Genomic DNA, 121,896 nt, shown 5'->3' on the forward strand with positions numbered 1-121,896 from the left:
AAACAAGTGTTTTACGAGGGTATACATGCAAATATCAATTTTGGAAGGATATTCATGCAAAATCCGATATTTACGAAGGTACTCATGCAAAAAAATTCTTTCCAAATTGAGCCATCTATTTAAGCATGCAGCTAAAAGCTAAGATCCGAGCTGTGTTTGGATATGTTCTTAAAAAAATGTAAAATAGATGGACCAATAGGTTCTATTTTTCTAAGATGTTCAGTCTGATCCTATAGAAATATTAAAGAGACTCTTAAAATAATTATTAGCATGTTGGAAAGTATGTAATGCTAAAAAGAAGCCAAAGCTTTTTTTTTTTTTTTTTGGTAAAAACCGGCTACTCATTCATATAGATCTAACATGAGTATAACCCGCCACGTCTGTAGAAAGAAAAGACAACAAAAGGGAAGGAGCGTCATGAGCAGACGTCCACAAAACATCCCCGAAATGCCGGGCCACAAAAGAGGCGATCCAGTCAGCGGCCCTGTTCGCCTCTCTAAATACATGACCAACCTGGAATCCGATCATCAGCTGAGCCATCCTCCGCGTCTCCCGAATAAGGGGGTGACCGTCACCGTACCTGTCCACCCCTCGAATCCAATCGATCACCACCGCAGAATCTCCCTCAAGATACACTCGCTCGGCGTCAAGGACCTGCCTGGTATAGGATAAATCCTCCCAAGCAGCCCGCAGCTCCGCTCCAACAACTGTAAGCCCAAGCGTACGACGTCCTCCTGTGGCCAACAACCTACCACAGTGATCCCTGATCACAAAGCCGACCCCTCCAGTCAAACCATCTAGTGACCTGCTGTCGTCGAAGTTTACTTTAAGATAGCCAAGGGGTGGGGGTACCCAAGAGACAAGAACGAAACGGGGCGCTGAAGCAGCGCGAGAAGTACTCCAGGTATCCCTAGCCATCCCAGAAGAAAACTTAGTGACAGCCGCCATAATCTCCCTCGCATGTCGCGCCGCTCTGTCCACCACCATCCTCGGAAGCGCCCGCCTCCCCTCAAATATGCCTGCATTCCTATCCAACCAAATGTGATAGGATAGGTACGCCCTCAATATCCCCTCCGCTACCAACCTGGGCCTACACATGGAGTCTCTCAACACCCGCAACAGATCCTGCGCCGAGACCACCGCATCAAGCAAGGGAACCGAAGAACTCTGCCATATCTCTCGAGCCCTAGGGCACTGCAGAAGAACATGCTCGGTGGTCTCCACGATATCACCGCACGTCTTACAAAACTGAGATACCCGCATGCCATGCCGAACGAGCAGACTCCTGGTCGGGAGACATCCCCAAGCCACCTTCCAGATGAAAAGTGCCACTCGGGGATGAATCCGTAATCTCCATATCCAGCCTCCTATGATCTGTCGAGCTGGCGCCCTGCTAAACAGTGCGAGAAGGTCCCTGGCCCGCGACCGCCTCGTCGGAGTCCAAAGTAACCTATCCGACTCCCCTCCAGAGGGGGCTGGCAAGGCCAATATCAACTCCACCAGTTGCTCACCAAACGCCTCCCTGATTATCCCCACCCTCCAATGGCTCCCCTCTGAATCCAGCAGGTCGCTGAAGCCTTTCGTTGGGGTGCATTCCACCGCATCAACAACCCACTCAAGCCAGGATGACTTTGTTATCAAGGATGCTATAAGACATGACGTTTGGGAATAATTCCATGATAACAAGCCAAAGTTTTCAAATAAAGGTTAGATTATTTGGATCCCATCTTTGGTTCCCTTGGGCACCCACAACCGCTGCCGCTTTCAGTGACACCACGTCAATGGCGATTCATTATGTCAAACAAGGGGAAACCAAAATCCAGCACTTTCAAGCACTGTGTGACTACGAGAGGTTCCATTGAACATAGGGACATAAAAAGGTTACGGCATTAGAAATAAGATATGCCGCACCCGTGGAGGCACAAAGGGGACCAGGATGATGGTCCAGTGCAACGGTTAATCAGTTCAAGGGAAATAGTATGATTGTCATGACTCATAATCTATTACTTGAGTCGGCCACACGGCCACATGAGCTCTAAAAATAATGGGTCCGCCACATAATAAGGCAGCATAAGCTCTAGAGCGATGCCTTAGAAAGCAATATAGAGTTTGATAAAAAAGAAAACTCACCATCCAAAGGAATCCATCTTAGAAATACAAAATTCTAGTAATCATCACTCAAGTTAATTTTTCTAAGATATAAAGCAAAAACACACTCACCACCCAAAGAAACCCCTAGAAATACAGAGCACTCAAAAGCAGAAACTCATCAAGCCAAAGGCTTAATACTTAATTTATTCAAACTTGAAATTAAATTATCTGAAAACATAATATTTTGGAATGCTTTTCAAGCAATTACAATCAATAATCCTAAATATGAGGAGAAACAAAAACACCATTAAAAAAAAAAAAAGACCACAACCAAAAACATGAGGAAAAGCATCTTAAACTTTGAAAAAAAAGGAAAGGGATTTTAAAATTTACCTTTGCTTAGGAATATACTAAAAATAAATTATCAAAAAAAAAATTTAGCTTTTTCGGTTGAAAATGACTCTTCTTAGGCATCTGTGTCAAAATCATCATAAATAAAATTTCTTTTTGCCCCTTCAAGTCTTCAACTCCTTTACGCATTTGTATCATAAGTATAATCAAAATAATTATAAAACTACAAACAGAATTAGACCTGTATTCAAATCACTTTTACATATTTATGAATATGGATACACCTAACCCACCTTATGTCGGTCGTGCAAGTTCAATCCATAAATTTTATAAAAGAGCTCCATCGTCCAATGAAATCCTAAGAAAGTTGGAATTCTCAAGCCCGGCTGCATCTATTTCAGTGTAGTGGTCCCGTTAATGTTTTGAAGTAGTCAAAGCACAGAAAAAAAAATCCATCGTGTCTTTGGTTAAACAAAAAGCAAAAAAAGGTCAGTGGTTACATATAAAGATAAAATATTCTTTAATGGGAATTTATACCTCGCCTCTGCAAAGTCCAGACGCGTGGTGGATACGACTGAATCAAAGAAATCGACCAATGAACTCTTGCCTTTTGTCCAGGTATTTATCAACAAAGAATGTGAACAGAGACTAGCCTTACGACTACATACAGTCCGTTTATTGTTATTTTTCTTCCTCCATGCTCATCTCTTTCTAATATATGGCACAAGGTAAGGAGTGGAATTGAAACGAGGGGTTGGTCATTAGTTTATAATATCTTCACCATTAAATTTACACTAAAAAGTCTTGGTTTCCACTTGGTGGAGGTGGCATGGTGGATTCAAGTGAATTCCACTAAGATGGTTGCATTAGGATAAGAAAAAGGATGCACAAGAGGGAATGAGAAGGTTTCTTTTATTCATTGCAACCAAAGTGGGTAAGCGTCGCTTGCTATTGTAGCTGCAATTCTCTATTATTTATTTTCAAAATACTCTTATACATAAAAATATCGTATAAAACTAAACATAAATAATAATACTTCTATTTTTCACTCTATTATTCACCTGGTCGTGAGAAACGAGAACCGAAGGAAGTAAACTTTGTCTATGTTTGTTTAATTTTGAGTGCAAAACATGAAAGCTATATATCTTCATGACATCTGGCAAGTGTTAAATACTAGGATGATTGGAGCATCTTTCTAAACAAACACTCATCAGCTGCCTCGGTTGCTTTGGAAAGAATTTTACTGCAAAATGATTGGAAGGTTCTCTCCTACCATAAAGATCTCTCTAGAGTTGCAAAAATTTAGGCAAAAATCAAGATGGTACATCAACTAATTGAAGACATTAAGGATACATATTTTTTTTTTTCCGGCTAAATCGGATGGTTCATATAATTCTAGACGCATAAAAAAAAGTCAAAAAACATCAAATTATGAAGTGTTCTTGGCAATTCTCTCTTCCCAACTCATAAAGCACCTTTGGAGTGATTAGCCACATATGAAGCACCCAGTCCACGCCTTTGTTAGCCTCTTTGAACATGTGTGTTGGCCTGGAATGCTATGACGCTACTAATCATGACCCGGATGTCCGAAGCAAAGGATGGCAACCTCCTATGCTGCCTGTGCTACCCTGGATCCAGCCAACTACCGTAGTCGAATCGTTCTTAAGCATAACTGCTCTAGTCTGCAACACGCACCAATCATGGCTCAGACCGGCCCATGCCACTCTCAGCTCAGCCTTCGAAATCGAGGTGTCAAAGATCTGACAATCATTAGCAACCACCACTCTAGAATTCGGGCCTCTAATAATGAAGCTAACATAGCCCAGACCGGCACAGATACATTCACAAACTGATTTGATCAGACTGCTTAAGAGGATGCATTCCACTCCTTAAACCATCATCCAGGTTTGATCTTCTCCTCCTCATTTCACTTAATGCTTGGTGCTTCTATCTATTCTTTCACTAGCTGTTATACTCCTTTCTGTCTTTCCCATTCTGCATTCCAACTTCGTTTCCTCCGACTCTCGGGTTACATATTTCACTTATAGACTCTCGTACGGTTACTTATAGTCTCGATAAACAAACTGAGCAAATTAGTAGGACCTAGCTTCCTATGTAACTATTTATATAACACGTGTTGATTTCTTTGTAACAAAAATAGTGTTCTAAGTTGGATCCCTTCGATTTTTATCGTAGTAAAGAAATAGCATGTACAAAGTAACAAAACCATAGTAAGCTGGAGGTAAAAAAAAAAAACACCAAGTATGATTCCCCAGGAATTCCACCTCTCCTAACTACCCAAGCACCCTGTAAAAATAAGAAATAATAAAATAACAAAAAACCCAACTAGCAATTAAGGGTGACACTTTGGTTGGATTGGGTGGGGTCAAAAATTCATTAATTCGAATTTGTCTGTTTATTAGACTTATCAAAATTTCAGATCTTAATCCATCATATTTATTGAACAGGTAATCTGATCCAATCCACATAATCCATTTATTGAATAGATCAAGTCGGATTAAACAAATTTTTAACGGATTAAATGAATTTAAGTAAATTAAACAGATTAAATGGATCAGATTAAACATATCAAAAACTGGTTAAATAAGTTCTAAACATATTAAACAAAATTTAAATAGATTTTAAGCACGTTAAATAGATCTGATTACGACCTGATTTAATTACTAAATAAATCAAAATAGATTAAATAGATCAAATGTCTAAATATGAACCAATTCATTTAATAAACAATTTTAAAAAATTAATCTATTTATTATCTTAATTTATTTATATTAAATCTAAATTTATTTAAAATAGATAGTTCACAAATTAGCTTAACGGATCTGATCATAGCCACTCTCAGCAAATAACATCACATCCATAGACACTAAGACACGGCACTGATAGGGAAATATCAACGATGGATAGGTAAGGACGTGACTCGATGTTTCCACGTGGAAGCAGGTGATTTCCCAATTCCCGTCATATGCCTCCTTCTCCCTTCTTCTAGAAAATTCTGCAAAGTCTAGCAATACCGTATGCTCTCCGCGCATCAAATTTACCGAAAAAGTCCATAGCTTCCGCTTCCGGCCCGCGCCTCCGATACGTACGTAAAATATCGCCTTTTACCCCTATTCTCCAATTTTTCTTTTTCCCCAAATTCTCCCCGCTTCTCCGTACTGTGCGCGCCTCGTGCGTAATTCCAGATTGAATCCACGAGAAATCTAGGATTTTTTAGGGTTTTGATCTTGATATCACGCGGTCAGCTCAAATCCCATCCCAATTCTACGTGTAAATTCTACGAGTGCGGCGCTCACCGATCTGGGTTTCTCTTTGGGATCAATCGAGGTCGCAGATGGAGAGGCTGTTTTGAGGAAGGTGGGATGAGCGGAGGGAATTGAGTCCGTGCGTGAGAGAGTTGTTGGATTGGATTGGATTGGATTGATTGATAGGATGGAGGGGTCGCAGGGTGGATCGGGATCGAATTCCCCGGCGCCTTTCCTCACGAAGACGTATGACATGGTGGATGACCCGTCGACGAATTCCATTGTGTCGTGGAGCCCCGGCAATACCAGCTTCATCGTGTGGAACCCGCCGGAGTTCGCAAGGGATTTACTGCCCAAGTACTTCAAGCACAACAACTTCTCCAGCTTCGTCAGGCAGCTTAATACTTATGTAAGTGAAAGTGATCGGAAAAAAGAAAGACCTCATCTTTTCGATGGTATTTATTAATTTATCTCGAGTCTTTTTCTTTTTCCTTGCTTGTTGTAGATTGTCTGTTTATCTAATTACTTAAATGGTTTTTGCTGTCTCTCTAAGGAAACCCTTTTTATTGGTGATATTTGAACTGGATGTCATTTCAGGGTAGACGTCTACTAATATGTGGGTGTCCTACTCAAATATGAGTTACCCATTGGTAATCCTATCCAAGAATATGAGTTAATTTGCTTTTTTAAGGAGATATTGTACTCTTCCCACCTCTCCGATGGGGGGAGAAGGAACTTTGAATTGTTTATAAGTAATGGTTTTATTCAGCTTATATGGCAGAATGTTTTCCAAAATTTCATTGAAATTTGGTTCTTAGTATTTAGTGTATAAGTATAATATGGCATATGCAATGCATGCAAGTGATTTAGGAGGAGGCTGTATTTGATCGATAGCTACGTGACATCAACCAACTTTATATCTCTCGATTTACTCACATACAATGAGATCAAAATTTTTTCCACTGATGGCCTATTAATTTACTCACATACAATGCATAATAATGGAAGCAGAATGGAAGCGTTTGATGACATCTATCAATTTTCCCCGTTTATGTAAATTAGTAATGTGCTGACTCACACTGGTCCAAGGAGGCAAGATGTCAGTCAAAACTTTGGTTTTTATTGGTGCTGGGAACCCATAGATAGGGCATATTCATGATATCTCAACCAAAAGAAACTGATGTAATTCAAGATATTGGGTATTGATATGATGGCTGAGTTTTTTCAACCTTAAATATGTTTTTTTTGAATTATTAAATATTAAAAGAAAATCCTGGAACATTAGTTAATCAATATTTTGAATTGCTATATTGGCCAATATATTGATAATATGCTTCTGATATATGGCTGAATTCTCAAAACATCTTGGTTCTTGCCATCATTCTGGTGGAGGCAAATCTAAATCTCGCTCATCATGGTGTCGTCCATCTATCTAGGTGGCTGAGATCTCATGTTTTGAAAACCTTGGATGAAGGAAACTCACCCATTGGGAGTTTATCTTGATAGGAATTATTTTAGCCCTTGTTCTGCCCTTTGAACTTGTTAAATGTGCAAATAAGAACGAGTAACAAAGACTAGGACTCCATAAGTAGAAAAGATGGCATTTAATAGAGTTATATTTCTGGCATGAATATGTGAATAACATCATGAAAAGCTGAGAAAAGAACTGGAAGAACATGTTAATGAACTGAAGCATAAACCAGAAACATTTTTTAACTATTATGACAAAGTGAGGGCAAAAATAAAGTGTAAGAATTAAGAAGTTCTTTTGAGCAAATATGGTATAAGAAGTTAAAAAAGAATAACAAAAGGGAAATAGACAAGTTCATTAGCCATTCAAAATCTGTTCGAACACATAAGTTTGTCATATCTGAGCTACCGAATGGTCTTGACAACTAGTATATACACTGATATATGCAAATGGTGCTAATAATGACTTTTAATTTCCGATACAATATCAGCAAACCTGAACAAGACCTGTGTAAATGCCCTTTATGCCTTCAGTTTATATTTTGGCTTGCATGTCAGCATTGTATGGTTGCTGCTATATACTTCTTGGCATGAATACATATTTATTCTGTCCCTTTCCAGGGTTTTAGAAAAATAGATCCCGACCAGTGGGAATTTGCAAATGAGGATTTTGCAAGGGGACAGAGACATCTCTTGAGAAATATTCATAGACGCAAGCCAATACACAGCCATTCTCTGCACCACCAAGGCAGCTCAGGGCCATTAGCAGAAACAGAAAGACATGAGCTTGAGGAGGAAATTGAGAGGCTCAAGCATGATAAGCTAATGCTTATATCAGAGCTTCAGAAGCACACTCAGCTACAGCATGGAATGGAGCAGAAAATGCAAACTTTAGAGGAGAGATTACATGATATGGAGCACCGCCAAAGAAATTTGCTGGCCTTCTTGACCCAAATCGTACAGAGACATGGATTCCTCTCTGACTTTGTACAGCAATCTGAATTTCTCAGCAAGAAGAGGAGACTGCCGAAAACCAGTTACTTCTACGAGGATGCTAATATGGAAGAGAATTGTGTTATATCTCAGAGTAAGAGCAGAGAGGAATCAAACATGGGATCTATGCATGCGGTGGACATAGAGCCATTTGAGAAGATGGAATCATCCTTGAATTCGTTGGAGAATTTTTTCAGAGGTGTAAGTCAAGCTTCTGGTGAAGATGTGTATTATGACTGTGCTTTACATTCTCTGCCATCTGGTGCGGTTCTTACAGAGATGAATGCATCATCAGAGGACACTGAGGTGAACTTGCGCTCACCATCACCTAAATTGCACCCTTCTTCACCTTGTTTGGGAGACATGCATTCGTCTCCAGAGCTGACAGAATCTACGAGTTATGCAGAAAGCCCAGCTCTACCCTTAACAGAGATTCAAACAGATACAAGGATTAAAGTTTCTGAGATAGATGTGAATTCAGAGCCTGCTGCTCCTGAGGTTGATTCATCAAGGGAGAGAGCTGCTGGGGCTGCAGCTTCTACTGTACCTACTGGTGTAAATGATGTATTCTGGGAACAATTTCTTACAGAGACTCCCGGTTCCTCTGACACCCAGGAGGTCCAATCAGAAAGACGGAATACAGATGACAGGAGATCTGAAGGAAAGATGGGAGAGAGGGGAAATATTTGGTGGAGCAGGAAGAATGTCGACCACCTTGCAGAAAAGATGGGGCATCTCACTTCAGCTGAGACAACCTGATGATAGTTCTTTTGTTTAAGATTTGAAAGTTTTGGTGGTAGCTTTTGCAACTTGGCATTGAGGTATGACTGGTTATATTTATGTAAGATAAAGATGTTCCATGTTCAGTTTGTATCTCTCTTGCTTGCATCACTAGTACCAAGCTAATTTGTTGATTTACTGTTATGCTATTTCATGAATTTGTAGATTCATTGTGGTGTTAGTGACAGTAAGCATTAAGCTAGATTTTAGTTTACCTCCTGTAGCTTATCACCCAAAAAGAAGGGGAAAACATTCTAGTTATTTTCTTGCATGTTTCATGTTAATTCAAACTCCTACAATATTCGTGTACTGAAGATGAAATATATGTTAACAACCGAAAGTGTCATTAATAGGCACCCAAAGCATTGTGGTGAATGTATTTTGAACCTCTGAAGGCTCTAACTGACATATTAGCGGAAGCTCATATGTTGCACAAATATTAGGTAAAATGATAAAGAAACTAATAGAAATTCAATATTCATGCATAATTAATGCCAAAGATCTCAATATAGGAACTTGGATATGCATGGAGAAATTAGGAAAATATTTGCAACTTGGGCAAGCTCGGTGGGGCCAAATATAATTTCAGGCTCAACTTAATGTTACTTTTTTATGTTCCGTGATCAACATGCCCATTTAGTTCAAGATCTGTAATCTGGCCTTTCCTAACTTGGACTGTGTGTTGGTTTGCACATAAGAAGCCTGAATTCAACTCAAATGCCACTGATTTGATGACCATCTTTATTTTCACTTTCACAGCAGAAAAAAATGGATTTTTTCTTCCTGTCCCAAGGGTGTACTTTTGTCAAGTAAAGCTGTTACTTTGTATTGTCATAATTTCAGAAATGTGTAGAGTATAAAGTCTATCCAAGTCATTGGCATATAAAGCCGTGAATATCAAGATTTTCATGGATCAGTAATTGAAATGGAACATTTTTGTTTATCGGTATCTATTCTTAGTAGCTACTATAGTTCCATTACAATTTTTATTCAAAAATCATCTATTATGTTGCCCATGTGATGCACTAATTGAATTGAACTGTTTTGTGCTGTAATTATACTAAACTTTGATGGAAAACATACATTAATTGTAAGATAATAATTGTGCTACTATATTTTGTGAAACTGCATTAGTGGTCGGATATTTGCAATCTGCACGTATGATAACTGCAATAGTTAGTCCATACAAATTCACTAATGCTCGATGCTATTGGACTAGTAGAATCTGATGTTTTGATCATTCTGTTTGCTGTTTAAAGATTTCTTCACAGCCCATGATGTGTAATCCTTTGTAGAAAGGATAAGGATATTTCTTGTTCCTCTGGCCGTGTCTCTGATTCAAACTGAAGTGAAGGACTGCATCTGGCTTCCTTTGCTCCATTTGCATGCAATCCCTCATGATAAAATCTAGAAAATTTTCTTTAGGCGCATGTTTGGACCATTGGCCCTTCTCCGGTACATGTTTTATGAGTTCTAAAGAGCAATGGAGCCTTCTTCTTTGTGATTTTGAGTACGTAACAATAAAATTCGACCAAATTTTGATCAACTCCCCTTGAAGTTTAATGAAGATTTTGGATTGATTGGATTCTTTCTTGGTTAATGAGACCACCACCACAAGTAACAACAGTATTTTCTATTGTCTTGCAACTCCGTAAAGATTTAGTTTCTTTTAAAGGTGTCCAATGCTTTATGCTAAATAAATAATTACTCTCTTTTTTTTCCTTCTAGGGACGTAGATAAGGTTTAAGATGGGGCGATTCAAAGGGGCTCATATAGCTTGTTATCGTGTTATAATAATTCTTCAAATTTGATCAAGAGTTTAGATATTAACTTTAGGTATGGAGATTTATGGGTCGGTGGATGACTTATATAACTAAGATTATGACATTGTCTGATTGCAGTAATTGATGAAAGGTCTATGATGATCTATGTTGGTCCTTCATGAAGCCACTAAGTAGTTTGGATGGGAGTTTTAAGAAAATGACAGGGAAAAGTAAATATGCTATGGATGTTTCAAAGCCTATTTAGATGTCAATGAAAATGACACTTCATCACAAATGAAGATTGGGAGTTGTTTTTTCTTTCCCCTTTTTTTTCTTGAAGTTGTTAGTTATTTGATGGTAAGATGGGGTGCTCTTTCTCTAGTCGATAAGTATAGGATTGTTTAATTAGCTGGTTCAAAGTCTCAGGAAACTTAAGAACCAGAATGGGCTACAATAATCATAAAATAAGGTTGACGGTTGGTTTGTTTTAGAGATGTGTTTTGAGGCCTTTGGAGATGGGACGCTAATAGGTGTCTACATTGGGAAATAGCCGTGGAGGAGTCATGTAATAGTTAATGTCCAACAAGGAATATTTTTGGTGGATTAAAGGGATTTCATTTATTGAAGTTTTTGCACCATCTCCTGTGATCCATATGTTGATGATGTCTACTCTATTACGAACAACGTGGAGAGTCAGATGAGATGCTATGGACATGTATAATGAAGATTTTGAGACTCCAATGTTGGCTAATATTTAATAAATGATGTAGGAAGAAAAAGAGAACACCTAAGGTGGCATGGATGGAACTTTCAGTAAAGGATTTGGAACAAACTTGCAATAATATCAGAGGTGGCCTTTAACTAGAATGGTTGGTGAATGAGAATTCATAATGACCGCCCCAATAGTTGGAACAAGTTTCGATGTTTATATATGATGAAACATTTTTTTGGGCTTATTATGTTGTGTATACATGTTTCAAGTTAGGTTTGGGTATCAAGTGGATCTTGCTGAGAGTAGGATTGTGGGCTCAAATATAATTCTGCGAAAAGTTCCCGTATGACTAGCTTGATAAAGTGTGCTTAATAGACTCTCACCCTTTTTCTTTTTCCTTATTAGGTATTCACTAGTTGATGCTTCCCTTCGATTAGAACCCAATAAAATGTCACAATAGAGGGTTGCATTATTAGCTCTTTATAACAGTTTCTTTGTAATGCTCGATAGGCATGAGTGCCAAGTAAAAAAAGGTGCCATGTTATAGGACATCACATCCTAAAACACCTGAAACAAAGACACTTCCTTTGAATATATGAAGATGTACAGAAGTTATTTAGTATACGAATTTATTGTTCTATTATATTAAAGATGTTATGATCCTCTGTTTCTGATTTTTTTTTACTTGCAATGTCTGGCATTGATGGTGTCAACTGAACCAAAATTTTCCTTTGGATACTCATGAAGTTCTAATGTTTTCCCCCGAAAAGATGAACTCCTCATTGATGACTGTACATAAGATGACACTACATGCAGTAGCCCTTAAATTGGTGTGTCACACGAGACATGCATCAAAGTGAAACATATAAGAGGACATGTCTATCCTTTGTCCATTACTTACTCTTATTTAAGTCCAGCCTCGGGAATCTTTTTTTATATATTTTTAATTTCAAGTTGCCTATTGTGATGTATTCCTTAAAAAAATGCCTAAGATGATGGTAGAAAAATTTAGAAAATCAAAAAAAAAAAAGATTGAGGGATAATGCTGATGGGGCTGCATAATAACAGTTCGGTGAAACTATGTCTTGAATAGAAGACCAGAACCAGTCACCTCAAATGATCTTGATTGCATTATGAGAAAAAGTAGAGTTCCAAAAGATGTCGATGGGTGGTTATGCAAGGCCTATAGAGGGAGATTCACTATTTTATCAGAAGCAGCATTTCAAGTTGGGAGAGAAGTTTGGAAAGGTTGCAGATTTGAACTTTGAGCAGAGATATAGGCGACCATAAAACTTCATTGGGTTTTACTGGAGAGGAATTTGAGGGGGTCTTTGGAAAGAAAAATTTTCTGGAAACTAAGGTTACCATAAAACTTCCTTGGGTTGAGGTGCGAATTTCTTCAATCACATATAGGTAAAGCTACATGTATTTATTTTGGCCAATTCACATCTTTATTTTTCTTTTTTTTGGTGAGGTAGGATTTTGCAAATGTTGCAGACTGCAATGTTTATTTTTTTGACAATGGCCTGCAAAGGAAGTGGTCAGTGGAAAGTCCCGTTCCGAGAACGTTTTCTGTTTCTATTTACACATCACTCTTCTTTGGTTTCCCTGTTGATCCTTGTTATAGATGCTACCCAGTTGTTGAAGTCCTCTTTATAGTTAGGAAACCTAAAGGGAACCATAGATGCTTTAATTGAAAGCTCTCTCTTCATCTGTCCCACCCTCAGAGCCAAGGTAGGGGAATTCCCAGAGGACTACTAGCTCTCAATTTCGAAAGTTAGGCCATCATCGTCAGAAAATCTAGTCATCGGGTAGCCAAGAAAAAGTAGTGTCGAAAGGGTTGGTGACTTCGATGGTTGCACTTCCTTCCACTCCCTTAAGTGATCGGGTTTGGGTATGATGATAGATGTTATTTAGTCCGTACCATCCAATGGTACCTTGACTAGTATGATAGGACCATTCACCAAAATGCCTTATTTCTGCCGTCTTCTCATGATCTTTATGTTGCAATTATTTGTGTGGGGTTCTTCGGGGCAATATGTGCTGTACTGAAATAATGAAACAATGAACTTGATCCCTCTCCAGTACTTGTGAGAAGGTTGGAATTTATTGACATTGTGGAGAAATCTTGAATTCCATTTCCTTTTTTTTCCCTTATTTTATTTTTTATACATATAAATATAATTTTTTTAACGATGTTAGAACAATTGTTAGATTAGGATATTTTATATAATAACAGTGTTTTATAAGGGTATACATGTAAATATCAATTTTGAAAGAATATTCATACGAAATTCGATATTTAGAAAGATATTCATGCAAAAAAAAAAATTATTTATTTATCTTTTAGCGTAGCTGACTATTTATATATGACACGGGCATGAGAACCATGCATTCGTGAGCTGGATCAAACTATGCAGGGCATCTACCTGCACCATATTACCGGCCTTAAAATCCTAAAATGATGGAATTAACTGATCTCTATCTATTTGAAATAAATTTAATGATGTCGCAGACCTCCAAATTGATTCTGGCTGACTTCATATAAACATTGCATGCAATATGGTGTCGTAATAAAAGAATTCCCCTGAAATGTGACAAACTGACACAGGGCTTCCATCTTAAAGAATTCCAATTGCGTAGACAAAAGCCACAAATGCTTTAATACATTGATCAAGTAAGGCTCAAACCGACGCATGGAAGCCACAACAGTAACTCCCCAAATCGTCAGACAAATAAACAAGAAGAAGGAGCATGCAATTTTCCTGACGTTTTTTATCAGTATATCTCCCCGCAACAATTCCAAATATTACTCTCTTTTTTTTTTTTGTAAATCCAAAAGAACGTATGACCCGATTACAAACTAATAATTTGGGTTTAATTCTCTGGCAGGAAAGGAATGGTGCCAAGTATCAAGTTACCTTAGCCATTGCCTGGTCCCGTGGGTCTCGCATCAATCCAACATCCAGAATCCTGTGCCGCATTTGAAATCCGGCGCGTATCACCTAGGCAATGGATTAAAGCCATGTGTGGCTGTGAAGCGGAATACTTTGATAGCCGTTCGATATCAACCTACTCAGCAGTTGGACCTTTAGGGCCACTTAAGCTCTGGCTTGGGTCTGCTTTATATCCAGCCCAATTGCTAAAATTACTTTTATGATAGCATTCTAATATGGATACATTTAGAAGATCCAAGATTAGTAAGTCTCGGAGTGCGGGCTACATACGAACTCACTCAATCTACGCCACATTAGTTTTTCTATGAATATTTTTGGCCTAAAAAGAGGCATTAACACTATCTATAGTTCGGATGTCTCGAGGCGGCACCCACCCAGCCGCGAGTAAAATTACTTGTACTCTCCATAAAAACAAAGTATAATATAAAAAAAAATTTGCCCATACAATCATTATTAGTGGGTAAATTAGTGGATCAATTATTTTATCGTGAGGCGGTCCTTACAACTAAGGTAAGGTGCACCGGAGTGGCTAAGATTCGAAACACGCGGGCGTCAATTAAATATAGGGATTGAATGCCCTCCGTTTGATTTGTCTGGTGGAGTCGCTATTTGATCTGTCGTTATTTAGATAGTGCTGGTGCGACGTACTTACACGGAGATAAGGGCTGCTACGCTGGTAGGGCTCTGCCATGGATGGAAAGAATATGAGTAAAAAATATTCTACCCTCATTAAACACTTTCCAGCGAGGGAGGGGGCCCAGTAGGGGTTGCTACGCGGGTAAAGAAAAAAAAAAGAAAGAAAAGAAAAGAAAAGAAGAAGGTAAGGTGCATCACCTACTTATGTTCCCACTTATTTGCATACATTTTCTCAATGACTAAAGTCGGTAAATTGGTAATTCTCCTCGGCGAGGGCGAGGGCGAGGGTGTTGGGGAAGTCGCCGATGGCGATTGGGGATGGCGAGGCTGACGACGAAGGCATGGAGGTGGATAGAAAGAATCGAACGAAAAAGAGAACAGGGTGTTGGGGAAGACGAGAGAGAGGGCGAAGAAAAGGGGTAAAAAACTCTTTTCTAAATTAAAATATATATTTATTATTTAAATAAAGTTGCAAGACGGGTGGTCGAGAATCACCCCTTTTTTTTTAAGATTAGAGGACTAAAATATTTTTTTTACAATTTTATTATTTTCAGTATGAGTGAAAATCTTTTATATATATCGAATCAGTTCCGCCCTCTGTGGGTTCCAAGACTCCCGGACTGCTCTCGGCTTCCAGATGGTCTGTCGCAGGGCTATTTGGAAGCTCTGGTGGATCCCTTTCTTGATCTCTTTCTCGGGGGTTTTGGGCCAGGAAATCCTTCTTCCGAGAGGAGGGAACGGGGTCTTTGGGGCGACGGCGGCGGAGTCCAGCTGCCCGTCGCCGGATCCCTCGCTCTACTACCGGCCTGTGATCGGAATCGTCACCCACCCCGGTGACGGTGCATCCGGAAGGCTCAGCAACGCGACCAACGCCTCCAACATCCCCGCCTCCTATGTCAAGTTCGTCGAGTCCGCCGGCGCTCGGATCATCCCCCTTATCTACAACGAACCCTGGGAGGTCATCTTGGATGTAAGCCTTCTTCCTCCTTTTCGATTCCTTTTTTTGAAAAAAATTACCTTCTTTTTTTTTTTTTTGTAAGTTGGGAATTTCTTGATTTCCTGCCAAATTCTTCTTTCGATGTTATTGATGCACACACTAATGCTTGCTGGTTTATTAGTTTATCTAGGGTTTGAACATAGTCTAATGAGCTTGGTTTTCGGGTGCTTCTTGGATTCTTCCCTTTCTTTAATGATTCCTTTCTCAAATAAGCATCCAGTGGGTGTCGTTTTTTACTTTACTTTTCTTTTCTTTTATACGTGGGATATTTCTTAGTTTCTTGCTTTACTGCTCTGCGATGTTCTCATTGCAAGTATTATTGACTTATATAAGGGTTAATTGTATTCATGTGTCCATATGTATGGTAGCATCTTGCTTTGAGGACTGTTGGTCTATCGGTTTGCATTGCTGGTGAAAACCGACTGTCGTGAGAATTTAGCAGTGTGACTAATGGTTTGGGATCTCTGGTCACTCAGCTGGAAAATAAAGATTCAATGGATGCTTTTCTCAGCTGGTGACTTGTAACCAGAGGACATTTTCTTGTGTTTCTTCCTTTTCTAGCTACTACAAGACCTAAGATCATCATTGGATTTTGTTGACTGCGGATATTTTTTCTTTTATCTCTTTTTCTGTTATCCCTTTTACTTGCCATTTCTTGCAATCAACGGCCGTCTCTACCATCCTCAGAAGAAAGGATATTTATGATCTGCATCTTACATGACAAGTTCACACATCTTAGCATGCTTTTGAACTTATGTCATGCCGTGCTGATAGTTTTGCTGCTTCGATGTGCTCATGCCCCAAACCCAAGTCAATATCATGCATTATCTGGCATAACATCAGTCTATCAACTCATTCCACATGCTCTGCACCTCAGCTTTTTCATTAGATATGCTGTCTTTTTTGTGGATCTACTTTGACGGTATTGGTTTGCTTTTTTTTCTTCTGATGAACTCTTGAAGTGTGATTAACTTGAGTTTGAGGGGGTGTTGAAGAAGGATAATATAGTAGTTTATTGTATTGTATATGGAGTTCATCAGATACATTTTGAACATACGACCCTGTTGCATATATAACGATACATATTCTTTATATAGATATTTTAATGGATTGTGTATATTGATTTTTCAATCTCTGCACCCCTGAGATTATGGCAATATTGACGAAAAGAAGTATTAAATGATTGCAAGAGAGTTGCGATATCCATTGGTAAGAAATTAAGATGGTGTTAGATTGAATAATATCTGAAACACTAAACATTTTGACATTATTGGACAGAGTGATAGAACAAAGTTTAAGAAAATCACAGCAATTTTAAAGAATCAGACTAGGTTTATCCCGGCATGTAGGTCAACTATGGAGGCTAGTTTTTGGCATATGCAATTCGTGAAACGAGGACATTCATGAGAAAACAAGGAAAACATTATTAGTTGCAGAGAAACAAGTTAATATACACTTCCAACAAACTGCACCAAGAGTCGGCACTTATACTACATTGCTGTATACTTGTTACAAATGAATCATGACATTCTGATATACTATTTTTATTTGTTGCAGAAGCTGAGCTTGGTAAATGGTGTGCTGTTTACAGGTGGATGGTGTAAAAGAGGTTTATATTTTGAGACTGTGAAGAAAATTTTTCAGGTGCATTAGCTAAATTTATAACATTTTGGTTTAATAGATACCCTTCCCATATAACTTTGCTATTACATGTGGATGCATAATTGTGCACGTTTATAATCTCTGATATTTGATTATATTCTTGCACTTGGTAAAACATGTGTACCAAGAAGCTAAGTTACTGGATACTGACCCGACTAAATATTTGAGTAATGGGCCCATAACATTTTTCATTCTTGAAAAAATATTCAACTTTCCCTAGCAGTTCTGTTTATTTTGTTTTGTATGTCTTTCTTCATGAATATAATTTTATTCGTAACAATATATAGAAAATATAGTAGTAATTGATATAATTGAGGTGAGATGGGTGTCCATATCGTACCTGCTAACCTTTTACGTATCCTTTGTACTGTACATTGCCATCATCTTCTCTCTTTTGTTCCTCTGCTTTTCCAGATAACTTTGGACAGAAATGATGCAGGGGATCATTTTCCCTTGTTTGGGATTTGTTTAGGCTTTGAGCTTATAAGCATGATCATCACCAAGGTAATATCTCACTTTCCTTTGAGCTTTCAAACATAACTCTCACAAACCTATGTACTATGGTTTAGAGTTTAGCTTCTTTTTTTTTTTGTATCATCTGGAATAGGCGATATTCCTTTATTATGAATCAAGATGTTCCTTTGCAACGTTTCCCTTCTGCAATTTAATAGTTTTCTTAGTAACGTAATTGCAGTTTAATTCAAGCACTGTATTTTTTCTCGCCATTTGCACTCAAAACTTTTCTGATAATCCAGTTTGTAGTCCTGCATTAATCACTGTTATGGTTTAGAAGATACGATATGAAAGCACCTATGCTCATTAAATATTGGTTATCAAGCGATATCTGTATAATTTGGTTCTTTCAAAAGGCAGGCTATGAAATTTTAGTGGACTAATGTTTTTATAACTTCTATTTATAGTGATCTCACCTCAGTTTTTGCTGTGCTGCTCTATAAAGCAATCTACTTGAATCACTGAGTTTTCTTTTCTTTTACCACTGGTCTTTGAGCCCTTAATGTTGAAAGTTGGCTGCAACGGACAATTGATATAGTTTCTGTGTGCAACCTAATTGGTTCATCCCTGCATAATTATTCTGTTTGTCTATTTGTTGAAGATCTGTTACAGTTGGGTCATTGTAAAACGGTAATGCAAGATCAATTTCAGATCTGTGGCCATAATCTCTATATCTTATATATGAATTACCATGCAAGTTTTCTAGCAGTTTTTGGGGCCTTGATGAAGATAGCTTATTTAGTTACATTATTATTATTCTAGTCATTTACCTTGATGATACATAATATGGAAACCTCATATGGAAGTGACTGCTGGTTGTGTTGTTTTATCACTAGCCCACTACATGATATATGCAAGTACATTCATTTCCATCACTTTTTCTTTCCTCTCAGAAATCTTACTGGTTTCCCTGAATTTAAGTTTATATAGACGGACCAATTGGTCAAAAATGGGTTAAGAAAGTCTATGTTTTAAGGTAAATCTGGCCATGCTCTTTAATTTAATACCTGTTCATATTATCAGAATAGCTAGATTATATCTATTCCCTCCTTTTTCTATAAACACTTTAATTCCATTTATAAATACTTAGTAAGCCTTCTCTGCATTTCCTTTTTCTTAAATTCATTCTTTTCTTTAATAAGTGTATGCTAGCATACAACTAAACTGACTTGTGTAATTACAATAATTGTAGTTAGGTTTGCTGTAGTATCCTTATTTAGAGTCAAAGAACTTATCTGCATTCAAAAGCTGTGGCTCCTCTCATTTTTCCCAATAGTTTAAGCCTTTCTCCATTTATTGATCTTCCCATATTTTCTGAAATAAAATTCTTCCTTAAAAACCTTTTATGTAATTCTTCACTGTTTTGTTTTTATCATGTATATAAATTATAAACTTTATGCTCGACTTACATGAAAATCTGAGTAGTCTCCACAAAAATTGATAATGCTCAAGGCGTTAGGTGAGGTATTAAGATGTAACCTTCGTTCTGTTTGTTTTATATAAATTGCGTATCTGCAAAAGCTAGAAAAAAAATCATGTGGTGAAAACCAGATTTAAATGTGAATTTGTTGTTGGAAATTTGGCATTTAAGGATCAGCTGTTGAATTTGTAAAATGAGCACAAATTTTGAAGCAAATAAATGAATGAGAGTCTATGTTAATGTAGTATTTTTGTGTCTTTATATCCTTATAGTGCTTTAGGTGTGAAATAGATGGTCCTCCCGTTACCAAAGTTCAGCTTTTGAATCTCCAAAACATAAATGTGTTGTTTGAAAATTTGGTATATAAGGACCTGTTACTGGGTATCTTCAATCAGCACAAATTTTGAAGCAAATAAATCAATGCGTGTCTATGTAATGTAGTATCTTTGTGAACTAGATGGTCTCCCCATTATCAAAGTTCAGCTTTTGAATCTCCAAAACAGCACTGTGCAAAGACAGATACAATATGCGCATGCCATCATAGTCTTTTCATGAGCCTTATACGTTCTTTTAGTGCCTTGCCTTAAAATAACCTTTTCAAAAGATGCCCTAAAGTCAGGACATGATTAATTTAATCAATGAATTTTGCAATCATAATTATGATTCTTATTGATGGGATCTATGGTATGTGAATGATACACATTAATATCTGCAGGAATTGGAGAGTGCTGTATTTAAGCATTAGATAGTGTTTCTAAGTTTCAGGAAATCTCATGTGTGTACCTGTGAAAATTTTTAATATATTTGTGTATCCGTTATATCATGATTTTAATTGCAAACTAAAATTTGAACAAAATTCCGTAAAATATCAAATTAATTCGAACTTACTAATTTGGGTAGTTAGGAATATTTGAAGCTTTGACTGTTGTTCTCTAATATTATTGGATTTTTACAATTTATAGGAGCAATTTATTAGTTTTTAATATTTAGAAAATTTCTTAGCATTATTTTGATAATAGAGGCCAAAAGTATTTGTTTGCAATTTTGAAAGAAGTTCTTTTCAAATAACATCTTGATGTTTTATAATTCATATAAGCCTAGACACCAGAAACACATTATACTATCATGACATCCTGATGCCTTATGTGATGCTAACAGCTTATGTGCATCATTGACCTAGTGAATTTGTTTGTATTCATCCTTTCCCCTTCTGACATTTTTGCTCTTGGATTAATGTTGCTCTGCTGTTAATGATTATAGGACAATAATTTTTGTGAGAGGTTTAGTGGAGAAGATCAAGCATCTACTCTCGAGTTCCCCGATCATGTAAATATGCAAGGATCTGTTTTTGAAAGGTAACTGCTACATTTTATGCTTCTGTTTTTGGAGTATTTTAGTGCTTTGAATAAGTAAAAAGTTCATAATTTCGTAATGCCAAAGCATCATAGTTTAAATTAGATGCTACATTCTGTCATGCACATAAACAAAGTTCAGCAACTCATAGTTACATTTGTATATATGCACATAGAACTTTCTACAGTTTAGTTAAAAACAAATGTCTTCACATGCACAAACATGCAAACTATTTTCGACGCCAGTGACATTTTTAAAGAAAAACCAGTCTACCATTATAGCAAGTATGCAATAAAACAAAATCTCTATTACATAAAGAAATCTACTTATCTGTGAGCTCGGTTTTCATGTTGGCAAACTGATGGTTTTCCATATTCTTCAACAAATACAGGAATCAATAACTGAAGAAATAATGAATCATTATATAACCATAACCACTTCCATAACCATAACCGTAACCATCTGATCTCATCCCAGGTATTTGAATTTGGCTTTGTAAATCCTCATTCACCAAGTGTTACTATTCAGAGCTGTCTTTAATGTCACTTCCATCAACTAACCACACAGTACATACACAGTGTTCTGAATATGCTTGGACTAATCGATACTTAACATGTACAGAATATGGTTGCACTAATTGATACTCAACTAAAGATGGGGTTGCAGACATTGGGAAGCTGGTGAGATGGCAAGGATTTGGTGTTAGAAGGATTTAGCTACTAAAATCTATAAATAATCTACTGTTCTGGAATCTTTGATGTCCCATTTGTATTTGTTCGTGTCACATGTACTATTAACTGCTACACAGTTTGATCATGGTTGTACTGTTGGTACCATTGACTAACTTGGATTGCAGACCTCATTTTAAATCACCATCGCCTAAATCTACTGTTAGATCGTGTAAATTTACAAACCAGAAATACAGAGATAGATTTAATGCATCTAAGGACTAATTCTAATGTTTGAATGAAATCATGCTATGACATAATAAGTTACTGGTGTTGGACTATGTTTTGCCATATTGTCCAAAATTTCACCTCAAGATTTTTACATTATATAGACAACTGAATCAAGAATGACTTTTTTCAACATTTTATGTTCCAAATCTTGAACTTGCTCTATACCTGTTTATGCATGTCAAAACATTTATTGACACTTTCTTTGAAGCAATTTCATGTTTTTTATTAACACTGTTTTAGTCACAACCCTTAGCTATTAGAAGACAATGTATAGATAACACTTAGTTTCCTGGGAAGGTAAATGATTATTGGAAGCTTAGTGCAACAACAGTGACAAAAGTAAATACCAAAAAATGAATTTGATTAATTTTGGGGGCACATATGATAATTAAGCAGATAAATCAGGAAATTCTGCTCTTAATATGTCTTATACAGTCCTTAGTTCAATAAATTAATGTATTGACCATTTGACCACCATTATCGGCATGATAATGTATCTCTGATTGTGCAGATTTCCTTCTGAATTACTGAAGAAATTAAGTACAGATTGTCTTGCCATGCAAAATCATATGGTAAGTTAAATAAAACCATGTCCTTTGTTTTGCTCTTTATGTTTTTGGAATAAAACTATGTCTCTTCATAACTTATTCATTTTTCGTCTGTTAGTTTATATACGGTGAAGGTGTTATACTTGGTTTTTGCTTTTATTATTTTGTCTAAATAACTTTGCTTCTTAGTAATGAAGCTTCCTGTCCATTTTTCTTTCTTATCTGTGGACATCTTATGTCTTTTGATTTTGATATATCCAGTCTCATCAGAAATACAGTGGGAAAACTCTATGCTAAGCAAATTATACTCTTCTTTATTCTTCATTTTACTGATGCTTTAAAAAATCACTGCCTCATTTATGTTTTGACTATTTTGTCTTAGAGACAATGTTAAAATCTTGCAGCTTGGCTGAAATTTACTGTGGTTGTTTTGTATTTCTTTGTTTTCTTATACATTCTATTTGACCTTTGGAGTAATTTGTGTAAATGATATGGCTTACCATAACAATGAGCCTACTGATTACGATGCGAGACTGATGTATGTTGGTAAGTTCATCAGCTTTTCTCTAATCCAGTATTATCTACTGTTATTCTACTTTGCTGGTATGGTAATGATTGTATGCTAAAAACTTTCATGCAGTAATTCAAAATATTTGCTGACAATTGAAATAGTTCTATGTCATAGTCTGTCCTGTGAATACTTTGATCTTTGAGTCTGGGTATACATAAAATGGATTGCTATGTTAGTACTTAGGACCATCTCTCAAGTTTAGAAGAAAAGGGAAGGTAATAGAAACTTAGAAAGTACTGAAATTAGACTGTGTATAATAAAATAAATTTCTTGGAGGATGGGTTATGGGATTCTTTAGTATATGCTGTTATCTACAGATAAATTAAAATATTTTAACTAATTTGTGTTACTTTTATTCAAAATGTTTGCAAAATAAGCATGGAGGGTGGTTGTTTGGTGGATGATTAAGAAAATAGAAATTAATTCTGTCATTACCTAGCCTGCTTTTTGTAGGCTCTTTTTGATTTGTGAATGTGGGTCAAGTGTCAATCTTTTTTCCCTTTAACAAGAAAAAGGTTGTATGGAATCAAGGAATTTAGAAAAGTTTAAGGTTATATTAGAGGTTGGCCTTAACAGGAAGTATTAGTGAACAATAATTCATAAAGCCGACCTCAATTTTAGTGTTGATGGTTATACTTATGTATTGGTATGGAGTTGCGAGTAAAATTGTTGTTGGATAATGTTGAAATTGATGTAGCTCCTTTTCTTTACTTCTGGTTTATCAAATTCTTATTAATAATTTTGTTTACTTAATTTGCTAGGATATTGAGATTTTCATGCATATAGGATGACTTCTCGATCTTGATGATAAGCTTATTACAAATTGTTTCTAATCTGCAAAGGATATATGATAACATATGTATGAACATTGTACAAAAATTCCTCCTGCTTGTGAAACCTTGCAGATTATTATTTATAATGATGATTTTTTAGCATGGAGATGATATTGCTAACTAGTTCAACATAATAGCATACTGTTTGCTACTTCTTGTAGGATGAATACATCATATTACTTTTTGTAGCATATTAGTCCTTGAAATGGTTTTATTGAAATACTATAATTTCCTTGCATCTTGTAGATGAACATAGAATGTTGTTTCAAGCTCTGTATAACTTCTGACAGTTTGTTGGAGACTGGCAGAAGTATATATGTTTTAAGAACCACACTCATATTGTGACTAATTAGACAAAATCTTGATTCCTTTATTAGTATTAGAAGTTTTTTTTTATAACTGCAGCCTAATCTTTATTTATCAAACTATTGACACTATGGATAGTTTGGTATATCTCCCAAAAGTTTGCAAGAGAATGATGCACTATCAAGTTTTTTCAGGATATTGACCACAAGTACTGATGCAAATGGTGAGGTACAAGAATAATGACAGTCTCTTTCTTGTTTTTTCATATTCAATTTTCAACTTAGAAGTTAGCTATTGCTTCTAAAATTACCTTTTTTAGGCTGACCTCTTTTTTTTTGCTTTACGTCAGGTCTACGTCTCAACTGCTCAAGCATACAACTATCCTGTAACCGGCTTCCAGTGGCATCCGGAGGTATGCTTCAATCACCACAATTATACTTCATATTAACAAGCAGCTTACATAGAGTCGATATTGTTGAAGTTAATTCTTTTCATATTTCTTGTAGTTTGTTATGGATTTCACTGTAGATTAGTGATCAGCCATTGGTTCACTCAGAGTGTTTTGAAGTTTGAACCATTTTGTCGAAGGAAAGGTTTATAGTCCAGCACTGGCCTTGATCTTGATAATTGGGGTTATAAAACATTTCTTTATAATGTTAAGGACTCAAGTGTATATATCGTCTATAACATCTGCAACAAGCCCTGATAGTAACATGCATCTGAGTTGATTTTCAGATCTCATATTTGCTAGTATTCTAGCATCTTGAAGAAGATTGATGCTCTCAATTCTTGACTCATAGCTCCTTTACCATTAATGTCTAGCATCTATTTGAGAAAATAGATATGGGCTATCAGATAAGAGCAGGGCTCAGAAGTAATTTACTTTGCATAAATCCATCATCCCCCATTAGAATTTAGAAGAAAATAATTGCCTGGCTGTCTATCCAGCATTCTTTCACAATTGCCTTACTAGGGTGCTTATCTGACCCTGTTTTGTACTGTCAGCTAAATCTCCATGATTCATTTTGTGGGTTATTTGGAGAGGATTCAAACTCTAGAACTCCATGTGGAAGCTGGGATGGAGGTGCCTTCTTCCACATGCCTATCTGCATTACTGTCTTCCTTCATGGGAAAGGGTATCACTTTTACTATGATGATGCTAGGGCAAATCTAGAGCATCTAAAAGATTCTTCCGTTAACATCAGAATTTTTCGTTCTAGCAAGGTCTTCCATCTTTAATTGGAAACCAGATCGAGTTTCTTAGAAGTAATGTCCTTGAGGTTTCTATTCTTAAAATGCATCTGTGATTCTTACCTCTTATACAACTAAAAGCATTTTGGAAAAAATGTCAACAACAAATTCATCTTGCAAACTCATCAGTGTTTTCTGGTCAAGTCCTGGTCACAGCAATTTGTTGGCCAATCCTATTGAAGGATGAAACCGCAGGTTGTGGATGGGCTCAATTTTCAGCACTGCAATCCAAAATGCTACATTTTGAAGACAGGTTCTTCGTTACATCCTCAATTGCCACTGCTGTGATGATAGTAGCATGGTTGAGTATGTATGAATTATTTGACTGAAAACATGGATTGTAGGTTTCTTTTTCTTTGGCAGATCTTGCAAGTTTGCCAATTTATGACCACTTTCCATGCTTCTCTGCAGCATGCCGACTGAACTAGGCTTGGGACCCTAGTAAATGTAACTGTCAACTGAGACATCTCAAGACATGTTTTGTATATATATTATTTTTAGCTGTATTTAACTGCATAACATGAATCCATTCTAGTTGTATACTTGTATTTAACCAAACCTAAACACCGAGAGGTAGAGATGGATCAAAAGTGGTATCGCAAATAACAGATGCACAAAAATGATGGGCTTGAATATATAGAATTGATGTATCTGCAAAAGATAGTTTATCAGACCTTTCTGTGAGATTGATCTGGTCAGCACTTTTGTTTGCTCTGAGGTTTTCATAATTTTTCCAAATAACTTCTTTTTACATATATAAGATGGACTTTCCTCTTCCAAGAGGAGAGTATATCAACTCTTCTGGATTCCAAAATCAATAATGGAGCATCCAAATTGAAAATCCATACTATTAATCATGATTTATATCACTGCAAATATCTAGAAATCAAAAATCATATGCATCATATGGACACAAAATAAATAATTTTTATCATGCTAGTATGCTAAAATATATGATAAAGCATTTAAGTTAAGAATCTACCTTATTTATCATGATTTATACATGTTAAAATATGTTAGATTGAAAATCAATAGATTTAAATGCTTAGATCATAGCAAAACATGGTCTCAATTCATTTTAACTATTCATTTTTTGCGCCTTCTTGATGCATAGGCTAAAAAAAGCCACACTATTAATCATGATTTATATCGTTAAAAATGTCTAGAAATAAAAAATTACATGTTTTTCGTGATATCTAATATATGCATCATGTGGACATAAAAATGGATGATTCTTATTATGCTAGTATGCTAAAATATATGATAAAGCATTTAAATTAAGAAACTACCTTATTAATCATGATTTACGCATGTTAAAACACATTAGATTGAAAATCAATAGACATAGAAAAATATGGTCTTATATTATTTTAACCATTCATTTTTGCACCCACTTGATGCATAGGTTAAAGACCACCAAAACATATGATTTTTTGGTGTTTTGATATTTTTGGTGGTATAGCTCATGATTAACTGCGTGAATATTTAATTTGGATGCCCTACTATTGATGGACTTGAGGGGAGTCTATATCCTCTTCCCTCAAGAGGAGCATAGTCCATCTTTCTCTCTTCTCTCTCTCTATGTATATGTGTAGATACATACATTTTTTTTTGTTTTGGGTCAGAAAATATAGTATAAAACCAGCATTTAATAATTTGAGGAATCAAAAAAGATATGAGTTACAAGAGACCTGATCATCTTATTTAACTAACTCAGAAGCTTTATAGAGTTTTAGCTTGAGACCCTTACAAAGACAGTTCAGTTGCATCTTCTAAATTTATCTATTAGTTCTGCTGTTCTTTGATTTTTTTGTCCTGTCAGTTGCTTAATAATATTCAGAACAGAGCTCAATTTAAAAAGTTTACTTTGTTTACTGCAGAAAAATGCTTTTGAGTGGGGATTGCCAATGATTCCGCACAGTGAAGATGCAATTCGAGTAACTCAACACATAGCCAACTATTTCATCAGGTTATGATGGACCTGATCTATTTTCATGTCAATTTTGATTTTTGGTGCTTTCCAGTGTTATGCAGTATGCCGATACTTCACATTTTAATTTCACCGGCTTAGTACTATGTGCCCTTTATAATAGTGGTTGTTAGGATAAAGAAAAAGGATGACACATGAATGGCTGACACTGCTCTATTTCTTTTGCTCTTTGGCATATTAATGCTTTGGAGACAAAATAGTTATCATCTTCCCCCTTTGCTCAGACTCTAAGTCTAGGGGAACTTTGGATTTCGTGAGCCTAAGCCATGAGTAATAACTTAGATCTCTGCAATTTCCTTGGATAGGAATTTGGAATCAATTTCTAGAGGGTTGACATCATCTTGATATCTGGTCATAGAATGGACTTATCTTTCCATGGAGTCTTCTCAACCCAGAGTTCTGTTCTTTAGCTTACCCTATATTTGATAGGAAAAATACTTGGACAATAACAATGATAGGATTCTTAAATAAATTTTCCTTCCAAACTAAGCAGTACTTATTCTTTTGTAAAAGGGATCTTATACAAAACAAAATGATAAAATATGGTTAAAAAAATCTCCACTCTCCAGTGATTGGTAGCTACAAATTTGTTAGTAATGTATCTTATCCTCAAGGCATCAAGATCTTGGCACTTACAATTAGAGTCTATGTCAATTGAAACAAGCACTAGGAGTGCTTTTCTGAAGTCAGGATGTGGCCTGCTTTACTAATTTCAAGTTTACCATGAAACCTGACTTCCCAAGATATGATAGTGTCCATTAGTATGTTACCATGTCTAACTATATTACTACCACAGTTTTTTTTTTTTGTTGACAGAAAAGGAGGATTGGGACGCCCCCCTTAAGTTATTTTTAACAAAGAGTTACAGAGGCTTTACTGAAGTTTTATAAGAGAGCCTTTAAGCTTGTTATTGGTAAGTGTACTTAGGTACAGAAAGGAGCAATGGGAAACACGTGCGTGATTACTACCACAGTTTAAAATGAACGTAGTCCTATATGCTGTTTTCCATTGCTAAATTTCTCTCCGTAAGAAATTTTTAGTCAGCATTAACTTCAGCACAGAGAGAGAGAGAGAGAGAGAGAGAGAGAGAGAGAGAGAGAGAGAGAGAGAGAGATGATGATGATGCCATATCATTTATTGTTAAAACAGAACTAGATGAATTATAATTAAAAGCTTTTCTCCAACTTTTTTCTTCAATTTTTTTACTAAAACAATGATCGAATATGTTGCTAGAGTCCGTCAATTATTACAGTTCTTCGAAAATCTTGATATAAGTAGAAATGTGGTGAAATTAGTCTGTGATTGCCGATAGGATACGATTCCACTGGCTGGCATCCCTCTCTTTAGTGCGTGCACTGGGAGAGGTCCCAGGTTTGAACCCTTGGAGGTGGCATTCCCACCATATTTCTCAAGCAGAGAGAGAAAAAGAAATTAGTCTGGGATCTTCATGTCTTTCATTCTATTCATAACATCTGAATTTCACTCCATGACCACATAGAACTACCAAATCAATCTGGATTATATATTGCAACCAATTCCATGGTAGTTACTTTTTAAGGAAATAAAAAGGAAAGCATACTTCTAAACTACATGTTTTCTTATGGCGCAGTGAGGCTCGCAAATCCTCAAATAGACCTTCTGCTAGAAAGGTGCTGGACAATCTCATTTACAATTACAGCCCCACTTATGGCGGGAAAGCTGGGTAAGATTGTAATTTACTTTCATCAGTTTCTCAATTTTCAGGCTGATGTAGTTTCTCTTGTTATTACAGAAAAGGGTATGATGAAGTTTACATCTTCACATAATCATCTCAGGGATGGGTCTCTCGATGATAACGTCCATTCCAATGCTCATGTCCTGATTGGTGGCACCACATTGCTATAAGCACATATATATATATATATTTCAACTGTGTTATATGATGCAACCAAATCATTGTTGTAAGTATCAAGTACATAATGGTCCAACGGACATTAATATGCAGACTTTATGTTGAAGATGGAAAGAATGTGCAACTTTTTAAGATCAGTTGATTTGTCAAGTCCATTCTGTAATTCTACTTTCTTCATGTCTCTATTTCAATTCAATCCGAGAATTCATAAAAGTAATCTATTATTGTATTAAACTGTGGGATGCAACTATTGGCTAAAGAAGATCCAAGTTTTATTGGTATTGGAGGCTGCATAATGGTCATTGATGAGATGGTGTTAGATAATCACTCAGATTAACTTGAAGATGGGAAAATGATGTGTGTGCCTGCTTAGCCCTGTTAATGTATCATGATCATTTCATGAAAAGAAGGTTGGATGCTGTCCTCAAAAATCTGTGATAAACCTGAACACTTGGCCTATGGTATTAGATTTGCAGGTGAAGACGGATTCCTTTTCAATTTGCCCACGGAGATCTTTTTGGCTGTCGGAAAATCCTGCTACGCTTAGTTTTCATATTTCCTTGCTGATGTCTTAGTAGACTTAAAATGAAAACTGAGATGACCTCCTCCTGAAGATTTGAATATATATCTTTATCATTTTATGTTATATATTTATTTAATTTTTATTATTTTCCTTTACGATTTTTCGGATTATTTTATTTCTAAATGTTATTTAATAAAACTATTATTTATATCTCTGTTTTGTTGTTTATTAACTGTATTGTACTTGTCTAGTGGCTACTATATTGGAACATATAATTAATTCAACAATGACCAGAATCAGTATTTTGTTAGTTAATCAAATTCATGCTTGACAAAGGGAATGCAATGCGCATATCTAGCGTCGCTAATATAAATTCAAGTTATGCTTATCTCAAGTTTTAAACTGAGAGGGAAAGCCATATCGTACTGCAAATGACCCTTGGATGGCGGACCAGTGCATTACAGCATTAGCAGGCTTTGTGGCAATCCGAGACTTTATGCTGTCACCACCATTTTCTATACTAACATTTTTATAAGGGGGTCCACCCAACCATCTTTTCTTTTCACGGTGCCTGATTAAGTCCACTCTCCTACTGAAAACTGGACCCCTTCATCTTTCTTATGTTATCGCAAACAGAGAGAAGCTAAAGTAGATCAAGAAACTGAACGAGCCAGTGATACATATTAAATTAGCCTAACCAAGAACCAGCGGTTAGTCGTCGAACCGGTGCGAGCTGAACCGCTCCGGGTTGAGGTCGAACCAGACTTGCCGGAAAACTTTTACTATAACGTCATGGTGCTCGTCCGAGTTGAGCGACAGGTAGCACGCCAGCAGGCTCTCGAGCTCCTCCGGCCGTCCGATCCCCTTCTCCCATATCATCTCCACCATCGATTCCCTAAAATCCTTCTGCGGATCGCACGAGCACTTCACGACCGCGAAGCCCTCCAACCCCGTTTTCTCCTCCGCCTCCACCCTCCTCCGCGCCGTTGCCGCTTTGATCCTTCCCACCTCCACCCTCGATGCCGCCGACGGCCGCGGGGAACAAACCCTAACCTTGGGCCGGATCCTTCCGCTGAACGACTTTCGCGCCTCTCCGTCGCCACGATTCCCCGCCATCCGATAAGGATCACTGGCCAGAGAAGGCTTCGTCCTCAGCGCCGGAAGCCCCTCCGTTTCCCCCGAAGCTCCGTCACCTTCTCTTACCGCCTTGCTCCTCCTCCGCCGCCGGCGCCGCCGCCGGCGCCGGCGCACCCGCGCTGGATCGCTCTCGGACTTCTCGCCCTCTGAGGCGGGCTCGAGCTTCCGGGACCATCGCTGGGACGACCTCCTCGAGAAGGGGATCAGGTGGCCTAGCGGCTGCGATTCGGTGACGTGGAATTCCGATCGGGGGTCGGAGAACGAAGGCGGCGGCCTAGACTGGCGCTGGCCCACCGAGTTATGCCGGGCGGATCTGGCGATTCCTCGCCGGTAAATCGTCCTGCCTTGGGCGAGAAGGCCGTCATCCTCCCCAATGAATCGCCGGCGGGGGGCGTTGTCGGCGTCATGGAAGGAGGCAGGGAATCGGGCGATAAGGAGGTCGAGGACGGCGGGGGAGAAGGAGAGGTGGTCGGAGTCGGAGGAGTGGCGAGGAGAAGGCGGCGGCGGCGGAAAGGAGAGAGGTCCGGTGCTTCGCTTGGACTCGGATGGCGGGGTTTTGGGCTTGGAAGTCAAATTCCTTAGCTTCGAAAACCAGGATAGCGGAAGGACGTTGGAAATGGAAAAGCTGAAGCTGGAGTTGATCTTCTCTTCTCGCTGCTGCTTGACTTGCTTCCTTCCCCATTTCATCTCTCCCTCGGAAGAGCCTAAAGACTCATAGAATTTGAAAGGAGAACGATGGTGGGAGAAGCAGGGGAAGCGGCGGTTCGGAGGAAGTGAGATTCGACGAGCAAGCGAGAACTGACTGGCCTTATGCCATCCTTTTGTGCTTGGATTTTCGAAAAAAACCGGCGTGTTCGATGCCGACTAGAGTACCGAACTTTTACTTTTTTATGCATGCTCCGGCTTCTACCGTACAGACAAGGTCGTACATCTCGCGAGCATCGAAGAAGAAGAAAAAAAAAGGGAGAAAGAAAAAGAAGAGCGGAGGAAAAGGGTAGCGTGTTTGCTTTTGCTCATCTGCTCGTTTGAATTAAATTCCCCGCCATCCACTTCTGTCTTTTAGGATTTTCTTGTACATTGCCTTTAGCAACCAAATTTTTTGGGCTCCGGAATGTTTTGTTCTGGGCAGGCAGCAGGCTCAGATCAGGTAGTGGTTGATTGAATTTGGAGTTTGCATTTTATAAAGTTTAAATGCAAGGCTTAGCATATCTATTTTTGAGAAAAGAAAAAAAAAAAGGCCAAAGACGGGCGGGCAACTTGTTTCAAAAGTTTGGACATTCATCCAACAAATTTAAAATGATGGTAAGTATTTTTGAGAAGGTGACTTATTGTGCAAAATGCATTTTGAGGAGCTAATTATTTATCCTTCCATTACCTTTCATTCCATTTATCAGGAGATAGCCAAATAGTTGTACATGTAAACCACTTGTTATCGCCTGACCAAGTAATCTATTATTGCTAGAATGTGGATTGAGGTTGGTCTCCGCTTGAAGTGTGTCGAGGTCGGCCGGAACTGAAGTGCGCTGTAGTCGGATAGAATTGAGGTAGAAGATAGGATTGACCTGCAAAGAAGTCTACTTATTGAAAGTTTTTCGGCGGAAGACTTTCCGGTATTTAAGTCAGAGATCTAGAGCAATAGTGGAAGAGAGAAAAAAATATAGAGGAGTGTAAGATTTCTTACCTAAGGGTCTCTGAGTCATCCCTATATATAAGATGCGTGTAGGGTCCGTTACCTGATTTATCAGACAGTAACATACCACAATTGTATGATAACGGCTAATCGTAGATTAACCGCATAATAACGGCTCCCCACGATTAATACTTAGCGATGACCACGCGGATCGTGTATTAGCTATTATACTGGTGCAACCGTCGCTAATGCCATTCATGCAATGACCTTGGGTATTATTTTTGCATCAAACCGACCAGAGTAGCACGTCGGTCCATACCAAAGTCATTTGCCTTAGATAAGACCAAAATCAAGGGGGTCGGATTACCCTGATGTTAGGATAACCAATATGCTCTCCATCGTAATCAACATTTTATCCTGCGATGATAGTAGAAAATCTAAACGTCATATACTCTTTTCGTTTATCTTTACGTTGCCGCGCCGGTGATGGGCCTCGATGTGTGAAGTTTAGTAGCGGCTAGTAAAATAAAATTCATTGGGCTTTGTCCCCATCCCTCTCCATATTTCAAGGACTTGAAATTGTTAGGAAAGTTCTCAGATTTGATAAACTTTAGAAAGATCAAGGCTTTCTCGAACTGTTTTCTTACTATTTTTATCTCAACCTTATAAAACTTGAGGTTTTCACATCAGAGATACTTGATTTTAACCCTTAAGATTGTAGATTTGCTTTCATAATATGTCCAGATATCTGGTATTAACTTGTTCATCAAAGAAACTCCCAAGCCACTAAGCTTCTTTTGAGGCTTTCCTTAGAGCTATTAGCTCTACCTTCCATAGGTGAATCCTGATATCAAGGTTTGTTTGAATGGTCTCCAAAGTGCCATCCATTGCACCTATAGTGAAAATATATCCACTTGTGGTCATTGTTTTATCACTGTCAGATACCTAGTTCCGTCGCTATACCCTTCTAGCAACACTGACAATCCAATGAAAAGTAAATCATATTGGCATTGATTAGGTTGACTAGTATATCTACTAAGTCATCTTCTTGCATGATACATGTCGGGTTCGGTGCAATTAGCTAGATGTCTCAATTTTTTTCCAATTATTTAGAGATATTCCAATACGGGACATTCTCTTTGTCACTCCTTTTTGAGTCTTATACTGGGGTCATAGCATGTGCTTTCAATTTAATTGTCTTGTTTGAATATTATTTCAATGAAATCAATGGATCGATTATTGAGTTATCATATCATCCAATAATTTTACATCCAAGAGGTAATTCGATGAACATCTAAGAGTTGTTTAATTTTGAGAAGTAACTCCATTCACTATCAATGGCTTCTATCATTGTTTTGCATCCATTGATGATAGGTATCTCTACAGGTTAATGGACCAATCTTTCATTAGGAAGGCTCCAAACTCGGCACCTATGCTTTGATCAAATCCACCGCTTTCACTTCTCCCAGGTTCGAGTGCAATTGACTCGGAATCATCTGTAATCTTGCTGCTACAGGGTGTGGAAGTTTTTTCCCAGCAAGCAATTTTCCAAATTTTTATCTCATGGAAAAAGCTTTCTCAAATAATTTTGCAATGTATAGATTCTTTTAACCATATTAGGATCCAAGCTACCGACATCTATTTTGATTATTAGACGTTTATGCTATTTTAAGCATAGCGCAAAAACACAATCTAAGATTTTTAAAGTCCAACTTCCTCTTTTTGGTGGGTAGAGCCTCCATTTTTATGAGGCACCTCCAAACTCCAAGATGGCAAAGTTTCCAGTGATCCTCAAGAGAGAAAACTATATATTAAGTGGTGCTGTCACAAGTAGGGGCTATTCAAGTAGGGTTAGCAGGGTCCATGTTGCTGGATTCTTCCAAATCATTTTAGATTTGGCATCCAATCCTGACCCACAGCTCCACATTTTCAAATCTGAGTTCAGATACGAAGTTCCTCCGGGATAAATCTCCACCCAATCCACTTGCAGCACAATAATGCTGCAGCAGTCCAAGTCAAAGTTGATTCCTTGCTATCCACAAATTTAGATCCTAATGTCCCCCCAAGATATCCTGAAACCTAGCAGATTGGTCCGCTCAAGACATCCACGGTTCCACATATCTCTATCTACAATCTCTCCATCTCTATCTTCTTTGTCTTAATTTGAGGGGCTTATTTTGCGTGGTCTGTAGCTTTCTTGTTTCTAATATCCACATTCCACTTGAATGGAAGGCCACATCTCTCTTTTTCATCTAATATCCGAATGATGCCATCCTTTCTCCTTCCAACCTTTTAGAAGATGGGAACAGAGAGAGACCTTGGCTAACATCTGAAAACAACGGATTAAACCCTTTTATTGATTGGAAAATAGGTGCAGCATGTCATGTTTCTTGGCTCTTTCCTCGGGCATTTTTGGTTGTGTTGCTTCAAAGAAGTATTTGGCCTATTTTATCTTTTAGAAAATAACTTGAAATTGGTTAGGTTTTCTAAGTGGCTCCACGCCGAGATTAACGGATATTAGATCTGCTTAATAGAGTGATCCATGTCCGATACTAGGGTAAACACAAATCCTGAAATTTGAACCTAAAACATCCTTCTTTTGGACCGAGGGTGCAAATATTAGATCATAGCTTGCTTCGCTGTCAGTTACCTATAATTTGATCCTTGTAACGTTTCCTTATCAAATTTTTATTTTCTCTCCATGCCGGTAGGACTCATAAGGTCCTTGACGAACTATAAATTATAGGTCCTGGAGACTAACAAACCTTACTTCTTGTCAACATGATCAAGACTCAATTTAGATATGTATAATTTAGGAAGCTAAGCGAGTGTACAAATAATCATGAATGAAGAAGCATATGACAAAAGTAGTTCATGCATGTGATTACGGGTGTGCAAAAAACTGACTAATCCATGAACTCAATATGAATTAGTTATTTTGGTTTGGTTTAAATTAATTCTTTTTCATAATCTGTTGAATTCTGGTTTCAAAATTTTTCAAACCGAATAGTCGGTGCAATTTCTATTTGAATTTGTAAAAAACCGACTCAATTGACCTAACTCGACTTATATATACTTTATTCAGCAGATCAACCTAATCCCTAACTCTTTTTTGTAGTTCTACTTTCGCCTTCGCTCCTCCTTCCTTGATCATAGCGAATCCTAATCCTTTCATATTGCACTTTTCTTGGCCTACCAAAACTGAGGCTCAACGTCATTGCTCTTCCTCTTCCTCTGGCCCTTTAATAGCATCTTTGCTGAAGTGAACCTAAAATTCTTTTCTGCCCTTCATCCCTTCCTTCTCTCACTAGACCCGAGGCTTGCCAATTCCACACTAGCATTCTCACCCCTTATCTCACTCCTCCTCCAACCCTCTTCGATATCCCTAATAAAGCGAATCTTGAAACCCCTTTTCTGCCCTTCGCCCCTTCTCTTATTGAAGCCAAGGCTCATCAAATCCTCACTATCATCTTCACCCCTCGGCTCCCTCCTACTCTAGCCTCTCACCAACATCTTCACCAGAGTGAACCCTACCTTTTTTGCCCATCGCCCCATCCTACTCTCACCAAAGCTAAGACTCGTCAAATATTTTTTCAATCTTCTTCTTCCAATGCTGACTATAGAATATATCCTTATGCCTTTGTTGCAAGAGATAATCTCTTCAACTTTTTAATAATTTCCTTGCCTATCTCCTCAAAATTTGGATGTGCACTAGAGTCTCCATCCAAAAATACATAGTTTTTGAATAATTTCTAGCCCATGGTCTCAACCATATAAACCGAACCGAAGTCCCAATTTGGTTTCATTTAGCTTTTGCAAATTATCAGATTGGTTTTGGTTTTAAGAGATTGATTCAATTTAGTTTGGTTTCAATTCTACCCATAGATCGACTCGACCAGACCATGGATACCTCTACATGTGATTCATGCATCATGCTTAAATGATTTGAGTATTTTTTTGCTCTTATCATGTAGAATTTTACTTTCCATTACTTAATGTGAGAGAAACCAAGCTCCATGTTACATGCATGTAGACCTGCTCATTGGGCAGGTCGGGTCGAATTCGGGCTGGGCTTAGCCCAAGGTATAACAAAAATATCAAGGCCAATCCCGGTACTTACTCGTGCTTCCAAGTTTCGAGTCTAGCCTTGGGCTCTCTCGACCAACTAGTGGAATGGTGAAGAAGAGGGCTTCTTTGTTTTGAGAGATCATCTCAGTGGTGCCTTGCTAGATGGAGCCGCCAAAGCCGATGATGGCATGACCGATAGACTCAAGGGACTTTTAGTCTTGGGTGATGGAGGCACTAGTTTTCAGTGGTCCCCTGACGGCCTCCGAATCTTTCAATGCATGAGGACGAGAACGACGATCAAGGGGCACGGCGGTGCCGGTAGCCGGAGACTCCAAGGCAAGCGATCCACCCCCCCTTCGTTTCTTCTTGCTTCTTCTTTGTATTCTTGATATATAATCCTTCATTTCATGCCCAATTTTGGTGTTTCTTTAGGGTAACTTCCCCATTCTTATGGTTCTTGATTTCTAGTTTGATTCTGGTGCTCGATGGTGATTTATTTGATTCTTTTTTCATCTGGTTTCGAGAGAAGATTTTCTAGTGCGGTTGTGCTGGTTTCTTGATTTCTTATCTAGTGTCTTTTTTTTTGAACTTTTGTGTCCAATAGCGATCTTGGTGTCTAGTTTTATTATCATTTAGATGTGAACCTCATTCTATCGGATTAATTAAAACTCTAGGAGGTTTTGATCATCTATTTTCGTCTTTAGAATTGGTTTTATGTTAATTTCGGTAGATTCAACTAAGATGGCTTTCGAATTATGTCTTTATAGGCTAAACAAGTTAAACAGGTCGGATCGAGTTGGGCAAACCAGTTACCTGTTTATTAAACAGGTTAAACGGGTCGGTTCGGCTTACCTGTTTATTAAATATGACAGGTTCAGGTTGTAATTCTGTTTAATAAATAGGTCGGGTTCAGGTTTATGATTTTTTGACCCGACCTGCATATAACCCGATCCGTTTATGTCCGACCTAATCCGATTGCCATCCCTAACTCAAACTTTAAGATAGTGCCCATTCATTTCTACATCCAATGCCACAAGATCAAATTTTAATTTTAGATAGGGGCAACTACCACAAGATTAGGAAATTAATCTTCTTTGTCCCAGATGCCGGTGTTCTCCCTGCACGAGACAAGCTCTAGGGTTGGTTGTAGAACAGGAAATTCTTCAATAAGTTGGGAGAGAGACAGGCAAAGAGAGAGGTTATCTTCCCAATAGATGAAGAGTGGTAGAAAAATGGGAGGACAAGGGAGAAAGAGGTGGTGCATTGGGAGAAAAGAGAGAAGTAAGGAGAAGGGGCCGTCGAGGAATAGAGCAAGAAGAGAGCGAGAGAGATATGAAGAGGAGGGAGGAGGAGGACAGCGGGATGGCCACCGGATGGCGGCGGAACGGAGGCGGCGGCGGCAGCGGCGGCGTCTGGGAAGGTGAAGAAGAGTGCGAAGGAGGGGGACGCACGCGAAGAAACACTCGGGATGGGCTGCGGGGCCGGCGGTCTCGTGGAGGAAGTGCAGAGGAGAGAAGGTTGGCTTGGGTGCTGGACTCGGCTGGGTCCAAGCCCAATCCGGGTTGGGCCCACGTTAGGACTTTAGGTGGGCCAGGTAGGTCCAGGCCATTAGAACTAATGAATCACATATTCGGATTTGTTCTGTGGCAGTTAATCATCTATGGGTTGGCTTATGTAATCATCCTTCATCTTCCTTATTTGCATTCAATCATTGATGGATTGTGATCAAGCTGAAGTTTTCGTTGGTTGTTGATTAAATCCACGACAACTATAACAGTTGCCCCCAGAGTAATTAGGTTCACCAACACCAATGTTCTTCATGACTTTGGTCCATTGCTACAGTAACCTGTGTGTTGAATTGTAACCCACAATACCGTAGGAATCCGTGCGTTACATCCAATCACGTGTTCCACACCGCCGTGCCGCTGCGGAGACCAAGTTTGATAAAGACCCGGATGATAACGGGTGCCTCTTCTCCCACCGCCCCGTCCCGTTCCGTCCTCCACCTCATTGACCGGTCGTAGTTAGGTGGACTCCTGCACTCCGTTCCGTTCCTTTCGCCCAGCTGTACCAGCGCCGGTCCGCGTAATTCCACGTGGGCCTTGTACGGCAAGAATATCCTACGCGGCCGACGTTATCCTGTCCCTCCCCCTACCGTCCTCACCTGCATCCTTCCCATTTTACCCCTTGATCCATCAATCCCACCCGTCCATTCGATGGACCACATACCGCCAGGGGTAATTGACCCCCGCGGGGCCGGCGCGAGGAAAGTCTCCTCCACGCCTCGAGATTTGTATCCGTATACGTTTACAGCTGGCCGCTGACCGTCCCTCCCCACCTCCCCAGTTATTCGCTCCGTTGGACATGCTTGTACCCTCCCATCTTTCCCACCTAGAATCTTCCACGTGGGTATACTCACGCGAAATGCTTACGTGGCGAGCAACTATTGGCTAACCTCTGGCTCGGAGTCGCGAAGAAGGCGCTCCTTTTAGACGGATCCGGTTAATACGTTTTCCGGTACGGACTCGCTGCGTCGGTATGGGACTTCCGATGGAACTTCGTCCGGTTTGTGAAACTTCGACCACTTCCCACCGGGGGGCCACCGCCCCACCCAACTCTGGGGGCATATATTCCACACGTGCGTAAACTTCCGGAAGTGCACACATCCATACAAACTTTATCCGAATATTTTTTTTCTCTAAAAAGAAAAAAAAATCTGGCGGCCCTTGCCTTCATCAGGTCAACTGTCTCCTATGGAGGGAAAGCGAGGGCCCCTGCCCTCGCCTTCGTTTTGTTTATGTATCGCCAAGAAATTTCTATTTCAGTCCGGGTTTCCACGTCCCGACCTCACAAAATCCAAGCCGTCCATCCCCATCACCAGCAAACTCCTCGAGTTGTATAGAAAACAGAAAGGAGCGAAAAGGTGTAATTAGTTACTGTGCTACGCCCTCTGGACGCAAAGGTGCAGACAAATAGACGGTGTGTCAATCCGCGTCTCCAGGGCACGACAGTAAGGCGACGCTCATTTTTCCCGCTAGGTCGGTAGGTACGCCTATATGACAACGGCATCTCATGGGGAGTTGGGAGGCATAGCAAATGGGGATAAACAAGTAATTTTGGTGTCGCCGTTTTGAACGGTATTCAATTAGGAATTTAGGACCGGCCAAAGTATGAAAAAGGACACAAGTAGCGCACCCCCGATGACACCCACAAAGGCACCCAGTCCTACGGGGTTTTTCAATTAAAACAGGGACGGAGCCATGACAAGCACGTCACTCGTGACGCCACCACCTCGCATGTCGCCGGCGTCATGCGTGGCCCCACACACACGCCAGCAGGCTCCGCTGGTACAGCATCCAGCTGGTCTCGGGGTTCATCTGGGACCGTCGATTCGGAAATGAATGGGCGAGATACGATATAAAACAGAAAAGAGTCGCGTGATTCCAGCTGGGATCAGAGGGGGAGTCGGCTGGCCGACCTTATCCGGTTTCTCCGCTACCCTCCGCTCCAACTACACTAGCTCGCATATCCCATTTCTCTCCTTTTTTTCTCTTTTTCTTTTTTTTATCCTTTTCTGGCCCTTCTAATAATAAAATAGAAAATAATGAAATTTTGAGGGAAAATAAATCCATCCCATTCATCGCCCTATTTATAGATCTTTATTTATTTTTCTTCTTTCTTATTTACAGCTAGCCAGAAGTGGAGGCCGCCAAACCTATAGATTTTCTCTCATTTATTTCGCTTCCCTCGTTCTCGCTCGCTCGCGCGCTCTCTCTCTCTCTCTCTATCTCTCTCTATCTCTCTATGGCTGCAAAGAAAAAGAATTGAAGAAAAGAATCAAGAAAAGAGTTAAAAGAAATTCCCTTTCAATTCGGCATAAATCCACTACCATTTCGATCGAGGTATGATTCTTTCTTTAAATCTCTGTTCCTTCAATCATTTTTTTCGCCTTGGAATCTTTATGTAATCCGATTCGCGGATCTATATGAGTATCGTAGCATTTGATGCGATGAGATCAAGGGGGTAAGGTTTGATGGGGATCGATTCTTGGGGTTTGGGTGGTGTTCTTGGGTTTTGATCTGGTGTTCTTGGGGAGCGCAGGCGCTGTTTGATCGAGACGGCGAGGAATGATGTCAGGGTCGTACACGAATCTCCTGGATCTGGCGTCCGGGAACTTCCCGGCGCTGAGCGTCGGCAGTAGGCGGAAGCAGATGCCCAGGATGATCAGGACGGCGCCGTGGCCCCGCTCCGAGCTGGATGACGAGGAGTCCGCCGGCAGCGGCTCCTCCGACGCGGCCTCCTCTCTTGCCCAGGACCGTATCATCATCGTGGCGAACCAGTTGCCCGTCCGGGCCTATCGGCGGCCGGACGGGTGCGGGTGGAGCTTCTCGTTGGACGAGGACTCGCTCCTCCTCCAGCTCAAGGACGGGTTTCCGGAGGATATGGAGGTTTACTACGTCGGCTCCCTCCGCGTCGACGTGGAGGGCGACGAGCAGGACGACGTCGCCCAGGCCCTCCTCGAGCGCTTCAAGTGCGTCCCCACCTTCCTTCCTCCCGACCTGCTCGAGAAGTTCTACCACGGCTTCTGCAAGCGGCAGCTGTGGCCGCTCTTCCATTACATGCTCCCCTTGTCTGCGGACCACGGCGGCCGCTTCGACCGATCCCTCTGGAAGTCCTATGTTGCTGCCAACAAGCTATTCTCAGAGAAGGTGATGGAGGTTTTGAACCCGGAGGATGATTATATATGGATTCATGACTATCATCTGATGGTGGTGCCGACTTTCCTCCGGCGAAAGTTTAATCGGCTGAGAATGGGGTTCTTCTTGCACAGCCCATTCCCATCGTCGGAGATCTACCGGATGCTCCCCGTCCGGGAGGAAATTCTCAGGTCGCTGCTCAACTGCGACCTCATCGGCTTCCACACCTTCGACTACGCCCGCCACTTCCTCTCCTGCTGCGGCCGAATGCTGGGTCTCGAGTACCAGTCGAAGCGCGGGTATCTCGCGCTTGATTACTTCGGCCGCACTGTTGGGATCAAGATCATGCCGGTCGGTGTTCACATGGGCCAGCTACAGTCCGTGCTCCAGCTTCCCGATAAGGATTGGAGGGTAAACGGGCTCCGCCAGCAATTTGAGGGAAAGACGGTGCTGCTCGGCGTCGATGACATGGACATTTTCAAGGGGATCAACCTCAAGCTGCTTGCATTCGAGAACATGCTCCGGCTGCATCCCAAATGGCAGGGAAGGGCGGTTCTGGTCCAGATTGCTAACCCCGCCAGGGGAAGAGGACGGGACCTTGAGGAGATCCGGGCTGAGATACAGGAGAGCTGCTCGCGGATCAATGAGGAGTTTGGGGATGCCGAGTACAGACCGGTCGTGTTCGTTGACCGCCTTGTGCCCCTTGTCGAGAGGGTCGCCTTCTACACTATCGCGGAGTGTGTTGTGGTCACTGCAGTGAGAGATGGGATGAATCTAACTCCCTACGAGTACATTGTCTGCAGGCAGGGGATTGCTGGCTCTGAACCCGGTTCGGAAGCCGACGGCCCTAGAACGAGCATGCTGGTAGTCTCGGAGTTCATTGGATGCTCCCCATCATTGAGCGGCGCGATCCGGGTCAACCCATGGGACATAGATTCGACAGCAGAGGCGATGGTTGAGGCAATCTCTCTTTCTGGTGCAGACAAGCGGCTGCGGCATGAGAAGCACTACAGGTATGTTAGGACTCATGATGTGGCCTATTGGTCGAGGAGCTTCTTGCAGGACATGGAGAGGACCTGCAAGGACCATTCCAATAAGAGATATTGGGGGATGGGCTTCGGATTTGGATTCAGAGTGATGGCCGTGGATCCTAATTTCAGGAAGCTTGATGTGGATGCCATTGTTATGGCCTATGTGGTGGCGAAGAATAGGGTTATATTGCTGGACTACGATGGGACGGTGGTGCCTCAGACATCAATTAACAAAACCCCAAGTGCCGAAGTTATCAGGATCATAAATTCTCTCTGCGCTGATAAGAAGAACAAAGTTTTCATTGTCAGCGGGAGGGAGAGGGATAGTCTAGGGAAGTGGTTCTCACCATGTGAGAAGCTTGGGATTGCTGCAGAACATGGCTACTTCATGAGGTATATATGCTGCTCCTCCTTGACTGCTTGAATTTTGGTTTTTATTTCACTCTTTCATATGATTTACCAGCAGGGAAAATAGATGGCTGAATCTTGCTCCTACTGAAAAATGGCTGCCTTGTGTAGCATTGTATTATTAGTTGAATAGATCTTGGCGTTCTCCTAAATTAGGATTCATGGTAGGATACCTCTAAATATTGGAAAATCAGTTTTATTTTGTTTGTTTTTTAGATTCTTCCATTTGCACTGCTATGCATTAAGATGTCAAGTTAGAAAAACTCAAGGTGATTGTGAGGTGATAACAAGAGAAAAGCCTGTTGCAAGATGCCATGATGTCAAAATCTGTAAATTTTGATAAAATAAAGAAAATAATTTTAAAAAAATATTGAAGGGAGATCATGGAGGCATTCTCTTGCATTTGTAAATGATGTTAGGATATCTTTTAGAAATAGGCTGTGGAGAGTAATTTTGTTACTTGCTGCTTTTTGGTCACTTAGCTTCGGCCGAAATGCTCTGGATCGATAGGACAAAAAAAAAAAAGAAAAGAAAAAAGAAGAAGGAAGGAAACTTGAGTAATGAGGAAAAATGATATAATAACCCCTGCTTTGCATCAACGTTTGCAGGTGGACTCCAGATCAGGAATGGGAAATCTGTTGTCAGATTTCCGACTTTGGATGGATGCACGTAGCGCGGCCAGTGATGGAGCTCTATACTGAATCCACTGATGGATCCAGCATCGAAGCGAAAGAAAGTGCTTTGGTTTGGCACCACCAAGATGCTGATCTGGGCTTCGGATCGGCTCAGGCAAAGGAAATGCTCGGCCATCTCGAGAGTGTGCTTGCAAATGAGCCAGTCTCGGTGAAAAGCGGCCAATTCATTGTTGAAGTGAAACCTCAGGTGCGTCTTCCTATATCATTGTTCGAAGAAACCCCCCCCTATGCACAACTCCAGAACACACATTCCGGTTCTAGTCAATCTACCGACCATTAAGAGTGATCTCATGACTAGTGGTTGAATTCTCGTTCCTTGCACCGTATGATAATCCCAAGCTAGTCATATGGTCCATATGTATAAGTCCTGTAATTGCTGTCAAACTCAACCTGGTTAGTATCATCTCTTGTTATGTTGGTGTTGTTTTGTAGGGAGTTAGCAAGGGCTCGGTGGCAGAGAAGGTCCTGTCATCAATGGTCGAGAATGGGAGGCGGGCAGACTTTGTGTTGTGCGTTGGCGATGACAGGTCGGATGAGGACATGTTTGAAGGCATTGATGGTGCAATGACAAGGAACCTGGTTTCCCCAAGCACATCACTGTTTGCTTGCACGGTCGGGCAGAAGCCAAGCAGAGCCAAATATTATGTGGACGACACTGTTGACGTCATAAACATGCTCGGGGCACTCGCAGAAGCCTCTCAGTCCTCCTCCCCCTCCACCGAGTGGAGAACCAAGCAGCCCTCCCCATCATCTACAGATACGACAGATGATACATCCAATTGAGGACACGTTCCCGCTCCGCTTCCTCGATTTTTTTTTTTCTTCCTCCTCAACCAAATTCCAGGTACAAGTAAAATTTTTTTGATGGTTCTCGGAGCTGGAGGTATGAAGCAATCGTTGCTCGGAGCAATTGAGATGCAGCAGATTGCATTTGGTCAGGCTTCTTAGGAGGTAGCTTATGCAAGTAACCATGTTCATAAACCGACTCATAGTTTTTTTTTTTTTCCCCGAACGGTGAGGCGCCTGGAGCAATTTTCAGGCTTGAGTCAGCTACTACTAGGAGCTTCCAAGGTCAGTTCTGACGCTTGCTCCACTGGGAACCAATCTAAGAAGTAGGTGCTACCAAATCTCGTTTCTTCTGCCATGGAGGAAGATCCGGAGTGTCATCAGATTAACCGGTTGAATGCTAACTCCTAACATACAATTCAATCCATTTTCTTCATGTACATATCTCGCTGTTCTTGGACTGCTGTTAGAAACTGTCAACTTGAGAGGAAAGGAGGGGAGGGAAAGAAAATATTTTCCAAGTTAGATTTACAGTTTCAATAATGACAAATTAGAAAGCTGCTCTGTGCCCTTGTGTTAAAGAACCGTTGATATACGTCCAGAGGCTCTCTCCAAGCCACGTCGGTTCCTTGATAGGATGATGATTGGATGTTGATCATAACCCGGAAGTCTTAGCTATCTTATTAAAGTTTACGTATGTTAAGTATTGGCTCGCTCATGTTTAATCTATTTTCTTCAAATTTGCGATATCCTACCGAGTATCTGTCCTATCAACCTAAGCTTAATCCAAAAGATGAGGCACTCTCGGCACCTCATTTTCACCATTGACAGGATGTTTTGGAGAAAACAACCTTTGTGCACCTCGCCATCTACATCCAAGATATTTTAAAAAGAGATGTGGTTTGAACGCTAATGAAGTAAAAGAACAGGAACATCATTATACTCTTCTTTGTCGCCTTCTAGATGCTGCAAAACAAATGCTGTGGGGACTCCCATTAACAAAGTCTCCCAGAAAAGAAAAAACTAATAATTAACCCAAAAAAAAAGAATAATTAATTGAATCTTGACCCTATCAGACGTAACATTCAACTAATTAAAGAAACATGTGTGTGCACAATTTCATATTTATTAGTTATCTTGATTAAGAAATTTAAGATCAGCCTCGGACAATCAATGATGTCACTCTTTTAACTCCTTGAAATACATGATAGATTCAGATAGAGCAACCTGATTCCTCTATAAGTCATATAAAAAATATTGGACCAACGGCAAGAATATGCTCCACATTGCTATGAGTCGAAACCAGAATATAAAAATCCAACTTAATTGGCCTTTCTGCGATTTATAACCACCAACATTGATCATAATTACTCAATGATGCAACGCGTGCGTGGCATTTGAGAAATCATGAAAGACAACAATTTGATAATTAATTAATGGCAGAAAACCGCACATATATTATGAAATATGGTTGCGTTATTCTCATTTCAAAATAATATTATGTGTTAAAATTCATTATAAATAGTTTGCTTAAAAGCCTTTTTACAATCACACTTCAATATGCTGGAATCATATCATGCAGAGCTAATAATGTTTTTCTATGATCTATATATACTTTTCTACTCAGCAATGTGCTCAAATTTCAAGTATAAGCAGATCTTTTCAAACATGTGGACTTCACTGATCTCGCCCTCATCACCTCTTTTAGGTCACCCACCCAATGGCTGATCTATGCTTGCTGTAAGCAAAGCAGGTAAGACTGTGGATTAGATGCAAATATAATTCAACTTTTGCGTGCAAGATTCAAAGGCAAGCTTGGAATGCTGTTTGAGATCCCTAACAACTGTTTCTTTGATATGCCATCATAATTCCCGTCATGGAACACGTTTTTAGCCTTCATGGCAACATCATTGCTTTCTTCTTGTCAACGAGGCCTTAAGTAGTAGTTGATATATTCGTTCGTCTGCCAGATTCATGACGGGCAAACCTACTGGTTCCTAAGGACGACCTTTCCAGATGTTAAGAATGATCTGCTATAACTTGAGCCTGCTATAGCTTACAAAAATAATGGCTGAGAACTTTCACCCAGTCTCTATATAAGCTACCTGAAGTATTGCTGCATCGCATGCATGCAGGGGGCTATTTGCAATTAAGGTTGGCGTCGAGTTTTTGGAGCAGGCTATGACGCACAGCTTGGCTGAAACCAGAAGCAAGCGTTGATCACACTCCAGGTAATTGAACCAATGTAAATGAAGAAGAAATCGACCTAGAAACCATCTGTACACAGATAATCTACCTGGCTAAATAAAAAAACCAGGATTTTACCATAAATTTAGGTGCATGTGAAGTTAAGGTGATCCGAGTCTCTCCAATCATGATTCAGCCAGAAACTCTTGATAATTATTTTGTACAAAGTTTGATGACAGACGAATAATGCTCTGAATGCGGCATTTTGATCAGAGTCTAAGGTGCATAATTAATGCTACCAAATGAACTTTCAACATCTAGCTCAAAGCAGAAGGTAGTGGGTCGTAAACATTGAATTTATTAGTGGTTTGCCCGTTGCTGTTTAGTTTATTTATTCATTGCATAGTCCTTGGTGTAGGAAATGAACTCAGGAAACAGTGTTAAGAATCTTAGCGGGATCACTTTTTCAACTTCGATTGAACTTGGAATAGTAATCTGATAAATCGAAGCAGGAAAAGAACTGCATGAGCTTTATTTGAGGATAAGGCTTGCCACCAACAACGGATGACAGGATGTTTGTCAGAGATTGCATCATATTTTCCCAAAAAAAAAACGCAAAAACAAAAACGAAAAGAGCAAGGCTGCAGTTTGGTTAATTGGGTGGCCATGAAGTATATTAAAACAAATAATTTCTGGTTAAATAGGTGTTATGAAAATGAGGAGGATTGATCGATTCTCATAAAACTCGATTTTCAGATTTTATGACCTGCCAAATTCTATATGATCAGTTTAATAAAAAAAAAAAAAAACTAAACAAGAAGTTTCCAAGATTCTTTTGTTTTGGGTTTCTTAGCTAACCTATTTTACCAAAACTCCGAAACCAAAAACGTTTCAAGCATGTCAAGGCTTGCGCTTTCTTTCATAGGACGGAAAAAATATACTAGAATGTCCTTTAGCTGTCCATCCATTTCGTACACTCTTCAGTTATATGTCATTTGTTCCCGAGCCCTTGGTTTTTTCCTTGATGGAGTGAACAGAAAGTTAACAGGCAAAGTATCATTAGCTTTTTTCAATAAAAAAAAATAAGAAAAACTAACATTTGCTTTGGACGCACGAATCATGTGATGCATGTGCTTAGTATCAGGACTCCAGTATTTTATTTCAGTTTTTTTTTTTCTTGTAAAGAAAGCAAAACAACATACAAGAAGAAGATGATTCGATTCTGAAGTCACGAATGAACTCATTCCACCAATTCTATGGCACTGTTTGAAAACACAGTAATTCAACTGGCCGGATCGATAATTTTCTTTAATCCAGCGCTTAGCAATTTAATTCCGTAATTCAGTTTTCAGGTGGATAGATTATCCATCTATATTTTATTTGTTGGTAGTATTATGCGTTTTGCTACTACAGTCACATTTATTAAATATGACCTGCATTTATTCTTACAAACTTTGTTCTAATTCTTTTATGTCTTCTATACTAATAGTATTTAATTTTTTTTGCACTGAAAAATTTTACTTGCTCGAGTTGCCAAAGTACCGGGGAAAATTGAAAATCCAGTACATTAAATTGGCAGTCAAGAGAAAGCAGGCCTCTGGCCGATGAGGCTAATCTTGTACCACGGCTTTGCCCGATGGTGGAAACATAGCATCTCGCCACAACTGGAGAGAAGAGACGAGAAAATGGGATAGAGAGAGTGGATTGTTTTTCTTTTAACTCTTCTCGGGGTTTGGAGGAAATAAGGCACGATCCTCCGGAGAGAGATGACAAGAGTCAGAGAGCAACTTCAAAGAGGAGAGGAGAAAGAGAGCCACTTCCCACTAATATTTTGAGTTAACGATCATAACATGGACTCCATTAGATGGTCTTTAGGATTCATTGATGAAAGGGAGAATTTTTGCTCTTTCATAAACTATAACATTTCTATGTAATATGCTTATAAATTAAACCATGTATCCTTAATGATTACACACATACTAAAGCACTACAAAAATATATATATATTGGACCTTGCTTCACCACCACAGACGGCAACAAGCGTTCCATGCTGACATGTCATGCTGCTATTGGTAAACCACCTAACGGACCTTTCGCTTTAACCCATCTTATTTTGGCAGCCGCTAACCACTTGTCAATATCATTTCGCCCAAAAAATTGACATAAACCCACTCAATTTACTGGAAACAAGAGATTATGCTTTAATTTAATTCTGAGCGACAACCATGCTCATACGTAATGCTTCCCGATAGCTTCACCTTGATGCCTTCGCCTTCGCCTACCACTTGCACAGTTTTAGCATTCAGTGCACAATATATAGACCGTTCATTACACTTCCTGAGGCCGTCACCACCCATTACCCAAAAATATCTGAGCAAGAGATAAAAGAGTCTTTTTGGTCAGGCACGTATTTTAAAAGCTAAAGCTAATGAGACTGCAAACTAAATAGCGGGCACTCCGAAATATTTTGTTTCTGATTTTATTGGGTGCATCCGTACTTCTTAAACATGAATCATCCGCTTTAGTAAAAAAAAAAAAAAAAAAAGTTTAAGCAGAAAAAACAAGGATTGAGAAGAACTCTTTGAAATACTAGTCAAATTGCTACCCCTCTTCCTTTTTTTTCTGCTTTTTACCGCATCAATTTTTTTCCATTCAAATAATGCATAAGTTTTCTTCTAATATGAAGGCTCCGAGATGAATTCCAAAAACGTACTGGCTTCTGAATAATCATTATATATTTGCACAAGGGGAGAAATTGCTGAAAATGATAAATAGCAATCCCAGTGCCATGCATTCCCGAGGATTCCTCCCGACTAGAACAAAAGCTTTGTTACTTGTAAATGACCACATTTATATTCTGATTACATACAGATTGGCACTCTCTCCCTGAAATTAGTAAATCGTTAGCTTTCACATATAAGAACAAAGAGCAAGAAAAAAAAGCTATCGTAACTAAAACGCCTATAATCCCCAATGGCATTGAGTATTCGTGCAGTAATGGGGAACGGGGTCATAACTTCTTCCCACAAATTTCTCTTCCATATTTGACCACATCATTCAGCTTAGAACTCACTTAGTAGTCCAACAGATTTAGGATTACCGAGCGTGCAGCAGCATGCAGAATATGATATGCACAGGAAGTAGCTCAAGCAGGGAGCTGAAGCTTTGCATTATTTTTCCAACTGTAAGCATCAACCAACACAAATTAATGACTGTTTGATGAGACCTACATCCAAAGCACTGCATATTGGTGTTTGTCGGGTTCTTACCTTACAAAGTAGTAGTAGAAGAAATCAGCATAGAGAGCTGTCTGAACAAGACCGGCGATCCAAGCTGGAAAATAACAAAAAGTTCAGGGAAAATTTGTTATATTAAAGTTTACATCAAATCTCTCTTATCTTAGTAACTTACGTATCCAATGACTGTAATGATCCTCTCTGAAATAACGATATATCCAGTTGAGGAGGTAAAATGCACGGTAAGCCCTGATGAACAAAGAAACGTGATTAGCCAATCTAACAAACAGATGAATGAGTCTGCAAGATGTATAAAATTGAGTGGATAAGGATGAATTTCTGTAATATTATGCTGACATCCAGCTGCTCAGAGAGGAGAAATCTATAAGTGCAAACAGAACAACTATTCCTAAGTATAACTAATGTACAGGGTATGTCTGCTAAACCATCTTAATTATGTGTGAGACATATGGAGAGGATAGAAAAGTTGTGATCACCTGCAGGTGCAGCATAAAATTATAACCATAACCATCAAGCAGTTTCCCAGGTTCCTAGCTACGCTACGAATCCTTCTTTGGGAATCCAAATGCTATTCTAACAAAGGAGATGTTTACAAAGCATATGGTGCATTCCAGCCCATTTTCATCAAAATGGGGTTGGATATTTTAGCACAATGCATATTAAACCAAATTTCAAAAGTCCAATTCAAGCACGGAAAAAGACCAGCCTATAAATCATAAAAAGCCTAGGAAAGGTAAAGAGCCAATGGTTGTAAATTAAAATGCACATAGAAATGAAAAAAAAAAAGCTTCATACCAGAAAGAAACTCTTTACAATGCCAAGATCGATAAAGCCATTTTCCAAATGGATGGAAAGCATAAATGAGTCTACAAAATATATTGGACGTCGTATATGAAGCTAATGTATACACTCAAAAGTGCTGTAACAATACAATGACTACAAAGCCATTATTCTGCCAAGTATTAAAATTGGGAATATCAGTGATTCTAGACTCACAAGTATCGCCGACCAGTATAAGCTTAAACTGTATAGACTTGTTGAGGAAAAAATTCCTCCATTTCAATCTGCACCTGGTTGTGGCTTCTTACATGATCACATCAATTTTCAGAAAATAAAGTTTGTGCAACTTCATGGTCATGAAAAAATCTGTATCATATAGATTGTATGCTAATTTGCAAGGAAGCTATTAGTGCTGACATGATCTTGTACTAATAACCATTGAAATGAGCATCAACCAATTGTTCAATTGAAATGATGGATGTATCAACCCCACATGAACAGCTGAGGAACTTAAAATGAGATACTTGTACTGATCAATATATGCTGTCATCATCACCAATATCGGCAATTTTTTATGTACTTCTTGCAGCTGTTGAGAAAAGTTATTAAGACTATTGTGGCTCATTACGCTGTTCAAGGTAGGTGAGGCTTTGAAGGTTAATTTCCATGGCGGTTATTTTTCATGGTTGACTTTGCAATCCCTGTAGTGAGGACGAATCAGGCCAATCATTTTGTCTATAAAGGGATGAAGCTACAGAACCCAGATTTCACAGTCATTTTGTCTTGCAAAAGCTTAGGTTGATTTGATGGTTCCCATCTTAAACAGGAAGTGCATTCGGTACTAGAATCCTAATAGATATTTCCAGTGGGTTGCTTCATCTAATTGAAGTATTGTTTTGATTTCTCCATAAATAGCATAGCATGATATAAGAGAGGAGATCTAGAAGCTAAATTCAAGAGTACTGCTTAAGATTGAAAAGATTTATAGTTCTGGTCGAGGATTGAAATGCTGATCTTATATCATACCATGTTGTACAATTAGAGCTGCAAATAACCAAGCTGCTCATGAGCAGCCGGAGCTCAGCCCTCTAATTACTCATTTGAGCTCAGCTCAGCTGAAAAATGAGTCAGCTAATTACTCATTTGAGCTCAGCTCAACTAAAAAATGAGCCGGCTCTCTAATTACTCGTTTAGAGCTCAGCTCCATAAACAAGCTGAGCATGAACACCAGATCTTTCGAAAACAATGTAAAAGCTCGGCTTGGCTCGCTAAAGCTCAGCTCAGAGCTTAGCCAAGCCAAACTTGAGCGCTTTATGTGAAGCTTGGCTCAAGCTCAAGCCAAGCTCAAGTGGCTGTTATGATATCACGGGCCAAGAAGAGAAGCCTGATACTCGACTCTGCTCGGCTCATTTCCACCCCTATGTACAATACATAGCATGCACCATGCTGAACAGGAGCCATATTCCATGTCAGCTTATAGCATCATACATCATAGTAGTACACAACTACAAATGATCATGTTATCACATGACTGTGGTATAAATTTAAGATTATTTATCTCATTTAGGTAGGTCTATTTCAAAATATTCTCTCCCCAAAACCCCAAATTATATCATAACCCAAGAAAAGCTTGGAAATAGAGAAAGGGTAGAAGAGGCAGGTTGATTTTTATTTTCCACTAAAATGATTGTGGATATTTACATCAATCAATGAATTTTTCAAGACATCCCAAGATCTAGTCATAGCAAAGAATGTTGAACCGGCCCACATCAATGTTACCTGGACACAGGACATGGGTGTCAAGTGTCCAACTGTCCTAAGTCAATCTCAAAAAAATTGGACATGAGGACACAGCTAATAATTATATGCATGCATGTGAATTTATTTGGAATATCTTAATCATTTAGTTTTTTATTGGGCTTCACAATGTTTGGGCTATAGATAAATTACCAGGTTTGGGCTTTAACTTCATTTAAGCCCATGCCAGTATAACACTTATTTAATCTGTTCAACCATGTGACTTGGTGGCAGAGACCCCACCATGGAGATAAGGTCTGGGGTGCCTCTACCCATTCAATCACAATATCTCACCTGTCTAAAACCGTCGCCTTTTTCCCTCATTCTCTCTCTCGCTATCTAATTCCCAAACCGTAGTGCAATCCTCCCTTACCCCAAAACTCCTAGAAACGATAGCTTACCCCAAACCCCATGAAACCTAGCTTCACTGATTGCTCGATGGTTGGCCCAACCGCCCCAAAAAATTTTAAGATTGAGACTATCATAAATCATGGAAGAAGCCTTGGAGGAGGAAGATAAAATAGGTAATGGAGCCGTAGCCTCACCTCCACTCTCCCCCTCCCTCCCACTCCTTCATGCTCTCTCTCAGTTATCTTTTATTTTTTCGCCCCATGCAGTAGAGCAAAATAGAGAGTCATGTCCATGGCATCTCCCCAAGTGTCATGCATGTCATGTCAACATGGGGACACAGCAAAAATCTTTATTTTCGCCATGTCCAGTTGACACTTGGCCACATTCACTGACACAGTCATCCAAGTTAAACCATTTCCCTTGATTTTTAACATGTTATGTGAGATCCAGCCCTCCGTACTATGACACAAAAGCCAAGCCCCTTTTCATTACCAAGGCCTCCTCGCATCATAGATACATATGTTTAATCCATATTGCTTTGTGAGATCATCAATTGAAACAACATAATGTGAAAATTAATTATCTATAACATCTAATCCAAAATATCAGCAATAATTTTACAATTGCTCCTTTTACATTGGAAACAAATGCAGGTTAGAGGGTGCTACCATATAACCTTATTTGTTTTCTAAAGTAATGATGGCATACAGGCACGCCTTCATATTTTAACCATTAAAAGTTAATGCAAAAATAAGATATTCTTTAAATGCAATTGCAGGCTATTTGCACCAACAAGCTTGCCTTGGAGAGAGAGACAGAAAAAAGTGATAGCTTCTATTTCTAATATGAAAATTGGATAAACAGTTACATTTTCTTTCCATTTTACTGGTTAGACTTGTCAATGGTCACAGTAAGATGTTTTTCATTTGGAACTTGTTGCATTTAGAAAACTAATTCTTGATTTCATTTTTGTGTTAGAAATAAGCATGCACAGGTAGAGCATGGCACTAGAAAGCAAAAGATGATGACTTAAAGAAATAAGCGACCAGTATATTCAGTTCAGCATGAAATATAATGAAATTGGTTGAGAAGCTTGTCTTAAGGAAAGAAGCCAAGAACTAGTAAGTGTAATTTAAAAGGATGTAAGACGGGAGCTTGTGAAAAAATAGAAGAAAACTTGCAAAGCTAGGGTTTAGAATATATAAATTAGGAAATATAATACAGCGGAGAAATAAGTTGTATTTCATGTTTTGGAGTTCTTACAACAGTTTATGATAAAGAGGTGGGAGTAATTGCAGGCTAGAAATTGAGATTATAGACACACTGAAATAGATGCTTAAGTAAATATAATATAAGGTTGCTTCAATGCCAAACACACCCCTGTAATATACATATATTATATATATAAGGTCATGCATGACTAAACAAAAGAATGTAAAGTAGAATAATTTCAAAACTGACTTAGATCCAGTTGCTTCGGAATGTAACTTTGTTGGGCCCATGTACCAGAAATAAATTGGGGAACCCTTACATCCATTTACCAGCAATCTCGCCTACACCCAGGTGGGCTGGGTGGGGTAATCCCCTACTGCTGTAATATATATATATATATATATATATATATATATATATATATATATATATATATATATATATATATATATATATATATATATATAAGGAAAAATAATAGAATTTTTGAAGATCTTTAAAAAAATCAGTTACATTCGGATGCTGTGCGACTTCATTTCAACATATCGTAAGTACAACAGACGCCAAGGACCATTATGAGTTAGACAGGCAATTATAAAGCATGCATTTTTAAATGAAAGTATTATATCATAAGCCCATTACAAAACCATGCACTTCAGGCACCCAACTATGATGATAGAAAAGTTATAATTGACATTGATCTTCAACTTTTGCTTGCAGACAATTCATTCATAAAAAAATGTTGACATTAACCTTTTTGCAGATTCCCAAACAGAATGATACCATATTAATGTGCACGTCACCAATGTATCATTATTTTCAGGATTTTATAAGCTGTTACATTTACATCAATATCATTTTGAAGTTTCTTTTTTTTTAATTAAAAAAAAAAAGTACAAACAAGAGGCTTACAAGAAAACAGGAACAAGTTATTAATCAAAGAAAGAAAGCATGCATGTTAGAAACATACCCAAGAAAGAAAACATATTGTCCAGTCAAATTATCCACATTTCTGCTTCTCTGCAGCAAAACTAACTGAGGAAGGATTGCCACTGCCTCTAAGTATATGGAGAATGCCCAGAACACCTGCAAATTGAAAAATACATGCACCATGGAACTGACAATTTTCCAAGTTAAAGAACCACAAAACTGCAGAAGCTTTTATGGCATCAAAAAATAAGTAGCTTTTCATTCTAGGGCCTAAACTTTTATAGAGTTTAAATGATATTACAAATACAAAACATTCAATTATTAAGAAAACCAGCAAATTATGATAGGCATAGGCTTTTAAAATCTGGTTACAAGTTCCTAAAACATAACCAAAAAAAGCAAACTGTTGACTTATGAAAACAAATTTTGAACCAAAGAGATAGGTCATTGCTCTTCTGGCCTTACCCGAACCCAAGGCCTCAAAAAAAGAAACAGTGAAGCATTCTTTCCAGCAACGAGCAAGGTAATGTTTAATGGTGAAGCATTATCAGCAATGAGAAAAGGAGATTCTAACGGCTAGAAGCAGATTGTGCTGTCTACAGATATTTTTAATAATGACCATTACCTGAAGCCCATGATTTTTAGGCACCTAAAGCATGATAATGTGAGAGCCAATTAGCTAACTCTTATGCAACCAAGTCAAAAACAACCCTGCACTGCTAATTTGTCATCCTCCTTTCCTTAACTCCATAAAGTTTGTGCTGTTGACTGAATGGAAGCTAAACTATGAACATATCTTGTACAATTTATAGCTTTGCATTCCAATTTTTCCCTTTATATTGTTGCTCTTTTTTTCTTTTTTGTCATCCATACATGCTGCACATTTTTATGGCTGCCATGGTCCAGTTGACACTATTTTTCAAAACATGTAACTAATCTGCACAACAGCATGCTGAACAGATATGGGTTACAATCTAATGACTATTACAGAATAACAGAAATCCATTTGTGCAGATCACAGCCAGACAACTAGCTGATTTTCTTGTAATGCTGACAAAGTGGGTTCTGTTTAATGTGAAATCCATGCAATGAATTAGGTTCATCTGCAGCATTGTCGAGCAGATAACCACAATCACGATCATATCAGGAGGGGCTTATAATTGCATCTCTCTTTTTGATGCAATCATTCGATTATTGATTATCATATAGCGTAGCCTATTGATTGTGACCAAGGGATCACAATTCTGGAAGCAGGTCCACCCCAAGCATTAAAATCCATACCATTAGATTTACCAATTGCAATATGAAAGTACAAAACACTGACATGTACATACAGTAAACAACCACACATTGTAGGACAAGGATCCAAACAAGCAAGTAGGTGAGACATGATGATAAATGGAATTTTATATATTCTTTCTCCCAGCACATTATGAAAGCTTATGAGGAAGAAGATATATTGAAACCCACCCCTCTCGAAAAAATTTAAAAAAAAAAACTAGCATGAAGGAAAAGTGACACCGCAAGGTCAGAACAAGGGGCAATGAAGGAAAGCTGGATTCACCTCACATTCTTTGTTAAATCATATACATGTAACATTTTTCATGCCATTTCGCATGCATGTTATCAGCTCTTACCAGTGTTTTTCGTGTTGGAATACTAACCTACACTTGATTCCTATTCCTCTCAATATTCACAGTGATGAAAGGAAAAAAATAAAGGGTTATTTATCTCCTTCTGAGAACCTCCATCACATTACCACCTCTAAGAATTTGCTTACTTAACCAATCCAAATTCCTAAAAATTGAGCTCTCAATATATTTTCTTCTTGACTGCTATCTTCCCATATTAGTGAACCCACTTTTCCAGAACCTTTGACAGATTTCTCTTCAAAAATATGAGATACTCAAAAAGCTGATTCACATTGAATTTCTTCAAAAATAGATATGCCTACATTTCCACTCAATCAACATTGTCATCATCAGTAAGCTTTACTGGCTCAGGCTAGACGATCGTAAGATAAAATCAAAATAAAACTATTCTAGTCCTAATAACCCAGGATAAAATCATATAATCCAGAGAAATGACAATCCCAATGACCAAGAAGACAGAAAACTAGCCAAGAAAATCAGGGTGACTAATTTGTTATTATTATTGAAAGAATATCTAGCTTTTCAACACTAAGAAATATGATAAAGTAACAATATCTATACAATAGAAAACCCTAATCAGGCAATTATTGCAATAAATAAGTATTCCGCATAGTTCATTGGAAACAGAATCCGCGGAGAAAAGAAGAAATAGAACTACCTCTCGAAATGTGAATCGATCATGGAAGAACAGCGCCACGATAAAGCTCCCGCCGACAAGAATGTAGTGCCGGAAGGTGTCCTGATCCTTGTCATAAGTCCGCCGCATCAGGGGATGGTACTTCATGCACCACACGATGGCAATCGAGGTCGAGATGAACACAACCTTCATCACAGAGTTGTACACCGAGATGAAATCCGTGAGCAGATCCAAGTACCGAGTCAAGAACACCAAAGCGTACAGCTCCTGCGTCTTAAGCGAGATCCCTACCTCCAGATTAAAAAAAAAAACCGCAAAAAATCAGAGAAAAAATAGGAAAAATCGGCAGATTTCGAGTTCGGAAAGGAAAACCCTAGAACCTGAGCAAGATTTGGTGGCGTAGATCTTGAGGAGGAGGACGAGGACGCTGAAGAGATGGGTCATGTCGCCGGCCAGCCGGAAAATATTCATGGTGGCGAATAACTAGGGAAACTCTAGATTCTTCGCTGTGAACCGGGTGGGGTTTAGCAGGGAAATGGGAGAGACGGTAGCAGATTAAGGCGGGAGAAAGGGGGGAGAAGAGGGTTAAGGGTTTGGATTTGGGTAATGGAGAGCAGGGAAGAAACGTGACGCGGAGCGGGGGCCAAGGACAGATGACGTGGCGTGGCGAATGTTCTCGCCGCCCACGGCAGCGGCAGCTATTGTAACTGAAAATTGCTTTGAGGCCCAACCCTTACCACCATCTGTTCATATCTACGTGTCGTAGCATAATTGGTTAACTGTACCCCAACCCCACATGCCGATGACGTGTCTTCACCAGCTCTCTCGTGCCACATGGGATTAACCCCTGGGTGGGCCCTTAATATTTTTTTCTTCTTTTTTTAATTTTTTGGTAGGGGAAAGAGCAGCCGCGTGGAAGTGCCGAAAATTAGTTCAACTGAAGGGCCATCAGCAGACCTATCGCCGGAGCCAGGAGCGCCTATATTATTTACCATATTTGGCTAATAAAAATACTAGAACTTTTGAAAGATGAAAACAGAGCTTGAAAGCTCCCACTAATAGTGCACTTCTTCATATAGATAAGTTCGTTCAGGCTCCAACTGTTGAAGGGTCTAAAATTGCTAGAGACATTTGGAGCCTTCACTTAGCTCTTTAAGTAACTCGGAAGATTTTCATCTCTTAAGAACCTCATTTTTGAGCTTTTTCAAAGTGAACATCGGTGGTAGCGTGCATGAAGATAGGGGACGAGGAGGTGTTGATTTGTGAATAGAGACGCTAATTCCAAACTGATTGCAGTGAGGGATGTCGACTTTATGACACTAATATTTCTAGAGCCGAGCTCAGACACGCTTGAGAAAAGATCACCCATGCACGAGTTAACTTAGGGGCGGACCGTATTCACTTGGAAGGAAACTAGGTGATTGTGATTGGGTGAATCTAAGACCATGCCAGGGTAGGTGATAAGCACCCACTGTCCCAAGACAACGTTCAATTTTTCGAAGGACTATGTGGCCTTCCAAATCATTCATACTTACCGAGAGACGTACAAGGCAGTTAATTGCGTCACTTTATTTGCTGTGCAGTACTCTGACGGATGACTTTGTGATAGCTACTTGTCTATTCCACTCTCTCTTCGTGCTTTTTTTTTTTTTTTCTGATTTTTTTGAACGTAGAGATATTAGGCATATCCCAAAAAGAAAAAAAAAAGAGTGACCGATTGCCGGAGGCAAAAGCGTGGGTCGTGCAAAGAGCCAGTGGTGGGAACTTCAATTCCTTCTGTTACAGACATTTTGTCTATTTATCTATATAATTGACATTGTGTCTATGATTATCATAGCTATGGTTCGGTCGGTTATATAGGTAATTTTGATAAAGTAGCTTCATTGGCAGTTCAGCAAAATGTATATGATGTAATTCAACTATTGTTTCTTTTAAGCGTTCCGTCTAACCAAAGTTATTAAAGTCACTTGATGTTCATATAAGAGATTGAGTTCAGATTCTGTGTTCATTGGATTTCATGATCTCAATGAAATTTTGATGAGTTTTGCTTACTTTCCTTCTCAAATACAAGCATCAAGCATTGTTATTGTTTGTCGCTATGATAACAATAACTATTTGTTGTTGTTACATATACGACAAAATGTTTAGGTTGGTATAATGTAAGTGCCATTAATGACTCGTCCTATGGCTATTTTGGTCATACTACAAGTCACTATAATCAGCCAACTTAGAGTATCTCTAGTTACATAATCTCACATTTTTAGGAAACAGTTAGACTACAAACATAACCTCTTACGTGATTTTAGTTATACAATCTAGCAAACTTACAAGAAATGAAATTGCTTATTTAGTACTGTTGATGTGACTGCATGGCCAATTGTGTGTCACTGGACACAACGGAAATCATGGCCTTTGGCAGCAATTTGTTTAATGGCCCATGATTTAAACACTAAAGAGGTGGTCGGATGCAGAATACAATATGTGTCCAAGAATAATGTGTTTGAAATAGTCCTTCTCAAAGAATTTCAAGGTATGGGGCTGGGCAGGTCTTCATCACGTCCCATGTGTTTTACGGACCAACTTCATCATTCTAGAGGGAGACTCAACCACTGTCATCAGTTGGATCCGAAGGATCTCAAGGGGTAATGGTCTCCGAGATGTCTGGGCAATGGTGGAAGACGGAGGAGCCTTTCAGGCTAAGCATATTTTCCGTAAAGCTAATGGGGCTGCGGATTGTGTGACTGCTTATGTGGCCAATCACTCCGCTAGTACCCTGTGAGCTGGTGATGGAAAATTGTCCAGGGCACTCCGAGGTATTCTGTTTTTTGATTTTATTGGATATATCCGTACTCATCAAGTATGATCTATCCATCTTAGCAGCAAAAAAAAAAAAAAGAAAAAAAAAAGAATTTCGAGGTGGATATAAAGCCGGCATCGCTATTAGAGCAGGATAGTGTCAATTTTCATGCCCCTTCTCAGATTGGTATTCAGGACAAATGCCCATTTGAATAAAAGATGGCTAAAATCTCTCTCTTTGATGACTGTGATTACATAGAGGCGGAAAAACAACAGAAGGAAGAACAAAACTATACAGTATGCAAAAAATAAAAAGATCAAGAGCCCTACATGGTACCCAGGGCATCCCATCTCTCTGCTGCAACATAGCAAATTTAGTAGGCAAAGAATTTAAGTAGTGTAAATCGAAATTTTGAATGCAGCTGCAAGCCAATCTGCTGCAAAATTGCCTTCTTGATAATTATGTTCCACCACGATCCAGTTCATCGACGAGGCTAACAGGCATATTCTTTAAGAGAGGGTTGACTACTGATCTAAAATACCGGCTTGTTATCCAATCAATCACTGTGCACGAGTCTCCTTCCAAAATAGCCTTACTATAATTCAACTTCATCACAACGATAGAAAGGCCCTTCCAAGCAGCCCTAAGTTTGGCCATTAGAATAGAATTGCAGTAAAACTAAAATGAATCTATCTTAATGGTCCCGAATAATATATCTGGCAGCTCTTTGATTGTTCAAGAAGGATCCATCGAAAATACTTTTTAATAATGCTAGGGGAGAAGGCACCCAACATACTTGAAGCTAAGGATTGAAGGTGCAGCTGATCTACGGCCTCCAAAATTTGACCCTTTTTGGACTTCCATGCTAATTAAAAGCTTCAAGCCATCTTCCCCTTCTATATTTGAAATTTTATACAATGTAAAGTAATCAAATGACCTCTTGCACTGTTTGTCATTCTAATTTTAATAGATATTTAATATCTCGAATCACTACTTGATCTTAGAATCCGATTTGGAGGTTATTCTGTTTCGATAAGGCTCGCCAACTAAAGTTTAATAGTATACTTGATGAATGAGATGGCCATGCACCAAAAAAATAGATATATTGAAAAAAAATTTAGAAGTAGGTGGTGCGGTTAGCTGGTTGCTCCTTTACAAGAAGAATAAGTATTTATAAAATATAAATGTAATTAATTTAAATAGAGTTTGTTTATTGGATCTCTTACAACATCTTTGACATTTTTTTCATATTATTTTAACTTAATGTTATTTTGATGGGGTTATTCTCTTTGTACCAAACAAATTGGAGTATGAGATGCCAAAAAGTCGAGCTGGTTGCCCCAAAGAGCTTCATAATTGGATCTCATTAACGCTCTTTTATACTTCAATACGAGCATACAAGTGATCTTCAAACCACAGACATAAGATGCTTAAAGTATTTATTAGATAAAGAGAGAACTCGAAATGCCGCATAATTTTTTTTACATTCCTTAAGATCTCAACAAAAATCCAAAAAAATTACAAATGACATAAAATTTGAATATTAAAATATAATTAAAAAAGTATTTAAAGATTCCCTGCAGAAATAATACCTTGCTGCCATTAATTTATATAAATATATTGAAAAAATATATATATTTTTTATACCGGCAGCTCACGCTAATTTTGCATGAGGATTGTGTACCAAATTAAAGGTCAAAATGCCCCATAATAATGGAGGAATAAGGATTGTGTACCAAATTAAAGGTCAAAATGCCCCATAATAATGGAGGAATAGGTACATCTGGAGTCTAAAAATTTGTTTGAGAGCGGTGAGAAGTAAAGGAGACGATCTAGTTTTTGTGAACAGCTTACTGAGAATGTAAGAATAAGGTGGTACCCGCTACTGGTACCGAGAGGAAGCGGGGAGTGGGAAAAGGCCAAAATTTTGCCCTAGCCCAAGAAAGGAAGCATCCAGGAGAACCCCAAAGAAATAATTAATACATAAGCCAACAGAACCCGAAACCGCACCTCAGACAGTCCAACGAGTACCACTTTGGACCTTCCCACCGGAGAGCTCCCGGAATTGCGCTCCCTCCGCCACCCGCATCCATCCAAACCCCACCGAATTCCGAGCCCTCTCTTCGAGATCCCTGACCGGACATCGGAGCCCTCGAGCTCGCTCTTCCTCCTCCTCCCTTCGCCGGGGCCGGCGAGAAGGCGATGGTCTGATCCCCCTCCCTCACGATCCGGAGGACAGACGACACAAGGGAAGCGATTGCGATGGGCTGCGCTGGATCCACCCAGAGCAAAGACGAAGGTGAACTCTTTCTTCTCCCCATCTCCCCCTAGGTTTCGATTTCTCCAGGTATTTCCCTCATCTGGGATGGGTTTTTTGGCGCACGCCCGTCGCGTGTACTCAAATTGTATAATTTTCTTGAGATGTCGTGTTATATTCATTATCCAAAACCTTTCTGTTTTGGTCTTGCTCTTGTTTCTTGATGATCATAACTGGATTTCTTAATTCCAGGTTATAGATTGGTGGATAGTAGTCGCTGTGCTCTCTTTATTGCTACTATAGCCCTTGTTTAAATGGTTCATATGGATCCAGGTGTTTTGAAAACTGGATCAGTTCAGATCGATGTATCAAAAGTCGAGTTTGTTCAACAATTGTCGGTTATGATATGCCTGTGGTGTATAGATTGTGAAGGAACAGCTTGGAACTTGCACCATGTAAACATTTATCATCTTGTAGCATTTTTTCCTGAAAAAAACTGGGTTCTAATATGTTAAAAAAATTTGGGGGTTTGGTATCGTGACTTGGGCCTTGATACCAACAACGAATGATGTAAGTCCGATTTTGAGCATTTAACGTGGCACAAAAGTGTGTTATATGCTTACCGGCATCCCTGAATCATCTGCCAGCTGGTGGATGGGATTACTGTTTTTGTGATCCAGTTGATGATTCACGAAGTCAATGGTGAAAATTTTCAGCTAATTAACATTTACAGCATTTAGTATCTTGTAAACATATCTTATCTTGTTAGTTTTTTTATTCAAAAATAACTGGGTTCTAATATGTAAAGAATTAATTTGGGGGTTTGGTAACATAAATTGGCTTTGATACCGACAATGGATGATGTAAGTTCAACATAAAGAATTTGATGTGGCATGAAAGTGCGTACATGCTTGCCAGCATTCAGAATCATCTGCCAGCTGGTGGATGATATTACTATTTTTTCTTATTTGGTTGGTGATTTATTGCATCAACAGTCAAATTTTGAGCTAATTCACATTTATGTTTTTTTTGGTTGCTGGTGTTTTTTTTTCTCTATTATGTAAAGAACTAATTTGGGGGTTTGGTAGTGTAAGCTGGGCCTTGGTACTGTCAATCAGTAATGTAAGTTTAACATAAGGAATTTGACATGACATAAAAGTGCATTTAGCTTACTGGCATTCCCGAATCATCTGCTAGCTGGTGGATGAGATTACTATTTTTTTATTTGGTTGAGGATTTATTGCATCAATAGTTAGTATTTCATCTAATTCACATGTATGGTTTTTATTATCTTTTTAGCATTTTTCATTAAAACAATTGGGCTCTAATATGTAAAGAATTAATTTGGGGGTTTGGTAGCATAAGGTGGGCCTCAGTACTGACAAATGATGACGTAAGTTCAACATAAAGTATTTGAGATGACATAAAAGTGCATATATGCTTACCAGCATCCTTGAATCATCTGCCACTTGGTGGATGAGATTATTATTTTTGCTATTTAGTTGATGACTCACAACAGTCATAAAGGAGCTTTTTTAGCTAATTTATATGGTATTCAGTGGCTACTTAAATGGCTATGCAGTTATTGTGGCTAGTTAAATGGCTTTGTGGTGTGTAAGTTTTTATTTTGCCTATTTAAATTTTAAGTGACCATTTGTTTAGACATTTAAACATCCACATAGAGGTCTTAGATTATAAATGGCTATTTACTCTACTCAATTGATGATATAGAACTAGATCCAAAATTTTATGCATTTAATGTTTAGTATAGACAATGTTATTTCATAGTTAAGCATAGTATCTAAAAGGTAAATGGTATGGTGTGTTTGACCTTTCATACAGGTACATGATCCTATCCATTCATTTGAAAATGGATAGATTAAGACGCGTGACTGGGTAACTAGTGACACATGTCAGTTTATCTGCTTTCATTGTGATTAAGCTTAAAGCCGTGCCTTCTTTTGACTTGTTCCCTCTCTCTCTCTCTCTCTCTCTCTCTCTCTCTCGTTTTACCTTCTTCTTCTTACTCTTGCAATGCAATGACTGATATGGAGAGCACTTATTGATGTCATCTGTGGTGGAGTGAGGGTGCCGATAGTGGGGAAGGAGGTGTTATGGATGGGAGAGGGCTCCCTGGAGATGGTTGGGGTTCAAGGGCGAAGAAGAGGCTGGGGAGGAGGTGAGGGCCCCTGTATATCACAAGGCAGTGAGCAATGTCTTGCTGGAAGTCTGCATTGGATGACGTGGAGTGGGCGGAGGTGGAGGTGTTAAGGGGATCCTTGAGCAGGAATGTTGCTTGAATTAGAGATAAAAAAATAAAGGCAAGGAAAAACTGGTTGGCAGTTGGTACATTTGTAAGTTTTCTATAATACCTCGCATTAACCAATGGTTGGGATCTACTCTTCTATGATTGTATCTATTAAAAAATATAAAAATGGACTGTAACAAAACCGTATCTAAAATGATTTTGTGCAGCAATTTGGTTAGGAAAGTCTTGATCATGAAATTACTGAAAGACTTCAAATTACTCAAGAGAATGATGGAAAAAAAAACCTAGAAGTAGAGACAACCGTATTTAGTGTTATGCCCCTGTTACTTATAATACAACTTTCAACTGAATAAGTCATCATTTAATAATTTATTATTTGTATCTTGTACTTTATACAAAGTAGCTTCCCTCTGAACTTTCATATATGTGTATATATATATATATATATAGAGAGAGAGAGAGAGATGTATGTATGTATGTATGTATGTATATAATTTTTCAAACTGCTTGAATTTATTACTCCATTTAAATTAAGGATTAAAAAAATCATGTCCCTAGAAGAAATAAGCAGATCCAAATTTTACATCCAACAGGGATTGTCAGGTTCTCTTGAATTGGAAGGGTTGAAGTTAAGGTGTTTAGTATATATTCTGTATTAGAGTCTTGTACCAGTGTTCATTTTCTCTAAAATGAAAAAAACTAGCTTATTTTTGGTCATAGCAAATGAAAGTTTTCAATTTGTCGAAGCCTTATTGATATTTAGGTTTGCTGTAGCATGTATAAAACTGTTTAATGGAACAATTTGACGTAATTTGAAACTTTTGAATGGTGCATATAACTCTGAACTACACCTCATGAAAGTCTTGTAAGCCTTGAGTGGTTATATGACTTTTGATTACACTGATGGCTTGACTTTTTAGTGCAAGTCATATGAAAGGAGATGTATCTTTTCTTTAACATCCTACTTCAATTAGCCACATTTCGTGTTAGACAATGAAGGTCAGTTTCTATTGTTCCACATTCTTTTGTTAATTGGTAGAATGAGCTATACAATGCATCCATTTTATCTTGCTTCATAATTTTGAAATCTTGTTCTCGTATGCAATCTTTTTTTTTTTTGGTACATTTTATATGAGTTCATTTGCAGTTGCAATTTACTCCTACATTTGTACCTTGTACTTCCTAGTTTAGTATCATTATTTTCAGTTTATGTTCAAGTAACATACAGCTTGACTCGTTATTACCCCTGCAACTTTGCCTTTTATACTAAGAGTTGGTTCAAGTTTTTGATCTGGTGAGCTTTAATGCTTGCAGAGAATACTACCAGAAAACTCCAAAAGCCAAAACCGTGGAAGCATACTCAACCAATAACCAGGACTCAGCTTATACAGATGCGTGATGAATTTTGGGATACAGCCCCTCATTACGGTGGCCAGAAAGGTGCTCATTCCGTTGAAGTTGACTTATCTTTGTTATTTGTTATTACCACCTGAGTTTTCTGAGAATTTAGCACCACCTATATTGTTGATGACTAAAGCAAAACTGTACTCACATGCATTGAAAACTTTTGCTCTAGTATCCAGTTTCCCATTGTTGGCCTTAGAATCATAAAAGAGCAAAAGAGTTTGAGATTGGGTTCTGTCATTAAATCATTGAAAATGAGGGTTTCAAATCATCATATATTCTGAAAAGTCACATATTCAAAAAGGTAATTTAACAAGAGCTTTGTCGTCTGTTCATTTTCCTTTCACTATTAAAGGTAATTTTTTTATTAAATGAGAAGAATGCATGCTAAGTGCAAATGATATTTAAAAATGTCATTATTTCCATATTCATTGCATCTTTTTGACATTTTTAAGTTGGCATGCCTGTTCACTTCTTCTTTGTTATGGTGAAACATCAAGCTGTGTGACTTGTCCAGGACTTTCATTGGTGCACTTGCTGAGCAGTTAAATTCTTTTCTGTCTATCAGATTTTATCATCACAGTGAATGTGGATGCATGTATAGTCAGAAATATGAATTTCATATCCATTTAACTGGACCTTGTTATAGTTTTATGCCATAGCTTGTTTAGTTGTAAGGTGAACTGATTAGAGGCAACCAAGTATTACAATGGGGATTCTGTGCTCCATAAAGATGAAAAATGTTTTGAGGAAAAATAAAAACTAAGGGTCAAATCACCATACAAGTTGAATCTAGTCCATATAGTCTCTCCCCAGATTCAATGTAAGCTGCTTTGTGCAGCCAGACAACCTACTGGTCGGAATGTCTGTTTTGTTATCAGAAACTCTCTTAAGTACATGAAAGGTCATTGGATAACTATATTTTCAACTGGTGCTTAATATAACAAGGGGAATAAATTCCAAATTTAAGTTGTTCTCTTAATGAGAGAAACTATGTCCATCTTCTAATGTTTTTTTTTGCTAGGAATCTTCTAATGTTTTAAATCCATAAACCTATTCCATGCTCTTACTTTAGCTTGACCAACAATTACAGAGGGCATATGGAAAATGGACCACATCCAGTTTTTTTCTTCTTGACGTGGAAATTGACACATCTGTATGGAACAACATAACCATTTAAGTTGCATAGTGAAAGAACATATTGCTTCTTTAAGACAGATGAGGATTCCATCTCACGTTCTTTGTAAATTACTTTCTTATATTCAACCTTCAGAAGGTTTTCATTTGTTTTCTTACCTTAAAATAGTGGTCCTTTTTCTTTCTAAGCAATTCAGCATTAATCTTGAAATTCCTCTACTTGCACATGCACTTCTATGCAACAAAATCAAACTTGTAATGCAGGCAAGTAATTTCTGTCTTTGTCCTAAAACCTTTGTTGTTCTATCAACATTAATTTAAAAATAAATTGCCAGAAGCCCATAGGAGTCTGAGTATTACAGAAGGTGCAATTAATCTGATAGGGAAATGACCATCGAGAATTATTGCCCCCCCCCCCCCCCCCCCCCCCCCCCCCCCCCCCAACCAACAAAAACAAAAGAAAAAAAGAAAAAAAAAAGATAAGTAAATTGAGTCTAGTTAAATGACCACCATGTAAATCTTCCTGATCCATTCTTGATCCCAAAACATAAACTGGTGAATGAACCATATTCTTCAATACATCCATTTGACATTTGGATTGCAAATTTTACAGAATAACACTTCTTTTATTAAAAAGAGAACTTGTCAAACTAACACATTGGCACTTCTAACAGTTTCTAGTAATTACAAGTGGGAGTGTCATGTGTATCTTGTCAGACTGAAAGTCTAAAGTGTACTTAATCTGCTTTAAAAAAATCTAATTGAAAGAATATTGTCAACATGCCCTTTTTGCTATGATCACACAGTCATGAACTTGGATTTCCATCCAGTTTGACTTATTTCCTATTGAAATTGAGGTGAGCTGTTGGGGGTCAACTGTCTACGTGTTTTTAGTGCCCGACATAGCCACCTACAAGAAACCAGATAAAGGAGACAAAAAATTTTCTTCACTGTACCTCAGTTGTCTTGCTGATGCACCAAGCTTCCGTGCTCATTTGTATCCTGTCTCTACTTTTCCTCTTATTACCTTCATTTGACTTTTTTAAGATAAGGGCTACATCCCTTTCAATTTAATGACCCCTAAACTTTTCTTATGGAAAGATTTATAGCAACTTAGGTACTTCCTTCCTAATGCTGATCTTTTTAAGAAAAACAGAGATCAAATTGATTAAGAAAAAGGAACCCTTACAGTGTGCAAGTTCCCTTTCAGCAAAGTGCTAAGATGTATGAGGGATAGTGTTACTATTTCTTTTCCCAGTTAGTGTTTCATTTTCCTAATAATAGTGTGGTATTGTCTACATAGAAGACATTCTCAATAATAAAATGCTTATTGAGAGAGAGAGAGAGAGAGAGAGAGAGAGAGAGAGAGAGTTGTAGCCACATCGAAACCTACTTCGCCAATGGTTGCTTCTGAAATATCTAGAACATTAAGGATTGTATGTTATTTATATAAATTATTTGGCTATGTCAGAGATTTGGGATGCACTCCGAGCTGCAGCAGAAGCTGATTTAACCCTTGCACAAGCAATAGTGGACAGTGCTGGTATAATTGTTTCAAATGCTGACATGACTCTTTGTTATGATGAAAGAGGTAAAAATGTGTTAGGTCTCTGTTTTTCTCTTTACATATCGGATCATATTTGTGGAACTGTCTTTTAACAATAGCCTTATTGCAGGTGCTAAATATGAATTGCCCAAGTATGTTTTAAGCGAGCCGACAAATTTGATTCGGGATAGTTGACCGAAGTGGGGATCTCAAGCATGAATAAGTCATCATTGTAAATCATGTAAATGACTCACCCTCCTCGTATCTTTACTGAAAGTCCAGTTTGAGCTTCTGCTCAGAACTTCAAACTTGAACCATTTTCATCTCAAGCTTCTATCTGTAGCTGGAGCTCACTTGATAATCAACAGAATACAAGCGTACCTCGTGTAGTGGTCCATTCATCTATTTTTGAAAAGATGTGCTTTCTGGCTTATGTGTACATGCTAAAAGGATGCAGTTGTTGAAAAATTATTCTTTCTGCCCATGGAAGACAGAGCTCAGAATGGATGGAGCGATTTGATAGATAGAACTCAAGCGCAATATATTCTTTATATAAATCGGCATTTCTGCAAGTATATCCTTCAAAGATGCCAAGCGTTAATGGGATCTGAAGTTTCTAAATGAATTGCATTGTTGTTCTGGCCTTTTGAAGGCATTCCTGGAGTATGATCAAGGCAAGTATGGATCAATTACCAAAAGAACTGCCAGAAATAGTTTTTGTCGATTAAACTTTTTGCATGACCTTTGGACTTGTGGTTACATTCCCAAGAGACACCATGGTAGCAATGGCTTCAGTTTTCTAAATAGTGACAATTTTGAGCTGAGTCTTATGATTGCTCTTCCACCATGATCTGATGATTCTCTGAATCATGGAAACCCAGTATCCAGGTAAGTAATGTTCCCCATTCTTCAGATTGTTGATGGAATAATACATGCCCTGTGAAGAAAAAGGGTTTTTAGTAATTAGTGATTTTGTTACTGCAAAACTATAACTTCGAATTCTGATTTATTCTCTAGTGTATCCACCAGCATAACATATTTGACTTGATGCATTTTTCAAGGTCAAGCTACGTGATCACTGATCACTGGACTTTAACATTGAGTCAGGAGACGGTGTGCAGGAGTCGGTCTGCACTTACCCTGTTCATTCATAACCCATTGCCTAGAGGCCTTAGTAGAATTAGGGCTTCCTTTTTTCTGGGTACAAGAGCTTGTTGATTAAGCAATAAAGATATAAAATTGGGGCAGAATATTCTGCCTATGGCACATACATCCAGATAGGACGTGTGAAATAGGCCAGCCATTCATATTTCTTTGCACATCTTCCCCATGGATTTCTTTCCATAATCTGTGTATAATTAGCAGTAGTTGGTGTCGCAGCATCTACCTTTGCCGTCTTCAGTCCTTTTTTTTTTTTTTTGCTTAAACCGTCTTCAGTCCTTTAAAATGCGAACAAAATCTAAGCCCCCATCATTCCCAAATCCGACAAAAAAGAAAGAGATAATGTAAGTACATACACCTCTCCTTAGCTGCTTCCTATCTTTTACGCTTTGTGGAATTTGCTAGCCTGGTCTCCCCTCAAGATATGACTACAAGAAAGTTAAAAGGGAATGCTATAACCCAGTTTAACACTTCCATAGTTGATCATTTTATATTTATTAATCTTTTACACATAGTTTGGCCTTGTTCTTACACACAATTAAGCCGGTTTCCTTACACCATTATGCTTGTTTTACATGCATGTCAAGAATTAAAATATAAAATGGTCCTCCAAATTAAAAGCCGAGAGTAAAAATGCTCTATCAGTAGAGTCTAAATCTTAAAGTACCATCAAGAATGCTTGAGACGACATTAAAATAGTTTAAAACAGCAATGATTTAATAAGCCCACGCCATTCCTCTTGCTTGAGAAGAGTGTAGCTAATGGAAGATCCTAGCTCGGGGAACCTTTCACAACGTAAAGGGGGAAAGGGAAGTGACCGGGTTTCAATTCACCAGGCCAAGTTCCTGAGGCGATGAGTTTGGACAGTGGCGATTAAAGAACAATTCACTGGTTGTGGCAGTGATGAGCAGAAAAGAAGGAACAGCCATGATTAAAGAATGGATTCGAAACTTGAAGCATTTGACTCGGCCTTCCATCGAATTTGGAGCCGAAGAGGACGGCGGGCACCCGTTCCCTTGATTTCGCAGCCACACCGTGGAACCAGCCCGGAAGTACTTGATTCCGTTGCTTTTAATGCGTTTTACGAGACTAAGCACGCACCCGACCACACAAATCCCTGCCATCAAAGCGTTAAATAATGGAAGAAAGCATGTAGCGGGCGGGGGACGTGAGGTGCCAAAGGATGAGTTTAGGTCCCCACATGCTAAAAGCCTTGAAATTAGGGCTGCTTAATGATCGAGTTAGATCACTTATTTGATAAAATAATTCAATTTAAATATATACTTTTTTATTTAATAAATATATTATATTTTTAAATTGATAGATTTTGATCCGATCCGACTCAATTGCCACTTCTACTTAAAATAACTTAACTTTGTTGTTTCGAATTTGCCATTAGAAGTTATCCTAATGGTAATTTATTTTTTAGTTTATGAAAAATGTAGAAAATATACTAGTTCGAGTGTGAAACACGTACAAGTGCTTATAAAATTGTACAAGTGTCTATAAAATTGAACTAGTAATGCAGTAATTTTATTGGCGGGTTTACTTTGAGTTTTCAAAAAATATCCAAACAAAATAACTGCAAATTAAGGATACACATTTTCTTCATGCTTTTCTATTGTCTCTATGGGAAGTCTCTTCTCTTTTCATAAATACTTTATTCTTATCATAAGCATATTTTTGCATCTTTCGCAAAATAATCGAGCTATTTTTTTTTTATATTTGAATACTTTCTAATAAGAAAAAAAATAATTCTTAGACAAGTTGATATTGTAATCCATTATGTGCCACACAATTGTTGTTAGTGTTACATATTTGATATATACTTTTTTTTATTTTTTCTCTACAGGAACAATATTTTTTAAAAAATAAAATTTTAAAAATTAATTGTTTAATCCTTCATGCGTATATTTTTTTTTCAAAAAATAATTGCTCCAGCTTGGTAACTGAAAATTAAAACTCATCTTCCAAAGCATCAAACCCTAAGATATATCCAAGCTTCTTATTTTCAGTACGGATATTTACAATATCCCCATGAAATCCATCCATTCCATTATTGATACGTGTGGTCCCGTCGTGTCGACATCTTCAGGGCCCGTCACATCCTTTTCCAACTCATCGTTTTTGACCGTTATAGGTCGGATGTGTGGGTCCCTTCTTCCCTAACACCCACCACGAATTAACCGTATGACAATAACGTATAAAATTTTTGTTCCCCTTCTCACACTCTCCCCTCCCCTCCCTCCCATCCAACGGTCAATCATTGATCCGACGGCTCCTAATCAATCTTCTTGACATAAATTACCAAAAGTACCCTTCCTACCAGCCACGTGTTCCCCCCATACCGGCAGCCTCCGGACCGAAGCACGTGCGTCGCGCCACCCTCGTTGTCGTTATCCCTCGTGGCGATGCTGCTTCCAATGATTGCGACAGCAACCCCTCCCCCCTTAATTACTCCTAATCTTGCCTAGAATTAATATATTCTCCAAATCCCAAAAGATCCCCTTCAATCAGGACCGTCCAAAGCACACAAAAGTCTCCAGTACGGCGCAAGGACATCAAATCAAACAGAAGGCCGCATCGATCGGACGGCCAGATTGCTCCTTAAAACCTCGGAGATGTATATGTATTTCATAAGGAAATGATTAACGGAGAAATATATTAGTGAAACCTACTAAAAACCCTATTCTGGGGCAATGGTACGCCCCCCGGGCGAAAGGGCCGCCTGCAAGTACACCGGGCACGGGAACCCCAGTTACCCCACCTCCCGTTCTCTCTCTAGATATCCATCTATCAATGGAGGAAATCGTCCAGCGACATCATATGGAGCTTCGAAAGAGAGAAGGATAGAGCGGCCGAGGGATCGAGATCCGCTCGGTGGGCGGAGGGTGCGAAGCATGCGATTTATCTTTTCTGGTGAGTGGCTCTGCTCTTGTTCTTGCATGAGTCTCTTCCTCTCTCGGTTTTGATGCTTCTTGGCTTTCGAGTTATCCGAAACGATGGAGGTTTTAGGTTTCAATTCTTGGAACAGGAAGCGGATGCAGAGTTGCGATTTTGAGATCTTTTCCGGGGTTTATTTTGCAGGATAATCGGATTTTGGATCCGATACTTCTGGTTTAGTGGTATTTTGAGTAGCTCTTGAGGGTGCCCTCGATTTCGTCTTCAAGCGAGTTTGTTTCTTGTTTTTTTTTTCTTTGTTGAATCTTTTGGCCATATGGAAAAAAAGAAGTTTTCTTTTTTCTTTTTTCTCGTTGGCTTTTCTTTTGATGGAGCTTGAGTTCTTCCAGAGTCTTTATGATGATATCTGGTTTTTATTGAACTTTTTGAGTTTAAATTGTTTTTTGGTGCCTGTTTCAAGTTTAAGATGTCAGGGATTGAATTAATGCCGTGTCATATCGTGTCTTTTCTGAAAGGGGGTAAGGCATGTGGGATTTGATTTCGTGGGCATTGGTGGAATAGAATGAGATGAAATGCATGCCTTGGTTTGGCATTGTCTTTATCGAGGCAAAAGATGGCAATTTGGAGGCTTGAAACAGCAATTTATGCCTTTCTTCGGGTGATTTGTTTCTGTTATTGCTGCTTGAAGACCCGATTAGGTTTTGGTCATGACCAGGGCGGTACGCGGCAATTTTCTTAAAGATGACAGCAGTGCTATCAGTAATCATCTCAAGGATGAGTATGGCGCCATTAGTGATCATCTCCGCTACCACGTTCATCTGACCAATTGCATCCACTTGAAGAACCACATGCACCACCACAGCCCCAACCCAGCCGAGAGATCCCTTATGAGGGATCTCATTGTTCTTCAGAAGTCAAGATCGCTTAGAGATCCCTCCACCAGTCCTCCGTCATGGTTTTCCCCTTCCACTTTTGGCAGCTACCCTAAGAGACCGGCAAAGGATGGTGCAGTGCAGAGTGGAAGAAGATCTATAGGTGCTGATGGGCGAAGGGAGGCTGGACGGTTGTCTGCAAGCTCACCGCTGGCTGCAGGTGTTGCAACATCAAAAGTTGCTGCTGCAGATTCAAGCAGCGGCCACAACATTGCAGGAGGAGATATGGATGCTGAAATAAGTAAAGGGGAAGAGCACAGCAGAAAGAGTCGGAAGAGCGATATTTCACATGGAAGCGAGAATCCTCCTCTGGACTTGCCACAGAAGGTGGAGGCAAAGGACAAGAGGATTTCCCAGAGGGTTGCCCATGGGCGTGCTGCTCGTCTCATGACTCTTTCGGAACAGTTGGAGGAGGTTGCAGGTCATACAGACAATGAGAGGAGGAATCCTCCTCACTTAAGCCGAAATAGGATCCACACGGGTGAAGAGATAATCCATGAGGAGCCAGAAGCAAGCAGTTATGGCCACTGTAATGGGTTGAAAAGCGGGAAGAGGCGTAGGTTCAGAGGCATGAGAAAAGCTCGTGGTTCTACTAATTCGAGAAGCATGGGAACTCAAAATAATATGTCTTCCGGCGCTCAATCGCTAGCTCAAGTATCCATGCACCAGAAGGGCTACACAGGGGAAGGACCAGAAGAGGATGCTGAGCTAGAATTTGCTCGGGCGCCAAGACATGTATGTGGGATTCCATGGAATTGGTCAAGGATTCATCATAGAGGTAGAACGTTTCTAGATATGGCAGGAAGGAGTTTGTCCTGTGGGCTATCTGATTCAAGGCTGAGAAAAGCTGAAGGCCCTGTTGGACAAAGACGAGGGAATACTTCAAATATGCCTCAAATTGCACCTGATCATTTAAGTTCATCAACAAGCTCTGATTCAGAGGCGCAACTATTACTAGTTGAGGCATCAGGATCTCAGGATAGTGATGTCAATCCTTATTTGACGCAGGATTATTCAGGAGAACTTGGAATTTTTTCTAATCACAGCCTAAGACATGAAGACTCTGACCTTGCATCTGAAGCACGGTCAGGTAATCAGCAAAAATTTAGAGGGTGCCGCCATGGCAGGCATCGAAGCCTGACCCAGAAATACATGCCAAGAACCTTCAAAGATCTCGTGGGTCAAAACTTGGTTGTGCAGGCTCTTTCTAATGCTGTTTTAAGAAAAAAAGTTGGGTTAATTTATGTCTTCTATGGACCTCATGGGACAGGGAAGACATCTTGCGCTCGTGTATTTGCAAAAGCTTTGAATTGCCAATCCATGGAGCATCCAAAACCTTGTGATGCCTGTGCTTCCTGCATCTCACATAATTTGGGTAAGAGTCGAAATGTGCTGGAAGTGGGGCCAGTTGGTAACTTCAACTTTGAGAGCATTGTGGATGTCCTTGACAATGTGATGCTATCACCATTGTCATCTCAGTATAGAGTGTTCATTGTTGATGACTGTGATACCTTGCCCCCTAATTCATGGAATGTCATCTCAAGGATCATTGACCGAGCACCCAGGCACGTGGTTTTTATCCTTGTCAGATCGAATCTTGACCATTTGCCTCATATAATCATATCCAGATGCCAGAAGTTCTTTTTTCCAAAACTGAAAGACTCCGATATCATCTCTACCTTGCAGTGGATTTCAACCAGCGAAGGCTTAGAAATTGACAAGGATGCCTTGAAACTCATAGCATCGCGATCAGATGGATCCTTAAGAGATGCTGAGATGACCCTTGATCAGCTGAGTTTGCTTGGACAAAGAATTTCTCTTTCTCTTGTTCAGGAGCTTGTAAGTTATTCACTATTCCTATTTTCTCAATTTTCTTGATTGAATTTCACAATTTAAATGTTTAATTAGTATATTTCTGGAACTGGTCTGGAATTTTTCATCATCTGCATTTCTAAACTCAAAATAGATTTCATTGAACTTGAACATGCCTCTCACTAAAATTTCAAGAGACTTAAATAAATCAATATTTAAATTTTCAAAAGTTTCAAAGAGAATCATATTTGGCTGATTTTGAATGATGAGGAAACAAAGATTTGGAACTAAGGACAGATTTGCAATTGCATTTTGAATTCCAGCTGCAAATGCGGTTATTGTGAAAATAAGACACCATCTATAGCTTAGCAATCATATGTTGTGTCATATGCAGTTCTAAAGATTAATTTTCAATCCTACTGTTTTTAAGGATGCATAATTCATGTATATAGTGGTGACACACCCACATGGGAATTTTGGGTACTCAATCTTCATAATTTTAACTGCTGCTGGAGTTAGGGGAGTGATGAAGTAACCACTGGCTCTTTGTGGCACATTTGGACACTAGGATTCTGTAGTTCAGGCATCAGAGCTGTGTATAGATCACTTTAATTGGTAATGAAGGAATTTAATGCATTAGTCTGCTGTAGTAAAATCTTAACTTCTAGAAGTCAGTTCAGATTTGCACTATCTGACATAAACAATTCTCATTGTTATTTGCTCATTTCCCAGGTTGGTTTGGTGTCTGATGAAAAATTGGTGGATCTGCTTGATTTGGCATTATCTGCAGACACCGTGAACACTGTGAAGACCTTAAGAGAGATAATGGAAACTGGAGTGGAGCCGCTGGCATTAATGTCACAACTTGCTACAGTTATTACTGATATCCTTGCCGGTAGTTACATATTTACACGAGAAAGACTACGCAGAAAGTTTTTTCGCCGACTCACCTGTGAGTTAAAATTCTTTTTGCTTCAACCTTTATATTTCAAAATCATTACAAATACTAGGTTATTTTTTTTATCTATTATTGAGTTTCATCTTCTGCTTAACTTTGTTGGAAGTAAATCTCGATATACGAGAGTACAGCATATTTCTGAAATATGCTACTATGCTACTACAATTGTCTCGTAATTTTCTAGGCTTTGCCCAACTTATTTATATCTCACATTTTGATTGTTTTAGTATCCAAGGAAGATATGGAAAAATTGCGTCAGGCTTTGAAAACGCTATCTGAAGCTGAAAAACAGCTGAGGGTGTCAAATGACAAATTGACTTGGCTGACAGCTGCTCTGCTTCAACTTGCTCCAGATCAACAATATATGCTGCCAAGTTCTTCTGCAGACACTAGTCTCAACCACAGCCCATTGGTCCTAAACAACTACCGTGACAGAGGTAAACCTAGGAATTTTACTAATGAGCAGGATGAGATGCATATTTGTGACAGGGACTTGTCAAGAGGAAATGGAACAGGAAATCATGGCTACAGAGTTGTTAGCGTTGCAGTGCATGGTAATAATAAGGTGATTCGTAATCACCTCAGTGGAACAGGACATGGTGAGCAAACTTCACGCAGTCTTATGCTGTCCAGTGGAGCTACTAAAGCAGGTGAAGAATATAATTATGGCAAAACCAACAAGGATAATGATAAGATCTGGCGAGCAGTACTTGAGAATGTTCAATCAAACATGCTTAGGCAATTTTTGTATCAAGATGGAAGGCTAATTTCAGTCAGCCTAGGTACTGGTAAGTTCTTAAATTCATGCAAGTTCATATATTCTGTATTTAACCTTAGTATGTTCTACAGCAGGAAACATCACAGTCTGATATAAGTCAATATGTTCTTTGGATATAGTTAGAACAAAATTTTGGAAAATAACGTGAAAATATTGAAACAGATATGCCGAGGCAATTTTTTCTATCCAGAAGGAAGGCTGAAGTCAGTCAGCCTAGATGCTGTTAAGATTTTAAATCCACGTTGCTTCTGTAGCCTGCCTTTGTCCTTATCATGTCCAATTTCCATGAAAAGAAATAATACGTGCAGTTAAATTGTCTAAATGCTCTTTGAATATTGTATGCTAGCTGTTTTTTAAAATTGTGAAAATAATTGAGAAGGCTGCTGGCAGGAGAGATAGCCTGTAAAAAGAAATGAACAACAAAGAAGAATTTGTAAATTTGACGTGAAATAATTGGTATGAGGCTTGATATTTCAATAGTTTATGAAAAGTTTCTTGCATGCTAAGGTTATTTGATCTGTTCAGTCCCCATTTCCTTTCTTATCCTCCACGGAAGTTGTGTCTTTGTTCTTAGTAAATCGTAAAACTTGCTTGAAATTGCCAACTTATTGAGCTGGAAAAGTCTCCTGATGGTTGTATCGTAGACCTGGGTTCAAATCCCACCTTCACCATGTTTTTTGGGGGGGATAATGGTATTTGTGGGAGGGTTTTTCCCCCGGTTGTGTAGTCCATTTCCTATTGGGCCTTTCTGCCAAAAGGAGAAAAAAATAGAACTTGTTTATGATATTATAATTTGAAAGAAGAGAATTGCAGCTAGTCTACACATCCTGAAATATTTTCCATTATTGTTGTTATTTAAAAGGTCTGCCAGCTGTAGAAATATTTTAAAATGGGTTTTATTAGCTTGAAATTTTCCTTGCTTTATGTTATCTTTTCTCGCATAATGCTTGTGGTCCTTCCTGCCTCTCCATGAGCATTCTTGAATATATCTTGCAATGGCAACCTTGGTTCCAAATGAAGAATGTTGAGTTACTGTGAAAAAAAAATCCACTCTTAATGGCTTAAAATTGAATTATTGATGTTACTGCTTTCCCAGTGGCAGCCCCTACTGTGCAATTGTTGTTCAGCTCAGACGGAAGCAAATCCAAAGCTGAGAAGTTCAGAGGACAGATTTTACAAGCATTTGAATCTGTACTTTCTTCTGCCGTAATACTTGAAATCAGATGTGAATCTAGGAAAGATGGGAACTCAGACGTCCAAAATCAACATATTTTGCCTGCTCCTGAGAATGGTTCTTCTCAGATGATGAAGAGGCAGTCAATCACCAATCAGAGGTCACTTGATTCAGGGTCTGAAAAACTTACAAGAAGGCTTCCAAAAGAAAATGGTATTAAAGGGATAGGCTCTAGACAAGGTAGATGGTTGCACACCGATCCCCACGTAATGGCTGAAGGTGAAATAATTGAAACAGGAGCTTCTCCTCTAGAGCATGGGAACATTGAATTAACCAATAACACTATAGGACCTACAGAAAAGGCACTTGAAGGTGTATGGGTTCAAGAACCTTCGTCTTCTCAGCACCAAGCTAACTTGAATCCTCTATCAAAAAGTAGGCAAAGTGAAGAACAATATCGGAGACAAAGCTTGGTTAGAGGAAAAGTATCCCTTGCACATGTCATTCAACAGGCCGAAGGTTGTTCCCAGCGAGGTGGGTGGTCTAGACGCAAAGCAATATCAATTGCTGAAAAGCTTGAACAAGAGAACCTGTAAGTATTGGAATTGCAGTTCTTATTTATGGTATCTTATGATTGCTCCGTTTGTTGTTTTGTTATTTGTAGGAAAAAATTAAGAACAATTACCATATGCATCTGTTTTTGGATTGGAAACCAAATTTGCTTTAAAAGCTTCTGTATTAATATTTCATGGTTGGATAAGAAAGCATTAAGGAAATCAAAAATATCTACTTTGTGCTGAAAATGTTATCAGACTTTCACTATGTTTGGAGTTAAGATATGATAAGGATCTTGCTCATTAAGAAACTTGGAAATTGTTGCATGGAAATGCAGATATCCTCTCAAACAAATTGTTGTATTCGGGGAAAAAAAGAACTACTGATAATGTTGTCCTGAATTTGATATTAATATTATTAGACATGAATGGGTCCTTTTAATTCCTGTTTATTTATTTTAAATTTCTTAAAGAACATTGCATTTGAGAGACTGCTTAGCTGTCAGAAATCTACCTTTGACTTGTATTGAATTTGGTAAAAACATTATTTGGATTCCCGAACCTCATTCCCGCTTGATGGTCTTGTTTCATGTTTTAACATATATAACCGACAAGTAAAACAGTAATTGGGCTGGCAGGTTTCGTACAGTCCATATAAATCAAATGGGTTGGGCATGGATATTTTTCTCTTCAACTGATTATAAATATGTGAGTTCCAGGTTAAGGGTTTTTTGAGTTAAGTCAAATCTGACCTGGCCTGACCCATTACCACCACACAGCCGAAAGGCTAATTGTAAGTGAGTATTTAGTTATAGTTAATTTTACATTATTTGGACTCATTAAATAAACCAAGACATACATAATTGGAAGTTATATAGTAAAAAAAGATCAAAAGTTTTAATTTCAAAAATCACATATCATTTTCATTTGTCATTCTTTGAAAAGATTGATTATTTAGTATTATTGAGGCGTCATAATGAATACTCACATAGCATTCACTTAAACTATAGCTCCAACTTTTTAAAACTACATAAAGTTTAGTACAACCCATCAAATCCAGCTTAGATTACAAAATTCTATCTTATACCTAGAAAAAGCCACTTATGAGGCTGCATATTTCTCACTCCTGGGCCTCGAGTCCTCGACTTTGATTGAAGCACATGTTTGAGAGGCACTAAAACTTAACACCTTCCTCCACATTGTCACATACTCAGATCCGATCTTTAATCAAATCTTACCTAATCTGCTTGAGGTTCAGCATTGTTCTTTTCTGTTCTTTTGCCTTAGTATCATTCAGTCTGATTGTCACATCAAGCATCCCATAATCCTTATACAATTCATTACTTCGGATCCGTGGTGTTTTTCCAGTCTGCCTGTGTCTTTTCCTCTTGTTTTTTACCAGAACTTCTCCCTATACTTAGAACATAGGAGAGGAATGACTCATTATGTGCATTTAAATATTGGTGTTTGATAGCTTCTAATGGGTGGGTTGAAGGTGAGGGAAGCTGAAATAGAATATATTGAGCTGTGTCCAAACTGTTCATGAACAGCTTGATTGCTTTGCATCCCTAACTGACCAGGGTCCTTTTCAGTTTGATGTTCAGTGTGATCTTGAACGCCACCCAGTCTGCAAGTACTAAAACATTATAAATATTAGGTATCTTGCCTGGTAAAGATAAAATCCAGTACTGGGCCAATAATTTGAGCAATATGCCCTAAACTTTTTCTTCAAGTGTGGAAACCACTGGACTAGGAGTAGGATTGGCTCTCATAATTATAATAAAGTGAAAGATGTTGATTTTTTTTTGGAATACTGCCATGCTAAATCGAAATTAAATGTCCAATAGCAAGTTGATGACATAAGGAGTTCGTACATGCTCACTCTTATGTGAATAATACATGCATAGAATCAAACATTCTATAAAATAGTAAATAGTAGACAACATTTAATCATGTTTGTAAATATTCATTCCATAACAAATAGTGGAAGAATTTAAATTGTAACATGAGTTTGATCCTTCTATGTGAAAATTTTTGGTGCGCTTTTATATTATACTTGGAACTATGCTAGTATGTCATGCACTTGAAGGAATGCAGCCCACACGTTTACTGAACAATATATTATAGATTTCCATTATGAGTGTGAAGCGTTATGTGAATTTATTACCTCAACTATGCTTTAAGAAATAAGCTTGTTTGGTTGTACTGATAGCTACCCTAATTATACAGGAGACTGGAGCCCAGATCACGAAGCTTACTCTGCTGGAAAGCTTCCAGGATAACTCAAGCAAAGGTATTGCACTGAAATATCATTTATTGCATTTTTGTGTGCATAGTAATAGCCTTCCCTAGAATTTAATTTTTTTAATAATCAACACAGGCTGATTAGCTTATTATAAACAACAACAACAACTTACTTTCTTGTTACTGTTAATGTTTTAAACAACATCGGATCACACCTGCTATTATAAGCTGCAGTCTAGCTTTCCTGACCAAGAAGTCGATATTTTCATTAAATTGCTGGATGCCTGGTTTAAATTGGGCTTGATGTTTTGTCATTATCTAAGATCATGAGAAACTCTTGTTCTTTTTCTTTTGTTAATTTATAGGCATCGATGTTTCTGCATCTTTCCACGCCTAATAAAGAAGGAAACTAGCTAATTATATAATTAAGGCTTTTCCAACTTATTTTGACAGATACTGAAATGTGAGTGTAGATTCTCTAGCAAAGGTGATGTTGTATGCGCCTTTTTCTTTCGGATAACACCACCCTGGTAACAGAGAATCCACTGTCCTGGAATATCAGTGCTTCACATGAATATTTGGTGTCTGATATGGTTACCATGGTCCATGGTTTGTCGTACCGGTCCGTACCGGCCGTTACGGGCTGGTACGCACCGGTCCGGCCTGGGATCGGTACCAGATCAGCGTGGAATGCGGTACTGGTAATTTATTGTTGGAGAACCGGTTCGGACCGGTACGGGACCGGTTGGACTGGTATGGGACCGGTTCGTATCGGTCCGGGCCACCACCGGTACGCCGACCGATACCGGTACAGCGGACCTTGCCATGGTCCTTGACATAAATTAATATCTTTGAGCAAGTAAGTAATGTAGAAAGAATAATTATCCATTTATATTTTTGATCTTTAGGCAAATTAATTCTAAAAGATTCTTTTTTGCGCGGAAAATAAGAGGTTGCGTAGTTTTCATTATGTAGTTTAGTTGTAATATATGTGTGTATGTGTTTTTACCATGGTTGACAAATTGATATCTTTGTGCAAGTAACTAATATAGAAAGAATAATTATTCATTTGTATTATTGATCATTAGGCAAGTTAATTCTAAAAGATTCCTTTTGTGAGGGATGCAAAAAAAAAGTTGCAGTTTTCGTTATGTGATCTAGTTGTAATATGTGTGTGCATGTGCACGTCTATGTGTGTATTCCCCTTTTCATGATGAGCCTGCTATTCACTTTATAAGTTGTCTCCTCAGCTCTCAAATCTAAGAGTCAGGACACGGAGACCACGCTCTTTGTTAAAGCTTGTTACATGTGGAAGATGCCTTCGTGCCAGATCTCCAAGGTAAATTCCCCATTCATATCCAATTAGTGTCAATGATGTATAAGACATATCTGCATTGCTGCAGTTGTCTTACATGTATTACTTAGTTCTCTTTTTTGACTTTGTTATGTCAGTCATTTTAGGAAATTTTGTACATTCGTCAAAAAGTGAAAGAATGAAAAATGCAATCCATATTCTTTTATGTTAAAGTTTGCAAATATATCTCTTATTTTTATCATTTTGGGAAGAAATTGGCGAAGGAAAGTCTGTATCTGATGTTTTCTGCTTGAGCTCAACCTGAATCGAGACTATATAAAATAACTCGCTGATGCATACCTCTTAATTTTTTTCATGCTTTATAAGAAGGTGTCACAATATATTCTGAGCTGAACACCTCAAGCTCATGTAAGTTCTTTCAGGTTAGAGCTTTGGCAAAGTCTTCCATTTTGGTGTAGGAATCCCTAGGCCAAGTTCTGTTAAGAACTCCAAACCTATTCAAATTTTTACATGCATGTGATCTATAGTGTTTTGGCCCTCACAATATTTATGTTCCTATAGTTCTGTCTCCACATGTTAAGGTATCCCTATTGGAATGTATTTAATATGAGAAATGAACTGATGCAGCCCTCGTGTAAGCTGTATATATATCTGTTTAACACCAAATTGCCAGGTTCATCATGAAATTCTTATTTCAGAGTATGTTTCCCTGGGTTTTCAGCCCCTTGGTTGCCATCGAATCTGCAGGGAATTTCCTTGCCTATGTATGATTGCTAGTATCTGTTTGGCTGCTTCCCTCAGCATCAAATTGATAGCTGAGCAATGTGAATCAACTCATTACTGAGCCTTCCCCCATTATCTCAATCTACGTATTATGGGGAAAATTTTCCATCAAACTTGATGCTTACTGAACCCAAGGTCATCCTTACCCCCTTCAACATGAGCTTCTCTGAGTTCTTTACCTGCAACATACTCAACATGAGCTTCTCTTAGTTCTCTACCTGCAATATACTCAACATACAAGTTACAGTGTCAGGCATGGATCTGCCTACCTCGAAGTGCTTAATGACAAACTCTTGCTTCTATGCTGTTTACGGTAGTCAGTCTAGATTTCCATCAAAATTAATTTCAATCTGAATCTCCATCGAGGGAGCATCCAGACAGGATTAGATCCAATGATTGTTTAAACTATGGCATATTTTGATCCTTTTACGGCCGAGCATGATTCAAGCTTAATGTCATCTGAGCTCAAGCTTGTCAGATCAATTGACAGCCCACCTTCCAACACTGTTGATCTTCGAAGCTTTATCAAAATGAGAATCAGCAGGCCATAAATTTATGTTCCGGTTCGAGTATCTCAAAATGAGAGAATATTTGGAGTGGTGCTTGTAGTACACGAGTCATGCTTCATTTTGGAGTTTATGTTTCGGACGGAGAATCCAAATAGGAGGAAGTTAGGATAAAGCAGTGGTGATTCAGATCCTCATAAGCCTGCATGGTGTTGATGACAGGTGCAAAATACATGAATAATGTTTCAGTTTGGTGGTTCATTAATATTTTGTTTTCTTCGTATGCTTTATCTAAACGATGTAAATATATCATTGTTATGAGCTAGTTACCTTATGTTGGCCTTTTGGTAATTTGGTGTTTCATGTTTATCTGTCATATGCATATAGTTTGTCATCCATTTGCAATCTACAATGAGATGAGCCAAGGAAGATATCATAACTCGAGCATCTCATCGACCTTCTATTAAAGCCTCATCCTTCGATATTAGTTTCCATGAAACAATTTTGATGTGCTCTCTCAGGTTCTACTGGTTTTAAAACTCCTTATTGTTCTTTTTTTTTCAATAGATTTCCATTAAATTTTGATTATTCTAGATTGAGGAACAAAGTCTATTCCTAAAATGAAATGGGGAATCCTATGGAATACCAATGACGAGTTGTCCAACAGCGGGATTAGAGAGGCGAGGCATAAGCTGATCCTCGGTCCACAGGCCTAATCAATTCAACACACATCAGTCTTTTTACTTAATAGTTGTATAGCTTCATGTTATTATTATTTTTTAGTATTTGCACCGACCGCGCCCTTTAGCAAGATAATAGTTGTGATTGTTCTCTTCCTAGTGTATATCAAATCGTTTATCCTATAAGATTTTTTAGTTCTTGATCCTTTTTTTTCTCTCTCTCTCTCTCTCTCCTTTCCACTATCTTCTAGATTCCACTATGTTTTGTCCTAAAGTCTCATATATGTGCTAGTTAAACCAGAAGTCCCACCTGGTGTCGTCCCTGTGCCTTTTCATTCTTCAACACTGCATGCAAGTGTGCTATCCTTTTCCGTTTTCATTGTAATTTCTTTTTAAAAAATATCAACAGAAGCCAATGAAGAGATAACACGAATTGCTTTCGTCTGTTGTAGAGGATAGCGGGTCAGGTGCAGCAGGGGTTGGTAATCTCTGTGAAAGCTTTCTTTGGTAACGTTTGCACTCTTTTGCTCCATTACAAGAGATAATGTGCTTTTTTGTGAAGCACACAGATTTCTCTAAGGTAGTGTTTGTATTATTTTTATTTTTTTTTCTCTCTACCTTTTTTCATTGTGAGGCTCAGGATGATACATGCCCATACATGAAATTAACCACCATAAGGGGCGGCCACCACTACTTTATTGTATGCCCAAGTAGGATTTAGGCTACAAAGTAGAGAAAGATCGATGTTTACAAACGAAAGCCACGTCTCATCTAACGATATGAATCGGGGACCGAGTAGGTTATCCAATTGAGAGCCTCCTCCATCGCCCTCAACAGCCAGATGAAGTCCGCAGCCAAATCGTCGTCGCCACCCGAGCGGCCTACGTTGCTGTATCCATGATTTACGCCGCCGTAGTAATTGTTATTGGTGCCGCCGCTGCGTACTAACGCCGTCTCCCTCCTCTCACAGAAAACGTGCCTGCAGACCGGACACTTGCCGTGGCCCTTCACCCATGGAACCAAGCAGTCATTATGGAACATATGGTTGCATGGAGTCATCATGACTTGCTCCTTGGGTACGAAGGTCTCCAAGCAAATGGTGCAATGCTTCCCTTCATCCTTGTCCTCATCCTCTGCGTTCGCAGCTAAATTGCTATTTCTGCTGCTGAAAAGGCCTCGCCTCCATGCCCTCCGCCTTGGGTAGGGAGGGTTATATATATGCCTCCTCATCTTTTTCATGGCTTTCTTGAACTCCTCCTCGCTCAGGCCGGGGTCCTCCGGCTCCGAGGCCGGCCCCAGATGCCACTCCCCACGGATCCGCGGCGGGGAGTCTTGTATGAATTGTCGGAGCCTCGGGTTCACCCTATCCTCGTCGTCGCCACGAATAATAAGGATCCGTCTCGGCGAATGAGGTTGTAATGGAAAGCTGATGGAAATTGCTTGCGGGTCAGATGGATATTTAAATCATCATATTTCATTAACTGTATGTATATAACTTTTACTTGGTCGTAGACTCGTAGCTATATATGAGGTATCATAGATTAATTAAGGAGATCCTTCTTATAAACTCTCTTTATTGCTATCAACTTTTAGTGTGTGTTTTTCCTGTTTTTCAAATTTAAAACCTTGAAACAGAGCTTAAAGGTGAAAAGCACCATAACTGCGGTCATGGGGTGTGTATATATATAAATATGGTGCATACCGCGTTAAGGCATAGGGACCAGTCCTCACTCTTTCCTCGAACAATCTCCAAGGAGCATACAAACTCCCATCTTCATCCTGGAATCAATGTTCATCAAAGAAGGCAGAGGGATGTTAGAAATCTTTGGTGCTAATGATAGATTATGGAGAGTAAACCTACCCGCCGAGGGTATAGAGGCCAGGAGACGGTGCAGTTCCTGTTCCAGCGTCGATCGCGATCAGGAGAGGAGGTTTCGTCATCATTTCCAGCTCTCCAATTTCTTGAGGTGGTCATCCTTCAGCTGCGGTTTCCCTGGCAATATGGAAGTGAGTGCTTTAGTTCTACGCTCTCGTTTTTATCTTTTGTGGGACGACAAGAATATGCTTTTCTTTTCCACTTTCCAATGACCACTAATTGAGGCACGTAAAAAGGAGTATTCTCCTTCAACCGGTGGATGCTCCATATCTTTATTAAAAATTCTGCGAATATGAAATCAAGTTCTGGGAAGAAGCTTCAAAATGTGACAATGAAAGGTATTCCATGAGATGTCATATATTCGAAAGTTGTGTTGCTATGAACAGTTTGACTCGATCATATCAACTTCTATAAGATCGTTTTCTTCTGTACAATACTAAATTGACAGAGCTTCATAAGTGCTACAACATGTTGTGCATTAGAATTCATGGTTATGAACCTGAATATCTTAGGGTTTTTTCCTCTCTCTTTTTTTTTTGATAAAAAGAGCTCATAAACAACAGGCTATACAATTGGGGCAACCTTCTTCTAAATACCCCTAATCTCTAGAATTCTGGTGAATTAAGTCCTAGTTCATTTGATATGGCTATCAAAGACTTCGCCAATTTATTTTTTTTTCCAACAAAAAAGAAAGGAAAAAAAAAAGACCACGAATTTGGCAAGGTAGCACCTTTGTTATGTTAATTTAAATCACATTGTACATAACGTCATATACAAAAAAGAGGGTGCTTTGCTCGCATTTTTTGTCATAGCAACTGAAGTCACACATCACATGTTCCTGATCGATCCAATCAAATTCTTCTTTCTTTCTCTTCCTCACCAAAAAAAGGTGATCCTTAGGCACTAAAATTTTGGCTAAATATGAGGCAGACGCAATTAAGTTGAGCTTGCTCTGGCCTGACGAATGCCGGCAGTCTTGGACCAACTTAGCAAGTTCCCAGACTGATGCCTAAATTGGTCCTGGCTTGACTCGGACATAATTCCAGCCACCCAATTGAACGGCATACACAAGTGCTATGGTAAGGGAGCAGTTGCAACGAATAGCAAATAGTAGTGCTAGCCATATAGCCTTCTGCGTTCAGTCCGTGGCTAAGCACACGTTGACTAATGTCACATTAGAACTATTATAAGATTAATTTAAATAAATTATTGATTAAATAAATTTTTAAATTTTATTATTATTTTGATATGATATGTAGTTTTGCATGCTTGTATGGTTTACCATACAAATGTGCGACACTTATTACGCTCTTGATTTAGAGCGCGGCAATATAGTCTTCTTAGTTCAGTCTGGCTAACAAGGGAGTCTTAAGCTTCTGCACATCAATAAGCTTGTGCATACTTAGCTTTGGGGGGTACTCCCACCGAGGCACAAGATTTTTCACCAATTGATGGGGTTCGCACCATATGCTACTATAGTCATAATTCTCAGGCACTTCTGGCCATCCAAGATGGGATTCGAGTTCTTGTTTGGAAGCACAACACCATAATAATTATCACCGTCGCGACAATACATTAAATTAATTAAGTTCATAGGATGAGGAGCATCGCCACTTTATTTGATGCCTGCATAGGATTTAGACAACGAAAAACACCAATAGATGTGCATATATGTATCAATGACACGAATCATCATCTCGCGAGCGGCCAACCCAGTTGAAAGCCTCTTCCATGGCCCTTATTAGCAAGCTCAGTTCCCCAGCCAAGTTGTTCCCATGGTGGTTGTTGCTGCTGCTGCTGCTGCGGGACGATGACCCAGTAGTCTCCTCTCTCTCGGAGAGCGCATGCCTGCAGACCGGACAGTTGCCGTGGCCCTTCACCCATGGAACCAAGCACTCAGGATGGAACATATGGTTGCATGGAGTCATCATTACGTGCTCGTTGGGCACGAAGGCGTCCAAGCAAATCGTGCACCTCTCACCTTCATCCTTCCGATCGCCTTCCCGTGCCCTTCGCGTGGGATGGTACACGTGCTTCCCCAGCTTCTTCTTCGGAGCTTTCTTCGACGACTCCTTGGTGCTTAGGCCGCGCTCCTCCGGCCCCAGATGCCACTCACGCCGGATCTGCGGCGGGGCATCCCGAACGAACTGCCGGAGCCTGGGGTTCACCCTGTCCTCGACGTCGCCGGCGAGGACGCGTGCCGGGGAGTAGGGTTGTGATGGGAAGCTGATCAAGATTGCTCGAGTGTAAAGGTTTTGATGTGCAGCTAAATTAATTATGATAATTTTCATGGTTCCATATATATCTGTTTTGATGCTGTAAATTAATCATATTTTTGTAATACTGGCTGGTGCATTGAAGAATATGTATATCATTACAAAACCAAAAAAAGTCGTGAAAGAAGATTGGAATTTGCTGCTTTGATTAGAATTAATTTGATAAAAACGGGTTTCTTCTCCTTTTTTAAAAAAATTTATTTTATTTTTCTTCTCATACTCGTTCCGTTCTTGAACTTATATTTTCGACAAGCAAACGCCATCTAAAAGATCACGATTTTAAGTTCAAAATTTTCGATTTCAATGGAAGAATAGAATCATGTGAACAAAGCTTAAACAAAGAATACCATATATAACACTGTACATGGTAATTTTGTGGTAGAAATCCATAGTCCATACCGGGTGAAGCCATAGGGTCCACTCCTCACTCTTTCCTCGAATAATCTCCACGGAGCGTGCGTGCTCCTATCTTGATCTCCCTGGAAACGTTAATGAACAAAAGATGGATACATGCGTGCCCAAAAAAAGAAAAAAATGGGTACATGTTAGAGTTCTTTGGTGCTGATAATCAAAAGTTATAGACAATGAGCTTACCGGTCTCTGCCGGCTCCAGTACGAGTCATAATCTGGAGAGCATGATTCATACTCATCCCAAGCTCTTGAATTCCCTGGGGTGGTGAAGGCGAAGCTCTTAGAACTCATCCTTCAACTGCTGTTGGAGCTTGGAAGTTGGAACCCAGTTCCTGGCAATGGAGAGGAAAACTTCAGTTTTATGCCCTCCGTTTTATCCTTAATTTCTGGATGTACGAGAATCTACTTTTGCTAAGTGATGAGCACGCAGAAGGAGAATCCTCCAGCTGGTGGATGCTCTGTAACCTTATCGAAGGACCGACCAAGGATTGAGTTAGTGGGAAATCGAATTGTGGGAAAAAGTTCTAGAATGGAAGCCAAAAAAGAGGGCCAATATATATATATATATATATATATATATATATATATAAGGAGAGGAAGAAGAAAGGGAAAAAAAGGAGAAGAAGAAAAGGATTCTCGCTTATCTTTGTATGGGCCCGGTTTGGGCTCACAGTCATGCAACTCCAGAATCTAGGGATGAGCTCTGTGATTTTGTGGGCAGATGACCTCCACCTACATGCCGGGTGAGCTGTCCCCTTGGACTTGCATGGGTTGCATGGCAACTGGAATATAAAGATGGATCAAGATTTAGTTGATATTTGCGCCGTTATAGGTTTCAATTCCAGATCCAACTCTGATAATATCGTAAGAAATGCATATTATGAATCAAATTGAGCCAATTAAGATCTTGGGGTTGGTTAATTCAGTTTACTAAGTTAAGAGCCATTTATATCCCAAACCAACGTCGCCGAGATGAAAACATTTTCTTTTTTTTGCACCAAAGATTTGGATAGTTTTTGTGTAGCTATCAGGTTTCATTTGATGAATCTCATCAGGCTACACTGCAGTCCTGCGTCCACGCCTAACCAAGGCCACTTGCATTCTACCTGTCCAGTCAACAGCCATGCAGAAAAGAAAAAAATTTCTAGAGTAATATCAAATCCTAAATGTATATAATAATTTGATTAAAATTGAGATTAAAGAGAGAAGCATGAAGCCTGAGCACAAATTCAGGATAAAAATAGGGCAGTATCCCGACATTTATTTTTCTAGCAAGGAATGATGACCCGCTGCTTGTATCTTCCCTGTTTACTTTCTCTAACATATACAATATTTTTAAGGAAAGGAATAACCTATAATTTGATAAATAAAGAGCCATGTTTCAGTATGATGGAAACGGAAGCCGCATTCGGCATCAGACTCTCATCATCCAAATTAAAGTCTCTGCACATAACCATGCAATTTAAAAGGTGGAAGCTGATAAGAAAAGAGCAAGCCATCACGAATTGCAGAATAAGAACAGAGAAAGCCACCACATTTTTAATCTACAAGATTACAATAATCTAAAAGTAGACTTTGATCATAAAGCTGTTGTTGCAGCAAAACATTTTAATCTGCAAACAACTTGAAAATCGAAATTCCTTCTATCCACAATATAGGCCAGAAAAGAATCTGGAAAGAATATTCAAGTCTCAACAACTTATAATAATTTCTTCCAAATAAACAATTTCTAAGTTCTCCTGTTCACAAACTCCGGATAACTATATTCCACACCTCCAAATCAAATGTGATCAAGGAAACAGACACCTGCAGTGGCAAGAATAAGTGAAACCGAAGCCATTACCCCCACATTTTTAAGGGAGAGAGAACCTCCAGGTTTTGCCAAGCAAGCTCTAACAATTTATCTGCTCATAGTTGTTGACAAGTAAAAGTTCCAGAAAATGGAGCAGGAGGACATGAATGCAACACGAGCAGCTAGAGGGACCACCCTGAAAACATGAAGTATCAGCACCAAGATGGCATTCAAGAGAAAGAACAATTTCCATCTGATCAACTATAGAGTAATGAGTTTAAGAAAAAAAAGTATGAAACCTATGGACTTCTCATTTGAGGAATGTTTCACATGCAAAGCAGCGAATTGCTGGTTAGCGACAGCAATGCTATCTAAGTTATATGTTCTCTAACCCTAACCAGTCTGGGCTCCATTACAGATATAGTTAAGATGGTTACTATGAAGAACATAAACTTTTTTGCAGCCTCCATTTCTTCAACAGAATTCCAGCACTGCAATAGTTTGGGAAACCAGAACACAAGGCAGCCCTCAGTTTCCCACCAAAACCAAATACGATTTCAGCCTTCTTAGGAGGATCTGGGTGACTGTAGGCCGATGTGGGGTACTACATGATCTCTGCAGCTATATATTCACATTGAGAAACTAGCACAGGGACATTTTATTCAGGCAAAATGTATATTTAAAACATCATAAAAATAACTAATCTAGGTGACGTGGTTATTGTTACTTGAGAAATTCTCTATATAAAAAGGACTCCAGACAGTTCAAAGCATTTTCCAAGTATTATAATGTTAACTTTCTATTGACCAATAAATTTATAATACTCAATCTTAGTCTTAAGCTGAAGTTGGTGGAATGTCATTTATCACTTCTCTCGATAAAGCATTGCCCAAGCCAAAATTTGTCATCTCGATACTGGACCCTGTACCAGTAACATCTTGATATAGTGTCGGTATGCCCGGCACAAAGTCAGTTTGTGCCAACACTCGGTACACTCTGTATCACATATTGGTTCAGTATTGGTATAGTACAGTATATGTACCTACCGATATGGCATACCATGGTCCAAACCAATCAGCTGTTAGAGGTCTTTTCTTCCCCTCATCTAATTTCATCAACATGTTCTGCACCACTGATTAAACAAGCAAAACTTCCTCGTGATAATTGGCAGACAGTGTGACTTTTGTAACCTCTTAGCCAATGATCATATCTCAAAAGTAAAAATATTTCAATAAGAAATATAGGCACGGGCATTGCTGAGAACCCTAACTAGTAGGAAACTAGTATTAACCAACAAAAACAGGATCGAATCAAGTGAATCCATTAAAAAAAAAAAATCTAACCATATACCCTTGTCTGCCTCGCAATTTATGAGAAATGTGTTTTTTTTTCCTTTACAAATGGGATCCACTAGTTGAAATGTCAACAAGACAAATATGTGAACTTATCCCAATTGCCACATGAAGTTTCATATAAGCAACCGTCAAATTCAATGAAAATACATAGTTCAACTTCTAGGGCGACCAGCATGACTATGATGTGCTAACTTGCCCTGACTGACTGCATGAACAGGTATCAGAAGAACTGAATTTCTAGGTCACCTGAATAGGCATGCTCAGGTAGTGATCTATATGCGAACAGACAAACAGAACAGGTCTCACATACTTTAATATGAAATCCAAAATAAAATGCAAAAGATCGCCAAACCATATACATGCAAGTGTAGTCTACCTGCACCATCATTACATGGTTCTAATAGTTGGTGATTACAAAATGACAAAAAAGAATGCAGTTCCGTAAGTAGAATGTTTAATACATGTCCTTATTTTGTTTGTTCAATAATTCTTAAACATTAGGGATACCGGTATGAGATTACATGTCTGTCATCAAGAACTTACAGATGTTCAGCTGAAACTGTGGTAACATTCAAAGATACATATAAACAAATATTATAGGTGGTATTCTGGCATGTGTTAATCCCAAAAAACTACTTCAAGTTTCTGCATGGTATTGTTACAGCAAAAAGCAAATAATAAGTCAGATAATTTTTCCTTAGTTTTGGCGTAAATAAGGATCCAAAGTTTTGACATAGCAAAGGATCCAACTGACTGAAATATCAGTTAGTTGGTTTTAGATTACTTCATATTATCACTACCATTATGGTGAAGCAATATTTCAAGTTCAAAGGGCCGAAAGATTACCCAAAATTAAGTATTGAAACAGGAATCCAAAACCTAAAGCCTGCATAAGGACAAATTGAACACAAAAGGTCAGTGAATTATTTCTGACTTATCCAGCCATCAAAAAAATATAGATATAGAAGCTCCTCACCGTAGAGAAGTGTAGGAAGAGCATCCTTTTGATACTTTGAAGGTAGCTGCGATAATTTCCCTAACCAAAAATTATTCCATGCAAAAACAACAGCAATAACACATGGACCAAGTACAATCTGGTTTAGTAAAACCTGAAGGGGAAAAAATGAAGATCAGCTGAATCAACAACTCTTTATGTTTCCAATAAAGTGACAAAGGAAGCCCTACATAATGCCATTACATGTTCAATACTAAAGCTCAAAATACATTACCTTAAGCGATAGGTTTACAAGTGTTTGCTTTGGCATACAATGATCAAGGAATTGATACCATGCATAAGAGCCTGGACCATAAAGAAGAAACCCATAGGAAGCCATGCGTAGTGCACGAAGCCAATCATGTGACAGGAGCACTGATGTGATGCCCTATGAAGAAAATATATTGACAATATTCAGACATGACTCCAAACACAATACAGTAATTACTAATAAGATGTTATACTATAAACGGGATTCATATGAATCTAACGATTATAATCCAAGAAAACTTACTAGAAATTCTGGTTTGCAAGATAGAAGCCAATATTTCAGCTTGGAAAATATGAGTGCATACCGTACTAATGAGAGATCAGACAATCAACATAAAAAAAAAAAAAATGAATATTGGGAATTTCTTTTTTGAGAGGTAGGCTTAAGCAATTTTTTTTATGGATGTAAGAATGTTATAACCCAATTTCCGTGGATAATGGTCAAACATATTCAATTATAATAGGCCAAACAACCTCTCTTGTACAGTCCGTAGAGCATGGCAATGTGCAGTTCATAACTTTAACACAACTCTTCAACATACAGTGGATTAAAGACCAAAAGTTTGCCACATATAAAGCAATATAGCATGGTACTTTGATATAGTGTGTACAAATTGATCAGTAGACTGGATATTTGGAACCAAGATAATATATGGCTAACAACAGAGTGATGATGGATCTTAAATTGTTGTACACATTCACAATAAATAAGAAGTAGTAAAGAAAGGGACCCATTTAAGATATCAGACAATAGGATAACAACCAGTCAGTTAGCAAAAGCATCAAGCACAAGTAAAGTGCTCAACACAATAGTATATAAACCCCTTTTTCATAAATGACCACCCATCTACTTATAAATCAGAGTGTGCTTATGGAAGGGCTAGCTCTTGATGATGTGAAACATGTTATATATCAAAATATTAGTTATTTTATTACTGGACAATCATGCAAACTCGATCGAGCAAAGGTCACCTCTATTCCAACACAAAACCTCAATTACAGGATAGAACATTAAATCAAGCGAGGAGGCCCATTTTACTTCATCTCTTACTAACAAAGGACATGAATGCTCAATTGGAGACACAGGACGAATTATGAACAACACTACAAAGCACAGAAGAACGATGATAGAAGAGGCCGTTGGAAGAAGAGAGCATAACCATAATGAATTTAATTAAAGTGGATACCAAGAACGAAATGATGGAAATGTCCAAACCAGGCATGTGGATTGTTAAATCCACTTACGAAATAGCATGACACCAGGCTAAGGGAAAGGTGTGAAGGCTAGGGTGAGATTTCATTGAAACAGTAAAAGATCCATTACCTGGAATTCTGCCACCCATGTTTCTTCACTAAAGAGAACAACCACTATAACTAGCAACAACAATAAAAGAACAACCTGAAGTCATCTTCACAAGGGATCATAGTCAGTGCAATATTCTTAATCTCTTCAGTGAAGCCCTAATGATTTACGTACCATCCATTTGGACTAATAAGAAAAATCATACCGTTCAATTTGAATTCAAGGTTATATCACTAAGATAGCAGCACAAGAAACTACATTACATTTAGCAGCTCTCTAAAACTTGTCATCCTTGTGCCAGCTTCAAATATTGCTAGACAAAGGGAGAGATTTCAACCTCACCCGCTGCGAACAACCAATTCCATTCATGAATCATTCATGTGCGAAGCAGCTAGTAGTTGACTTAGCATTCTTTGAAATGAAAGAAAAGAATAAAAAATGGACATGTTACAATGCGAACTGCGATTAAAGACGGGGTCCTGAGGGTCCTGTACAATTCAAGGCACAACAACCACATTCAAGAAAGACTTTCCAGCAAGAAAACAGCTGCTAAGCACACCAGATTACTGATGATATGCCACTATCAAGATGTCTAGCTTCTAGATCTCTAATGAATGCCATTTTTTTTTTAACCACAATTTCTCACTGCTTGATGTCAACAGAAAAGATACAAATGCGCACTCCACGATATAGATTCATATATATGTAAGATTATCCTGCGAAAGGACGAGGGTTTTCCGGCATCCAAGAATCTATTTATAGGATGGGGAAAAGTGGTGGGACTTGCCTTGTTCTCTGAATCCGGCTTGCCGCGGCGATGGGCGACCCATCGGTCCCTCACCTGGGCGACAGTGTCGCCGGTGAGGACGAGTGAGGCGGCGACCGCGGCCTGTTTGAGAGGGAAGTCGGCGAGGGACCACCCACGCCCTTGGACGTTGACGGATTCCGAGGAGGAGGATTTGGGTTTTCTCCTGGAGCGATGTCGGTGGCCTCTCGGAGAAAAATTCCACCAGAACAATCCCCCCTTCCCAAGAGCATCCATTTGGGGAAAGGAAGAGAACCGAGGGGGCGGAGCGACAAGAAGCCTCCAATCTCACAGGAGGAGCGCGCCAAGCGGTGTCCGCAAGATGAGTGCACGATCACAGCCGCTCGTTCTTATGAGTCATTCATCGCACGTTTATCTTGATGCACCGACAGTTGTAATTGACGACATCACGGCCACGTGATGCACGCCGTATTGTCGTGTCGAATATCTCCTCCTTACGGTGGCCTCAGCTCCTACCGGTAGAATATATCTCCCTCCATTACTAGATGGCGGGTAGATCATTTTTTATCCTTTGTTTGATACGAAAGATGGGTTGAAGGAGAATAGATGCGGAAGAAGGGATGGATCAAGTATCCTCTGGTAAAATATTGGACGATGGAGAAAAATGATTCCATACCCTATTTGGTACAGAAAGAATAAAAGGAATAATGAATGATGTTTGTATAATATTTTTATTAATTATTTTTTATAAAAAATATTATTATTATCAATTTATAATACTTATTTGTATTAAAAAAATAGGACAATATATAAATTTATAATATTTATAATTTATAATTATATAAAAATTATAAAAATTATAATTATAATTTAATTATATAAATAAATTATAAGTTAATTATATATAAAGTAATTTATTTAAATGTATTAATTATATAAATAACTAGTTAACTTATAATTTAATTTAAATAGTTAATACATTTTATATAAATAGTTAACTAAAAAATAGTGAATACACATAGAAAAAAATGGAAGCAGTGATAGAATTTTGTCAAAAAAATTAATAAGAGATAATTTTATCAATATAGAAATTTAATTCTAAACCCCTCGCTTCCCTCTCCCCACTAAGTGGACTGACGAGATCCTCTACCTCGACGAGTCTGGCGGCGTCATCGGCTGCGGTCGCGGCCTTTGCAAGAGCGACTTTTCCTGCCAGTAACTAATCTCCATAGTTCCCTTTCTTTCTTCTGATTTTCTCTCTTTCCCTCTCTCCTCTGATCTCCATATGATGGATGGTAGGTAGCATCGCAATTATAAGTCAACTTTGTAGCTTCTTTGTAAGGTATTCCTCCATCACGCGGGTGGTTCTATATACACCCCTCCTATTGCTCAGGACACCCCCCAAAAATTAAAAAAAAATTAAATACTCTCTACACCCCCCCATTTGCTAAGGACACCCCTAAAAAATTAAAAATTCCTAAATTACCCCCCACCCTCCCCACCCCCTCACCTAAATTGCTCTCTACACCCCCCAAACCCCCCCCCACCCCGCTCTTCCCCTCCAAAATACCTCGCCAACGCCCAAAACCCCCCGTTCCCCCTTCTTCCTCTCGTCGCCGGCATTCTCCCGATCTCCGACCACCTCGCCGGCTTCTTCCGGAACCACCTCGCCGGCTTCTCCCGAAATTTTTTTTTTTCACGGTTCGTGCTCCGTTCGGCACTGGATCGCCGAACAAAAGGCTTCTGTTCGGCTGAACAGTGCCGGACAGAAGCCTTCTGTTCGGCACTGTGCAGCCGAACAGAAGCCTTCTGTTCGGCACTGTGCAGCCGAACAGATCTGTTCGGTTGAGGGTTGCCGAACAGAAGGCTTCTGTTCGGCACTGTTCAGCCGAACAGAAGCCTTTTGTTCGGCGATCCAGTGCCGAACGGAGCACGAACCGTGAAAAAAAAAAATTTCGGAAGAAGCCGGCGAGGTGGTTCCGGAAGAAGCCGGCGAGGTGGTCGGAGATCGGGAGAATGCCGGCGACGAGAGGGAGAAGGGGGAACGGGGGAGGAGGGGTTTAAGGGGGGTTTGAGGGGTGTTTTTTTTTTCTTTTCAAAACGAAACGGAGGAGGAGGAAGGGGGGTGTATGAGAAAATTTCAAGGGCAATATGGTAATTACACTAAAGGTTAGTTTGGGTTTTTTTTTTTTTGGTTTTTGGGGGGTGTCCTGAGCAATAGGGGGGGTGTATATAGAACTACCCCCATCACGCTGGGACCGTTAAGCTATAGATTCTCCGGGACGGTTCAACTACTTTTTTTTTCTACTTTCATGATAAATATGTGATGAGGTTATGATTTATTTGGAACCAGAATACATTGCTTAATTATTTAAGTATGATAAAAGAACACAGATAATGCTCGTTTTGATAAAAATTGAGCAATTGCATGCGGGTCCCACAATGCAAATAAACAATTTTTTTTATCAGCGAGGAGGAAAAATTGGTGCAATTCATAGATTTTGTTACCAATGAGGTTGATGGTGTGTAGTTGCCAAATCAATATTTGTGGATTCAATAAATTGATATGTGCATTTTATGGGTATCCTAAGCATTTTTAATAAAAGGATCAGCTTGGATATGCTTAGGATGGCTTTATCGAAACTTGTCCCCAAATTGTAGTGATAAAGGAGGAGGTTTTAATCTGTTGCCAACTCACTGACTCTATGTACCATGACGAGAAGCGCGATGATGCTAGAGAGCTCGATGGTCAATTATTTTGGTCGGAATTGGAGAAGACGAGTGGCGCTCAATTGTTACAGCCAAGATTCTCATCAGATGACAGCACTCCGACTTAAAATATTACAAAGTAAAGAAATCTTCTAGCCGGAACGTATCCGGCAGGAACCCTTCGAGGCCCAAGTTAGTATGGTAATCAGGAAACATGAGGGGCTCGTTTGGTTCGTGGGAAGCATTTTCTTTTCTAGGAAACATATTCCTGAAAAGAGGATGTATGGAAAGATACTTTTGGCATGCTTAGTTGATAATGAAAAAGTGACAGATTTTCAGAGTACTTATGTTTGGTTGACCATCCACTTTCCTAAAAAAGTTATGTGTAATTCCTATTATACCCTTAATAAAAATTAGGTCTTTAATGTCTCTTTAATGCTGAAGGGCTTTTTTGAAAAAAAAAGCTCACGAAAGAGTAACTTTTCTATGTTTCTCATGGGAAAGACTTTCTCATGAAACATGAGAATCATATTTCCATGAAAATACAACTTTTCCATCTTTCTTCTCTGAAAACTCCAACCAAACAAGAGGCATCTTACTATTTTTTCGTTGACCACACTTTCCTCCTTTCTTCTTCCGCGGACCAAACGAGTCCGAGGAGTTGTCTCAGTCTCTAGGTATAAGTTAAATATGGTTTATATGGGATAACAAATCATTGTTTGTATTGTCGGTGGCTTATCTCGGATAGTAAATCCGATTTTTGGCGAGATAGATGGCTGCAGTGCACCATCAATTGCAACAACCCGGATGGACCCTAGATTCAAGTTTCATTTCTAGCCTACTCCGGTCTAAGTATCTTCTCCATCAGGCGCAGACCTGGCAGTTCCATTCCCGGAATGGGGCTGCGGAACATCAGAGCACAGAAGGGGCATGAATCGACGAAACCGCGGACCGGTAGATACGCTTCCGTCCCTCCGAATGTATCGCCGAATTGTCGTCTTCCGCAGCACCGAGTCGCAGCCCTCTCGTTGACTCACCACGGCCTAAGAACGTGAGAACGCCACCACGCCGACACCACCAGCGCCAAAAGAAGCGGAAAAAAAGAAGAAAGAATCTCAGATCCGAACTCCCTCAACTTTCTCATTCGCTTCACCCAATCTACACCTCCCTTTTCTCCCAAATTTAAACCACCTTAGCGGCAGAGATCTGATCTCATCCTTCCCGATCTCTTTCTTGAATCCGTTTTTGTCGAAGTTAGATTCAACCAAAAGATGGTTCTTGGGAGGAGGTTTTTAAGGCAAGAATGATGTCCTAGAGTTCAGAATAAGAGGGGAATTAGATGGGAGAAAGCAAATTAGGACCAGCGAAAGGTATGGGAGAAGAAGAAGAAGAAGAAGAAGAAGGGGAGACAACAGCGGCGGCGGAAACCAAGAGCGATGAGGTTGCGAGCAAAAACGACAGGCCAGTGCTCCGGAGGGAGCCGTCCTTCTCGCGGTGGTGCAAAGAGGACGCGATCGATGGATCTTCCGAGTCCACCATCGCAGAAGATTCTGACCAGCCACTGCTCCAAAGAGGCGGGCAGCAAAGCATGAATCAAAGCAGATCGGCTCATACCGGGGCGAATGGAAACGGGATGAATTACTCTCCTTTCGATATCGAGAATGGGATCCATGCTACCAATTCAAGAACGAAGCTGGAAACACTACAAGTCTCTGCGCAGAGCCCCCTCTCTGCAGCCAATATCATCAAGGCTTTGTTTTGTATACTGGTTTGGTACACCTTCAGTACCTGTTTGACGCTGTGGGTGTTTCGATCTTGCTAAATTATCTAGTTTTCTTATATCTAATTTGAATGATTGCAATAATTAGTCACCTTTTCCTCTGGGTTTAGGTATAATAAGACATTGCTTGGGGAACATATGGGGAAGTTCCCGGCTCCACTATTGATGAATACCGTTCACTTCACAATGCAAGCTGTTTTGTCGAAGGCTATTTTATATTTCCAGTCCCGGGGTTCTGAAAGCAGAGGCCCTGCGATGACATGGAGGGATTACTTCATCAGAGGTAACTTGATTGCCCTTGATTTGTTCTTTTTGATTATACATGCTATTGGTTTTACCGAAAAAACTTAGTCAATGAGGGAAGGAAGATTATGAACCAGCTGATTAACCAAGGAGCAATGATCTCGTGCTCACTAAGTTTACAGTAACATGTTGGAATCTTGGAAAGAAAAATATCTAGATTTTGATATACTGCACCAAAATTGACTACCAAATCCATTATCTGGTTTTGCCTTGATGCTCTGCATGGCTTGGTGATGCATTTATATAGGGATTCATGGACTCTTATCCATGCTCTGTCAGCTTTTTTTCCTGTGCAATTTGGATCTTTATATTTGTTGAGATTTTTGGGATAGTGAAAAGAACCTATAGTATGCAATGCAGTTCCATTTTATCAGATAACGGCAATTGAGGATGGCCAATTGGAAGTTCAATATTGTCCGAAAAATTTTCTTTCTTTCTTGTTGTCAGACTTCTGCATATGCTATTTGGCCTTGAGTTTAAACCATCATGGATGTAGCCCCATCAGATAGGATTGTACTCTATTGCTTGGTTGAATTTTTATTCCAATATACTCTTTCACTTGTTTGCTATCATCTTGAAAGCAACTTTTTTGCTTCTTTATTGGGTGGGACATTCCTGGACTCAATTATGGGGCATGAAATTCATGCGTTTATTTCAGTTTTAAGTTCATGTGCCATGTATGGTTCAAGAGGCATCATACACATATGAGATTTAATTCCATCTACAAATGGGTTATGCTTACTGCAACATATAAATTTTGATTTTTGAAGCCAAAAATAGGCAGTTCATTTGTGCATCAATATTATCTGTTTTCTGAACTTTCTAACTGGTAATGAAAAACACATGGATTCTTCTCTTTGCAGTTGTGCCAACTGCTATTGGAACTGCATTGGATGTAAACCTGAGCAATATTTCTCTTGTTTTCATATCTGTGACATTTGCTACAATGGTGAGTTTCATGTTCGATGGAAAGAATGTTTTTTAATTTCCAATACTTTATTTCTCATATATATAAATATGGGGTTTTGGTGTCTAAATCTTCTTGTTTATTTTCTGCTTTTCTGAACCTATGTCTCCTCTTTTGCAGTGCAAGTCTGCGGCCCCAATATTTCTCCTTCTGTTTGCATTTGCATTTAGGCAAGTTTTGACCTAAACTGATGAGTTCCATAGGATAATGCAAATACTCCGTATCTGGTCTGCTCTAGCATTTCTTAGAAGCTTGTTTTATCCTCCAAGTAATCGGAAATGATGGAACAATGGCTTAAAAGTTCAAGGCATAAACCTTTTATAAATCATCAAAAGATTTTGATTTCTCCATTATTATGATTGATCCATTTAGGTCATTAACGTCAGAGATAACTTGGACTTATCATATGTTTTATATCCATCAGCAAGAATGCCTCAAATATCTTACAAGAAATATTTCATGTTTGATTTCTATGGTTCAACATTGGTATTTTTTCATCAGCGTTCTACTGTGTTTGATTAATGCCTTAAGTCAACATGTACGTGTTCTTTTCATTAAATATTCCACCATATTCTTCTTTCTTCCTTTCTATTTTCACCTTCCATCAATTTTCATTGATAGATTGTACCTATATACCTGCTTTATCCGGCTTATCTGATAACTAGCTAAGGTCAAATTTGGAGACAATATTTCTGCAAACATTATCTGGAGTTATTATGTGTCTTTGCTGTCTTTTTTAATTTAGGATAGATTTATTAAATATTTTTTTCCAAAAAAATTGCAATTATTTGTTACATTGTGCTTGCTCTAATATATTACAAGTAACTAGTGAGGCTATGCATGTTCAGAAATGATGAGCCATGGGCCTTGTCACCTTTAATAGGCTTTTTTATTTCCCCCCTGTAATACATAGGCTTTATAACATATTTTCCTCTTCCATTGTAAAAGGTTGGAGAGTCCCAGTATTAAGCTTCTAGGTATCATCCTTATCATTTCCATAGGAGTTCTACTAACAGGTATGTTGTTTCATTAATTGCATCCATGCTATCTGTATATTAATAAAATTACATATGGCGTTCTCCATATTTACTTTCATTTCAAATGTCATTAGTTAGATAAAGTTACATGAGAGAAATGATATAAAAATTACTTCTAATCGACATTTTGGCTGTTAGAATCCTTACCTCTATAATTGAACTTCCAAACTTCTAAATCTGAAGAACAAAAAACTGCCACTTAAAGGCTATTGAAAATAAGGAAGCTTCCAGGTATCATCATTTAATACAGAAGCTGTCTTAGCCTCCATTTGTCTCTCACTTCCTCCCATACGAGTACAGTTCCCTCCATCTCTTTAATTTCTCATCTTTCATGTTAATCACTTTTATTCTATTCAGTTTTGAAAACCAAGCATAAAATTATTTGGATCCCCCCACCCCAACATGCTTCTCAGAGTGCTGTTATTGTGCCTGTAATATGACATCTGAGAACACACGGACATATTTTTTTTCTACTTGATTGGTATTTGCGATCTTTTTTCTTGAATTGCATACCTTGCTTCTTTTTTTTTCATAATTTCAATGTTTAATATTTTCCACTCCTAATACAATATCGTGTGGACTAATCCATTTTCTATTAGTTGCCAAGGAGACAGAGTTCAATATCTGGGGATTTGTTTTTGTTATGCTTGCTGCTGTTATGTCAGGCTTTCGCTGGTGCATGACTCAGATTCTTTTGCAGGTTTGGCTGTCAGTCCATGCTTTTTATTCACTTTTTTCTGCTTGAAGATTTCTGTCGTGAATATTAGTTAATGGAAATTTAAATAGATCATGTACTTAGATATACATTGTATTTATAACAATATATTTTATTTTCTTCTTCTTCCCTATCTAATTATTGACACTTCATTATTGGTGCATGTGGCTTCCAACTTAACATGAAGAAAGAGGCCTATGGTAAGCAATCTATCATGTTTTCTTACACTAGGATACCTATAGTTTAGATTACAGAAGGGGTTGTTATTGACGAACTAATGTGGGCAAACACTGCCCCATGGACACCACCACATGATCAGATGGGGGTGCACTGAGACAAGTTGTCTTAGATTCTTATTTACTTTGGCTATAATAGAGCTCGAGTAAAATGCAATATAGAATTTGTTCCATTGGTTGTAACTTTGATGATCTTCATAACAGTAATGAAAGACTTGTATTTGGTGTTACGTAGGTCTAAAGGATCCAATTGCTCTGATGAGCTATGTTACCCCTGTGATGGCAGTAGCTACAGCGATCCTATCTCTTATTATGGATCCGTGGCATAGCTTCAGGACAAATAAATACTTTGATAGTTCAAAGCATGTAATATTGAGTTGCCTGTTACTGCTTTTGGGAGGTTTCTTGGCATTTTTCATGGTAAGTTATGTATTGAACTCCATTATCTTTGAAAGTTGTTTAGGTACTGGCTTTAGGGGCTTTTGTTAGACATTAATGCCTGTAATAATCTTTTTGGCTGCATGCACTCAAAAGCAGTGACCTTAATCTTATTGCAGGTTTTAACTGAATATTTTCTTGTTTCGGCAACCAGTGCAGTAACAATAACAATAGCTGGCATTGTTAAAGAAGCTGTCACAATTTTGGTATGACTTGACTTTTTTACTTTATGCTCCTTAGCAATTCATATAATGTAATTCTGCTCTACATGTTGAAGCTACCTTTATGCTCTACAATCACATTCTGGTTTCTCTCTTTTCTATCTGATTTATCTGTTGACACACGTGAAGATTAGGCATCTTGCTAGTTATGCATTAACTTTTTTGATCATTTCATCAGTAGAATATGATTCATGTCATTATTGTATATCATCCTTTACACTTAGTAATATACCATGTTTTAGTGCTTTAGCTTGTATTTTTCATCTGCTAACCAAAGCATGATAAACCTGTAAAAATACATTATATCTATCACAGGAACATCTTGAGCCATCACTTGGAACTATGGAAAACAAACCCTTAAGATAGCCTGTCTTGGACAACAGTCTTTATCCATAGTCCCTGCCTTTACACTAATAAACACATCCTTTTTCATTTTTTGAATGAAAGAGATTTTCTCAAATTTAACAAGTCAACTTATAATTCCTGAGATTCAGATAGCAAATGATGTTGGTAATATTGCATCTGCTTTCCATCCATCATCACAATCTATTGTAACTTACGACCATTAGTTCTGCTCATTTTCCACTTGCTGTCTTGCTTTAATATTGGGTTATATTCTGTGAGTTCTTCTGTAGTTTTTCTTATTGATGAATATGTAGCCAAGGTAATATAGGTATGATAATATCTGTATGTTAAAATAAGTCAGTTTGTAGTTTGGTTTATATATTAGTAACGAGTGCACGGTATGTCAGGTTGCAGTTCTATATTTTCATGATCAATTTACCTTGCTAAAGGGAATTGGACTCCTCACGATAATGGTTGGGGTTAGTTTATTCAACTGGTACAAGTAAGTGAACATATCTCCTGTTTTCTGAAAGATGTAATTTTCTTGTAGTTGCTTGGTCTTTCAAGTGTTAATTTATCATATTGCTTTACTAATGGACACTCTCTAGTCTATATATCAACGATAACTATGAGTTTATGACCTTTTTTTTGACTCCATTAGATCTGTTAAAACATTACTTTAGCACTTAGATATCACAATTTATAAAATTTCTATATGCTATCATTTAAGATACTAAAAATGACCAGTAGTCATCTGATATATTTAGAAAACATTACTGCTGTCTCAAACCTGAATAATAATAAATCTATACTTCTGCTGACCATCTTAGATATCAAAAGCTGAAAAAGAGTTGGCCTAGCAAAACTGAAGATACAAATCCTCCCCTTCCCAACGTAGCTGCAAAGTACGTTATCATTGATGATGTTGATTTTCATGATGAAGAAACTTGATTTTTTGGCATCATATGCAACAGTTCTTAACTGGTAAGATCTTGTAGCATTACTTTTAAAGGAAGATTTTGAAAATTTATTTTTTATTTACATTGCATGCTCATTGCACTTTGCTATCAGTTTTTTCAAGTAATCTTCACTAATTTGTCTTGAATGTCTACCTTTACATTTGGAAATAATTTGTGCAATAGTTATATTCAAGTTGCACTTCCAATAATTGTTTGTAGACTCTCTATTCTAATTAGAGAGGGACATTGCTTCATTTTCGTTCCCCCCCTGAACTCCTCATTGCCCTAAAATATATCTTTTTTTTTTTTTATTGTAGCTATCGAATGTGTAATATTGAGGAAAATAAACTATTCAATGAATTTGAGAATAGAAGGCAAAACTTGTTACAAGGACTTTTAAAATTTGTCGAGAATTCTAGTTCTCAAGCCTTTTTTTTCACAGGCAAACATGTGTAAGCATAGAATGAACAAAAATCCTCTTCCAACCCCATCTTCTATAATAGCACCTACAACTATGATTGCCAACAAATTATGCCAACTAAGGCCTTGAGGCCTTAGATTAAGTCAAGAACTACACAAAGTAGGCTTAAAGCCATCTTGAGCTTGAAGCAAATATCTTCGGTTAGACCTACGTAGGGGAGCGGATCAGACATATATAGGACATTAGTATATCCATATTCATATCCATATCCACTTTTATTCAGCTGATACAAGTAAAAGTATCATTCTGAAACTAAAATTTGTATTTCAATTTGCTCTAAACTAATATGTACAAACTTGAAATTAGCTGTATCTGTATTAGTTCAAAATAGGTTTGGTTACAAATTGGATATCAGTCATATCCATATTGTTGAGAATTCTAATTCTATTTATTTAAAAAATCAGGATGCAAATCAGATATTCGTGAGAAAGAATTAGATCTAGAAAAGAACAAAGTTTAGGCTACTATTGTGGACGGCTCCAGTGTCAAAAATAGCCTAATATTACTAAAATATATCATGCAGAACTGCATCACAATAATTAACTCGCCAAACTCGCAAAAAGCCTCTTTCAAGTAAGAGAGGATATAAAACTAGCCATTTACCATGCTCGCCACCTCTCCCTGTTCACTGCACTTATTAATTCAAGCATGTGATGAGAGAAGTTTGAGCCTTGCCATCTTCAAAAGATACAGAATGAAAATGAGAAGAGTTGGGAAAAGAAATTACACCTCTCACTGAGTAAACCTGTTGATCTAATCATGGGAGGAGAGGGGGGGGGGGGGGGGGGGGGGGGGGGGGGGGGGTTGATGCAAGGATCAAATACAAAATCTGTCATAATCTCCCACTAAGTTCTGAAATCCTCCCATCAAGTGACACCATTTTTATCCTGGTCAGCTGCTTCAATTTCCGTGATGTGCGACCACCTTCTGAATAGTTCCATCAGCGCCTGCTCTCCCCACGACTTAATAATCTCTCACAAAGGCCGTGGTTCCTCAAAACAACATCCTGGGAGTTAGGATAAGCTATTGGTACGAAGTACCCTCCACCATATGTTTGAGAAGCTAAATTACCTAAGTTGAAGACTGGATTTTATTGCAAGATTGATGGCTAAAGCATGCTTGTTTTGTCAGTCAAGTTTCTTCTTTCTCTGGCAAATGAACCCCCATGCATCCATGTTATTTTAATGTTGCAGACAGGGTGATAAGTGGTTCTTCCTAGACTCACACAAATCTGTCAGCTTGGACTGCGAGCTTAGATGGCACACTCATAGTTCGCACACTGGATTGACTTCTCAGTTATCACACATGCAACCTCATGCATTCTGGTGGCTCTGGAATCCTACCATTCATCTACCAGAGCACCCTTCAGTGCCGTGCCAAAAGGTGACTTACCATACAAGCTCATCCTTATCTTGAATTACAATTAAAATGAACAACCGGGAGCAAAAATGTCTCCCCAAAAGTATCCTTGTGCCATTGGAACTAAATTTCTCATTCATGTATTTTAAGCATAGGATTTTGGAGGTCGCATGCAAATTGGTTAAATTTTAAATCACGTGTTTTTCTTTTTGGGTAATCATTTATTATGAGATTTCTTATACCTGTTAGTTGACTCCTGATTACATGTGAAGATGTACAGAATTTGTATAATTATGACATCAAAGCCTGCAATCAAGTGGGGCTTGGCCCCTTATATATACTTTGATGGTATCGTTTGCCTGCCCATCAAAAACTTGCGTGTTAATGTATACCGTTCTGTTGGTGGCTGACTCAAGTGCATTTCATCCTGAGAATTGCATTAATTTGGTTACAACTCTTTAATTGTTACCAATGGAGCAATTTACAGATTGGAATGATGGAAAGTCCTATTTGAGATGATGGGAGGGACAAGGAGTGCATCATTATGTATAAATGAGGAATTTGGTGGGCTCTATAGGGGTTCCCACCCATTGCATTAGCTCTCATAAGTTCCTTTGTCCCTCTGGTAATGCCTGAATTTTATAAGTCCAGTGCTTACCCATGTCTGGGATGTCCAGAAGGAAAAGTGATGTGGTCTGAGCACGAGGTAAATCATTACCCCTTAGACATCGTTATGACATGCTATGTCATTGGTAGTGTTTTTCTCTCTTCTACGTCAGGTCACGTCTGCATAAGCTATTTAATCTTCGCAGCTCTCTCTCCCCTCTCCTTCAATTTAGCCGAATGAAACCTGAAGCCAAACGATCCTGAGCACGTACAAAATTACAAATATCTCTACGGAAGCTTTTAATGAAATAGATGTGCTTTGGAACCACTATATATTGGTTGTTTTTTGAGAGCATGGATGGAATCTAAGATCGAGGCTGCATCTAAGTTGAATACATTCAAATTTCTAGATCTTAAATGATAGCCCGTCTGCAGCACAACATTTTGTTAGGTTGCAAGTTGGCCACGAAGCTATCAGGTTTTTAAGTTCTAAAATATCGGAATAGTAATGATTTGTTTCACTTGATATGGACCAGCCCGATAAGACTTTAACATTTAAATTATTGGGAAACCAGTTCTGAAGTTTCTACATAAAATTCAAAAAAGATGATCGTTTTAGCCATATCCCTTGCTAGCTTACATGGGATAACGTCCAAAAGTGGCTCATCTAATCTTGACTTTGATTTTAGCCAAATTAGACCTAACTCAGCATTGCTTATGAGAGCAAATCAGACCTGTCTAAAAGTGGTTCCAAGTTTTGTTTTTCCCATGTAATTTTCAAGCGCAGACCAAATGCACTTAGCTTCCTTCCAAAAGCGGCTGATGCAGGACAACTACAGGAAGGAGAGGGAAGGGGGAAGAAGAGGAGGGGAAGAAGAAGAAAGAGGAGAGGAGAGGGGAAGAAGAAGGGAAGGAGGAGAAGAGGAGGAGGAAGAAGAAGACCAATTTTCATTCATTAATTCATTAAACCCTAAACATGAGGATGGACCCATATATATAGGGTCACAAAATAACAAATAAACCCCTACAAATAAAATAATTCCAAAAAGCTCCTAAAATGACAATATGCAAATAAACCCAAATGACAATATGCAAATAAATCCAATCAACATAAAATAAATCAATCTAAAATAAAATCAGGCTGGCTGAATCGGCTGGAACCCGCTGAGCTGGCTGGATCCTGTGGCGACCGGCTAACCTGGCACTGGTGTCCGCACCAACTCTCCTCGGGTGGAAAGAAGTCGACCTCGACGAAAGCGGCTCGGTAAAGCCCCGGTAGTACTCCAACAAGTCCGGGTCAATCGGCGGTATCTCCTCGCGCTGGATCCAAGTGTAGCCGGACCTTGGTCGTCCTCGCCAACGAACCAGGAAATGTTGGATGCCTCCATCACTGGTAAAAACTATTTGCTCGGCTAAAATAGAATCAATATACTCTTTTTGTGCTCGATGGAGGGTAAAAGGAAACAAAGATGGCATGGAATCAATAATAGGATAAACATCAGGCGCAGGAGAGTGTGCAGCAAAAGAGTCATCATGGATTGCAACCAAATCTTTAATATTAATAGTAAGGCTATGACCGAAATCAAATGGAAAGTCAATGGCATAGGCGTCAGTGCCATCTTTGTGCAACACCCTAAATGGTCCAATACTAAGAGACTGCAATTCCTTAAGATGGATCATTACGTAACCCCAAGTTTGAAATTCTTTAGCATGGAAATCAGCTTGCATCTTATACTGAGCAGTACATGCATGAATGCCCTTATGGATTTCCTGATACAACTTATGAATGTGTTGTGTAAATGCATATACAGGCTCAGAAATCCTAACATCAATTTCGATGGGTTGTGCGAGGGCATATCCAATTACACTCACGGTAGACTGGTCAGACTCGTTATCTGACTGTGCAAGCGAGCTAGGTGGAGTGTGGGTGCATCCTAGGGTTTCAGGTTTGTCATCACACTCTTCCTCAATGTCCTGAATGTCATCGAGGTTTGGTTCATAGATTTGCTCCTCTAAGTCATCTATGTCACCTCCCTGCTCTTGCTGAGCAATAACGAAAAATTTGTTCGCACATTGGGAGGTATCGTGACCAAAACCTTGGCATTTGTAACACCGAATTTTGGAATGTGGTTTGGGAGGCTCACCAAGCATTCCCTTGCCATTAGTGTCGCGGCCTGTGACATGGGCAGTAGGAGGGGGCCTATGAGTAGTGGACCCTACAGAAGGTTTGGACCCTAAGGAATTAAGGCCGGTGGGAGTGCTTCGTGTGTCAGGGCGCCTTACAAATGTGGACTTAGTGTTCCATCGATTTAGGAGATCGTCTTGGTAGTTAAGGGGCAGGTATTTTTCTTTAAGTCTCTCTTTCATCTCTACCCAATCAGTTACTTCATGTTGATGTCTCTTAGCTAACAGATGTTCGGTACTTTGCCAGAAAAGTTTAGCTCGACCAATGAGTTTCATTCTAGCGAATCGAACTTTTTTGTTCTCAGACAGATTGTACCACTCAAAGAAGTGGTCCATTTCGTGTAACCAATCGGAGAAGACTTTCGGGTCAAGACGACCGTCAAAAGTGGGGGCTTCCACCCTAATGCCTCTCATTACGTCTTTATCAGGGTCACGAAGAGCTCTGGGTTCTACGTTATGTCGGTAACCTCTATCAATATTAGGAAAGGGACCTGGTCCTCTAGGGCGAGGGTAGGCATAATGGTGACCCGGAACAGACCTATTATCAAAATTGTCCTGCCGAACAGAGTCTTGTTGTTCTAGGAGTTGTTCTAGGGTGTCATCCCCTTCAAGACCTGGTAAATGGGAGGTACTAGTTTTCTTAAATCCAATAACCCTCTGAAGTGAAACCTTGATCGAATCAAGTCGAGTATTAACCTGGGTGGACATTGTGGTTAGGTCATGAATTTGGGCGTTGTTTGCTTGGACTTGGGCATTCGTATTTTGGACTTGAATATTAGTTTTTTGAACTTGGGCATTAGTGTTTTGGACTTGATCATTAGTGTCGTGGATAGCTTTTAATAGGGCTTCAATTTTGGAATCCATGTCTAGGGGGGACTCAAGATGAGATGCGACACGACCACTACGTAGATGCATAAAATGAATGACAAAATGTATTAGCCGACCAACTATAAAGGTTCCTAAGTAGACCTAATGCATGAAATGAATCCACAATTGCAAAGTAGATGCTCAATATAATCGGAAGCTAACTCACGCAATTGAAATTGGCTTTGAATTACGTAACAAATTCAGATAAGTAGTTGCAGTCAAATAGTACTAGTTTTCAGTGTGTTGCAGGGATGCACAGAGCCTCAAAGAACTTCCAAAGATTAGGTAGCCCTACAATTAATAACAAAGACAGGCCACTACTAGGGTTTTGGTGTTGTTTGGAGTGGATGTGTTGAATTTTAGGAAGCAATATCAATAGAGCACATAAGAGTTAATTAATTCTAAATTTAGACAAACAAATAAAATTGGCAGTAAAGGAAGAAGCCTGACTTGGGCTGGGGCGACGATCGATGCGCGGTTGCAGCTGATGGACTCTCCAGTTGTTGAAGTGAGGATTGGATCCAGTAAACTTAGCGGGCTTGAGTGCAGCTTCAATAACTTGGTGGACGACGGGCCGGCTGATTGGGCTTGGGGCCGTTGAGGGATCAGGCCTAAGACAAGATTGGGCCCGTGGCAGAAAATGGAAGAGGCGGGGAAGAGAAGGTGATGGTGTGAAGTGGGAGAGGGGTTTTGGGAGAGACGGCCGGCAGTGAGAGAGATGAAGGGTGGGGTATGCGGCGGCCGGCAGGCGGCGACGGAAGGAGGCGAGCGGCGGTACTTAGGCGGGGCGAGGACGGCGGGCGTGCCTCGGGTGAGATGCGGCCGGAGGAAGGTCGTGGGCGTCGGCGGTACAACGCGGCGGCGAGGCGGAGGCGGCGGTAGCGGCGTTGCGGAGACGGCGGTGCGTTGAGGTGGGGCGGCGTTGTGCGCGAGCGAAGGCGAAAACAGCAAGGCGAAGAGGGCGGTGCTGCACGGGAGGTGAAGTGGCGACGGATCTCAACGGTGGCAGGGGCGGCGAGGCCGGAGGGGCGACGGCTGCAGCGGCTAGGGTGGAGCGGCGCTTCACGGGCGGCGGCGACGGCGAGCGAACAGAGGGAGAAGATGAACAGAGGTAAGTTTTTTTTTTTTTTTTTTTACTTTTTTTTTCTCTCTCTTTTTTTTTTATTTCTCTCTTTTTTTTTTAACTCGGATCCGTTAGGATCCGGGTTATCGGGTTTGACCCGACCCTATACCTGTTACGGGTTTGTCACGTGAAATCACGTGCGTTTTTTTTTTTTGTTTTTTTTTTTTTTTTTTGGCATCCGGGCTACCGGATTCGGGTTAACGGGTTTTGTGACTTACCCGTTAATCTTTTCTTCAACATCCCGATGGGTTCGGGAGGGCAGGCCGATCTCCGCGGCGGTGGCTGCGGGCAGGGGCGGAGGGTCGCGGCGACTGTACTGGCGACGGGAGACTCCGGCAGACGGCGGCGTCCGGTGGCGAGCCGACGGCGAGGCGGTCACGGCTCCGGCAGCGGCTTCCGGCAGCGGCCCCTCTGCGGATCCGACGCAGGTGGCTGATGGCGGTGGTGGGCGCAGCGACGGAGGACCTCAGGCGACGAGCTGCGGCGATGGGAAGGAACGGCGGCGTTGCCCCTTCGGGTCCGGCCACGGGCGGTGGCCACAGAGGCGCGGCCGATGGCTCTCGTGGGGTCGTGGCGTCTTCTGTTGGTGGACCAGCGGTGGGACGGCGCTGCGAGGTGGAGGCGACGGTGCCGTGCGGTGTAGCCGGCGGCGAGGGGGGGACGTCCGACGGTGGCGGGGACTGGTGGCGGCGGTAGGCGCGGATGTGACGACGGGTGGGGTAGACCTGGCGAAGGGGTTTGCCCCTGTTTCTTGTGCGAGAACCGAGAGAGGGAAGAAAGGATTTCCTCTTTTTTTTTTTTTTTTCTCCTCTGGTGAGACTCGAGAGGGAGGACTCGCACACGGAAGCAGGGTGCGGGAGTTCTGCTTCGAAAAAAGAAAGGATCGGAACCCTTTCTCGGATGGCAGGAAGTCTGACAGGTCAAGATGTTTTGTTGCTCCAATAAACTGGATCGGGGCTTTGGCAACAGGGGCAAAGCCGAGGCTCTGATACCAAAGCTGATGCAGGACAACTACAGGAAGGAGAGGGAAGGGGGAAGAAGAGGAGGGGAAGAAGAAGAAAGAGAAGAGGAGAGGGGAAGAAGAAGGGAAGGAGGAGAAGAGGAGGAGGAAGAAGAAGACCAATTTTCATTCATTAATTCATTAAACCCTAAACATGAGGATGGACCCATATATATAGGGTCACAAAATAACAAATAAACCCCTACAAATAAAATAATTCCAAAAAGCTCCTAAAATGACAATATGCAAATAAACCCAAATGACAATATGCAAATAAATCCAATCAACATAAAATAAATCAATCTAAAATAAAATCAGGCTGGCTGAATCGGCTGGAACCCGCTGAGCTGGCTGGATCCTGTGGCGACCGGCTGACCTGGCACTGGTGTCCGCACCAGCGGCACTGGGCAGAATGCTCCAACTCTCTCTGATATATTGACAAAACTCTTAGATTCATGTCTATTTATGTTTATATTCATGCCCAACTCCCTCTCATAAATTGACTAATTTGGTACCGATCTCATATAATACAGTAAGCCAATGCTATTAATACAAGAATTCCACGCACCAATTCAGGTTTGAATTTTGTACCTATTTCAAAAATAAGATTTTTAAAAGAAAGTAAACAACTAGTTGAAGCTATTGTTATAAGTTCATGCGATTACTTTGAAAAATCTGATTACATTTTGTTGAAGTACATTCAACGTATACACACAGTATTTTTCTTTTATTTTCGTGCTCTAAGACGCATGAAAAGAACAACCAATGGGATCAAGGCGGGCTCCCTTTTCAGTTGCCTAATAACGCGTTGTCCCCTTCGCAATCAAGCACAGAAGAGAACGATCTGCGTGCTTTCCACGGCTGGAATGTCGCCCTTGACACCTGTCCTTCCATTGTCATCACCTGTCACACCAACCGACCATAAAACGACACCGACCGCTGGTTCCGATCGATTCCATTCGTCAAAGCACGCTTCTTTAGGTAAAAAACAGCGGTTGTGATTGGCTGTGCCCACGGCCACCCGGGCGGACGCAGCGTCCCACCTAATAATATCGAATCCAGCCCACCACCCGAGCCGAGGTCCCATTAATTTGAAAAGAAAAAAAAAAAAAGAGCCGATCTCCCATTAATTTAAAAAGAAAAGAGAGAGCGTTCCGACACGCAGCGGCACAGACGCGCGGCGCCGAGAGATCCAAGCGCGGCGCTTGGTAGCGTTTTTTCTTTGCCCTGTTTTGGCGAAGGAGATGGCGGAGGCGTACAGATCGGAGGACGATTACGATTACCTGTTCAAGGTGGTGCTGATCGGGGACTCCGGGGTGGGGAAGTCGAATTTGCTGTCGAGGTTCACGAGGAATGAGTTCAGCCTGGAGTCCAAGTCGACCATCGGGGTGGAGTTCGCCACCAGGAGCTTGACCGTGGACAGCAAGGTGATCAAGGCTCAGATTTGGGACACCGCCGGCCAGGAGAGGTACCTCCTCCTTTTGTCTACTTCCAATGGCCCGTCTTCCTTGTTTCTTTCTTTTCTGCTTTGCCTTCTTGGTCTGGTTTCTTGTTTTGAGTTGGACGAGGGGATAAGAAGGGTTCTGAGATCTGGGATCTCCGATCTTTATAGGACTCGGAATGGGCATTAGATGCCACTAAAAATTTGCATGATCTGCCGATTTCTTGGATTTATATTAGGTGGAGAAGAGTGATCTGCTAGGTCCCAATCCTTGGTGTTATATATTAATGATTTGCGAGATTTGCATTGCTTTGATGCCAGGAAGGGAGAATGGTGAGGTGATTTTCCCCGTATTGTTTTGGGGTTTTATGTGATATTGTTATGATCTAGTATAACCTGGGTGACCAAAATAGGCTATTACTGGGTTGGAGGCACCGTGTGTCCGTTGCCTGAGAATTTGGATTAGAGTTGAAACTTTGTCGATTGAGGGGGAAAGTTACATTGCTTGGTAACTCGGGGGCTGGGATCTTCCATAGTGAGGTTTCATATATTTGGTCCTCAAACAACTTGATGCGATGTAGTCGCCATGCGATGCTGTCTCAGTTGGTTCTTAATATTAGCTCCAACATGAAGTAGTTGATTGATGTTCATTGAAGTCAGTCCTCTTACGAACAATAGGCTGACATATTATTGAAAATAAAAGGTCCTTGCCAACGAGACTATGGACAATTGAATGGTGGTGTCGTGTGATAACAGCACCGGATCTCAAAATGAGCATTTTTTAGTGGAGGTGAATTCTGTATCAACTAGTTAATGTCAAGATTGAGCTTAAATGCTGTTCTGCTAGGTCTGTTGGGCCTTGCATTGGGTCAAGTAAGCCAATGATATCAGTCCACAAGATGGATTGCTATCATGGTTTTTCTTTTCCTTTTTTTTTACCTTGAGAAAAATTGCTGGAAAATATCTTATAGGTGAAAGACTACCAATATTTATTTGTTTTTGGTTTCTAGGAAAGCTGTACAATGTAGACTATGACCGATGGGATGAATGTCATTTTAAAAGATTTGTCACTGATTGTGCACCGGAAGTATATGAGGCTAAATATTTCCAAAAGCAATCTAATTTTACTTTGTGTGCAGCAATGAGCGTTGAACCGGTACCAAAACCTGTACCGGTCTGCGACCGATACCATTCAGTACCGGTTCGGACCGAACCGGACGAAACTGTCCGGTTCGGTCAAATTCTGCCTGGTTTCGGCCGATTGAGGCTGGAACCATTTTTCATTGCCAAACCGACCCAGTCGAAGACTGGTACGGCTTGGTTTCGGCTAAACCATCCGGTACAACTCGGTTCAGCATTCCTTATATGTAGATATACACTCAAATACACACAGACAGAGGTGACTTCTCCTTGTATTGCTTTATGAAGTCTTTCATAATCCAATGATCATGACATAACAATTAGCAGACTGTATGCAACGAACTCTTGTGTAAACCATCACCTATAAGTGGACAAATGGGGGCACGCATACTAGAGAATGAGAGGTGAGACTCCATGTCTTGTGCTAAAAGCATGTCATGGGAGTTCTATGGTTATGGTTGGGGAAGGAATACCACCTCGAACCACATTTTAGAGACTAAGGGTCGCTGACATGAAGATATATGATCTATGACCATACCTACATGAAAGATTTATAAGATGCTAAAACCTCCATAGGGCCTTAGCTTCACATGGAAGTGCTTGACAAAGGATCTTTGTGCCTGGGGCAAGGTCTTACCTCCAAAAAGACTGAAAAGCTAGGCATTGAGGGCTTGGTGGATGTGATGACCATAGACATGGTTTTCTTGGAGAATGTTAATATGGTCTAAGGGTTTGCAATAGTTTCATTAGTTAGGGTTAGAGTTAAGGTTTTGTAAAGGTAGAAGGTGGGAGATGGAGGTGACTCCTTAGGTTAGGTTTCTAGAATGTGGGAATGTTCCCAAAATAGAGCAACCCCTCTTTCTCTTTAAATAATGCTTTGATAAAAGTGATTAAACTAAATAGAGCACTTGGATTGATATTTGAGGGATTTTTGATAGTTGACCTGGTATGAACCATTTGATTGAAATGGAGGGAGTAGCCAGGTATCAAGGGTAGATGTAGACTTTGAATCGAATCCTAATGCTTTCTTTTAAATCTATGGTGTGAATAGTTTAGGGCTTGAAAAAAATCTTAAGGAATAGGGGCAAATGCAGAATTTTGGAAGTGTTTAGATTTGTGCATGAAACAAAGATGAGACATCCAATTGGCTAATGGAGGAGAGGCAAAATTTTAGGATGTATCAAGTTACTATAGGCCCTTATGTGGAGGGTAGAAAACACGTGTGGTTGGATTCCAAGGTCTCACTTTTTTTTTAAGGTGAGCAATTGTGTGTAGGTAGATATGATCTTGCTGCTCAGTATAGTGTGTTTTAGGAACAATCAAACACCAAATGAACCATGTGCGCAGGTGTCAAGTGAGAATATGATAGGTTGAAAGTGTGTTTTTTACTTGGTCCTTAAAGTGGAATTTAGGTCCACTATATTCATTCCCTGGTTACACCTCTGATTCTTCTGATTCAGAGTTAGCGCCGATCCTTATCTAATGTAAATCTTTATAGGTGTGGGTATAAGTTTGTGAGGCTGATATAGATAGTTCAATGCATTGGATACTTATACTTGTAAGATATAGCTAGGACAAAGAAGGCTCTGGATATATCTTGGATGCACCTACGAAACTTGAATACCAGAACAGATCGAGTTTGGGGGCTGACTGACATCCCTCTAGGGGTGCATTCGACGACCCTTGGGTACTCCTTCCTCCAGTACTTAAGGGGTCGGCTGGGTAGACCACATCTCAGGCTCGGAGGCGTTTTGGTGGTTTATGTTGCTTAGCACATTTGGTTGGCTAGGAATACCTGAATTTTTGGGAAGAGAAGCCAACCATCGCGGACCGTATTGGAGAGGGCTCGGGCGTAGGCTCCGGAGATCATCCACCTCGGTCCTCTAGAAGAATTCTTGATAGCTCGGGGCACCTGGGACTCTACCTCTGCTTATGTAGCATTTTAGATGGTGTTTATCATCTAGAAGCCCTCACCCTCGAGTTTTCTCAAGATGCACTTTAACGGATGTGTGTTGAATGGGGGCACGAGGGGAGGAACGGGCTTTATCATCAGTAGCCTAGACTCCAGACTGCTAGCTGTGGGCGGGTGCCCGATCTTCACCTGCTTTATACCGGGTGTGGAGATGCGAGACACTTGGGCTGGCTTTAGATATGCGCGGCGTACTTTGAGGGCTGACGCCATCTTGATAAAGGGTGACCCAACGACAGTGATTGACTAGATCCAGAGTTAAGTTAGAGAGGCAGGCTCGCATCCCCTAATTCAGGACATATGTTGCTTGGCAAGAGGATGTATCTTCTTTGAGGTGAGACACGTTTACCGAGAAGCAAACGAGGTTGCGGACTAGATGGCCTCGTTTATGGCTGATCACTCCAGCGGAGTACCATGGACTTCTGAGGCTTAGGTGCCTAGAGCGTTTAGGGATACTTTGTTTTCTGATCTTCTTAGATGTATTCACACCAAAATGGTGTGATACGCCCGTCTAAGCAAAAAAAAGTGAAGGACAGTATAGATAGTTAATTTTAGGGTTGTGATACTGGCATTGTTATATGGATATGTATTTTGTCCATGGATTCAAATAATTGCTAAATGATGGAATTTATGGATGTTGATGTGATTTTTTGGAATTTGAACTATAATATATCATTATGTTTTACAGATTTTCCTATATATGTATGAGATATAATTTAATCATTGTCGCATCCTATCTGTATTGAATCTTTTCTTTTTCTATTTTTGTTGTATCAGCATATGCATATCATGCAATCTCCATACCCTCTAGGCCCTAATGGGGCTTAATTTGTTCCCTTATCAAATTTGTAAGGAACACACCTAGGGGGTTCATCTTATTTATTTATTTACTTTTTGTTTTTGGATGGGTGGGGGGTACAGTACTATGGGAGGGGTGAATTTAGAAATCTGACTTTAGATGGGTTAGTTTTGGGACTCGGTATAAGGTGGTCAAGTTTAGTGGCTGTTTTTAAGTTCTAGGTCTCTGAAGTTTCTATGAACATGCTTGATGGCAGATGAGGTCCAAATAAGCCTTATGGAGGGAGGTTGATGAGGTTCTAAAATAGACTCCCTAAGCTGCGGTTGTGATTCAATAGAGATCGGCTGTAGGTTTTGGGGGGCTAGGTTTGAATTGGATTTTAATCAGGTTATCTACAATTTGTGGACTCCAGGCTGGGCCGAGGTTTAGGAACCCATGCTCCTTATCTTAGGAGATCTTATAATCCTAAGAAGAAATCTGATGATCTGTCCTCATCTCATTCCTTAAGACATTTCAACAGATTTAGTGCTTCGAATTATTAAAATATACTATTTACAGTATAACTTTCAGTCATCTAGAGTCTGTGGATTATTGCAATTAGGATTATGTTTGGGCAAGACAATGTTTTATACCAGCAGAGTAGCTGAACCTCCTCTCTGCCTACCTCTGTTCCATTGTTTGAGAGAAAACCCTTCTTTAAGATCCTGCCTAATAAATTTCAATGTCAATCATCCAGTTTTAGAAAGCCAAACAACTTTTCTAGCATCCTAGTATAAGCAGGAAGAAGGAAGAGCATTTTTACGATTTCAGAAGATGGAAAGCACTTTTTAGGTACTTCTTCCTCTTCGAGCCAGCAAAAACTATTCGGTTGTCTTGGTTGAATATTTTTTTTTAAGGTTACAACGGAATGAGTACTTATTCATTTATTCAAATGTCCCAGATAAACTTATGGGGGAACCAAACAAGGCCTAGGTTGTTCCCTGGCAACAATATTAACCTCCTGCTGTCAGGAGCCTTTACTCTCTTTATCATGATTGAATGAATGTGCTCGTGGATACAAATATCGTGCCCTATTGGCCTTATCCTTTGCATTGTACAATCAGAATATATTAACCAGCTAACTTATTTGCCCAAGCGGTGATCTTTTGCTAAAATTAATATTCATTGTTTGTAAGCACCAACATTGACTGGGTATCCACTAATAATCTCTATCCACACTTCAAAGAAGTTAAATGGGAGATAATGTACCTCTGCCGTTCCCTCTAGATGCACTTGATGATTTTTGAATATGATGATCGGTGCTGTCTGCCTCCTTTCTACAATTGAAAAGGAATGGGATGTTCTGATAATGTTAATTGTTTGTACCAATCAACTTGGTGATGGCGCAGTGCTTTCATATATTAATATTTGTCAGAACCTGTAGGGTTGCAATCTTGCTACTGAAAATTGATGTGACTAATTAACCAAGCTTTCAAGATCAAGTTATTCTATATCTTAATATATCAAATCAGGTTATTCTATATCTCAATATATCAGATAATGAATCACACTCTATAGGTTAGTGAGTTAATATATTTGCATATTCAACTCCTGTCAAGGCTATCATGTGCCTTTAAGCAAAGGTTTTGCATACATGCATATGAATCAAATAACAAGTGACCACAAGGATAGGCACGGCAATTTTTACTAATTATATTTATGCAAGCATCTGTTACAATCACAGGTTGGACTTCATATCAAGTCTGCATTAGTGCATCTCTGGTCGAAGACATGTTTATAATGTGGTTCCATCGTGTAAGTGCAGGTACCGTGCCATCACTAGTGCTTACTACCGAGGAGCTGTGGGTGCACTACTCGTCTATGATGTTACTCGGCGTTCTACATTTGAGAGTGTTGAACGTTGGCTGAAGGAGTTGAGGGACCACACAGATCCCAGTGTGGTTGTCATGCTCGTTGGTAACAAGTCCGACCTCCGCCATCTTGTTGCTGTTTCCACTGAAGATGGAAAGGCTTTTGCTGAGAGGGAATCACTCTTTTTCATGGAGACATCAGCACTAGAATCAACAAATGTGGATAATGCTTTTGCAGATGTTCTGACTCAGATTTATCAAATTGTATGCAAGAAAGCAGTCGAGGCAGGTGATGATGCAACATCTGCTTTCCCCAGTAAAGGAGAGAGAATAGATGTGAAAGATGATGTTTCTGCGCTGAAGAAATCTGGCTGCTGCTCTGGCTAGCAAAGGTGATGCTGCACAACATTTAATTTCTTCATTTCGCCCATGCTAAGTATTCTGCTCAACATTTCTCATGGTGGATTTTAGACCACCATTTTGTGGGACTCAAGTGCTTGAAATTGAATACATCAAGATTTTCTTACATTTAATACTTGGATTCTTAAATCGTGAAGAAATATATTTTAAGATTCACTGCTTCTCCTGGCAAATTGCAATGGTCAGAGGTGCAGAGATTTTACGTTAAGAATTTAAAACAGTCTACATTAAGGATGAGCTTGTGCATGCTTGTTGCATAGAGTAGGTAAAATTCTAGGCACCAATGTTAAAGCAAAACAAGTTGCTTACTGTCTCCATGACCAATTTTCTTTTCATTCATCATAAGATTAAAAGATATGAAAAAGTATGGAACTCATGAAGTGGACAATTTTATTGACCAGTTACATATTTAACAGGTTTCACTTGGCAGAAAGAGCACGCTGTGATTAAATTTACCAATTAAATTAATGGAAACGGGAATGAGAACCTATAGGAGGAAATGTCCGTAAAGTAGGCTAAATTTTGTCATCCTAGGATTAAGAGGAAAATCAAGTGACATGTGGATGGGAAGGCAATAACTAGAATTACAAACGACGGTTGTAGAGATGAGATCTTTGAGGTGGATGGATGATAAATTTAGCAAGACTGAAGCGGATGAGAGCAAGGGTACGATTGCCTGAGGTTCCTTTGAGTATATATAAGAAGTCTCCCTGATTAATGGTGTCATTAGAGATTTTGCAATCTGATAATATGTTTGTTTATTAGTGTGGATAGAAGCTGGAGGAAATCTCGGGCTGGAATCTTAATAATTTGAAACCGGGCAAGCAAACACTTAACGATGGGATTTCAGATATCCATTCTTAGGATTACCCTTGAATGGCTGACTTAAGATGGAAGCATTATTCAAAGGAATCAAAATGTGAGATGTGAAACCTTAGCTTCGTTTAGAAGTTAACGAAAATTCAATTGTTCTAGAGACGAGAAATACGACGGAAGATTACCTGGATGGCATGGAGCATGGCTCGTTTTCTTTGTCCTTTTCCGTCCGTCGTTCTCTCGGTTTGCTTTTATCCTGGAGCTTGTTGGCTCAAAACTTCCAGGGATTTGAGGAGAATTTTGTAGAACTTGATGCGGCAATTTCCAATGTCAGGGATTTCTTTTATAGACTCATTTGGTTCGATGGAAAAGGAGAGGAAAGTAGAGCTAATGAGAAAATGGAGATATACCTTATGTTTGATTGGTTGGAATTTTAAAAAAAGAGAGGCAGAAAACTAGCTTTGCTATGAAAATAAGATTTCTATATTTTATGAAAAAAAAACCTATATGGGACATATAAAATTCCAATTCTTACCTGCTAGGAATTGATGTATTTTTTTTTTCAAAAGTATATCTAAGCTTTTAGATAAAATATGATAAAGTTTTTTTCTTTATTAAGAGTATAACATGTATTTTATGTAACTTTACCAAGAAAACAGATGCTCAACCAGACATAAGTTACTTTGAAATATATCACTTTTTTATAGTTAACCAAATATATAAAAATTATTTTTCTAAATATTATACATCTAGGCATCAGCTCATAAAAAAAAATATTTCAGTAGTGAG

At 39.3% G+C, this 121,896-nt stretch overlaps 11 protein-coding genes and 1 long non-coding RNA gene across 21 annotated transcripts; 8 read left to right on the forward strand and 4 right to left on the reverse strand.

Moving 5' to 3' along the window:
- The first annotated feature begins 5,479 nt into the window (after positions 1–5,479).
- LOC103708963 (heat stress transcription factor A-4b-like) lies at positions 5,480–14,848 on the forward strand. 3 transcript variants are annotated; one of them, XR_005513771.1, is made up of 4 exons: positions 5,480–6,117; positions 7,800–8,992; positions 14,038–14,207; positions 14,319–14,848. XR_005513771.1 is itself a non-coding variant. In XM_008794090.4 (2 exons), the coding sequence occupies exons 1-2, from the start codon at positions 5,896–5,898 to the stop codon at positions 8,928–8,930; spliced, it is 1,353 nt and encodes a 450-aa protein (XP_008792312.2). In that variant the 5' UTR covers positions 5,481–5,895; the 3' UTR covers positions 8,931–13,216. The 3 variants fall into 3 exon arrangements, 1 of the variants encoding a protein (XP_008792312.2); XR_604378.4 differs by lacking the exon at positions 14,038–14,207 and having other exon boundaries at positions 5,481–6,117; XM_008794090.4 differs by lacking the exons at positions 14,038–14,207; positions 14,319–14,848 and having other exon boundaries at positions 5,481–6,117; positions 7,800–13,216.
- A 474-nt stretch (positions 14,849–15,322) lies between these two features.
- On the forward strand, positions 15,323–29,547 carry LOC103708964 (gamma-glutamyl hydrolase 2-like). The gene is made up of 11 exons (XM_008794091.4): positions 15,323–15,438; positions 15,608–15,989; positions 17,574–17,660; positions 18,093–18,182; positions 20,872–20,966; positions 22,435–22,495; positions 24,320–24,409; positions 24,531–24,593; positions 27,313–27,401; positions 29,032–29,124; positions 29,194–29,547. Exons 1-11 carry the CDS (start codon positions 15,338–15,340, stop codon positions 29,225–29,227), a joined length of 1,185 nt encoding a protein of 394 aa, XP_008792313.1. The 5' UTR covers positions 15,323–15,337; the 3' UTR covers positions 29,228–29,547.
- On the forward strand, positions 24,600–25,879 carry LOC120112305. The gene is made up of 2 exons (XR_005513772.1): positions 24,600–25,685; positions 25,796–25,879. It is a non-coding gene; the product is annotated as an uncharacterized LOC120112305 (long non-coding RNA).
- An 881-nt stretch (positions 29,548–30,428) lies between the features above and the next one.
- LOC103709026 (transcription repressor OFP5-like) lies at positions 30,429–32,260 on the reverse strand. Its single transcript, XM_008794179.4, has one exon. It carries the CDS (start codon positions 31,658–31,660, stop codon positions 30,548–30,550), a length of 1,113 nt encoding a protein of 370 aa, XP_008792401.2. The 5' UTR covers positions 31,661–32,260; the 3' UTR covers positions 30,429–30,547.
- Positions 32,261–40,157: 7,897 nt separating this feature from the next.
- LOC103708965 (probable alpha,alpha-trehalose-phosphate synthase [UDP-forming] 7) lies at positions 40,158–44,869 on the forward strand. The gene is made up of 4 exons (XM_008794092.4): positions 40,158–40,573; positions 40,773–42,792; positions 43,416–43,689; positions 43,935–44,869. Exons 2-4 carry the CDS (start codon positions 40,799–40,801, stop codon positions 44,283–44,285), a joined length of 2,619 nt encoding a protein of 872 aa, XP_008792314.2. The 5' UTR covers positions 40,158–40,573; positions 40,773–40,798; the 3' UTR covers positions 44,286–44,869.
- Positions 44,870–49,230: 4,361 nt separating this feature from the next.
- On the reverse strand, positions 49,231–57,765 carry LOC103708966 (ER lumen protein-retaining receptor A-like). The gene is made up of 6 exons (XM_008794095.4): positions 57,472–57,765; positions 57,113–57,378; positions 54,843–54,958; positions 49,887–49,960; positions 49,745–49,808; positions 49,231–49,657 (listed from the first exon to the last, which is right to left on the reverse strand). The coding sequence occupies exons 1-6, from the start codon at positions 57,560–57,562 to the stop codon at positions 49,621–49,623; spliced, it is 648 nt and encodes a 215-aa protein (XP_008792317.1). The 5' UTR covers positions 57,563–57,765; the 3' UTR covers positions 49,231–49,620.
- Positions 57,766–61,786: 4,021 nt separating this feature from the next.
- LOC103708967 (ubiquitin domain-containing protein 1-like) lies at positions 61,787–69,305 on the forward strand. Of its 2 annotated transcripts, XM_008794097.4 has the most exons (5): positions 61,787–62,187; positions 65,729–65,854; positions 68,427–68,546; positions 68,632–68,742; positions 68,845–69,305. In XM_008794097.4, the coding sequence occupies exons 1-4, from the start codon at positions 62,151–62,153 to the stop codon at positions 68,694–68,696; spliced, it is 348 nt and encodes a 115-aa protein (XP_008792319.1). In that variant the 5' UTR covers positions 61,787–62,150; the 3' UTR covers positions 68,697–68,742; positions 68,845–69,305. The 2 variants fall into 2 exon arrangements, with proteins under 2 accessions (XP_008792319.1, XP_008792318.1); XM_008794096.4 differs by having other exon boundaries at positions 61,789–62,187; positions 68,632–69,305.
- Positions 69,306–72,346: 3,041 nt separating this feature from the next.
- On the forward strand, positions 72,347–85,493 carry LOC103708968 (protein STICHEL-like 3). 6 transcript variants are annotated; one of them, XM_039131156.1, is made up of 8 exons: positions 72,347–72,581; positions 73,079–75,334; positions 76,040–76,259; positions 76,493–77,053; positions 78,140–78,809; positions 81,001–81,064; positions 82,266–82,354; positions 85,270–85,493. In XM_039131156.1, the coding sequence occupies exons 2-8, from the start codon at positions 73,271–73,273 to the stop codon at positions 85,361–85,363; spliced, it is 3,762 nt and encodes a 1,253-aa protein (XP_038987084.1). In that variant the 5' UTR covers positions 72,347–72,581; positions 73,079–73,270; the 3' UTR covers positions 85,364–85,493. The 6 variants fall into 6 exon arrangements, with proteins under 6 accessions (XP_038987084.1, XP_038987087.1, XP_008792320.4 ...); XM_039131159.1 differs by having other exon boundaries at positions 78,146–78,809; XM_008794098.4 differs by lacking the exon at positions 85,270–85,493 and adding an exon at positions 84,752–84,879.
- Positions 85,494–87,722: 2,229 nt separating this feature from the next.
- Positions 87,723–89,223, reverse strand: LOC103708969 (E3 ubiquitin-protein ligase RNF181-like). The gene is made up of 3 exons (XM_008794100.4): positions 89,046–89,223; positions 88,851–88,930; positions 87,723–88,401 (listed from the first exon to the last, which is right to left on the reverse strand). Exons 1-3 carry the CDS (start codon positions 89,151–89,153, stop codon positions 87,852–87,854), a joined length of 738 nt encoding a protein of 245 aa, XP_008792322.2. The 5' UTR covers positions 89,154–89,223; the 3' UTR covers positions 87,723–87,851.
- A 1,144-nt stretch (positions 89,224–90,367) lies between these two features.
- Positions 90,368–95,713, reverse strand: LOC103708971 (protein Mpv17). Its single transcript, XM_008794101.4, has 5 exons — positions 95,364–95,713; positions 93,239–93,391; positions 92,986–93,118; positions 92,856–92,895; positions 90,368–90,850 (listed from the first exon to the last, which is right to left on the reverse strand). Exons 1-5 carry the CDS (start codon positions 95,616–95,618, stop codon positions 90,763–90,765), a joined length of 669 nt encoding a protein of 222 aa, XP_008792323.2. The 5' UTR covers positions 95,619–95,713; the 3' UTR covers positions 90,368–90,762.
- Positions 95,714–98,901: 3,188 nt separating this feature from the next.
- On the forward strand, positions 98,902–107,230 carry LOC103708972 (probable sugar phosphate/phosphate translocator At1g06470). 2 transcript variants are annotated; one of them, XR_003386036.2, is made up of 13 exons: positions 98,902–99,851; positions 99,942–100,114; positions 100,998–101,083; positions 101,222–101,271; positions 102,050–102,117; positions 102,738–102,838; positions 103,041–103,053; positions 103,325–103,509; positions 103,647–103,733; positions 104,501–104,595; positions 104,924–105,077; positions 106,429–106,562; positions 106,727–107,230. XR_003386036.2 is itself a non-coding variant. In XM_008794102.4 (12 exons), the coding sequence occupies exons 1-11, from the start codon at positions 99,391–99,393 to the stop codon at positions 105,042–105,044; spliced, it is 1,440 nt and encodes a 479-aa protein (XP_008792324.2). In that variant the 5' UTR covers positions 98,903–99,390; the 3' UTR covers positions 105,045–105,077; positions 106,727–107,230. The 2 variants fall into 2 exon arrangements, 1 of the variants encoding a protein (XP_008792324.2); XM_008794102.4 differs by lacking the exon at positions 106,429–106,562 and having other exon boundaries at positions 98,903–99,851.
- Positions 107,231–113,803: 6,573 nt separating this feature from the next.
- On the forward strand, positions 113,804–120,445 carry LOC103708973 (ras-related protein RIC2-like). The gene is made up of 2 exons (XM_008794103.3): positions 113,804–114,140; positions 119,826–120,445. Exons 1-2 carry the CDS (start codon positions 113,917–113,919, stop codon positions 120,256–120,258), a joined length of 657 nt encoding a protein of 218 aa, XP_008792325.1. The 5' UTR covers positions 113,804–113,916; the 3' UTR covers positions 120,259–120,445.
- Positions 120,446–121,896: the final 1,451 nt, after the last annotated feature.

Source organism: Phoenix dactylifera, chromosome 11 (assembly GCF_009389715.1).
Source record: "Phoenix dactylifera cultivar Barhee BC4 chromosome 11, palm_55x_up_171113_PBpolish2nd_filt_p, whole genome shotgun sequence".
Classification (NCBI taxonomy): Eukaryota; Viridiplantae; Streptophyta; class Magnoliopsida; order Arecales; family Arecaceae; genus Phoenix; species Phoenix dactylifera.

Excerpts from the sequence above, each read along its gene's own strand:
- LOC103708963 (XM_008794090.4), top strand. The coding sequence starts at position 5,896 with ATGGAGGGGTCGCAGGGTGGATCGGGATCGAATTCCCCGGCGCCTTTC. Across the intron at positions 6,118-7,799 it reads TCAGGCAGCTTAATACTTAT|GGTTTTAGAAAAATAGATCC; the intron begins GTAAGTGAAAGT and ends GTCCCTTTCCAG.
- LOC103708964 (XM_008794091.4), top strand. The coding sequence starts at position 15,338 with ATGGCGAGGCTGACGACGAAGGCATGGAGGTGGATAGAAAGAATCGAA. Across the intron at positions 20,967-22,434 it reads CAAGGATCTGTTTTTGAAAG|ATTTCCTTCTGAATTACTGA; the intron begins GTAACTGCTACA and ends CTGATTGTGCAG. Across the intron at positions 29,125-29,193 it reads ACTTATGGCGGGAAAGCTGG|AAAAGGGTATGATGAAGTTT; the intron begins GTAAGATTGTAA and ends TTGTTATTACAG.
- LOC103709026 (XM_008794179.4), bottom strand. The coding sequence starts at position 31,660 with ATGAAATGGGGAAGGAAGCAAGTCAAGCAGCAGCGAGAAGAGAAGATC.
- LOC103708965 (XM_008794092.4), top strand. The coding sequence starts at position 40,799 with ATGATGTCAGGGTCGTACACGAATCTCCTGGATCTGGCGTCCGGGAAC. Across the intron at positions 42,793-43,415 it reads GAACATGGCTACTTCATGAG|GTGGACTCCAGATCAGGAAT; the intron begins GTATATATGCTG and ends CAACGTTTGCAG. Across the intron at positions 43,690-43,934 it reads TTGTTGAAGTGAAACCTCAG|GGAGTTAGCAAGGGCTCGGT; the intron begins GTGCGTCTTCCT and ends GTTGTTTTGTAG.
- LOC103708966 (XM_008794095.4), bottom strand. The coding sequence starts at position 57,562 with ATGAATATTTTCCGGCTGGCCGGCGACATGACCCATCTCTTCAGCGTC. Across the intron at positions 54,959-57,112 it reads ATCGATTCACATTTCGAGAG|GTGTTCTGGGCATTCTCCAT; the intron begins GTAGTTCTATTT and ends TTCAATTTGCAG. Across the intron at positions 49,961-54,842 it reads CAATATGTTTTCTTTCTTGG|GGCTTACCGTGCATTTTACC; the intron begins GTATGTTTCTAA and ends TTTGTTCATCAG.
- LOC103708967 (XM_008794097.4), top strand. The coding sequence starts at position 62,151 with ATGGGCTGCGCTGGATCCACCCAGAGCAAAGACGAAG. Across the intron at positions 62,188-65,728 it reads CACCCAGAGCAAAGACGAAG|AGAATACTACCAGAAAACTC; the intron begins GTGAACTCTTTC and ends TAATGCTTGCAG. Across the intron at positions 65,855-68,426 it reads TCATTACGGTGGCCAGAAAG|AGATTTGGGATGCACTCCGA; the intron begins GTGCTCATTCCG and ends TGGCTATGTCAG.
- LOC103708968 (XM_039131156.1), top strand. The coding sequence starts at position 73,271 with ATGACCAGGGCGGTACGCGGCAATTTTCTTAAAGATGACAGCAGTGCT. Across the intron at positions 81,065-82,265 it reads CCAGGATAACTCAAGCAAAG|CTCTCAAATCTAAGAGTCAG; the intron begins GTATTGCACTGA and ends TTGTCTCCTCAG. Across the intron at positions 82,355-85,269 it reads CTTCGTGCCAGATCTCCAAG|AAAACGTGCCTGCAGACCGG; the intron begins GTAAATTCCCCA and ends CTCCTCTCACAG.
- LOC103708969 (XM_008794100.4), bottom strand. The coding sequence starts at position 89,153 with ATGAGTTCTAAGAGCTTCGCCTTCACCACCCCAGGGAATTCAAGAGCT. Across the intron at positions 88,931-89,045 it reads ACTGGAGCCGGCAGAGACCG|GGAGATCAAGATAGGAGCAC; the intron begins GTAAGCTCATTG and ends TAACGTTTCCAG. Across the intron at positions 88,402-88,850 it reads GGACCCTATGGCTTCACCCG|CTTCCCATCACAACCCTACT; the intron begins GTATGGACTATG and ends AATCTTGATCAG.
- LOC103708971 (XM_008794101.4), bottom strand. The coding sequence starts at position 95,618 with ATGGATGCTCTTGGGAAGGGGGGATTGTTCTGGTGGAATTTTTCTCCG. Across the intron at positions 93,119-93,238 it reads TTGTAAACCTATCGCTTAAG|GTTTTACTAAACCAGATTGT; the intron begins GTAATGTATTTT and ends TTTCCCCTTCAG. Across the intron at positions 92,896-92,985 it reads TCTTCCTACACTTCTCTACG|GCTTTAGGTTTTGGATTCCT; the intron begins GTGAGGAGCTTC and ends GTCCTTATGCAG.
- LOC103708972 (XM_008794102.4), top strand. The coding sequence starts at position 99,391 with ATGGGAGAAAGCAAATTAGGACCAGCGAAAGGTATGGGAGAAGAAGAA. Across the intron at positions 103,734-104,500 it reads AAGAAGCTGTCACAATTTTG|GTTGCAGTTCTATATTTTCA; the intron begins GTATGACTTGAC and ends ACGGTATGTCAG. Across the intron at positions 104,596-104,923 it reads AGTTTATTCAACTGGTACAA|ATATCAAAAGCTGAAAAAGA; the intron begins GTAAGTGAACAT and ends TGACCATCTTAG.
- LOC103708973 (XM_008794103.3), top strand. The coding sequence starts at position 113,917 with ATGGCGGAGGCGTACAGATCGGAGGACGATTACGATTACCTGTTCAAG. Across the intron at positions 114,141-119,825 it reads GACACCGCCGGCCAGGAGAG|GTACCGTGCCATCACTAGTG; the intron begins GTACCTCCTCCT and ends GTGTAAGTGCAG.